Source organism: Theropithecus gelada, chromosome 13 (assembly GCF_003255815.1).
Source record: "Theropithecus gelada isolate Dixy chromosome 13, Tgel_1.0, whole genome shotgun sequence".
Taxonomy (NCBI): Eukaryota; Metazoa; Chordata; class Mammalia; order Primates; family Cercopithecidae; genus Theropithecus; species Theropithecus gelada.
Genome location: NC_037681.1, coordinates 31,964,802 through 32,107,985, shown reverse-complemented (window position 1 = coordinate 32,107,985; position 143,184 = coordinate 31,964,802). Strand labels below are relative to the sequence as shown.

The 143,184-nt window shown below is 48.3% G+C and overlaps 3 protein-coding genes, 1 non-coding gene and 1 pseudogene across 7 annotated transcripts in view; 2 read left to right on the top strand and 3 right to left on the bottom strand.

Annotated features, from left to right (window-relative positions):
* The window catches only part of LPIN1 (lipin 1), a 143,228-nt gene extending 139,941 nt beyond the window's left edge, over window positions 1-3,287 (bottom strand). For 2 of the 3 annotated variants that reach the window (XM_025353946.1, XM_025353948.1), the window contains exon 1: window positions 3,103-3,183. In XM_025353946.1, the coding sequence (XP_025209731.1) occupies window positions 3,103-3,183 (81 nt within the window). Of the gene's footprint in view, window positions 1-3,102 lie in introns of all 3 variants that reach the window. The other variant, XM_025353947.1, reaches the window with a different exon arrangement.
* A 12,717-nt stretch (window positions 3,288-16,004) lies between these two features.
* On the top strand, window positions 16,005-27,242 carry NTSR2 (neurotensin receptor 2). The gene is made up of 4 exons (XM_025354397.1): window positions 16,005-16,798; window positions 22,767-23,040; window positions 25,275-25,365; window positions 26,696-27,242. Exons 1-4 carry the CDS (start codon window positions 16,175-16,177, stop codon window positions 26,871-26,873), a joined length of 1,167 nt encoding a protein of 388 aa, XP_025210182.1. The 5' UTR covers window positions 16,005-16,174; the 3' UTR covers window positions 26,874-27,242.
* A 15,751-nt stretch (window positions 27,243-42,993) lies between these two features.
* GREB1 (growth regulating estrogen receptor binding 1) lies at window positions 42,994-128,491 on the bottom strand. Of its 2 annotated transcripts, XM_025354066.1 has the most exons (32): window positions 128,051-128,491; window positions 122,236-122,355; window positions 118,052-118,228; window positions 108,523-108,705; window positions 106,651-106,785; window positions 104,291-104,419; window positions 100,051-100,164; window positions 99,418-99,561; window positions 96,404-96,589; window positions 92,241-92,591; window positions 90,280-90,408; window positions 89,423-89,551; window positions 87,273-87,470; window positions 86,384-86,564; window positions 84,438-84,633; window positions 82,896-83,032; window positions 73,584-73,923; window positions 71,992-72,107; window positions 69,611-69,810; window positions 68,185-68,274; window positions 66,127-66,758; window positions 64,031-64,133; window positions 58,876-59,034; window positions 57,085-57,227; window positions 54,110-54,271; window positions 52,113-52,317; window positions 51,179-51,353; window positions 49,926-50,144; window positions 48,862-48,997; window positions 46,543-46,743; window positions 45,673-45,811; window positions 42,994-44,174 (listed from the first exon to the last, which is right to left on the bottom strand). In XM_025354066.1, exons 1-32 carry the CDS (start codon window positions 128,205-128,207, stop codon window positions 44,011-44,013), a joined length of 5,850 nt encoding a protein of 1,949 aa, XP_025209851.1. In that variant the 5' UTR covers window positions 128,208-128,491; the 3' UTR covers window positions 42,994-44,010. The 2 variants fall into 2 exon arrangements, with proteins under 2 accessions (XP_025209851.1, XP_025209852.1); XM_025354067.1 differs by lacking the exons at window positions 42,994-44,174; window positions 45,673-45,811; window positions 46,543-46,743; ... (19 more) ...; window positions 92,241-92,591; window positions 96,404-96,589 and adding an exon at window positions 97,867-97,937.
* Window positions 123,040-123,158, top strand: LOC112605417. Its single transcript, XR_003115415.1, has one exon. It is a non-coding gene; the product is annotated as a 5S ribosomal RNA (ribosomal RNA).
* LOC112605510 lies at window positions 123,452-123,626 on the bottom strand (annotated as a pseudogene).
* Window positions 128,492-143,184: the final 14,693 nt, after the last annotated feature.

The following is a 143,184-nucleotide window of genomic DNA, read 5'->3' as shown; positions in this document are numbered from 1 at the left end:
CTTCACTCTGGGTCTTACATATTCGGCCCGTGACTGCCTGCTATCTTTCATAGACGGGGTGCCTGACCAAGACGAATGTCACCACACACACCCTAACTAAGAAAAAAATAAAGTCCCAACAGCCCAAGGAACAACTTAGCTTTAGGGGAACACACTGTACTCTCATTCCCCAGCCTTTGCTCAAACTGACCCCGCAGCCTGGAAAGCTCCACCCCCATCAGCTCTGTTTATTGAAATCCTATTCCTCCTCCAAGGCCGGCTTCTCTGAGAGGCCTCCTCCGGTCCTGCCAGGCTGAATCACTCTTGACCTGTGCCCTGTGAACTCTGTGGCTGGCCAGCTGCAGCCCCACCCATCCCCATTCCACCTTGACCTCCTGCAGAGGAGGGAGAGACGAGGCCTTACACACACCCCCACCGAATCGCGCCCCCCGCGCCCCACCACAGAACTCTGTACACATTCAGGACCCAGAAATACTTGTGGCGCAGAGACCAAGCCCAGAGTCTCTGGGAATGCCCATGGCCAACAGCACAGGTGATGCTGCCAACTTAGCAGGTGCCTCTGAGGGCTCACGCTGCTGCCAGCTGCCCTTTTCCAGCCCCAGGAATGAAAACAGCCCCATGGCAGCTGAGCCACTTTTACCCTTCCCAGAAGCCAGTCAGCCCTGCCTGGGCTTCTGGCCAGGGCAGTCGCAGCTCCTGCCCCTCCCACCCACATCTCCTGCATCCCCCACTCAGCATTCCTGGACTGCTGTCAGTCCATCGGGGGCCTGCCTGATCTAGGTACCAGTTCCTCTGCTTTGCTGAAGCCTGACTCTGGGCCCAGCCCTCCCTGCCCTCCAAGGACTAGTCCCAGACTCAGTCACCAGCAGCAACTCCCAGTGACGCTCCCAGTTTCACGGCTCTGCAGCCACCCTTCAGCAAGCAGGTCAGATTCTTCCAGGTACAGCACCAACCTGAGCCAAGGCCAAGGCCACCAGGCCCCCTTCAGAAGCAGAGCCTCGCAGGAAGCCAGCTCTGCAGCTTGAGAGGAAGCGGGCCAGACTCCCCCTGCCCCCATCACCCTTCTGAGCCATGGAGGCCTGCCACCCCTGAGGCAAAAGGCATGGGCACCGCACAGAGACGGCCAGGGCAGGGGTGGGGGGGATCTGTGCCACAGTGGCTCAGCCAAGGGGCCTGCTGAGGGCTTTAGCCTGGGGCTTAGTATCCCTCTGTCTGTTGACAAGCGTTTGTCAAACACAGAGGAAGGTTGTGGGGTTGGAAGAGCTATGGAATACAAGGGAACACGTGGTGGGTTTGACATCCCTTTTGCAACTTCATTACAAGAAGCCTTCAGTGAAGGAAGCACCACCTCAGGCTTTTATGTTATTTAAACTTTCCTGTATATGCTACATATTCTACAATGAACATGCTTTTATAATCAGAAAAATAATTAATATCCAATAAAACACAAGCAGAAAACAGACATGATGTTAAATCAGTATTAAATCCAAACTTTACATCTGTAGGGAGGTGCAGGAGAGAACGAGGGTTGGGCTGGACCCCAGGAGGCCTGGGTTCCTGTTCCCATCTTCCACCACTCCCCTCCCAAGGTGCTGTGTGAAAGTCCCAACTTCATCACCTCAGTTTTCTCAGCTGTCAAATGGGAATCGCAATGCTGTGCTGCCCTCCTGCCGGGGTTGTGTGAGAGAGGTGTCGGGATAATGACACCTGCGTCTCAGGGCTGGCGAGAGTCCGTCCCGCGGGGCATGTGGCAGAGCTTCACAAGAGCCTCAGCTGCCCACTTGGCAGATGCGAGTACCATTCCCAGTCAGTGCTGGACAAACTTAAGAGACATTCCAGCAATGGACACAAGACAAAGCCATTGTAATCCTCCACTAACCACAAAAATAGTCTACTTAATCTGAGCGTGGTGTCATTCGCCTGCACCAGGCTCCTGAGAGGAGTCCTGCTCCTGTCCCCGTGATGGAGAGGGATGCTGTGGACCAGCCTGATGTGTCTCCCCTGCAGGCCTCCAGCCCATTCAGAAAATACTTGCCCAAAGGGCCAATCTGCAAAACAGTGCAGAGGTGTGAGCAGGATCCATGCCTCCTTTCTCCCTAGACAGCCCTCACTGCACTGGAGCCTGGGCACCAACCCCAGAAGGGCCTCTTGTCCCTGCAGGAAGGCACTGCCCTGAGGATGGAGCTGACTGAAGTGACAGGCAACAGGTGCTTGGGGTCCAGGAGCGGGAGGTTGGCCTGCCTCCCCACTCTGTCCCCCCAGGATGCAGAAAGCCCCAGGGCTCCCTGCCCCCCAAGCACGCTACACACTCTCCACTGCTATCTCAGCCTCTGCAGCTGAGGACCACAGCAGCTGTCCCCAGTGCACCACTTGGAGCGGTGGTTTGACACATTATCCTCACTACAGCCCAACCCCCTGGCCTCTGGAAGAAACAGCAGGGTTCTGAATTCTGGCCCAGGCCCTAGCCTCGGGACTCACTGCCACTTAGGGTTATTTGAACGCCCTCCACTCCTGCTTTGGGCTTTTTCGTGAAAATAACTACTTTTGTGCAACAACAACAAAAAAGCCTTGGTTGCTAGGATGAGATCTGAAAAGGGCAGTAGGGACAGCCGCTGGCTTTGGGGTCCGCAGGAGCCCCACAGCCCACATAGCATATTATTGGAGACAGCTCTGGTTAAATGATCATATTGGAGGGGGCCCTTCCACCCTCCACACCTCACTTCCTGGCCCGCACACAAGCTGGACAGACAAGGGCGTTCCAGCACAGTGCCTGATGGTCTAGAGGCACTCACGAAGCTCTGAAGTCCGATTCTGAAGATAAAGCAATCGCTATGCATTTTCCATCCAAGGCAAAGAAAAAAGCCTTTCATTCTTGAATAAGTTCTACAGCCTCCTCTATAAATGTAGCCTCCTGAACAGGAGCCTGTGAGGAGCAAGCTGGGCCAGTCACTTATCTGGAGAAGGGTGAATGCACAAGCCTATCCTGAACAAGGCGCTCTGGGTGCAAATGATCCCCGTGTCCCATCAGTACACAGACACCTGGGGATGGAAGGAGGAAGAACAGGGGCTGTGTTTGCAGATGGCCACGAGGCCGGCCCTTACCCATGACCAAGCCGAGTCTGGGGAGCTCTTGCCCTGCGAGGTCTCCCAGCTGGAGCTGCGAATGCCGTCCTGTTCCCCCATGGCCCTCCCCGTGGGGTGCTGTCTGCCTCCTCACTCAGCATCAGGAGAGAAATGTCCCCCCGGCAATACCGGCTCAGAGACTGGGAGGCTGGGCTGGGCGACACCGGAGCCTGGGCAGGCGGTGCTTCCCTTTGCACCAGTCCCAGGAGCCCCGGCCAAGTCACACGGCTCAGCAAAAGAGCAGAGTGTTGAATTGCAAATCCTCTCCTACCTGGGGACCAGCTGACAAATAACACCAAGGAGGCAAAGCTTCCAGAAGATGCCAGTTTCTGTCAACTTTGTGAAGGGGAAAGTAGAGGCGGGGAATGATCCCTGCCGGCCAGCCACGGGGCACTATGTACCCTGCCCTCCCCAGTCCAGCTCATCAGAGGCAGCAGGACTGAGAGACTGAGTAACTTCCCCAAGGCCACGCAGTTCCCGGGATGCTTTTCTGCTGCTCTACTTGTTTCCAGATTTGTCCTCTTTTGTTCCAGATTCTGTCTGGGGATGTTCTGTCTCCAGAGGGGATTGGTGGGAGGTGTGGCGGGAGAGACCACCTCTGGAGCTGAGTGCTGGGAATGGTGCTTTCTAGACAACAATCCCTCCACTTTGTACTCTACCACGGTCTCGCGTGAAAGGTTCTGGAGTCCTCTCTGTTCCTCTGCATCGCCTCGGCACCCCGCAGAGTGTCAGGAGAGCCGGGTCCAGTGGGGTGCTGTGCTCCCCACATGGCCCTGAGCACGGCACACCACTCTGGACCCACTTTCCCAGCATCCCCTAAGGCCACCTGCAGGCACTCAGCCCCATCCATCATCACGACAGCTCTCCTGGTGAATACCTCTCGCATCAGGACCTGTGCTAAACATTGAAGATGCATGACGGGTGCAGAGGCTCACACCTATAATCCCAGCACTTTGGGAGGCTGAGGTGGATGAATTCCTTGAGCTCAGGAGTTCGAGACCAGCCTGGGCAACATGAAGAAACCCCATCTCTATCAAAAATACAAAAAAATTAGCCAGGTGTGGTGATGCATGCCTGTGGTCCCAGCTACTAGAGTGGCTGAGGTGGGAGGATGGCTTTAGCCGGGGAGGTAGAAGTTGCAGTGAGCCAAAATCACACCATTGCACTCCAACCTGGGTAACAGAGTGAGACCTCATCTCAAAAAACAGAAGAAGGTGCATGATCATATATAATTTCACAGCACCCCTATAAGGTTATGAACAGAAAACAGAAGCTTCCAGAACTGGCCTTGGGTCCCAAAGCTGGAAAGTGGCAGAACAGGGCCAGGCTGACTTCAAAGGCGGTGGTACTCTTCATCTAAACCTAATCCTTGCATGAGCCTTGGATTCTGCCCAGAGTGGTGATGGGGCTGGGCTCAGGTGACCTGCCCAGCGTGAAAGGGAGGGCACATCACTAGGGTGGTTTCTTGGCAAGGTAGGGGCAGAGGGCACACTTCGAGAGAGGGTACAGAGGCCACTATCTGGTTCAACAACAACTGAAGGAGAGGGCTTTGCGGTTTCACTGAGAGAGAAACAGCGTGCCCTGGGAGCACAGCAGGGCCAGGGAAGAAACTTTAGAACACTGTCATGCGAGCCTGTTGGATGTTCTAAGCGTCCAATAAAGGGAGTGGACTAGGAGAACTGCCTAAGTTCCCCTTCCAGGCCAAGTGAGCCTCACTGAGCGGCAGCTTCCTTCTCTGGGAGATGATACCGCCTAACCTTGAGGACCACTGTGAGATTAGAGGTGATATGTGTGAGAAAAGTACTTGGCACAGAGAAGGAGATCAGAGACGTCAGTCCCAGCCTCTCACCCTTTCCCTCAAAGGTCAAAGGAAGGAGAAATCATTACAGGTGGAGAGATCCAGGAAGACTTCCTGGAGAAGGGGGCATTTGGCCTGGGTCTTGAAGAGGACAAATTTGAAAACAAGGAGAGCAGGAGAACAGCATCCCAGGAACGAGTCACAGCAGGAGCTAAGGGTTAAAAGTGAGGAAATACCGAGTCCTCGCAGAGGTTCACAGGTGACTCCCAGGTGCAGCCTGGTCACCAGGGGATCGGGGCATCCTGTGGATTCTTGACAGCTCCAGGGATTTAGGGAAATATTTCAGGGACATTCAGCTTGGTCCTGGCAGTGAGGGGGAGCCAGCAAGAGGACGGTTGGAGGCAGAAGCTGCAGCAGTAAGTCAGGCCCCCGACTCGACTTCTCCAGGTGCTGGTCCTCCTCTGTCCCCGCAGCCTGCGACGTCATGATGGCCTCCTGAGGTCTCTAATGCTCCTCTGTTGGCTCCATAAGTGCTGCTCCCCAGTTCTCCCTGTTCTCCCCAGGCAGGCTGTCTCTGCTGTTTTCATTACAGCTCCTCTTCTTCATTCCCTCCAGAGGGCACCCCCGCCCAGACAAAATCCATCTGGGATTGTCATGGGAATGAAACAGGAAAATAAATGAAATGAAATAAATGCCTGTGTAATACAACAGGCATACCATAGTGACCCTCACTCTACAGGCTTGGAGGTCAGCAATTCCCCAGCATGGTGGATCCAGCAGGGACATAGTGTACTCAATCCAGGCCTCTGCCGTCCCAGGTCACTGTGCCATGACCCTGGCCAAAGGGACATTGATGCTCCTAGCCTTCCTTCCTGCAAGAGAGCTCAGAGAGTGCTGGGAAAGGACCAGCGCAGAGCCGGTACCCCCCGCAACAGCCACTACCTGGAATAGCTCCCTCAGTGTGAGTGCCCCGAAATGTCCTGAAGTGTAAGGCAGAAAATAACAGCCATGAAGACACTTCTACTGAGCTGGGGCACCAGCGCTACTACTATTTTTAATTCATCCTGTCAAGATATTTTAAGAACCTCATGACCAACGAGTGATAAGATGGTGAGGAATTATACCTGGTCATGTTCAGCATCTGGCCAGGATCTGATAGAAGCAGACCATGTGGGTAAGAAGGGGTTGCTATGAACATAGGCACGGCCAGAGTCATCGCATTGATTAGGAAGGTGCAGTCCGAGGGGAGTCTCCCATACAAACCAAGCCGGGGGAGAGGCTGCAGCCGGCTGCATTTTGTCCTCGGTCCTCAGAGCTCCAGCCCCAAGGCACGGCCATTTCACACCCCTGTTGGCAGCAGGTGTTGGAGGAGACAGGTGGTCAGAGTGACACATGTCCCACTGCTATGTCAGGCCACTGAAAGCTCCACTGGTCTACACAGTGGGCCAAGAAATGGGGTCATGGCCATTGAAGGGGTTCCCAGCCCATGCCAGGGCCAACCAGAAGCTCAGCATGGTGGTTAAATCCCACATTCTGGATCAGACAGGGCTGGGCTCCCTGTCTGACTCTTCCCCTTAGAAGCTGTTTTGACTTAGAGCAATTCACTCAGCCTCTGAGAACCTTCGTTTCTTTACCTGGGAAAAACAAGGATAAAAACAGAGTTTCTCCCCCAGAAGGTTGTGTGTGTGTATATATATATATGTTATATATCTGAGGCGATGCATGAAAGTCCTTGACAGTGTCTTCAGTGAGTGGCAGCAGCTATTCATCCCCATAGTCGCTTTGGGGAGGCATAGACAGCTCCACTCTACAGATGGAGACACTGAACCTCTGTTTTATTTGGGGCAGCGCTGGCTATAGACCCTCCAACTTCTCCACCAGTGGAGCTCCCGAATCTGCCATTGCTCCCTGAGTGACCTCCGCCAGGACCAAGCTGAACGTCCCTGAAACAGTTCCCTGGAACCCCCAGCTGTCAAGAATCCACAATCCACCTGTCTCCTGAAGACCAGGCTGCACCTGGGAGTCACCTATGAACCCCTGAGAGCACTCAGTATTTCCTCACTTTTAACCCTTAGCTCATGCTATGACTCCTCCTGGGATGCTTTTCTCCTGCTCTTCTTGTCTTCAGATTTGTCCTCTTCAAGACCCAGGCCAAATGCCCCCTTCTCCAGGGAGTCTTCCCTGATCTCTCCACCTGTAATGATTTCTCCTTCCTTTGACCTTCGAGGGAAAGGGTGACTGGGACTGATGTCTCTCAACTCCTTCTTTGTGCCAAATACTTTACTCACACATATCACCTCTAATCTCAGAACATTCTTCATGGTTAGGCGGTGTCACCTCCCAGACAAGGAAGCTGAGGCTCAGCAAGTCTCACTTGGCCAGGAAGGGGAACTTCATCATCCACCCCCCTTATTGGACACTTAGAATGTCCAGGGAGGCTTAATTGCCTGTGAGTTTCCGTCTCATCATCCCAACACCACAGAGGCCCCCTCAGGACAGAGTTCAGGCCTTACTCATTTTTAGCATTGTTAAAAGATAAACTGAGGTACAATACAGTTACAAAAAGTTTGTTTGAATGAATAGCAGTTCATGAATCGAGAAACACCAGACTGAGAGTGATTCCAGGCTCCACCAGGAGAGCCCAAGGGGAGGGCTTCTATATGGCGAATGCAGAAGTAAAGCAAAGAAAATATTTCTTTTTTTTTTTTTTGAGACGGAGTCTCGCTCTGTCACCCAGGCTGGAGTGCGGTGGCCGGATCTCTGCTCACTGCAAGCTCCGCCTCCCGGGTTTACGCCATTCTCCTGGCTCAGCCTCCCGAGTAGCTGGGACTACAGGCGCTCGCCACCTCGCCCGGCTAGTTTTTTGTACTTTTTTTTTTTTAGTAGAGACGGGGTTTCACCGTGTTAGCCATGTGTTACAATCATGTAGTTGACTTATTTGGCCTATCTCACTGGAATGTCCCTAGTTGTATAAGTTCGTTGGCAGATTCTGATCGGTTGAGCTTAAGTTCTTTTTTTAAAAAAAAGTGTAGGGGGAGAGGAAGCATCATTTTACAGTTCCATGATTAGGTCTTAGGCTTTTAATAATGACGAACATCATAGTGCTTCTCAGTTCTCCCTGTCCTTCTTTAGGTGGAACAGGATGGCGAGAGTGGTCTGGAGTTGGGTATTTCCCTTCCTCTGGTCAGTTAGACTCTGATAAAATCCCAGCAGGTTGGGTCCTGGTAAAATAGCTTCTTTGAGGGCAGGCCTTGTTAAGAACAGGATGCTCTGGCATATTTCAAGGTGGTTTCCTTCCCCTCCCACAGCTTGAGGGGATTTTTCTCTGATATTCGCTTTAAGAGTCCAGTTGAGCTCCTGGAGGTAAAACTCACAAAAGCGTGAGCCCACCCTCCACCATGACTGGTCCCCCTGGAGTTTTTAACTCTCAGACTCTTCCATACTGAGCCTCCAGCAATTTAAGTTTAGGTTTTCCTACCTGGGCACTGGTTCCTGTGGAGGTTTCCACTCATGGGTTTTGCCTCAGGAAAGGTATGCTTTTCGTATGTGCCTATTGGTCTCTCCAACTTTAAGGGCATCAGTTTGCCCTATGACCTCACTTACCTGCCAGATCTAAGAAGAACTGTTGATTTTTCAGTGTATTCAGCTTTTTAATTGTTGTTAGGAAAGAATGACTACTTCTAAGCTCCTGTGTGCCTGATGGAAAACTGGAAGTTTTCCAGGTTTGAAATTGCTAGTAGTTATAATTTATAAAGCAATGGCACAGGGGCCAGACATTGCCCACTCTCATGGAATATATTAATAGATCATTTTCTCTTGCAAGCAAAAGTATCAAAATACCTGTTTGTTTCAGCACTTTCCTGTGAGAAACAGGTAGGGAGGGGAACAGTGTTTCATTCAAATCCTGACTGTTCCACAATGTGCTCCAAGGCGTGGGATTGCGCATCTGGAAAACAACAAGAGGCAAAGCAGGGAGTCAGGCAATAAAAGCAGACAATGAAGAGAACCTTCAGGTGGCCTGGGTAATTCTGTGGGAATTAGAACATGCTCTTACTTTAGTGAGGGATACCTTGGGAAAAATAAGTGACTTTTTCATCAATTTCATCTGACCTATTTCAATTGATCAGGATCATTCAAATATTACACATTTATACACATACATACATTCATATGCACACATGATCACACACACCCAGGAACACATACACACACACACCATCATCACACACACCAGTGATCACACACACAATCACACATACCTAAGATCACACGCAGTCATGATCACATACACAATCACACACACCCATGATCACACACACACACTTATGATCACACATACCCATGAGGAGATATACATATACATCTATGATCACACATAACCATGATCATACACACCCATGATCATACATACACCCATTATTACATAGACACACCCACACACACCCACACCTGTGATCACACACATCCATGATCATACAACAATCACATACACATATCTATGATCTCACACACACACATCCATGATCACACACACATCCAGGCACATACATTAGATCAGTTCAGGGTCCCAGCAAAAACAGATAGGACACTTGAGCCAGGTGCTTGAGGCTTAATAATGGGACTGTTTACAAGGATGTGGGCAGGGTTGAGAAAGACCAGCAGGGTGGGGGGTCAGAGATGACATGATCTAGGCCTGCAAGATGAGGGGCCATTACCACCCTAGGGTAGAGAGAAAAGGAGGCAGAGCTATGACCTGAGCCAAGGTGGAGGAGGCAGGAGAACGCCCCCCAGGTCACACACATCCTGGCCTCCAGAAACTGTGACTATGTTACCTCACATAGGTGATGTTACATCTTCCACCACACTCCATGGCAAAGGAGAATTCAGTTGGCAGGTGGAATTAAGGTTGCTGGTCAGCTGCTCTTAAAATAGGAAGATAATTCTGGATTATCCTTAAACAGTAACCCAACCAGTTACCCTAACCCCTCTTCTACCTGTCTTCACCACCGCAGAGCTTGATGCACACCTGGCATCCCTCACTCTCATCCCAGCCTCTATCCTTGCTGTGTTCACCCAGGTGGGCTCAATACAATCATAAGCGTTCTTAAAAGAGGAAGAGGGAGGCAAAAGAGAGCACAGAAATACTGCATGAAAGGGACTCAACCTGCTGCTGCTGGCTCTGAAGATGGAGGAGAGGCCTCAAGCTAAGGAATGCAGGTGGCCTCTAGGAAGCAGAGAAGGCAAGAAATGGATTCTCCCCTAGAGCTCCCAGAAGGGAACGCGTTCTCCCAGCATCTATATTTTAGCCTAGTGAAACCCGGGTTGCACTTCTGTCTCTCTCTCTCTCTCTCTCACACACACACACACACACACACACACACGTAAACTCTGCTTCTCTGAGTCAGAAAATCCTCCTGTGACTCAATCCTGGAATGAGGAAAAGAGGGAATTACCTCTGCATTTTTAAATATTCTCTCCAGTCCACATGTTGGCATCAGACCAAAAGCTGCATAGGGATTAGAAACTGTCAAAGGCAGTTCAGGCTGCCATAACAAAATGCCATAGACTAGTTAACAACAGGAATTTATTTTCTCACTGCTCTAGAGGCTGGAAGTCCAGGGGCAAGGTGCTGGCATGGTGGGGTGCTGGGGAGGGCCCTCTTCCTGGGGCTGACTCCTCACTATGTCCTCACATGGTGAAGAGGGGACGGGAAGGAAAAGAATGCTCTCTTGTGTCTCCTCTTTAAGAACACTAATCCTATGGGATCAGGGCCCCACCCTTACAACATCATTTAACCTTAATTACTCCCTTACTCCAAATACAGTCACACTGGGAGTTTGGGCTTTAACATACTAATTTGGGGAACACAACTCAATCCATAGAACAGGTTCTTTTAATGAAAGCTTGCATGCAAAACACAAGAAGGCCAGGACCCGGAGCACACAAAGCAAATAGGAAGCCTAGGGTCCTGGCCCCAGACACCTCCTAGCCAGCCAGAAAGCCTTGTGATACTTGACATTATTGCCCAAAATAGGGCAGCTCTCCATCCGTGGACTCAGAACTGCTGCTCTCCTTAACTTCCCACACCTGTTAGAGTCCTCTGGCACTGAGTAGTTCTAATTATTCTTGGCTGAATTAGAAACAGAGGAAGGTAGCTGCCTGCTCAGCAGTTGAACAGGAAAGCCAATACTTTGATTCTGCTTACAAAGTGGCAAATATTAAGGGTCAGTCTTCCAATACAGGCTGAAATCAGTGCAAACACAAATGATGTTTTATTCTTATTCAGAGGCAACTTTAGGCTCTGATGAGTATTGTAGAAGCAAGAGCCAGGCCCAGAGCATCTGTGCATGGAAATACTCTCTGTGAAGGGCTTCAAGTTCCTGTGACCATGAATGAGATTTACAAACAGGGAGCAGAGCAGTCATTGTGCTCCGATCCCCTGGTGAAGACAGAAATTCTCAGCCTTCTGTACACGCCTGTTGAGGGGACCCCCTGGGCAATTGGATGGTGCTCAATTCACTCACTTCCACGTTCACTGCATTTTCCAGTCCTCCCCTGACCTGTCTGGAGAGGCCCACTTGCAGAAAATACAAAGAAAATTCCCTCTTTCTACATGATAGAGAATGCTTACCTAGAGCCGTCCCGAGAAGGCATCAATACCGGTCTCATGTCTTCGATGCTCCCTCTGGAAAACGGAGCCACCCCCAACAGTGCTGCACATGAAAGACCAGAGACTGTGCCCTTTATCTTTGGGCTTCCCTCCTGTGTGGGCATTAAAGGTTTAACCCTCCCTGAAGTAAGTAACAGCCAAGGAGCTCCAGTCTCTGATTTTTTTTTTTTTTTTTGACAGAGTCTTGCTCTGCCGCCCAGACTGGAGTGAGTAACGTAATCTTGGCTCACTGAAACCTCTGCCTCCCGGGTTCAAGCGATTCTTGTGCCTCAGCCTCCCGAGTAACTGGGATTACAGGTGTACACTACCGTGCCTGGCAATTTTTGTATTTTTTGGTAGAGACAGGGTTTTGCCATGTTGGTCAGCCTGGTCTCGAACTCCCGACCTCAGGTGATCCGCCTGCCTCGGCCTCCCAAAGTGCTGGGATTACAGCAATCCCTGTGATTCTTATCTGCTCATGGCTCTAACTCAATGAGGTATGAAAAACAGATAGTAGTCTTATCACCCCTCCATTTCAGATGAGTAAACCAAGGCTGAGAAAAGCTGCGTGAGTTGGACAAGCCATAGACAAATGAACAGCATGAACCAAGACCTGTCCTCACCTCTTCCGACTGCAAGCCCAGCATCACACCAACCTAGACCTTGGGAGGCTAAGCACTTGGAGGATTCTTCCAAAGAGAAGCAGAAACATACCTTTTCCCTGCAGGGCTCATTGAGCTACATGAAACCTATTGACATAGTCTGGCTGTGTCCCCACCCAAATCTCATCTTGAATTGTAGCTCCCATAATTCCCATGTGTTGTGGGAAGGACCTGGTGGGAGATAATTGAATCATGGAGGTTGTTTCCCCCATACTGTTCTTGTGGTAGTGAATACGTCTCAAGAGGTCTGACGGTTTTATAAGGGGTTTCCCCTTTTGCTTGGCTCTCATTCTCTCTTGCCTGCTGCCGTGTAAGGCATCCCTTGCTCTTCCACCATGATTGTACAGTCTTCCAGCCATGTGGAACTGTGAGTCCATTAAACCTCTTTTCTTTATAAATTACCCAGTCTTGGGTATGTCTTTATCAGTAGCATGAAAACAAACTAATACACCCAATAAAAAGTTAAGCATGTATTGGTACTGGTTATTTGTTTCAAAAACTTTGTTTAACATTCATCCATATGTAATCCTTACACTTGATGTGAAAGCTTAAGTTTAATCTCACAGTTTTCAAATTTTTTTAGTTTCAGTTTTTAGCTTTACTTTTAATACTGTAAATATTGATAGATATAACCCACATAAACAAAGTTCTCTGGGGTCCTCAGTCATTTTTAAGAGTATAAAAGGGTCCTGAGACAAAAATGTTATTATTTTTCAAATTAAAACTGAGAATATTTTAAGTATATATTTTCAATTCATTAAAAATAATAAACCCATTACATGCTAACAATGCATTTTTATTAGAAATAACCATGTTTCCAATTTTTAAAAAATTGCATTGTATTGCTTCATATTTTTGCAGATCTCATTAATGTCTGGCTAAACTGAAGACAACTGATTCCCTGCTTCTGCATTCAGTCTGTTCCAATATTATACACTGGTTGACGTATATGAAGAAAAGCCAATTTGTATATAAAGAAAAGTCAATTTCACAAAGACATATAATTGAAAAAGAGGGGGGATATTTTAATAATCTTTCAGATACTTGTGGATATTATTCTCTGATATTACACCAAATTTGACAAGTAGTGGCTTCTTAAAGATTGTTACAATATGGAAACTGAAACTATACTGATGTATTTTTTATAATCAGTTACATTAAAATCCATTGGTCTACTTTCCCTTTTGAATGGGTCTTTTACTCATGCACAATTTTATACCCTCATACATTGGTTATTTGCAAAATACCAGTTCATCTAGTAGCCATACAGATCATCCAACTGTTGATACAATTCATTACACAAAAATCACATTATCTAATACCACCATTGATATCATTAGTTAAGTCTTTGGATGTTGGGAAACTGTCAAGTTCATAATGGCAGATACTATGGTCCAACATCCTAATTTCTTTTTGCAAGCTCAAATATTATAAATTTATTTACCAAAATATGTTCTATTATTTTTATTTTCTCTAAGTGCCAGGCTTACTTCATTCATTTTTCAGAAAATATCTGCCAAATACCCAGGCCTAAATAACCATAGTTTGGCAGTCATACTTTCAAGTAAAAATAATATTCCAAGGAAAAAGCAGCAAGTTCATCTTGTGACTCGGGCAAGTGCACAAATGCTTTCCTTTGAAATGACCATTGTACTTTAATATGCAGCAGAAGTGATTTTATGCATGTGAAGAAGAAAAAGCATCAATGTTAACCTTTAGGATACCAGGGTAAATATTACATTTAATTTTGAGTTGCTGGCACAAAAGCAAAAGGAGATGCATGATACACTCCATCGCTTAGCGTAACAGAAAGGAGGAAGCAGACGGGAAAGGCATATATTGCTTGATATTAAAGAAATTATTCTGAGATAATTTCTCAACCCCGAACATCATATATTATACACGAACTTCTCTGTTGCCCGTTCACATGGCCTTCCCTCTCTCCTCTGAGGAGTCTTCAGGTGGAACACAATCAGAGCTGAAACAGGGACAGAGCTCGGCAGTGGTCGTGACAAACATTTTTTATTTTGTCTCAGATTTCACATCATATACTGAGACTTCTATATAGAAAAAACAGTTGGATCTGTAGCAGTTTATTAACTCATTAAAAGCTTTTAAGCCTGTGAGATGCCATATAAAATTATTCTAAACAATGATTTCAGAGAAACAAGCACTGTGCATCACCACAGCCTCTCCACTGCCCAGCAATTTCATCATCTTTCCTATTGTTTTAGGGCCTTGATTCATCTCTTAATTTCCTTGAGATCACAAGAAATTAAGTGGACACGACCTTCCTTTTAAAATTAATACTTCAGGGCCAGGCACAGTAGCTCACACTTGTAATCCCAGCACTGTGGGAGGCTGAGGCGGGCGGATTGCTTGAAGCCAGGAGTTTGAGACCAGCCTGGCCAACATGGTGAAACTCTGTCTCTACTAAAAATAATTTTAAAAAATAGCGAGTCCTGGTGGTGTACACCTGTAATCCCAGCTACTCGAATGGCTGAGACACGAGAATCGCTTGAACCCTCAAGGCAGAGGTTGCCGTGAACGGAAATTGTGCCACTGCACTCCAGCCTGGGCAACACAGTAAGACTCTATCTCAAAATAAATAATAAATAAATAAAATTAAAACTTCAAAATACCATTTAGGAAGGAATTGTAAATAATTTAAAAAATCACACATTCTGACAAAGCCTTCTTCCTTTCTTTGTTCCTCAATTGCAAAACACATCAGACTAAATACATGCCTAACCGCTTCTGCTCAATTTACTTTCCTTATGGGATGTTCTCATTTGTAGTTATGACTGGCTACATAATTTGCAAGACTCTATACAAAATGAAATTGCAGGGTTCCTTGTTCAAAAATGATGCAGAATTCCCAGATGACAACAGCATTTGACTCAGGGCAAGGCCTTTTCAAGCATGCGACCCTGTGCAGAAACACAGTCACATGCCTAAGAATCCAGCCCTGGTTGTTAGTGATTTTCATCATTCAATAAATGCTTATAATTTCAATAAATTTATTGTGCAGAGTAAAAGTATATTTACATAATCTCAGTTTCAACGTAGATATGGTTATATGCCCACATGGAAGATTAAACTGATTATCACCCGGCCATAACAACTTTGCTGAAGACAAAAAAGTCAAGATCCCTGGGTTCCAATTTCAATTCTGCCCCCCAGCAAATACCAGGGGTTCTTTGATGAGATGAGAAGGCCTCTGGGCCTTTCAGCTCTAAAATTCTGGTGTTCTGCATGAATTTAGAAAAGTGAAAGGTTTTAAAACATGCTAAAAACAATTTTCACTTCATCCCCTAGCTCCATGAGAATGACACTCTCAAAGGACTGGGAAAGTGTGGCATCATGAAGATGTATTCTCAGTGACAAAGGAGATTCCTGGGGCTCTTAGGGCGGCATTGAAACAGCCCTTTAGTAAGAACCGCTGGGAAAGTCTTTCCCAAGACCTCTCCCGAGTTGCACACACACACACAGAAAGCAACACAAGGGCCAAGGCGCAAGACGAAAGCACCACGTCTATTTATGCTGCCGGTAGAAACTTCCACACACGTTCTCTCATTTCATCTTCCCAAAAATTCTGCAGTGTCGATAATAAAGTTGCAAAACCAGATTCACAGAGGTTAAAAAACTTGCCCAAGATCACAAAGTTGGAAAGTGGTGGAGTCCGGCCCAACTCGTGACTATCAGCCCCCAAAGGAGCCCCTTTTCCACCAGCACGCGCTTCCCTGGGTTGAACAGAACCCAGACGTGTGACCGACGCTAACGGGCTGGCACTCGCGGTCCCACGTTGGCTCAGGGACACCCTTTCGGGGGCGTGTCCTCCCAGTTCTAGAGGTTCCCAGAGAAGAGGAGGTGCTCACTAACCAGGCAGCTCGCCCAGACTCCGGGCAGTGAGAGGAAGGGAGCGCCGGCCGCGGGAGCGGGATGGAGACCAGCAGCCCGCCGCCCCCGCGGTCCAGCCCCAACCTGGGGCTGAGCCTGGACGCCCGGCTGGGCGTGGACACGCGCCTCTGGGCCAAGGTGCTGTTCACCGCGCTGTACGCACTCATCTGGGCGCTGGGCGCGGCGGGCAATGCGCTGTCCGTGCACGTGGTGCTGAAGGCGCGGGCCGGGCGCGCTGGGCGCCTGCGCTACCACGTGCTCAGCCTGGCGCTCTCAGGCCTGCTGCTGCTGGTGGTCGGCGTGCCGGTGGAGCTCTACAGCTTCGTGTGGTTCCACTACCCCTGGGTCTTCGGCGACCTGGGCTGCCGCGGCTACTACTTCGTGCGCGAGCTGTGCGCCTACGCCACGGTGCTGAGCGTGACCGGCCTGAGCGCCGAGCGCTGCCTGGCCGTGTGCCAGCCCTTGCGTGCCCGCAGCCTGCTGACGCCGCGCCGGACCCGGCGGCTGGTGGCGCTCTTGTGGGCCGCCTCGCTTGGCCTCGCCCTGCCCATGGCCCTCATCATGGGGCAGAAGCACGAGCTGGAGACGGCGGGCGGCGAGCCGGAGCCGGCCTCGCGCGTGTGCACCGTGCTGGTGAGCCGCACCGCGCTCCAAGTCTTCATCCAGGTAAGGGCGTGGAGGGCGGGAGTGGGGGGGAGCTGGGAGGAGGGAACCCCCTCTCCCCGGGGAACAGGCATTTTCAACTTTAATGCTCGCCACCACCCAGAAAGTTGGGTCTCGTTGCTTCGTCCCATTTTACTAGATGGAGGGAGGCGTGGCCAAAGGGAAGCATTGAGAGAAATCCCGATTTGAATTCAAAATCAACTCCAAAGTAAATGTTCCCACTCTTGCGAGAGTGGTGTTCAGACGTTACTGGGCGTAAAGTTGCCTGCAGAGCCTGTGAAAACACGGAGTCCATGACCCACCGGGGTTTCTGCCTCTGTAGCCTGAAGTCTGTGTTCCAACGAGTCCCCCAGATGGCTCTGGAGAGGACCTCCCTGAAGGTAAGGTGGGGAGGGGAAGGCACTCCCGGCCTCTCTTCCAGAGGCCTGATCAGGCTTCTAACCTCATTTCCTGTTACCTTCTCCCTGGCAGCCTTGCCTTCCCCAGGCCACTCGTCCCCCAACACCTCTTGCTCCCACTTTCCCCGAACCCCCACCATGCCCAGCCTCTGGCTTTTAAGTCAAAAGCTCATTCTGCTTTTGATTCCAACCCTTCTTATTCCCCAAAGTGCAGCTCTGCTCTCACCTCCTCCCCAACTCCAGGGACTCTCCCCTGTCTTCTGAATTCTCTCAGCATATGATGTATTTGCAGCACTTCACAATGCATTTTCTGAAATTGATGCTCACCTTTCTAAATGTCTGTCTCCATTTCCACATCGTTCTACAACCCAGTGTCCTCTGGTTGCTTGCTCCAGTCACATTAGACCATGATCTCATGTATCCAGCACATTGGGGAAGTGGGAAAGGCTGAGAAAGCACAGGCCCCTCCAGGCCCTGCTGGGCCTCCAGGAAACCTAAAGGAACAAAGCAGGGTGGAGCCAGGACCCATTCTCTGCACACTGGCACATGAGGGTACGTGGGAGAGTTTACTGTGTGAATTCATCAGGGCACATGGAGGGTGCAGAGGCTCCTTAGGGGACTCGTCCTAAGCAGCCTCCTAAGTGGCTGCTTAGTGCCATGTCCCCAGGTGAGGCTCCTTCTCATGTTAAGCTGCCTCCTGCAGCTGGAAGCCCAGCCTGCCTACATGGTCAGAGGGCTCTCTCTAAAGTCCCCCCTCTCTTTCTATACCCTCTCCTCATTCCTGAAGACCCCACCTTTGTTCGTGTCTGCTCATCCATACCCTGGGCAGGGGTAGCGACCGAAGGGCCTCAAGGAAGGTGTTCACTCACCAACCTGCTTTTCACTCACAACCGGGAGAAATCCATGGAGCAGGCAACATCTTAAGGTTTCATGGGTGTTCAGTGGAGCCGCTTTGTTCCCATTCAATCTAAACATTGTGGAGGGGACAGGGACTCTCCATGGACAGAATCCTTCCAGATCTTGAGCATGCCCCACAGTCCAGCCCCCAAAATACACGGAGGCCTCCGAGTCCCACCCCTGGAATCCACGGAGGCCACTGAGTCATCTTCAGAAGTACACCTCTATGGAGTGGCTGTCCTGGCAACAGGGCCTTCTCTCCACTGAACTTGTCACCTCTTATTTCTTTAAACAACATCTTCCTCTACTAGTTCCTTTCTGGCAGGCTCAGCCCAGACACAGCTTGCCCATCACATGGAATCTGCTATGAACAACTGTCTGCAGTGATTTTCCCGTGGGTCTGGGGGCTCCAATGGGCACCTGGAATCAGGACACAAGTCTCCCGTGGATGTGGGGTATGGAGAGTGGGATCTGGCCTGCAGAGAGGGATGAAGGGACCAAATGCCTGAGGAAAATGTATTTGTTTCTTTGTTTATTTTACACATGGAAATTGGCATTTAAAAGTTTATAAGGCATAGTGCCGTAGCTCAAGCCTGTAATCTCAGCACTTTGGCAGGCTAAGGCAGGAAGCTAAGGTGGGAGGCTGGGAGTCCAAGACCAGCCTGGGCAACATAGTGAAACCCTGTCTCTACTAAAAGTACAAAAGTTAGCTGGGCATGATGGCATGCCTGGTCGTCCTAGCTGTTGAGGAGCCTGAGGTGGGAAGATCCCTTGAACCCAGGAATTTGAGGTTGCATTGAGTCACGATGCACTCCAGCTGCACTCCAGCTGGGGTGACAGAGCAAGATCCTGTCTCAAAAAATAAAAATTAAAAACTAAATGTTCATAATATGTTTCTGAAATGAAAAACTCTAGCCATTGTGGAAGGGGAAAAAGAGGCTGGAGAGGGGTGTAGTCAGAACTCTATGCTGCAAATGATGGAAACAGAACTGGAGGCAGCTTCAGCCAAAATTAAAAACTGAAGCAAGGATGTTGGGGCAGCTGAGATCTCAGGTCAGAATCAGGGGCTCAGGGCTCCCAGGAGCCCCTCTCTCTCCTGCTCTTCCCAGACTCAAAAAGAGGCCTCTGGGTGTGTCTGGGTAGGGTTCACAAGCCTAGGTCTGTCCATAGGGCAAGAACATGGCTTCTGGCATCCTCTGCGATAATTCAACGAGATCATGTGGAATTGCCCAGAATATTGCAGGTCCTCAACAAATGTTCACCTTCTTTCCTTTCCTGCCTTTTCTTCCCACCTGAGGGTTTAACTCCAGCTCTCCCTTCCCAGCCTAGTACAGTGCCTGGCTCACAGGAAGCACAATCAGGGCCTTCCCACCTGTCCCGTCTTCTCTCCCTCCCTACCTGCTCTGCTCTCCTCCTTTCCTCCCTCCTCCCCTCACTCATCATCAAGCTCTCTCCTTTCTCCACCCCTGGCCTCTCCGTAATAACTCAGCTCCATTTGCCGTCTCTAGATTTACTTTTTGTTTTGTTTTGTTTTTAAGATGGAGTCTTGCTCTGTCACCAGGCTGGAGTGCAGCAGCACAATCTCGGCTCACTCAACCTCAGTCTCCCGGGTTCAAGCGATTCTCCTGCCTCAGCCTCCCGAGTAGCTGAGACTACAGGCGCGTGTCACCATGCCCAGCTAATTTTTGCATTTTTAGTAGAAACGGGGTTTTACCATGGTGGCCAGGATAGTTTCGATCTCCTGACCTTGTGATCCACTCTCCTCGGCCTCCCAAAGTGCTGGGATTATAGCCATGAGCCACCGCGCCCGGCCTAGGTTCACTTTTTGTTTGTTGTTTTTTTATTTTATTTTTATTTTTACTTTTTTGCTTTGAAAACATCTTTACTCTTTAAACAAAGTTATATACATACATTTAAAAAAAAAATGTGAGCATGAGTAAGCGAAGGGGCGTGACAGTGTGGTAGGCATGAGGAACCCACAGTAGCTGTCCCTGTGGCCTCTGGGGCAACAGTGGGAGGACCAGCAAGGAGAGGGCCAGCTGGAGACCCGCAGCCTCATCTCTCTGCTCTCTTCGCCCAGGAGATCTTCCCAGGCCTTCCCACCACTTTGGCCCACTGCCACTTGGCACCCCGGCTCTACCAAGGGGTATTATCCTCCTTTTGCCACATCAATTCAGGTCCTGCTGTTGCTGCTGGGTAGCAGGATCCCAAGGGCTAAAGCGACTGAGTGCCTTCCTGCAGCCTTGACCTGGTCTCTTGGCCTCAGAGGCAAGTGGGAACCACTTGAGGACCTGTTTGAATCTGAGGACTGCAAAGTAGGCTGAGGCATTCGGGGTCGCGTCTACAAAGCCGAGAGGAAAGGTGGTTCCTTCACGAGCTTGAGCACCCACGGGCCCTCCCTCTTCAGAAAGTCTTTCTGTCTCACGCTGACAGGGAAGTAGGGCTTCTGTATGACCTCTGACTTATAAGCTAGTGGTGCAGAGTTACTAACAAACAAGAAGCCAGCTCAGTTACCTTGGGGGATAGTGAGGTCATCATCACCTCCCATCCTAGATGCATTTTGCTGCCTGCATGACCGCTGGGAGTTGCATAGGGATCTAGAACCTGCCAATATTCTAACTATGAGTAAAGATCCTGAGTAAAGATGAGTCAAAATCATTGATATGAGTGGCACTCTATTTTTTTTTGTTCACCTTTGAAGACTTGGGCAGATCTGGATCTAGCAGCTGTAACATTCTGGTTCCGAGTCCCAGAGCTACTTATTGAGGCAAGACATTACTCCAGGCTGCTGATACAAGGTCTATAAAGTGTGTATTTGCAGAACTACTAATGTCAGAACCAATATTTTTTATCATCCACACTAGTAACCTTTAGCCCCATGACAAGTTAGCACTAAGCACAGAGCAGCAGGTACAGGAATCTACCTCCCAGCTGCCAGCACGTGGTTCCCAGTTGCAGCAGAAGAGCCAGCGCATTGCTGCTCCAACCTGGCTGTGCAGTTCTCTGCTGAGCCCTGGCATGGCTGTGACAATGAACCATATTTCCCCAATGCCTGGGAGCCGCGTTCCACCACTTGTCACAGTCTGGAGTGGTGACTTCCAGGCTGTTCCTAACTGGGAGACAAGCTTGGGAAAAAAAAAAAAAAAAAAAAACAGTTCCAAGCAATGTTTGTGTCTTAAATATGCTACTCACATAGTTTCCTTGACATGGTTCAACCTGGCTGGAGCAATGAAGCTGTGAAACGAATTCTGTCAGTCGAACAGCATCTTTTGACAAATAGTGCATTTAAAAATGTTTAACTTGAAACATACAGTGTATGTTAACACAACAAAATAAGCAGACTCAAATTAGGATATTTTGGTTCTAATATTTCATCAGTGAGTTGATTCACTGTGTTTTTTTGTCCAAGAAAATTGCTCACAGTTTTTGAAAGTACGAAAAACTGTAGTTTTCCCAGAAAGATTTTAAAACTCCCAAAGATGAATTACTAATGTATAAATATATTTTTACTTTTGATCTTTGTCTCGACTGGTATTAAAGCTACAAATCGATAGTAATTAAGCCTGTCATTACTGATATAAACCTGTTTGGTTCCTCAACAAACTAAAGTGGTGGTCATAGGTGCTGTTTTATTTTTCCCTCAGTGTTGCTGATTTGCGAGCAAGCATTAAGATAAAAAGGCATGAATGATAACTCCATAAAAAGGCACAGGGAAGTCTCATCTGCACAGGGGCCCCCCGCGGGCTCCCTTCCATCTGCGCAGGGTCCCCCGGGGACTCGCTTCCATCTGCGCAGGGTCCCCCTGGGGACTCCCTTCCATCTGCGCAGGGGTCCCCTGGTGACTCCCTTCCATCTGCGCAGGGTCCCCCTGGGGACTCCCTTCCATCAGCGCAGTGGCCCCCTGGGAGCTCCCTTCCATCACTCGCTGGGCCCTCTGTGGGATACCCCCATTTTGAATGACAGGTCCTCCTCTTTATTGGCTTATAACCTTATTTGTCTAGAACATATGTTCTTTAATCTCCTGAAACCTGAGGAAGGGTCCATAGAGGGTAAAAAAATTTGAGAATTTGCATGTCAAAAATTGTTTTCTTTTATCCTCACGTTTGTCACAATATGGCTGGGTATAAAATTCTAAGATGGAAGCTATTTTTCTCACAAATTGTAAAACACTGCTCGTGATTTTCTAGCTTCCACCATTGCTTTTAAGAAGTGAATGTCATTCTGGTTTTCCATCCTATCTATGTGACCTGTTTTATCTGTTTGGAAGCTTTCAAGATCTCTTTATACCCAAAAAAGGTGCTAAACGTCATAAGAACGAGACTCGCCGTGAGTCTATTTCCATCCATTCTTCTGGGCACTCAGGCAGCCTTTCAGTCTAGAAGCTCAGATTCCTCAACTTTGGGAAAACTTTCTTGAATGCATTTTCAAATAAAATTTCCTCCCCTCTGTTTTCTCTATTTTTTTTTTTTCTTTCTGGAACCCCTATTATGAACATCCTAAACTAATCCGAGATTTTCTTTTCTCTCTCCTCACTTTTTGAGAACTTTCTCAACCTTATCTTCTAACCCTTCTGTCGCCCCTTCTGCTGACGCAGATTCTGGGCCTGGGGCATGGCCAGATGGCGAGGGCCGCAGGGCCCTGGTGCTGCCCCATAGTCCTTGGCATTACCTCCACAGGTGAATGTGCTGGTGTCCTTCGTGCTCCCCTTGGCACTAACTGCTTTCCTGAATGGGGTCATGGTGAGCCACCTGCTGGCCCTCTGCTCCCAAGTGCCATCCACTTCTGCCCTGGGCAGCTCCACCCCCAGCCGCCTGGAGCTGCTGAGTGAGGAGGGTCTCCTCAGCTTCATCGTATGGAAAAAGACCTTTATCCAGGGAGGCCAGGTCAGCCTGGTGAGACACAAAGACGTGCGCGGGATCCGCAGCCTCCAGCGCAGCGTCCAAGTTCTCAGTTAAGTCCTCTGCAACATCACCCCAGAAGAAAGGGGCCCAGGTTCCAGGGCTGCCTCCACCAATCCCTGACCAGATTCCAGGGCTGCCTCCACCAATCCCTGGCCAGATTCCAGGGCTGCCTCCACCAATCCCTGGCCGGGTGACCTCGGCAAGTCACTACCTCTCTCAAGGCTTCCTTTATCCTATGTCCCAGGGGAACTGTATAATCAACAGACTTCATGTAGGGTTCGGTGGTATAATTAGGAAAGAATAGGAATTCTGTACATGAAGCCTCCAATCTGCTCCACGGAGTAGCACACACAGGCAAGTAGAGACCTGACCACTTTTCAGTAAGTCTGGCAGTGTGGACGAACACAAGGAACAGTTTAAAGACTGCAGCTGCAAATTGTGGACCCTCAGATGGGCTGGGTCCCTCAACCCAGTTCCCTTCGAACTCCATTTTCCCTCCTACAACACTGATCCGTTTGCTTTCTTTTTTTTTTTTTTTTTTTTTTTTGAGACGGAGTCTCGCTCTGTCGCCCAGGCTGGAGTGCAGTGGCGCGATCTCAGCTCACTGCAAGCTCCGCCTCCTGGGTTCACGCCATTCTCCCGCCTCAGCCTCCGAGTAGCTGGGACTACAGGCGCCCGCCACCACGCCCGGCTAGTTTTTTTTTTTTGTATTTTTAGTAGAGACGGGGTTTCACCGTGTTAGCCAGGATGGTCTCGATCTCCTGACCTCGTGATCCACCCGCCTCGGCCTCCCAAAGTGCTGGGATTACAGGCTTGAGCCACCGCGCCCGGCCCCGTTTGCTTTCTTGTTTCCTAAGTCTCTGGGAAAAATTGGCCTTATAAGAGAAACTCCAAAAGGCACAGGAGAGCAGAGGTCTCTCCAAGCACCCACCATAACCCAGGCACTAGCTAGGGTATAGAAGGATCAAGTACAAGACAGAGTCTCTGCTGTCATCAATGTCAGTCTTGTGTATGAACAGAGACACAAGAGCTAAGTGCAATGTGATGTAATAAGTAACACAAAGTCAGCACATGAAGGTGTCAGCCTTCATTTTATGGACAATGGCCAGTCATTGAAAAAGTTGATGCCCATGAGTGAGGGGAGATTTGCTTTTGAGACCTATTGCACTCAGCACTTTGGAGAATGGGCTAAATGGTGCCTCTCAAACCTCAGAGTGCATAAGAATGATCTGGAGAGTCGTAAAATACAAGCCGCAGGGCCCAAGATTCTGCACTTCTACCAGGCTTCTCATTGATGTTAACACTGCTGGTTCAGGGGCCACCCTGGGCTAGATGATGGCTTTGCCAGTCAGAGCAGAATAGAAGCAGGAGAGGGAAGGGGTGGGAGGTTGGGAAACTCATCATAGTCCAGTGCACAGGAGGTAAGAGTCTCTTAGGGAGGTAGCAGTGAGAGCAGGGAAAGCACACAGAGGAGAGATGCTAAGAAGGAACTTTTTAATAGACTGGATACAGAGAGGAACAGAAAAATAGGAGTCTCTGGCTCATGGCTTGAGTGCCAGATGAATGGCAGTGCCAGATAAATTAACCAGAGAAAGGACTAAAGGAGCAAGAAGCTTTCTAAGACAAGAAAGACACAAGTTCTTTTTCTTTTTTTTTTTTTTTTTTTTTTTTTTGAGATGGAGTCTTGCTCAGTCACCCAGGCTGGAGTGCAGTGGCGTGGTCTCAGCTCGCTGCAGCCTCCTCCTTCCAGGTTCAAGCGATTCTCCTGCCTCAGCCTCCCAAGTAGCTGGCATTACAGGCACCTGCCACTATGCCCGGCTAATTTTCATCCTGTTAGCCAGGCTGGTCTCAAATTCCTGACCTCAAGTGATCCGCCTGCCTCGACTTCCCAACGTGCTGGGATTATAGGCATGAGCCACCATGCTTGGCCCAAGAAAGACACAAGTTCTGTTGTACATGCAGATAGATAATCAAGTAGGGATATCTAGCCCTGGGTTGGGAATATATTCTAGTGACCAGGAGGAGGTCCTAGAAGCATGCTGTGTCCAGGTCATGGCCAGGGTGGACATTCACCCAGAGGACAGGATCATATGAGGTTTGAGAAGAGATTCAGGTTGGGATATAGCAGATAACCTCAAAGTGTCCTTCCAACCCTTGACTCCAGGACCAAGTTAGAGGGCAACGCTGCTGACCCCTTGGGCATCATCCTCCCTCAGCAATGGTGTAACTGAGAATGTGTTTGCTTTCTCCTGGCGCTGTCTCTCGCTCTCCCATGCTCTGCAGGAGCCATCGTGGCCATGTATGTCATCTGCTGGCTGCCGTACCATGCCCGCAGGCTCATGTACTGCTACGTCCCTGATGACGCATGGACTGAGTGAGTGTGGCAGAAGGGCCCTAGCACACAGGGCGGGGGCCCACTGGATTGGGCCTGGGGTCTCCATTGCTCTGCAGAGGGACCCTCCATTGCTGGGTCCTCTGGAACCCTGGACTGCATTCCACCTGGTCCCGTGCAGTCTGTGCCTTGAAATCTCCCCGCCAGGGATGGGGAACAGAGCGTTGTCTCTGACCTGGTAAGGCCGTGTGCATGAGAGGCCTAGCCAAGACTGTGGGATTCTCACTACAGGAGAAAGAGAAGCCTGCAGTCTGGGAAGGGGGAGAACGGGCCATGCTTCTGAGGTTTCCCCTCTCTCTCCTTCCTCTCCGATTCCAAGAAGAGTGTGAGGAAGACACAAAGCTGCGACCCCATGAGCTAACAAAGGTCTCCTCGGCAGAGACCAAGACATGCACCCCCTTTTATGACACGGTTGGAGAAGATGAGAGAATTCATAGTCTGCCTTTCGGAAATTGCTGTGCCCCAATCATAAGTGGGAGTCAAACATCCAAAAGAATCAAGGTCCCAGGAAGCCTCCACAGAAAGAGCCATGTGACAGATGCCTCCTCCCCAGGAGCCATCAGCACCCTTGACACTTGCGCGGGCAACATGAGCTCGTGCCAAGCATTTCCCACTGCAGAGAACCTGCAGCAAGGAGTGCAGCTCCTCAGAAGGACCTTTGGCTCTTAGTGCAACCACATCTCTCGACCATACACAGCAGCCCGGGGCACCCAGGGCCTCAGTGGCTGGACAGACGGCCCCTGTCAGTCAGCAGTGTCACCTTACCATGAGGTGACCAGGAACTGCAGCCAGGGATGGCAGATCATAGAGGCGGGGTGGAGGGCGTCAGCTGCTGGTGATGAAAACATTTGTGGAATTTACATTGTACTTCCTGGCCAGGCGCGGTGGCCCACACCTATAATCCCAGCACTTTGGGAGGCCGAGGCAGGTGGATCACCTGAGGTCAGGAGTTCAAGACCGGCCTGGCCAACTTGGTGAAACCCCGTCTCTACTAAAAATACAAAAATTAGCTGGGTATGGTGGTGTGCGCCTGTAGTCCCAGCTACTCAGGACTGTAGGCAGGAGAATTACTTGAGCCCAGGAGGTGGAGGTTGCAGTGAACAGTGCCATTGCACTCCAGCCTGGGAGACAGAGCAAGACTCTGTCTCAAAAAACAAAAAACAAACAAACAAACAAAAACCACTGTGCTTCCTGATAGCAGAAAACAGGCTTCCTCGTGCAGCCCTGTGGAGGAGAGGCATTCTCCAGCAGGAAGCGGACACTGCGAGGAGGTGACCGATCCTCTAACCAGGCTTCCGGGTTTCTCTTGCAGCCCACTGTACAGTTTCTACCACTACTTCTACATGGTGACCAACACACTTTTCTACGTCAGCTCAGCGGTGACTCCTCTCCTCTACAGCGTCGTGTCCTCCTCCTTCAGAAAGCTCTTCCTGGAGGCCCTCAGCTCCCTGTGTGGAGAACACCACCCCCATGGAGCGGTTACCCCCTGAAGCCCCACAGTCCCACCCTAATGGATACAGCTTCAGGCTTTGGGGATCCCCCAGAAACCCTGACCCGAATGTCATACAAAAATGAACAGAACAAGCAGAATGACCAGTTGCTTAATCATCTGGCAAAGCAGGTGAGCAGCCTTATCACTAATCATTCAAGCTTTGCAGCCAGGGCGACTTCCACCAACCCCAGCTCTGCTGAGAACCATCAAGTGCAGGGAAGCCACGTGACCCCTCCTAGCCTCAGGCTCCCTCATCTGTGTAGTGGAGATAAAGAAGAGCACCCATCTCTTAGTGTTGTCTGAGACTAAAGTGCTTAGCACACAGCCTGGTGCATAGTAGATGCTCAATAAATTTTTGCTGGCACGATTTCTGTTGCTACTGTTGTTGCATGGCTATTATCATTGCTTTCCTGCTGTCCTGAAAGCCCACGACACTTTTCTGTAGTTTTATGCTCAGATGTCCTATGAATTTCCTCAAATGACAAATCAACAGTACCCCAGAAGCTGACCAAATTGGTACCTCACATGAGCTGTAGTAAGATTCTCCATTCTCTCCCAGGCAGGGAGCAGCTGTTGACACTGACAGCAGCTTCTGCAGGCTCTGGAAAGCCAGTGCGCTGCTGGTGTCCCCTCCTGCCTCTGGCCAAGCCAGCCCATGTGGCTTATGGGGAAACAAACGGCCATGTGCACCCTGCCACAAGGCACATGCGGCCCAGGTATGCTCTGGCCAGCGCAGTGCTGGACAAGAGTTGGATCTTAATTCTCTTCATCAGGGCAGGCTCTGCCCGTTTGACAGCAGGCCTCAGTCCCTGCACTGCACGCACAGGCCAGGCCCACTTCCTACCACCAGCCTTGCACCTGGAGGCGGTAAGGTTGAGGCCAGGGGAGGAATGGTGCTTTTCACTGAGTGCAGAGGACGCAGAGGCAAAAGGCAGGGGAGGGTACCGGCCTGTGAGGGGAGGAGGAGAGAGGTGGGTGCAGGACAGCACCAAGGAGAGGTTCGTTTTGATGAACTGCATCAACGCTTCCCTAGACTCTGTCCACCTCCTGACCCATCCCCCACCCCCTACTCCCACAATGAACACTGCACACATTCATCACACATACATCACACGGGCACACGTCACACATGTATGCACAGACTCATCACATGCAGACATACCACAAGCACGCGGCACGTGCACACTCACATCACATGTGCACACATCATGTCACATACACACTCATTACGCCTACAGCACACATCAGATGCACATCACACACACCACATGTAAACTCACATGCACACGCGTCACATGCACACACACCTGGGCTGGTCCACTGAGACGAGCTGGCAGTGGCTTCTGTGCAACTCGGAGGTGACTGTTCTCCAGCTCCACAGCCCCAGAACCCCTGAGAAGAGGCCAGAGGTGGTGACCACACTCCCTTCACGAAGCCTTCCCGGCCTAGGACCACCATGGGTACCCACACGTGGGCCTCGTCGGGCGAGGACATGGCACCTGGAAAGGAGGAGCGACAGAGCCCTGGCGTGGGGACCCCTAGAGGGGGCGGCTCTGACAGGCAGGCCACGGGCTTGCGGTGTTCATGGAGGAAGAAGGAGCTTCAGATCCGCATCAGGAAGGGTGAGGCCCACCCCACCTGGTGCCGCTGCCAGTGATGGTGCAACCTCCGTTTAAGTCGCGGCTTGAGAGTCCCTGGGTCAAAGCGGTGACTGCGGCATCCTTACACCCCAGTCAAAGCTCCAGAGAGGTCCAGGAAGCAGGAAAGGCAAGAAGTAGCTCCCAGTCCAAACGCAGATGAGACGGCGCGGGAAGCAGGCTCGGGCAAGGTCTGGGGCTTGGGCCGGGAGAGCTGGTTCCTCGGCCTCCTCACTGGGAGCAGGGGAACCCTGGGCGGGTTCAATTCCCTGAGTCTGTGTCTTCATCTGCAAAACTGTTGGGGGCAGAAAGCTCTTAAGCCATTTAAAAACAGTAATTCAGGTCAGCAAGAATGGATCTGAATTTGAAGCAATTTGTAATCTTCATTTATCTCTTTTGCGTGTGTGTGTGGGGGGGTGTGTGTGTGTCCACAGAAATGTTAATGCGCTTGATTTGGGGTATTCTTCCAAGATCCTGCTAAGGGTGTTACGTAATATGTGGCGTATATCCCATGTTGCTTTTCTAAAACATGGCAAACCCAAATTGAAAAATACATCTGGCCCCAAGGGCTTCAGATAAAGGATTGTGGATCTCTAGTACCTAATAATAAGTTTATAATAATTAAATAAGATAATGTTAAGCTCCTACCACAGTGCCTGGTATATAGTAAATGCTCAATAAATGCTGGTTGTCATTATTGTCATCATCATCCTAGACCCCAAACTGGGTAAAACCTGGTAGTGTCCCTTAGAAAAGATTATATGAATGAGGCACACTTTTTCTGCTACATGTTACCAAAGTACAGTGAGAGGCAAGAGAAACAAGTTGTAAAGAATAGATTGGGAAACATAAATGAGCTATTTTATATATTATCCAAAATTTTCATGCAAATCATTAGGCAAGACACCAGGACCCCAAAGGCCAAGAAACACACGAGAGGAAACATGCTCAGCCTCAGCAGTTCCTGGAGAAACGGCAGCCCAAACAATAACACGTGACATTTTATGGGCAATACATTAACAAAAAATGTCAATGACCAGAACAAATATTGGGTGACATCAGTGTGCTCCTGTCTTAGAGGGAGAGGAAACTGAATAACCTTCTTGGAAAGCAAATTGGCAATATATTTTGAAGGCCATAAAGTGCTCAGAAACTTAGACCCTGTAATTCAACTCCTGGATATTTACTTTGACATAATTTGCTAAAAAAGAAAAGGCCTCCCTGTGTGAACACAGAGTCATTGCAACACTCTTCATTTGGGCCTTTACGAGCAGGCACTGGTTCAGCAACATAAATCTGTTACGCTGCCTGATCTTCACAGCAGCCACTACAGTGAAAACTGTTCTTACCATCACCATTTCACATATGCGGCAATGGAAGCAAAGACAAGCTAAGCAAGGTTCTTCTCCTGCTACTTGATAACTCGAGGAGTGGAGCCCAGGCTTGGGAGTTGGGAGCCGGTGCTCAGCCTCTACATCATGCTGCTGCCCAGGAGCTGGATGGCAAAAGATGCCAACAGGCTGGATGCCCTGGCTCATGCCTGAAATCTCAGCACTTTGGGAGGATGAAGCAACTGGATCACTTGAGGCCAGGAGTTTAAGATCAGCCTGCGCAACGTGGTGAGATCCTGCCTCTATAAAAAATACAAAAAATTAGCCAGATATGGTAGTGCACACCCATTGTCCCAGCTACTCTGTAGGCTGAGGTGGGAGAATCACCTGAGCCTGGGAAGTTGAGGCTGCAGCGAGCTGTGATTGCACCACTGCACTGCAGCCTGGGCGACAGAGTGAGATACTATCTCAAAAAAGAAAGATGACAACATTATGGAGCTGGGTGAATCACAATGCCTTTGGTCAGTCAAATCCCAATTATTAGGTCACCCTTAACAAATATAAATTATAAAGTTTATTTAGCAACATAAGAATATTCTGATGATATGACTAGGAAAGAAAACAAGACAAATTATATTATGATATTATGTACAGATCACACAGATACAGAGAAAAGATCAGAATGAAGCACTTAAAAATAAAAGTGGGGGCTTTGCTAAAGACGTGTGAGTGACCGCAGAACAGTACTAGTAGCTGTCCCCTTCATCCACCATCCGGGCACAATAATTTGGGGCACGGCAGACACACAAACGTATGGAGAAAAAAGAACCGCAAAACCAGTTTTCTTTCATGCGTTGACATAATATTGGTTGTATGATCTTGAGATAGCAAATGGCAGATAGGAATTTCGTTCCCCTGATGTTGTCCCGGGTGGCAACACTGAGAGCCTTGATTAAAGAGCCAGGAGCCTGGGATCAACCGGGCCTGGGAATGAGTCCAGCCTCTGTTGCTTATTAGCTGGGTACTTAAATCCCTTCACTTCCTTGGGTCTCGTTTCCACGTCTGTAAAGTAGGTGTCATCACAACTACCTGCTGGGGTTTTTTATTTTATTTTATTTTATTTTATTTTATTTTATTTTATTTTATTTTATTTTATTTTTTTTGAGACACAGTCTCACTCTGTCCCCCAGGCTGGAGTGCACTGGCGCAATCTCGGCTCACTGCAATCTATGCCTCCCGGGTTCACGCCATTCTCCTGCCTCAGCCTCCTGAGTAGCTGGGACTACAGGTGCCCGTTGCCACGCCCAGCTAATTTTTTGTATTTTCAGTAGAGACGGGGTTTCACCGTGTTAGCCAGGATGGTCTTGATCTCCTGACCTCGTGATCCGCCCACCTCAGCCTCCCAAAGTGCTGGGATTATGGGCATGAGCCGCCACGCCCGGCCAACTATCTGCTGGGTTTTAAGAATCAATTGGCATCATGAGTATGAAAAAATCCTTACTGTATTACCTAGCACCCAGAACAACTCAATAAGTAGTAACTGTGGAAATTATAAAAATGGGAAAGATATCAGTGATTGCCAAGTGTCTGGGATGTGGGGAGGGGCCCTGGAGGGAGGTGGGTGTTGTTTTAAACATGTGATATGAGGGATTCTTCCAGTGATGGAATTGTACTGTATCTTAAACCTATCAACGTCAAAATGCTAGTAAGGTGCACAGAGTCTTGTATTCTTCCTTAAAACTGCTTGTGAATCTATAATTAACTCAACATTTTAAAAAGGAAGAAAGAAGAGGATCACTCATAGTCCCACTGTGCAGATAATCACTATCAAATTTTTGGTTTACATCTTCTGGCTCAAAAACAAACAAACAAAAAACAGTAGCTGTCATGATTATAAAGGGACACTCCGGGCTCCTGAATGCAGATTATTATTATAATTCTATATTTAAAATTTTTAAATTGTGTATTTCTTTGTGTGGTTGGTTGGTTTGGCTGCATACCTGCTTGCTTGCTTGCTGCTTGCTTGCCTGCTTGCCTTGCCTTGCCAAGATCAAGAGAGAGGCTCCAAAAGTGTTGATTTCATCAGGCTTCCATCTCTGAGCCATGACTTTATCAGTATCAGGATCTTAGGAGGCTTCTGCTAAACCTTGAAAGATGAAGTATGCACTGCACACCTGCATTAGTTTCTTATGGCTGCCATAACAAAGTAACACAAACTGCGTGTCTTAAAACAACAGAAATGTATTCTCTCACAATGCCGGAGGATACAGATCTGAAATCCAAGTGTTGGCAGGGCACACTCACCAAAGACTCTAGGGGAGGAAACTTCCTTGCTTCTTCCAGCTTCCGATGGTTCTCAGCAAACCTTGGTGTTCCTTGGCTTGTAAATTTATTGCTCTAATCTCGACCTCCATTGTCACATAATTGTCTGCCTCCATGTCTCTCTCTCCCGTCTTAGAACGACACCAGTCATACTGGATGATGACCATACACAACCCCTTCACTCCACTATGACCTCATCTTAGCTAGTTACATCAGTAATTATATCAGTAATGACCCTATTTCCAAATAAGGTCCCATTCTGAGGTCCTGGGGCTTAAGAGTTCAACATATCTTTTTTCAGGACACGATTCGACCTGTAACATCACCCGAACTCCCCGTCCTCAGCAGGCTGGACTCCCACCCTGGGAAAGACCCTTTGACAGAGCAAGAACTAGATTAGAGGAGCCCATGGTCTCAAGTGAGAAGAATGAGTCCTCGCCAAAGTTTTAGAAAAAAAGGAGAAGGAAAACTGGGACAGCATATTTGGCGAATGACAAATGCAGTCATAGAAGAATTCTTGTTTCTTCTCTAGACGTGAAGGCCTTTACAAAGCTGTACTGGCCTTTCCAACTGTTTTGTGAAATAAAATGCTAATTCCCTCTGGGCTGGGAAATCTGCCCAAGCAAGTAGACTGAAAAAGAAATGAAAGCTGTCAACACTGGATGCACCCTTGGTTCACAGTCTTCGCTTCAACAAAAGCTGTCTGCAGAATCGTAAGCCAGATCTAGGAGGTTTCATGCAATTTTTTAAAATTAAAACTGATTTCTAAACCTTAACACTGGCTGTCCCAGACTCTGAATGGCACATAATGTGGTATGTTTCATAAATGTCCACATCCAGGATTACCTCCAGGTAACCCAAGAACTGGATTTCTCAGTGAGAAAATACTGGATCTGTACTTTGATTGTACAGAGAGCCTTACAAGCCAACAGTGCTTTCTAATATATGACATTCAGTGGCAGTAAGTTGCTCAGGACAGGAAGCAGCTGTGATGTTAGTGGAAATATTATTACACGTGCAGACATGAATCTAGGTTTGTTCTATCACTTAATAGCTGTGCCATCTTAGACAAGTCATTTTACCTCTCAGAGCCCCAGTTTTTCTTCCATAAGATGGTCCCAATAATATCCACCTCAGAGTATTGTGTTGATTAAATGAAATAATGAATATTTAGTCATCTAGTAAAACGCCTGGCACAGAGTGGATGCTCACAAATGTTTGCTACTCACTATGCTCATTTTGTAGCTAACACACTCTCTGGGGAGCTGGGTATCTTGGCCAAGGAAGAGAAGTATGAACCCAAGTCTCCTGATCTGAAATGTCAAGCCCTCTCCACTGTCACATCCTGCCATGGGAACTCCAACTCCTACGTAATAAATGTTGCTTCTTGCAGCATGATTCCTCCTCTATTATTGTAGTCACTCTTAATTTGCAGAAAGCATTCAGGTGATGTCTTTCTTTGGGAACTATCTCTGACCCTGACTACTGGGAGGTCAGAAAAGCATCTCTGAACTCAGATGGCAAGGAACAGAGAAAACAGCTCTAAAGGTAGGCCTAGTAGGCACTATGTTAGTGATGCATAGCATAGTCACGAAGACCCATTAAATACTGGCCTACAGCCCCGGCCCACTGTGAACCCTTGTAGTAAGTTTGGGTGATTGTTTTGCTGATTGGTTTGGGTCACTACTCGGGTTTTGAGGGCTTTCTATTTGGTTAGACTTGAGAATAAAGCAGAGTCTTAACTCTGGGGTAAGCAACAGTCTTAACTCTCGGAGTGTCCTGGAAAAGATTCTTACAGGTCTTGGAGTGCCCCCTAAATGAAGAAATAGGAAGTTTAATGGTTGTCAATGGACTGTTAGAGGGGCATGAATGGGGTTTCCTATTCAAAATGGCGTCTGGCTAAGAGTCCCCTGACACAGCCATTTCCATTAGAACAACTGTAAAGATACAATGGGGGAAGAGCTCATGACGTTAGGAAAAGCAAGGAATGGAAGCCGAAAAATCTCATAACTTCTAGTAACTATCAAACTGCTAGAATTTTCAACCACTGGTTTAAAAAATGCTCTATTGCTTAAAACAGCAAACCTCTAGGCTTAAAATAAGTTGGAATTTGCTTAGCTTCCCACTGCCAGAAGTGTAGATGAAGGCTTTTAAGTCGTTGGAAACCTGCACCCCCATTTTATACCTCCCCATCTGTTCTCTCTTCTACATTAGTTTAGAAAGAACCTGGTAATAACACTGACATCAACCCAAATGTCCTGATTTGGATCATATCTAGAGATAGGCTCACGGGCATTGCATCCTAACCAGCCCTGATCCATGGCACAGAGAAGGAGAATCCACCAACTGCAAAACAGTTAGGAAGTAAGGCCAAGGGCAAGCCTTACCAATTGAAAAAATTGAATTTGATTTTTCTTCATTCCATGAAGAAAAATAAAGACACATACACACACACACACACACACACACACACACACACACACACAGAGGACCAAATTGGGGGTGATGAATTCTGCAAGATAAAACGTGCAATAGGTCAGGAGCACACCCTGGCAATGGATTTACTATCCCAGACAATGATTTCTTCCCTTCATAGCCTGCAAGAAAGCATGGCTCCTTGGCATCACATGCAAAAGGCCATCAAGGAAAGGACAAGTTGTGACAAAAGGGAGCATGGCAATGCCCTGCAGGCAGTAGAGAGGGAATGACAGCGTAGGAATTCAATCTGGGGTTTGGTGACACACTTGAGAAGCCCTTCTGGAAAGGAGTGGCAAAGCATGAGGAGATGAAGACGAGACAGGCCCTGGTGGTAGATGGAAGCCACAGAGCAGCAGGTCACCAGAGCTGACAGGAAAGGGTAGGAGTTCCAGAGGAAAAAATGTCACCAAATAGGAGGGATTTATTGAAAAGTTTTAACCAGAGGAGTGACACAATCAATCATTGAAACAGAGAAGGAACACTATCAAACTGTGTGTGTGTGTGTGTGTGTATGTGTGTGTGTGAGAGAGAGAGAGAGAGAGAGACATTTGGGCAGTGAGGAATTTCCTGTTTAAGAAAAAGTATACAATTTACATGTAAGTCCTTTTTCCTTACAAAAAAGTAAAGCATCTGGAAGGGCAGAGAGAAAAATGTAGAAGCCCCCTCAACACACCCCACTCCCTGCCCCTTCCCCAGCGTGGCCATTGTCAACAGTTTGGTGTTCATTACTCCAGTTTCTTTCTACACATTTGCAAAAATGCACGTATAAATTATGCCTATGTATTTTTACATGTAAAATAAACTTTATGTTCCCTTCTCTGATCAATATCTCCATGTCAGTATGCATAAAACTGCCTTGCTATTTTTCACTTTTGTGCTTGGAACACTGTTCTAGAAAATCAAGTCTGCCTAGGAGGAACTAGAGTGGTTTAGAAGGTGGGTGCCCTCATCATCACTGGACTATAGAAGAGTAAGGACAAAAGCAGGGAAGATGAGTTAGAGAGATGGAGATATTTTCTTAGCAGAAAGGCTGAGAACTCAGGGGACAGACCAGACTGATATGAAATGAAAAATGAGATGTTGAAGGCCAGTGAAACACACAACAGAGAACTGGAGATAGGCCTAGATCCAGCTGTTCTTAAGGAAGGTATTAGAAAAGGGGGTGATGTCTTAGTTGTGTGAGATCAGAAGTGGTGAGGGGAAGCACCTGCTGCTCATCTGACAAGAACAGCAGCCTGGCGTGTGTCACAAAGGGACCGAGCACCCAGGAAACTCTGAAAATGCGACTTTCAAAGCCACAGACACATTTTGGAGTAGGAGTATTTGGGGAACAATCCCTTAAAATATGACTGCGGTGCCAAGTGGTTACAGAAAATCTGGATATGTTTGACAGGGGAAGACTAGAGATAGCAATGTAAATACTCAAAATGCTATTAGCTGAGTTTCAAGCTCTCTGTAGGTGGAAATATAGAAATTGCTGGGTCCTTAAGGAGCATCCCTCAGAAATGTATAGAATATGGGATCTAGGGAAGGCCCAGTCAAGATGAGATCTATTGGAGAGGAGCCAGACAGCATGTGGGTGGATCAAGCCCCAGCCTGGGTTAGATGTTGGTCTGACAAAATAGCTCCTGATGGTTCTATGCAGGGAGATAAGTTAGTATTTGCGACACTCTTAGAACAGGGAGTCGAACGTGATATATATATCTGGTAAGTGATAAATGTGTTGGGCTAAAATAAGTTAAGTTAAAGTGAACATTTTTATTTGCAGAGTAGATAGAATTGGCAGATCCCAAACTCATTGATTTCATCTCTCTCACTGTGGGAAGTCCAACAAGATGAAATCTAGAGAAGTACGTTAGTAAAACAGATGTCTGTGCAGAAAATAAAAGAAATCGTAAAAGGCAGTCCCATTCACCATTATCTCTTCACGGCCTAGCCCTACAAGTGTTAGAGACGAGGGAGCTCAACTCAGGAAGCAGGATAGAGGCAGCACTTAGCGGGAAAAAGGGAGACAGGAGTGGCACATCCTTCTAAATAGAAAAAATATAGCAGAAAGAAAGGGGATTGAAAGCCATGAGCACTCCAAAATGAGGCAGGAGGGTATGTCAAGAAACATACGAGTAGTACTGGCCTTCACTACCTATGAGCGGTGCTGGCCTTCACCAGGGTTTGGGAAGGTGATTGGTTCTCCAGCAGAAACAAATGTGAGGGGGAGGGGGAAGCTTCTCCAAGAAGCAGGTTCCGTAGCTCCAAGCAGGTTCTGCCCCATGGCAGGACTGCAAACACCTGCACACAGGTGAGAGTGTCTGGGGACAACCAAGCTGGTCAACCAAGAGGGTAGGGCCTTGAATATCACTGCTGTGATGAGATGATCACGCTAAGCAGGTTTCTCAGCTTCACAGGAAGGCAGCAATGCCTCCGAGTCTCATTGTTTGAGATAGGAAAAAGCAGGCAGAGATGGCATTTTCCCTAGATAGTGGAACCAGCACCATCCTTAACATGGATGAGACAGTTACCCAGTTGAATTCAAGTGCAGACGTTGTGGATTCCAGACCCTCAGGCACAGACCGGCTTCCTGGCATGACTAAAACCAAAAGAATTTTCCTATCCTCCTCCTTCACTCAGATATCATCGAGGGTCTTCTATGGCTTTTGGAAACATTAAACAGTGTACTTTAACATAATTTTGCCTGAGAAAATGCTTTAAGGAATGGCAATTTCCTTGTTTGCTAAATGTTATGAGGGAAAGCCCAGTGCTTTAATAATTGCATGGATTCCTTGAATCACTGGATCTAAAAACCAAGGAACATCAAATAATTATTAACGTGCTAACACAATCTTCAGAGAACCTGGAAGAATCCATTCCAGTGAGCATTCCCAGGCTGCAGCTGCAGAGGGAACCCCAACTCCACCAGGCATCTAGAATATTCCTGGATGAGAAGAAGCTGAATAACAAGTAAGGGAAGATGGGTTGGGACTTTACTTTAAAGAATACATATAATTTCTTTGGATTTTTCATCCAATTTTGCTTTACATTTGATTCTTTTGTGTTTCAATGTCTTTGAACATCAACTGATGAGGGACTTTGATTTTGCCCCCAAAATATATAATAGGAGATGATTAATATTCAAACGTGGGGTGTATTAGCATTTTCATGCTGGTGATAAAGACATACCAGAGACTGGGTAATTTATAAAGAAAAAGAGGTTTAATGGACACACAGTTCCACATGGCTGGGGAGGCCTCACAATCATAGCAGTAGCAAAAGGCACGTCTTACATGGTGGCAGACAAGAGAGAATGAGAACCAAGTGAAAGGGCTTTTCCCTTATAAAACCATCAGATCTCATGAGACTTATTCATGACCACAAGAACAGTATGGGGAAAACCACCCCCATGATTCAATTATCTCCCACCGGGTCCATCCCACGACATGTGGGAATTATGGGAGCTACAATTCAAGATGAGATTTGGGTGGGGACACAGCCAAACCATATCACAGGGACATCTCTATTTTGTTAGCAGATGGTTATTGGAACATGTCTCAGGGCCATCAAGTTGCATAATCCTAGCAGGCATAATTCACATTGCTCATCAAGATAGGTTAAGTGATGCCAACAACAACAACAACAACAAATAACTGTGAAATAAATTGTGCAATGCACTCCATGTTTATTGCAGCACTATTCAAAAAAGCCAAGATTTGGAGCAACCTAAGTGTCTGTGAACAGACGAATGGATAAAGAAAATGGGATACATATACACAAGAGAGTACTATTCAGCCATTAAAAAAAGAAAAAAAAAAAAAAGAATGGGAGGCCAAGGCAAGCGGATCACGAGGTCAGGAGATCCAGATCATCCTGGCCAACATGGTGAAACCCTGTCTCTACTAAAAATAAAAAAATTAGCCAGGCGTGGTGGCGGGCACCTGTAGTCCCAGCTACTTGGGAGGCTGAGGCAGGAGAATGACTTGAACCCAGGAGGCTGAGATTGCAGTGAGCCGAGATCATGCCACTGCACTCCAGCCTGGAGACAGAGCAAGACTCTGTCTCAAAAAAAAAAAAAAAAAAAAAAAAAAAAGAATGAGGTCCTGTCATCTGCAACAACATGGCTGGAACTGGAGGTCATTATGTTAAGTGAAATAAGCCAGGCACAGGACAAACTGAATGTTCTCACTTTTTTGTGGGAGCTAAGAAAATTAAAACAATTAGGCTGGGCGCGGTGGCTCACGCCTGTAATCCCAGCACTTTGGGAGGCCGAGGCGGGCGGATCACGAGGTCAGGAGATCGAGACCATCCTGGCTAACACGGTGAAACCCCGTCTCTACTAAAAATACAAAAAGTTAGCCGGGCGTGGTGGCGGGCGCCTGTAGTCCCAGCTACTGGGAGGCTGAGGCAGGAGAATGGCGTGAAGGTGGAGGTGGAGCTCCACCCGGGAGGTGGAGCTTGCAGTGAGCCGAGATCGCGCCACCGCACTCCAGCCTGGGAGACAAAGTGAGACTCCTTCTCAAAAAAAAAAAGAAAATTAAAACAATTAAACTCATAGAGATAGAGAGTAGAATGATGGTTAGCAAAGGCTGGAAACAGTAGTTGGGGAAAGGGGTGTAGGGATGGGTAATGGGTACAAAAATACAATTAGAATGAATAAGATCTAGTATTTGATAACACAACAGGACGACTATAGTCAATAATTTATTGAACATTTAAAAATAAGAGTATAATGGTTTATAACACATAAACCATTGTTTATGCTTGAGGTGATGGATACCACATTTACCCTGATGTAATTATTATACATTTTATGCCTGTAGCAAAATATCTCATGTGCCCCATAAGTATGTACACCTACTATGTACCCACAAAAGTTAAAAATAAGTAAATTGTATAAGTAGTTAAAAAAAACTCTTCCTTAATGAAAAAAAAGAAACTAGAACCATAATTATTTTTAATGTATTTATTATTCTTAACTGGTTTAGGATTAGTGTTATTTCTGGCCTTGCAGAAGTACAGGTGTCTATATTTTCCAATTCTCTGGAAGTTTTATTTTATGGTGGTAAAATATATACCAAAAAATTTATTATTGACATTTAGCATATTCACAACGTTGTGTAACAATCACTACTCTCTAGTTCCAGACCATTTTCTGATTTCCTGGAATGATTTGTGTAACACAGAATTCTCTCTCCTTTGAAGGTAACTTTATATCCAACACGTTACTATGCCCATCAAATTTCATTTCTATTGGGCTCCTTCCTCTGTTTCTGAGAGAGATGGAGTGGTCTCCATTTATGACTACAGAATTTATGCATTCTTCTCATATATATATATATTTTTTATAGAGGTGGGGTCTTGCCATGTTGCCCAGGCTAGTCTCTAACTCCTGAGCTCAGGCAATCCTCCCACCTCGGCCTCCCAAAGTGTTGGGATTACAGACATTGAGCCACCATGCCTGGCCCTCTTCTCATATTTCTAACAGTTCTCACTTTATATATTTCATAGCATGTGGGCATGTCTACAGAAGTTTGTGATCAAAATATTAAATTCTATTCGGATTAGCTCTCTCAACTCAATCTGAGCACCTCCATCTATTATTCGGTAAATTTAATCAACTTATATTTGACTATTGATGTATTTTGATGTTTGTCCCCTCCAAATCTCATGTTGAAATGTGATCCCCAATGTTGGAGGTGGGGCCTGGTAGGAGGTGTTTAGGTCATGGGGGGCAGATTCCATGGTGCTTACATTGCTTGGTGCTGTCCTCAGGATGAGTGGGTTCTCCCTCTGAGTTCACGCGAGATCCGGTTGTTTAAAAGTGTGTGGCACCTCCCCACCTCTCTCCTGCTCTTGCTCTCACAATGTGATGTGTCTGCTCCCCTCCGCCTTCCACCATGATTGGAAGCTTCCTGAAGCCTTCACCAGGAGCAGATGCCAGCACCATGCTTCCTATACAGCCTGCAGAACCATGAGCGAATAAACCTCTTACAATTACCCAGTCTCAGATGCTCCTTTATAGTAACACACAAATGGACACATACACCTGCCATCTAATTTTGTTTCTTATTTGCCAAGATTCCCTGTTGTTCTCCCCATCCCCAACTGTTCATTCCTTATGTTTGATTTCATTGATGTGGTCATTGCTGTCTTCCCTTTAATGTTTTGGACATTGGACATCCTTTCTTTTCTCCCAGTGGTCATCCGAAATGCTTAACATGCATATTTAAATGTTCCTTTTCTACCAGCATATTAATCAGTGCTGACCCAGTAAATCAAAAATTTCAGCTCAACTTCACTATTTTCTTAGTTTCTCCATCACTGATCACTCCCACCCCTGCTCCCATGTTGAGATCATTGAGGGCACGAAAGATTCATTCATTCACTGAGCGGGCACTCGATGAGCACATACTGGGCAAATTCCAAGCTCTGGGCATGCAGCACTGAATGTGTCTTACAGGATTCCTACCTTCACAGAAGGAGACAAAAATAGAAAAATGTATTCAATGTTAGTCGTTCCCCAATATGGGACGGCCTCGTTGGGAAGGTGACTTGAGAGTGGCAAGGGAACATCAGACTGTGGGAGGGTCCAAGGGGCATAGAGGGATGAGGGGCAGCAGGCCTGAGTGGGCACTTGCCTGGCAGGGTCCAGGGAGCTGATGGGCAGTGAGCAAGCGGGCCATTGACCTTGGCCATGGCCACATGCTTAACCCAGGTCAGTGGAGTATGGGAAGTGTGGTGGGAAGGGCTGCAGGGAATCAAACAGGCTCGCTGCTCCAAACCACTTCCCTGGTAATCATCCAGACAAATGCCCCAGCTCCCTTCTGCCCTTTGCAGCCACCATGAAGCTCAGAGTTCCCCCAAACTATCTTCCCTTGGTGGCAGGCTTCTCTGCACATTCTGAGCTGGTTTCCTCCATATTTGTTCTGCTGCACGTCCAATGCAGTCTGCCTTTTTATCCTCAGGAATTCTGCAACATGTTAATATACTCCACCTTTCCAGCTTTATTCTTATTTCTTTTCCGAAACTATCCATTTTAAGCAGGTAGTCCTCAAAGATAACTAGCCACACTACCTTCTCTCAAAACAATGCTATGAATACTCACCAACAAAACAATACATGCATTATAAGTTTTATTTATAAGACTGGAACAGACAAGAATATTAGTTGGAGGGTTTTTTCCAATTTAAATTAACTAATAAAGTGGGAAGAATGACACAAAAGCTGCTATTTACAAAAGACAAGTATGATTAAAGAAGGTCAGTTTTTATTCCAAAATAGGAATAATGAGATATACAAAGTGATCATTTTATAAACACTGATCTAAATATTTAATACTCGTGGACTTTTTTTCTTAGGAAAAAAAGATTGACATCAACTCTTCGGCATCATCTTTTACAATCATTTATTCTTGGATTGTTATCCATTAGAGTGCTTATAAATGTCTGGGATAGATGTGTAAATGCATTCTGAGGCCAGGCGCCTGTAATCCCAGCACTTTGGGAGGCTGAGGTGGGCAGATCACCTGAGGCCAGGAGCTCGACACCAGCCTGGCCAACATGGCGAAACCCCGTCTCTAATAAAAAAACAAAACAAAACAAAACAAAAACAAAAATTAGCTGGGCATGGTGGTGGGTGCCCATAATCCCAGCTACTCGGGAGTCTGAGGCTGCAGAATCACTTGAACCCAGGAGGCAGAGGTTGCAGTGAGCCGAGATCGCACCATTGCATTCCAGCCTGGGCAGCAAGAGTGAAACTCCGTCTCAAAAAAAAAAGAAAAAAAAAAGAATGCATTCTGATGATTACCTTGAACTGTCTTTAAACTTTTCCTTCAAGTTATGTGCCACTTCAAAACCAGTGTGGCATTGAGGGTAGGAGAGTGGGAGAAGGAACTGGACTGCAAAGTCCAGAGATCAGAACTTTGAACTGTGCTTCTAGCTCTTTCCAGCAGTGAGACCTTGAAAAGGTACTCTTTGCATCTCAACCTTCTCATCTTTCAAAGGGGAAGAGTAATTGCAATCACACAAGAAAGGATTGAACAAGATGAACAAGATGATCACTGTCCAGGTGCCTGGGCAATGGGTGGCCTCTCAACTGCGGCTTTAAAAACCATTCTGGGCCGGGCACAGTGGTTCACGCCTGTAATCCCAGCACTTTGGGAGGCCGAGGCAGGCAGATCACAAGATAAGGAGATCGAGACCATCCTGGCTAACACGGTGAAACCCCATCTCTACTAAAAAATACAAAAAATTAGCTAGGCATGGTGGCGGGCACCTGTAGTCCCAGCTACTTGGGAGGCTGAGGCAGGAGACTGGTGTGAATCCAGGAGGCGGAGTTTGCAGTGAGCCGAGATCACCACTGCGAAGGGGTGAGCCCTAAGAAATCCATCTCCCTGCCTCCTCTCTTCTGTTCCCACCTCCTCTCTAGTCACGCGAGATTCTTCCCTGAGGAACCAAACATCAGTAAGAGAAAATGAGCTACTTCAGGAACTGAAAACTAAACTCTAGTAAATTACAGTCATAAGTCTAGTTCTCATCAACTATTTTATATATCACTTTGGTTGTTTTCATTGTTTTTTGGTTGTTTTCATTGTTTGTTTCAAGTAAGCAATGTGGTCCTTTCTCCTTTGTAAGGCAAATTTTTGGTCAACCTCTGTTAGCCTCATTTCCTCCTCCCCAATCCCCCCCCAGAAAACCCTTTTAGTTTTAAAGAAAGCTTCTTTGCATTTTTGCCCTTTCTGAGAGGTAGGGTATTTACCCTACATTATTTTAATAGGATCATATTTGCTCTGAAGTAAATCAATTTGTTTAACTTTATTAAATTTGATGCCTTTGGGCTAGCCTCTGAAACAGCAAACTTATAGGCAATTAAATAATTCTTATTAAAACGATCTACTTATTTTTTCTTGTCTCCAGCCTTTACAGTTAAAATGTTCCTTTGGAATATTGCTTTGTAGGAGGTTACAGGGGAACCTACTTGGCTGAAATCCCATCTACTGAAACACTGGCACTGCTACAAAATAACCCAAGATTCTTTAGAACTAAGAGAAAAAAATCAGGTTTGTCCATGGAAGCACACGAATGTCAGGACAGGAAGCAAATATTTGTTCCTCGTGAAACAGGCTTTAAAACAGCCGTGGGCAATGGGCTGGCCCAGAACTTGGGAGTCTCAAGTTTTCATTCCCACCCACTGTGGAGTCTTTTCCTGGCTCCCAGGACCACAGCCTCAGGGGCCCACGTGTACTATGAGGGGCTGCGCTGCAGACAGTCCCTGGGGTCCATTCCAGTCAAACACCCCACAGTTCCAGGCCTCCCTTTAGCCTCAACAGCATGAGGGCTGTGAGCACTCATCTCTTCCAGAAAACTCGCCGCTGTCTTCCTCAGATGTGTCGTCCGGTCAGAAAGAAGAGCGGCCGGTCTTCCCTGGCATTGGCGGTCTGGAACTCATCGCGCAGCCGGAACTGCCACTCATCCTCGAGCTCCAGACGGACAACCGTCTGACGCAGTGAGCTCCGGTCCTGACAGATGACACACAAGGTCGCACCTGTGTGGACAACGGCAGAGGTGCGGGAAGGAAAAAGGTGAGTTTATCCAGATGAAAGCGTTTGCCTGGATTCTACTTGCAATGGCAAGACAGGGCGCTGCTGGGAAGGGCAGAGGCGGCTCCAAGTCAGCCTCTTGCTTCTTTCAGGATGATGTGCAATCTTAGCAAGACAGGAGTGTGGCTGGGATGGGCAGGTGTGCGGGGGAGAAAACACGGAGGCAGAAGGAAAGCTGAGCAGGGACTGAACTGAGGTGCGGAGAGGAAGGAGAGAGGCTGGTCGAATTGCAAACCAAGCATCCTCAGCCCCAGCCGGTAGCTCACATACCCCACCCTTCCTACTCCACCTTACAGCTTCATCCCCCTCTTCTGCCACCCATCCAGGCCTGGGACAGCCCCCACTGTCCCATGTGCCGACCACAGGAATTCTCCTTCCTCTCAACTCCCAGCACATGGCGACACGTCAACCCAGTCTCCTCCATGCTTTCCCTGTCTGCTCCCTCCCCACCTTCGTGTCCAGTCCTCCCTTTAGATGAAATGTTTCCCAAGGCAGAGACTGCTGTAGAAACCTCCTGATCTTTCCCAAGGCCTTAGATGCTGCTGGTGTTCACTCAGTGCCTGCTAGAGAGGAAGGTCAGAGCCAAGGGCCACCAAGGAGAGCGAAGGTCAACTAGGGATCTGAGCAGGACTGGAAATGCAGACTGGAAATCGTGTTTTCAAGTCATGCAGAACAAGTGCTTGTCATTCTCAACCAAGCTGGCGCAGACAGGAGGAAGGCTAGCGTAAAAGCCAAGGTAGTGTGGGACCTCCCAGGACGAGGAGGAAGACTTGTCTACCAGGGGGAAGAGTGTCAGCAACGACTGGGACACTGATGTGAAGGATTTGGGCTGGAAAAGAACACAGATGGCTGGTGCGGTGGCTCATGCCAGTAATCCCAACACTTTGGGAGGCCAAGGTGGACAGATCACCTGAGGTCGGGAGGTCAAGACCAGCCTGGCCAAGATGGCAAAACCCTGTCTCTACTAAAAATAAAAAAATTAGCCGGGCATGGTGGCAGATGCCCGTAATCCCAGATACTTGGGAGGCTGAGGCACGAGAATCACTTGAACCCGGGAGGCAGAAGTTGCAGTGAGCCAAGATTGCACCACTGCACTCCAGCCAAGGCAACAGAGTGAGACTCCATCTCAAAAAAAAAAAAGAAAGAAAGAAAGAAAGAAAGAAAGACAAGAAACACAAAGGCTAAAAAAATGTCTGCAATTCATCTAAAAGAAAGGGGGATGTGTTTTGCCTCTATCCAAACAGGTATAGGGAAAAGAGAGCCCCCGGAGATCAAATCCCAGCTCTCTTGCACGTTCCTGGGCGGCTGAGGCAGTCACTTCCCTCTCTGATCCTCGGTTTACCCATGGGCAAATAAGGACTAGGACCAAAGGTCCCCTCCTCAGGGTACCCAGTGACTACAGCCATTGAAGACAAGGTGCAGGGTTAAGAGTACAAAAGTTACCTTTCAGAAAATGAAACTTTTTCAAAAAGCTAGCTCCCACAAAAGAGTCACAGAGGTACAGCAGCAGTCCGCTGAACAGCAAGTCCGAGCAGCTGATGTTTAAAGAGTGGGGCCTGGAGCTCACATAGCAAACAGAAATCTGAAAAAGAAGAAATCTAAGAGAGAGCACCGTTTTCTATGAAATGCTCAGTAATATCTGCATCTAGTAAATACCAACTGCTTGGTCCAGCTCAAGATTTTTGGGGGGCCAGAGACAATATTTTCATGTTATTTCCAAATCTGTATCTGAAAAATCAATTCTGGAAGTTTTATCCAGATTTATCTAGTCATGAGTTCATCTGAGAATCAGAATATTTAGGCGGGATGCAGTGGCTCACACCTGTAACGCCAGCATTTTGGGAGGCCGAGGTGGGTGGATCACCTGAGGTCAGGAGTTGGAGACCAGCCTGGCCAACATGGTGAAACCCCATCTCTACTAAAAATACAAAAATTAGCCAGGCATGGTGGCACATGCCTGTAATCTCAGCTACTTGGGAGGCTGAGGCAGGAGAATCACTTGAACTTGGGAGGCCAAGACTGCAGTGAGCTGAGATTGTGCCATTGCACTCCAGCCTGGGCGAGAAGAGTGAAACTCCATCTCAAAAAAAAAAAAAAAAAATGTTTGGGCATCAGAAGTGGGCTGGCTTCCTATCTTCTTATTTCCGGGCAAAGCATCTCAGCTCTCTCAGCTGAATGGCAAAAGCTATAAAGTGGGGTCAACCCCGAGACGAAGGAGTTGAGGACTTAGGATTCAGAGTCCCAGATTCCAGTCCATCGGTTCTAGAGATTTCTCTGAATTAGGGATTCGACAGCACCTCCTCTGAAAGTCACCTGAGATCCCAGGTTAAGGTAACAGTCGACAGACAGCACTGGGTGGTCATGGTTCTTCAGGGAGAGCGGGAAGAAGTGGTGGCTGTGGTGCTGCAGGAACTTCTCCAGCAGGAGCTGGGCGGGCGCCGCGAGGAAGGTGTGCTTGCTGTCCGGGGCACAGATGTACTGGGCCGGCACGACCGCCGCGGAGTTATCGGACACCTGCACGGGAAGGGGGAGTGTCAGGCCACTACTGCCCTGAGGAGCGAGGACCTTCCCACGGCTTCTGGGCGGCACGGGGTGGCCCAGAATGGAAGCTTGTGTCGCTCAGGGGAATGAACTGAGAACACATACTTCAAGAATAAACTTATCTGTTGAGAAAGATTAGGTTTTACTCAAGGGAAATATGCAAGAGACATGTTCAAATGAACCAACCCAATCAGTAAGAATTATAGACACTGATCATTCCATGCAGGAAACCGACTTTCCGGTCTAGAGAAAACAAGAGTACCCACAGGCCTGGGGGATGCAGGCCTCTGGGAGTGGCCAGCTCCCCACCAGAGATCCTGTCCCGGTCCCGCCCAGCCCCGGGGCTCTTCCCACCCACAGCTGGCATCCGAGCCACAGGCTCTTGCTCCATCACCAACACGTTTACATCAGACTCTCACTGGCTTCCCTCCTGTGAGTCCTAGAGAAAAGTCTGGAACTTTCCCATAGCTGGGAAGCCTTGCCTACTTCTGCAGCTCCTCCCCGCCACCCTCCTCCCCTTCCTCCATACTGACCTCACTCCTACCCTTCTGCACCTTCACCCACTGGAGGCATCCTGTCCCTGTCCCTGCCTCTGTCCCTGCCTCTGCCCGTGCCCCTGCCCCTGCCTCTGTCCCTGCCCATGTCCCTGCCCCTGCCTCTGTCCCCGCCTCTGTCCCTGCCCATGTCCCTGCCCCTGCCTCTGTCCCTGCCCATGTCCCTGCCCCTGCCTCTGTCCCTGCCTCTGTCCCCACCCCGCCCCTGCCTGGATATGTGGCTCACTCTCTTCCTCCAGGTCTCTGCTTTAATGTCACTTCCCCGGGAACTCCCACAGACTCAGGTCTCCCCGAGACACACAGTTCACTTTTGTGGTGCTTCTCCCGATGGTCCTTAACTAGCCACGTGTCTGACATCTGCCCCGGCTGCTGGGCTGTGTACTCCTGAGCATGGGGATTGGCTGCTCAGTAAGTATTTAATGAATAAATGAAAACAATGCAGTGATTTCACTCACGTGAAAGATTATAAGACATGACTAGCTTTCTTATGTATAACCAATATGCAATCAAATGTAATAGAAAATTAAGATTATGTTCAAATAATAAAGATAAAATATCTAAGAGTTTAAAAATGACACTGAAGGACATAAAAGGAAAGTTCGTTTTAAAGGCACGTCTGGCCCTTTGATGGAGACATGGTGAAGGTGTCTGTTTTCCCTGATTAAACAACAAACCTCACACAATTTTAAGATCTCAGTGATGGTGTAAGTGGGGGCCTTTTATTTAAAGGTCTTGTTACTTTGCAAGAGAAATGAGGAGAGGCCCCGCACTGCTGGAAAAGGCGCAGTACCTGCCTCTGGGGGTCAGTGAAGATGGAGCTGGTGTCCCAACTCAGACCCAGCCCACCTCAGCGTAGCTAACTCTGTGAACTCAGCAGTTTACAGAGATGAGGAGGGAAAGAGGCTGGGAAAGGCAGCTGGTGGCATTAGGGCAGGATCATGACAGACAGAAGTGACAGAGAAAGGGGCTCTGGCCCATAGGACTGGGGAGAGCTTCAGGCAGAGACACACCTGCTGCATTGCTTCCTGGAAGACACAGAGCTATCAAGACTTGCTGTGATTGTACATCTTAATTCCCCAGGCCTGCTTAGCTGGAACACACGGAATCACACCAGGTCCCTCCCCACCCCGAGGCTTCCCAGTGGACACATAGTGTGACTATGGGGCCAGCCTGCAGAGCCATTCAAATAGTTATGCAACCAGGCACCATCCCAGGGGCCCAAGGAAGAGCGTGGCCTGAGACCTCACCCAGCTGGGGCGGGTGAGAACACACAGGAAGGCTTGGTTGGAGCCTTGCCCCCAGCAGAAGCTTGCGGGATACTGGTTAATATATCAGAGGTAGAAGAGAGACCCCACGGAGCCTGTCATTTCCCAGGGCTCAATGCCAATTAAAAACCTTTACTGACCCCACCCAGTAGGGCCCCGCCCCACGCGCTTGAAAGAGACACGGCCTCCCCCGATTGCTCCTACCCTCAGTGTGCGTGCCAGGGCGGCCCAGGCGGTGGACACAGAGGCCTGCCCAGCAGCGAGGAGCTCACCTTGGACGTGATGTGGAAGGACCTGTGGCCGCCCACCACGATCTGCTTCTTCATCACGCTGAAGCGGTTGAACCGGCAGAGCAGGAGGCCGGCGCTGTGCACCCGCAGGTTGAAGTCTACATCATCACACAGGAACCTACCCAGGGCCAGAGGAGGGGTGGGTCTGATGGGGCACGGCTCACACCCTCCGTCACTGCCCCCAGCACCTAGCGTGTGGGTCCCCGTCGTAGGGGGCTATGAAGGTGGAGTGGGCTTCATTCTTGCCTCAAAACCTTCCTTACTCTAGGGGAAACGTAAGGCAAAACAGACAAGGAAAATCCACAGGACAAACAGGGCCATCTCTGCACGGGAAAGGCAGTGTATACCTCACGCTTCAGCCACACAAGGACTGCCCAGTGGTGACCAGAGGCCAAGGGCCAAGTGCACGTGAGAAACGTTACCAACACGACCTCGCGCATCGGTGAAAAAGAAAGCAACAAAAAACCTCCGAGGGTAAAAACATGAGCTGCGTTTTACAGCTGAGAAGAATAGGGCTCGGAGGTGAGTGGCCTGCCTGTGCTGCAAACATGATACACAGCAGAACCCGGGTTCCCAGAGGCCCAGTCAGCCTGGCTCCAAAACCCACCCTCTTCCAGCAGCTGACGCAGGCTGTGGCCCAGTGCCCGGTGCAGACAGGCCCTCCATGGACACTGAGCAATTGAATCCTCTGGAGATGGGAGCACTTCTGTGACTAGATATGTACAGAAACCTACGGAAATTATCATTTTCTTCCGTGCTAAAGCTCCTAAAAAGCAATGTATTGGGAGGATGAATCAAAAAGGCAAGAAAAACAAAACACACAGTCCAATGTAACTCACTCAGTAAAGCATCATGAGAATTGGTGAATGAAGCTGAATGATCTGCGAATACTCAAAATTATTCAGCACTAAAAAAACTGGGACAACGGAGAGCAAGGCCAGGCCAGTGCTCACCGCCAGGACGCCTCTGCAGCCCGAGGCTGCCCTCACTCAGGACTCTGCGCCCCCAGGGCCGCCGCCTCCTCCGCCCCGGGTGCAGGCGCTCACCGGTTCCGGTTGTACTGCACGTTCTGGGTCAGGTCCACGTTCAGGATGATGAAGTCGTGCACGTGGCAGCGGGAGAAGGGCTCTCGCACCTCGCTGGCCCGGGTCTTGCTGGACCACTTCCGCAGGCCCAGCAGGGCGTAGTGCGTGATGTTGGGGGCAGCCTCAATGTGCTGCATGATGTGCTTCAAAGACACGTTCCTTTCCGACCAGGAGAACTCCCTGCTCGAAGGAGGGAGAGTGAGCCCCTAGGCTGACACCAAGCAGCAGCGAGGCCCTTGGGACCAGGCAGTGTGGTACCGGCTCTGAGACTGCCGTGAACACCTGCACAGGCCGGTACCCTGCACAGGCCCCCAGGGGCCAGGCACCCTGCTGGGTGCTTCCCACGGGCACTCATTTCTTCTATGTGCTGAACACATTTGCAGACCATAATTTAGTCAATTCTCACAACAACCCCATGGCATAGGTATTAATCGCAGATGAGGAAACTAGAACCCAAAATGATTTAGCCATTTGCTTAAAGTCACACAGCAAATACAAATAAAGCTAGGAGTCAGCAGTCAGGCTAGCGAGGAGGGGTGGGGCTGGGGGCAGCAGGAAGGGAGTTTCTCGGGGGCAGCAATGTCCCTTTCTTAATATCGGAGTTGGTTAAATGAATGTGCTCAGCTTGGGAAAAGTTCTGTATATGTATTATACTTTCCTTTTTGTCTATATATTAAATGGATAGTGTGATTTTCTGTATTATACTTCAATAACAATTTTTTTTTTTTTGAGACAGAGTCTCGCTGTGTTACCCAGGCTGGAGTGCGGAGGCACCATCTCCACTCACTGCAAGCTCCGCCTCCCGGGTTCATACCATTCTCCTGCCTCAGCCTCCCGAGTAGCTGGGACTACAGGTGCCCGCCACCACGCCTGGCTAATTTTTTTGTACTTTCAGTAGAGACAGGGTTTCACTGTGTTAGCCAGGATGGTCTCGATCTCCTGACCTTGTGATCCACCCGCCTCTGCCTCCCAAAGTGCTGGGATTACAGGCATGAGCCACCACACCTGGCCCAAAGACAATTTTTTAAAATTAAAAGCAACCCAGGCTTGGCACGTGAGCTCACTTTTACCACACCCAGGGCTCTGGGAACCACACCCACCCCTTCCACTATGAGAGGCCCTCCGGTCTTCAGGGCTGGGCGCATTCCCCATACAGAGAGCGCACACTCGTTGGTCATCCTTCGTAGGGTGGCAGTGCTGTCAGGCCACCTCACCTGCTTCTCTCCCCAGCAGAGTCGACATCCACCACGTTCCACATCACGCAGGAGTCATCAGAGATCACGATGAAAGGCCAGATGTCCTGCGGCTTGATCCCCAGCTCCTCCTGCCGGTTCCGCTCAAGCTCCAGGTTATGGTACGACAGCTCCTTGATGAGGAAATGGGCGGCACCTACAGTGGGCGAAGCAACTGGACTCAGGGCTGTCTCACACCCACACCCACAGCAGGCAGACCCCAGGCAGACCTGCCGCCAAGGCCGCCCAGACAAGCCAGCTCCGACCTTCCTGACATGCATCACCTGTCACAGAACACGGCCCACGGGCTAGGGAGAGAAAACTACAGGGAGGAAAACACTCCTCTCCAGGTGGAACACACATTTGCTTTCTTATGCTTTCTTCTCTAACCATTGAAAATATCAATTTGGCCAGGCGCAGTGGCTCACGTCTATAATCCCAGCACTTTGGGAGGCCAAGGCAGGCAGATCACCTGAGGTCACGAGTTTGAGACCAGCTTAGCCAATGTGGTGAAACCCCGTCTCTACAAAAATACAAAAGTTAGCTGGGAGTCATGGTTGGTGTCTGTAATGCCAGCTACTCGGGCAGCTGAGGTGGGAGAATAGCTTGAACCCATAAGACGGAGGTTGCAATGAGCCGAGATCATACCATTGCACTCCAGCCTGGGCGACAGAGCAAGATTCCATCTCAAAAAAAAAAAAAAAGAACGAAAGACAGAAAATATCCATTAAATGGATAACCAAACACTGGGGCCAGGGGGAAGACTGCATAAAAAAGTCAAACAAAATGAAAATAGCTTTAAAAGTCCAAAAGTAAAAGGCTTGATGTCACATGTTTAACTTTCGTCTCTAGAATACTCTCTCAAGTGTTCGTTCACAGGAGTTTGACTGAGTAGATGATGTTAAAGGACACTCACCAACTCCAGCGCTGTTGAAGATACTGGGGAGCACCAGCATGATGTGGTTGGGCCAGTATTTCTTATAAATCGCCATCTCGTATTCCTTGACGACCAGCACATGCAAATGGCTGGCACCATCCATTGCATGGTACAGATTAAAGAGCCCATGTTCGTGACGGCCAGTGGTTGGAGTGAATGTTGGACTTTTTATATATTCATGGCTCTGCAAAGTACAGGTATCATGAGGTAGAGTGTTTGTAAATGTGGCCACAATTAGTCCCTTGACATGACTTTGCAGCATTTTCCATCACAGAATGATGACCATTTCCATACTGCTGGAATTTTCAGCCTTGTGACTTGCTTTTCCCAGTGAAAGGCAGGAAAAATGGCCTTGTGCCAGTCCTGGGCATAGCCTCAAGATGACTTACATGTTCCACTCCCCTCAGAACTCTCCTATGCACAAGCCCGGGCTAGCCTGCTGGACGATGAGAGACCACTTGGAGGAGAGCTGAACAGCCTAGCTGAGGCCACCAGCCAGCCCGCAGACAACCTGCTGGCTCACTGTCAACACGAGTGAGTGAGTACAACCGAGCCCAGAAAACCACCTGGCTGAAGCAAGCCCAACCTGCTAGCCCACAGATCCCAAAGCTAATGCTTATTTGGGAATGGTGTGTTAGGCAACAGAAACTAACTGGCATATAGCGATTAACCAAATTCATTACCCTCTCATATTAGAATCTAATGTTATGCCCAGAGTACTCATTATTCATGCATGCCTTGCATTTTCCATACACTATGAACACACAACACCCCTAATCGCTGCCCCATAGAGCTTAGCTATCCACTCGGGTTGTTATATCTTTTATGTAAATAACTGTTTTCTTCAACTCCTTCCTTAACAATAAGTTCATCTGGCAGAGGTAGGCCCTCTGCTCCCTCTGAATTCCTCAAAGCACCTGCCAAACACTGTGAAGCACTGGTGCTCACGGCCAGCTCCGCCAGGAAGGCTGGAAGGTGAGTGGAGTGGTGGAGAAACCCCAGCTCTCATATTTCATCCATGGAATTTCACCGCAACACCCAACCCCAGCCCGTGGGTTAGGAGGTACCTTACAATGAAGGCCTGTTGGGTACATTACAAATATTTTCATTGCTTAATAACAGGCTGCTGGGTCTGAAAGGCCAGGTGCAACTGCACAGGTGCCTGGCACTCTGGAGAAGGAAAAGCAGCTTCTCCACATGGCCTGCCTTGAGTGGGGCTGGGTAAGGAGCAGCCAGCTGACTCTGAGATGATCAGGTGAGCACTGTCAAACCAAAAGCTCTACAAGGAGCATCTCTGTAAGAATGGTCAGAGACAATGGAACATTCAGAACAATCTCTTCAAAAGATAAAAGGAAATGTGTCTTTTAGAGAGACACACTGAGATATCTATATCTACAGGTATAAATATCTATAGATAGATGACATGATTTGAGGTCTGGGATTTACTTCCAAACAAAACAGGAAGGAAGAAGAGGAGAGAGGGACGGATGAAACAGGGCTGGCCATGAGTTAGCAATTGCTGGAGTTGGTAATGGGTTCTAGAGGATTCACTGTACTGTTCTACCTAAGCCTACGCGAAATGTTACCTGGCAGAGCATTCAAGAAAAGATGGAGCAGATGAACATCTACCCAGCTCCTGTTATCTTCCAGGCACGGAGCTAGGGCCTTTCATCAGTTATTCCAAATAGTTTTCACCACAAGCTTTTGCAAGTTACTACTGTTCAACACTACAATGAGGAAATCAAGGCTTGCAGATACTAAGTGACATGTTCAAATACACAACTAGTAAATGGTAGAGCAAGGCTGAGGCTTGAATTGGAGTGACTCCAGAGCCTGTGTGCGACACCAGCCTCCTCCAAGTTCAGTCCCTGTATCGGTGCCTGCACTCCCTCATCAGGCAGCTCTGTCTCTAGTCCCCCGCTCAGTCCCCACTTGAAGCCACTTGGATCTGCCCCACTAGGTCTCTGAGCCAGTACCTTGTCTGTCACGAGGGGCAGTCGCATGCTCTCCAGCTGGCCTCCAGGTTGGCTGAAGACAAAGTGGTGCTCCTTGGACTTGGGGATGATGAAGTGCAGCTGGATCTCCTCTCCTAGCATGGAGTAAGAGAAGGCAAAGGCGTGCAGGGTGGACTCATACAGCTGGGGTGTGGGGGAAAGGACAGAGCTTGCCGTCAGAGTTCGGCCTGCTTTCTGGAAGACCCCAGGCCCACCCTGCTGTGACAATGTGCAGTTCACGGTCACCTCTTCCCTACAGCACAAGAAACCCACAGGGTGACTCCAGTGAAAAGTATAGACACCCAGGTCTGTTGACAGGTCAAGCACACCTGAGACCACACAGCCACGGCGAGAGCCTGCTCCCATCCTCAGTCCGCATGGGGCCCCACCCCGCTGTGCCGCGCAGGCAGCAAGCTTTTTGGTTCCCGTGGCTTTGAACTAGAGCCCTGTTCTGGGTCACCAACTAAAGCATTCATGCTACAGAGCTCATTTGTAATTCTAATACGTGTATTTTTCCATCACAGTTACATGCAATCGCATATTAACACTAGCTGCATATGCCTGGACACTCCCATAACACTTCTCGCCTGGCACCGTTCTGTCCTGTGTGCTGCCATTAACAATCCTACAAAGCAGTACTGTCATCATCCCCATTTTACAGATGTGGAAACTGACATTCAGAGACCTTGGACTCACTCCTGTCACCAAGTCTGGCTGTGCCCTTAGTCACCTCCTCCAGCCTCCATTTCCCAGGAGCCTCACACCCCACATCTGCGCACGTGCTGCTCTGGGTGTGACTTCCAGCCCAGCTTTGCCCTCAGCTTGAACATCCTCTTAGGACCCCACCGACTCACAGCCCTCCCTACTGACATCCCCTCCTAGCTTGTGTTCTGCATGCATCCCAGGGTCCCCAGGGGAGGAGGCGGACGAGCACACACTGCTTTAATCTCTGCCATGGCTCTGCTAGACCCACAGAGCTCTTTCTTTGGGAGCAGAGATGAGGGACAAAGGGATTTTGACTGGGGGAGGCAGTTAAGGAGGACACACTGAGGCAGTTTCATAAAAAAGGTCAAGGGAGTCTTGGAAAAGAAAACAGAATGAGCAGGTGCGGGCCACATGGAGACGGCAGCCAGTGGGTCACACAGCCTCTGCACCAGCACCAGCTGGTTTCAAGCCCCCTCAGCGTCCCAGGCCTCCTCGTCTTCCACTGTGGCCCCCAGACCTGCACACCCCTGAGAACACAGGCCAGGCGCAGCCCAGCCGGCTGCCTCTCCTCCTCCTCTGTGCTCTGGTGTCTGTTGATGCAGCCCGAGGTCCTGACGGCACCACCCACTCCCGACACTGACAGGGATGACTGGGGACTGACACCCTTCAGTCCCTTTCAGTTCCCTACATTTCAAAATCAAGGACGTGTTTTCACATATGCTTTTGTTTGCCTTGAAAGAAAAACTACATCTCCAAGAAACAAAATGTTAGGAGAGTTTATCTGGAACAAATGGGATTACTGATTATTTTGACCCTCAAAAAATTGCTCATATGTTCTTTCTTTCATCTACAGTACAATTGCATACTCAAAGTGCTGCGTCCCCGGCAGCCAAGCTCAAAGCCAGGCAGACAGAGGCTGTTTCCCTCTGCAAAAGGGATGGAAAGAGAGGCCAGTGCTCTTGCCTCAGGCCTTTCTGAAAGCAGCCCAAGACATCAGCTGCCCTACACGCCTCTGCTCCCCAGCCAGGCATCTGACTAGCTCCCGCCAACTCTGGTCCTCTCCCTCCACCCCTCTGTCCCTTGCTTGGGTCTGAAATGAAAAGAAATACTCCATTTAAAATAAATCCTCTTCCCTGTTTATAAATAACCAGCCTCCCAGGCACTCCACACACCTCTATGGGACTAAGAGACCAGTCTAAACACAGCTCTGCCCACACTGGGCTGCACTTGGAGTTCCTGCTGAAAGAGTCCTCGTTCCTCTCCACGGTGCCCACCAGGCGTTTTGTGGTCTGGCCTCTGCCTACCCTCCGAGTTTCGTGGCTGAGTGTACCCACCCCAAAGTCTGGGTTCCAGAAACACCCAACCCACATCACTTCCCATCCCCCGGAAACCCCACCTCCCCTCTCCCACACGTGCTGTCCCTCTCCCTTCATCTTATTAATTCTTGGCCCCTTGGCAAATTCTTATTAATTCTTCCAAATCTTCTCTCTTCTGCTCCCCACCCAAACAGGATCCTCATTTATAAAACAGGGACAATGAAATTTTAGTGTGAAATAAATAGGACACTAGACAGGACAGTTCCCATCCAGTGCACCGTGAGTGGCCAGCAGGGCTTCAGGTGACCCACCAGAGCCTGAGGCAGCCAGAGCCCTGGGTCAGGAGCCTTATCCATTTCTATGTGTCCAGGATAAATATTTTCTATTGCATAAAAGGTTGGGAGAGATTGATATATAAAAAGTGCCTAGGCACATTATCTAGCATGCAGTAGGTGCTCAATAAATGCAAATTCCTCCTCTTATCAATGGATTTCTGTGCTTCAACCATAGTACTCTTTTTGCCTGCTTCACATCATTACGTTTTGCTTATGTGCACATCTCCCTCCTAGACTGAGTGTGGAGGATGGGGACAGAGTTGATTCAGCTCTGCACCCCCAGTACCTGGTACAGAATAAGTACCTGGTGAGCATCTGCTGCATTGGACTAACTTCTGAAATCACTGGGACCTAAAGATGATGACCACTTCCACGGCTAGGTAACTTGGCCACTGATAAACACACAACCCCAGGAGAACCATGGTGCTCTAGTTCCAGCAATAATTCCACAGACAATTGAAGGGAACAGAGGATGCAAATAGACCAGGAATCCAGGGCTTCCAGAACTCTCTATCTCCTACTCTGGAATGAAAGCGTGAGAGAGCAGGGGAATGGATGTGGGCCAAGGTGAAACGCCTGGTGGGGAGCTGCTAGGGCCTACCTGGTAGCGGGGGTGGAAGCCCATGTACTGGTGGCACTGCTCGCAGTGGTGGTAAGTGTTGTATGCTGCGTACTTGGACAGTCTCATCCGCGCCGTCTGACGCCGCACATAAAGGTCCTCCGGCTTCCGGGACATCCCTCTGTCTGCACCAAATTCCCCAGGATTAAAAAGCAGCAGGGAGCAAAGCAAATATTATCCCCTGCCTGCTCAAACAGAAACCAAAATGCTCAAAATGCCCAGACGACAGGATTCTGTTCTGTTGGGGAGGACTGCCTCTCACCTCCCTGGGCCCTGATGTGACAGCTGGTCAAAGGAGACAATGAAGGACCACAAAAGTGTCAGTGGAATAAACTAATTAAGGCACTGTCCATATCATGTCTTACTGTAGACTAAAAACATTTCATCAGCACCTATGTAAAGATCCACTATACAATTTAAATCGATTGCCAACTTAACATGCCAGCACTGAATGCAGATGAACTGTCCCTTGTTTTTCTTTTTTTGTTTGGTTTTTGGAGACAAGGTCTTGCTCTGTCACTCAGGCTGGAGTACAGTGGCATGATCTCAGCTCACTGCAACCTCCGCCTCGCAGGTTCAAGTGATTCTCCTGCCTCAGCCTCCTGAGTAGCTGGGATTACAGGTGCATGCCACCACACCTGGCTAAGTTTTGCATTTTTTGTAGAGATGGGGTTTTGCCATGTTGGCCAGGCTGGTCTCGAACTCCTGACCTCAGGTGATCCGTCCACCTCAGCCTCCCAAAGTGCTGAGATTACAGGCGTGAGCCACCACATCTGGCCCCGGCTTGTTTTTCAAATGACCTGGCCGATTAAGATTTTAACACTCTGCCTTCATTAGAGACTGGCCTACAAGAAGGATCCTTGGTGCAAGGGATCTATTCTGATAGCAAAGATGATAAAGTTGTTGGTTTAAAATGGAGTCTCGTGGGTCACTGATATGGTTTGTCTGTGTCCCCACCCAAATCTATCTTGAATTGTAGCTCCCATAATTCTTACATGTTGTGGGAGGGACCTGATGGGAGATAACTGAATCATGGGGGCAGTTTCCCTAATACTGCCCTCATGGTACAGAGTAAGTCTCACAAGATGTGATGGTTTTATAAGGGGTTTCCCCTTTTGCTGGGCTCTCATTCTCTCTTGCCTGCTGCTATGTAAGACGTGCCTTGCGCTTTCCACCATGATTGTGAAGCCTCCTCAGCCACATGGAACTGTAAGTCCATTAACCCTCTTTTTCTTTATAAATTACCCAGTCTCAGGTATGTCTGTCAGCAGCAGTGTGAAATGGACAATACAGTCATTTCCTTTCTCATGGCATTTACCAAATCTTTCTAATCTAAGTTTATAATCACGCTGGCCCCGGTACACTGCAGTGTCAGCACACCACAGATGTTGGGGATCCCTAAGGGGGAGGGAAAAATCAAGACATCGGGGGAGGAGAGGTGAACACGTGTACCCATTTTGACAATTCCAAATTAGTAAGTAAACATACACATCTTTTATCTTATATTAACCAGAGTCTTCAGAATATTCCAATAGTGACAAATCAGCAAGGGTGTCATCATCATCACTTAGCACTTCCTGAGCAACACTCTTCAATTCACAGGTTCCCATTCCTCCCTTCCTCATACAGGGAGGTGGTGACCTCAGTTCTGTACTACGTATGGCAGGTTAATTCATCACCACCTGATTTTATGCCTAACAAAATCCAGCTCGTCCCTTCAAGAGGCTGTGCCCATACACTTTGGAAGGTGAAACGAGAGATTCAAAGTCTGACCTTCACTCTTTATACTCTGATAGTGTGAACAAATCAGGCTGGCATCTTCATACTTCGGGTCATGAATGATGTAGTCAAAGGGCAACTTCTTGAACAGCTCCAGGTCTGGCCAGGGGTCGCTAAGCTGGAGATAATGCCAGTCAGATTCTTCTCTGAGGTCTGCAAGATTGGTAGAAACATAGATGTGACAAAATAGGAAGTGAAAACGATTTACAGTCATGCGTCGCTGAACAACACAGAATACGTTCTGAGAAATGTGACATCAGGCGATTCTGTCACTGTGCTAACATCCTAGAGTGCACTTACACACCTACACGGCACAGCCTGCTACACACTAGGATATGTGGTGTAGCCTACTGGTCTTGGGCTACAAACCTCTGAGCATGGGTGTCCAATCTTTTGGATTCCCTGGGCCACATTGGAAGAATTGTCTTGGGCCACACATAAAATACACTAACACCAATGATAGCTGTTGAGCTTAAAAAAAAAAATTGCAAAAAGAAATCTCATAATGTTTTCAGAAAGTTTACAAATGTATGTTGAACCACATTCAAAGCTGTCCTAGGCCACATGCAGCCCGTGGGTTGGACAAGCTTGCTATATAGCACGTTATGGCACTAAATACTGCAGGTAATTGTAACACAATGTGAAGCATTTGTGTATCTTGGCCAGGCGCGGTGGCTCATGCCTGTAATCCCAGTACTTTGGGAGGTCGAGGCAGGTGGATCACCTAGGCTCAGGAGTTTGAGACCAGTCTGGCCAACATGGTGAAACCCCGTATTTACTAAAAATACAAAAATCAGCCAGACATGGTGGTGGGTGTCTGTAATTCCAGCTACTCAGGAGGCTAAGGCAGGAGAATCACTCGAACTCAGGAGGCAGAGGTTGCAGTGAGCCCAGATCTCGCCATTGCACTCCAGCCTGGGTGACAAGAGCAAAAATCCACCTCAAAAAAAAAAAAGAAAAAAGAGAATTTGTGTATCTAAACATAGAAAAGGCATAGGGAAAATATGGTATAAAAAATGTAAAAGGGTGCACTATACCGGGCACCCATTATGCCCGGGGCTTGCAGGACTGGCACTTGTTCCGGGTGAGTCAGTGAGTAAGCGGTGAGCAAATGTGAAGGCCTAGGACATGGCCGTGCATTACTGGAGACTTTACACTCTCCTCTTAGGATACACTCGATTTATAAATGATATTTTTCTTTCTTCAATAATAAGTTAACCGTAGCTTACTATAATTTTTTTTTAGTTATACTTTAAGTTCTAGGGTACATGTGCACACATGCAGGTTTCTTACATATGTATACATGTGCCATGTTGGTGTGCTGCACCCATTAACTCGTCATTTACATTAGGTATATCTCCTAATGCTATCCTTCCCCCATACCCCCTCCCCACAATAGGTCCCGATGTGTGATGTTCCCCTTCCTGTATCCAAGTGTTCTCATTGTTCAATTCCCACCTATGAGTGAGAACATGCAGTGTTTGGTTTTCTGTTCTTGCGATAGTTTGCTGAGAATGATGGTTTCCAGCTGCATTCATGTCCCCACAAAGGACACGAACTCATCCTTTTTTTATGGCTGCATAGTATTCCATGGTGTATATGTGCCACATTTTCTTAATCCAGTCTGTCACTGATGGACATTTGGGTTGGTTCCAAGTCTTTGCTATTGTGAATAGTGCCACAATAAACATACGTGTGCATGTGTCTTTATAGCAGCATGATTTATAATCCTTTGGGTATATACCCAGCAATGAGATGGCTGGGTCAAAAGGTATTTCTAGTTCTAGATCCTTGAGGAATCGCCACACTATTTTCCACAATGATTGAACTAGTTTACAGTCCCACCAACAGTGTAAAAGTGTTCCTATTTTTCCACATCCTCTCCAGCACCTGTTGTTTCCTGATTTTTTAATGATTGCCATTCTAACTGGTGTGAGATGGTATTTCATTGTGGTTTTGATAACTTTTTTACTTTATAACCTTTTTAACTCTTTGACTCTTTTGTAATAACACTTAGCTTAAAACAAATACATTGTACAACTGATCAAAAATGTCTTCTTTCTTGATATTCTCATTCTATGAGCTTAATATTTTAATTTTTCTACTTTTGTTTTTATTGTTGTTGTCATTTTTCTTGAGACAGAGTCTCGCTATGTCACCCAGGCTGGAGTACAGTGGCACCATCTCGGCTCACTGCAGCCTCCACCTCCCGGGTTCAAGCGACTCTCCTGTCTCAGGCTTTGGAGTAGCTGAAATTACAGGTGCGTGCTAACACATCCGGCTAATTTTTGTACCTTTAGTAGAGATGGGGTTTCACCATGTTCGCCAGGTTGGTCTCAAACTCCCAGCCTTGCCCCACTAGAAGGTCTTTAGGGGCAGTAACATTCATGGAGCTGTCATCTCCTATGAGAACAATGCCTTCTTCTGAAGTCTCTCCTGAAGGACCTGCCCAAGGCTGTTCTACAGTTAACTGCTTTTTAATAAGTAGGAGTAGAGTACCATAAAAGTATGGTAAATACATAAACCAGTAACAGCTGCTTGTAATTATCAAGTGCTATGTACTGTACATAATTGTATGTGCTAGACTTTTGACAGTACTGGCAGTGCAGGTTTATTTACACCAGAATCGCTACAAACACTTGAGGAATGCCTCTTGCCACAGCATTCCGATGACTACGATATCACTAGGTGATAGGAATTTTTCAGTTACCCTAGAATCTCATGGGACCAGTGTCACAGATGCAGTCTGTTGACCAAAACATCATTACGTGGTGCACGACTACATTTTAAATGTGCACAAAGGATGATGCTTGGAGTGCAATTGTTATTGAGTCCGTGGGCTGCTGGGACACCCCATTGTATCTGCAAGGCTCCTGACACATATTCCATTTTCAGGATTGTTCTAATGAGGCAAGAACGTGGATTCAGAGCTATCTCCATCCAGAGGAACAGCCTTGTGATGTTTGCTGTGAGAATGGCTTTGCTCTCCTGTCCTAAGTCTGACTTCCACTCCGGCCAGAGTCCTGACCCAGAGGACCTCAGCCCTGTGCTTCACTCCAGCCCATCTCCCCAGGTGACCACACTGGTGGCCAAAGCCAGCAAAACCTGCATAGCTTCCTTTCTTGCCTCTATCTAAATGCTCCCCAGCCAATATGGCTCAGCTCCTGTCACTCCACCTGTAGAAAGGCTCTTGGAGTGCTCCAGCCCAGGGCCTTCTCCCTTCTGGTGCCAACAACACTCGTAGTCCAAACCAGTTTTCCATTTGCCATGTCTCATCTCACATGGTGATCATTGTAGTCTATGGTGCTTACTAAATGTCTGTCAGCTAAAAGGTAGAAAAATCTAGTTGGGCCAACTCAAATTATAAAACATGTTGATTATATTAAATACATGTCCTACTATAGTGCACACATGCGCAGAGTGCATGTCCATAGGAAGGCAGGGGAGAAATGCCTATGAATATTTAATAGGTTTTGGTCAAGCATGGTGGCTCACACCTGTAATCCCAGAACTTTGGGAGGCTGAGGTGGGTGGATCAGTTGAGGTCAGGAGTTCGAGACGAGCCCGGTCAACATGGTGAAACCCTGTCTATACTGAAAATACAAAAATTAGCCGGGCATGGTGGCACATGCCTATAATTCCAGCTACTCCAGAGGCTGAGACAAGAGAATCACTTGAACCTGGGAGGTGGAGGTTGCAGTGAGCCGAGATGGTACCACTGCACTTCAGCCTGGGCAACAGAGCTAGACTCTGCCTTTAAAAAAAAAAAAAAAAAGGTCTTGGTGTTCTGTGTGTGTCACATTTAATCCCTATAAAACCCTATAAAACAGAAATTATCCCTATTCAACGAAAGAGATAAGATTTAAAGAATGGGCTTTATCATTGAACAAACTGGGTTCAGATTCTGTCTTTATCACTGGTATGTCCAAGAAAGAAAGGAGACAAATTCAGCAGGGCTGCAGACTTCATCTGAAATGTGGTTCCAAACTGTGGGGAAACCTTAGAAAACTCAGAGCCAGGCTGAAGAGCCTCTCCTTTCCTGGGAGGGAAGGCCGAGGGCTGGACGGGTTTCCTTGGCTCCAGATTTTCTCCAAATCAAAACTGAAGCACAGTTGACAGCACCGCACCAAGTGCCCTTCAGCACCGGTGCAGCTGGCTGGCAAGCTCTCCACAACACAGACAGGACTATCTGACAAGCTCGCTCTCCCAGCACAGCAGACTCATTGACCAGACCAAGTTTATGAGCCCCTGGGAGGAGTGATGATGAGGAAACAGGGGAGGTTATTTTATACGAGCTCAAAAAGAAGCTGATCTTTTTTTTTTTGAGATGGAGTCTCCCTCTGTCGCCCAGGCTGGAGTGCAGTGGCGCGATCTCAGCTCAGTGCAAGCTCCGCCTCCCGGGTTCACGCCATTCTCCTGCCTCAGCCTCCCGAGTAGCTGGGACTACAGCCGCCCGCCACCACACCCGACTAATTTTTTTGTATTTTTAGTAGAGACAGGGTTTCACCGTGTTAGCCAGGATGGTCTCGATCTCCTGACCTCATGATCTGCCCGCCTCGGCCTCCCAGAGTGCTGGGATTACAGGCGTGAGCCACCGCAGCAGGCCAAGAAGCTGATCTTAATCAGGGTAAACTCTGTTCTGGAAACGAGAACAGGATTTCCCCCACATTTCCCGTATTTCTATTGTGCCCCAAGACACTGACCTCCCTGCCCAGCTGCCTGAGCAGGAAACCTCCCCTGAGAGGTAAGTCTGCTTTGCAGAGGCAGCAGTCAAATCTAATTCCATCCAGCCCTGCCACTACTCAGCTGGGCTCCCAGGCATGTGATTTATGAGGAGAATGGAACATCTACCTCACACTGGGCCTAGGAAATTAACATGGTAACTTATGCAAAGTATCAAGTTCAGCACTCCACATGCAGAAGGTACTCAGTAAACAGTCATCTACTAATCGTAATCGTATCCCTACAGCAAAGGCCTGATACTGAGAAAAATGACTACAAGATAAATAGCACCCCCTATAAGGTCCTTGGGATGAGTCTGATCATGAATCTGAGAATTCCATCTAGAAAGTGAAATATAAAATTAAAGTCACTTGAGAAAGTGATGCAGGTGGTTCCAAGCCCACGTATCCCCAAACAGATAACTCACTGATATTGATCTCCTCCTCGTCATAGACATCCACTTCCGTGAGCCGAACAAGCATCCTGGACAGGACACTGAGGAACTGCAGGTAGGCGCCTGTCTTCCCGATCTGTAAAGGTATGGGAGTTAAAACCCCCAGTGAGGAAGCCCTATCCATGTGCCAGGCACCGGCTGAACACCTGGCATGGCTCCTGCCATCTGCCTCACTTGAAGATCCTGTCTTTAAAATGAGAGCCCCGTGGATGCAAAGATATTTGAAGGGAACAAGCATGGCAGGTGGACAAATGGACTCCCATGAGCATGAGGCCTTCCTGCTTAAATATCATCGCAAATGCATCTCTAGATTTTAACCAGTCGCATTTTTCAGCTGTTAGAAATAGAATTTTATCATAAGCCGAAGAAAGCTGCTTCCAAAAAATAGGATACTATGAAACATAATGTCTTATGAATCTTGCAAATTGCTTGTCTTAATCCATATATCTGTACAAGACAGCAAAATTCATTGCATAAGACATTTTTTAAAAGTGCTTCTTGTATTTCTCCTTCTAAACCCAGGAAAAGAACGACTTTCTTCTTCCTTCTCCTGCTTCCTGTAACACAGAGTTCCCTGCTTCCCCAGCCAAGCTTCAGGGTAGCATACCTCCTATTAATCTTAGTTCATTTTGGTTATTACTGTTGAGAAGTACTCATGGTCTGGCCCAGTACCCTCCTTGCACCCCTGTATAAAGAGCCACTACAAGCGGGGTGGCTCATGCCTGTAATCCCAGCACTTCGGGAGGCCGAGGCGGGTGGATCACGAGGTCAAGAGATCGAGACCATCCTGGCCAACATGGTGAAACCTCGTGTCTACTAAAAATACAAAAATTAGCCAGGCGTGATGGCATCCACCGGTAGTCCCAGCTACTCAGGAGGCTGAGGCAAGAGAATCGCTTGAACCCGGGAGGCAGAGGCTGCAGTGAGCCGAGATCGTGCCACTGCACTCAAGCCTGGCGACAGAGCGAGACTCTGTCAGAAAAATAACAATAATAATAAATAATAACAATAATAAATAAGAGAGCCACTCCAGGGACGTGCTTTCCAAGCACCGAGCCCAACGCCTGGTTCATGCTACAACTCAGCAAATGCCAATGAATGGAAATAACTAAGTTTACAGAGGAAAACATGACACCCAAGCACAGGGAAGCTTCAGAGAAAAAATCTGCAATACAGATGATAAACAAAGGACAAAAATCTGTAATATCTAAAGCGCTTCTACAAATCAACAAGAAAAAATCAAATGGCCTAAAGGAAAAACAAATAAGAAAAACCAGAAAATCACTGAAAAAGAAGTAGCAATGACCAGTAAAAATAAAAGAAAATGTCAATCTTACTAGTAAAACTGTAATGTATTATTTTTCACCTATCAAAGAGACAACAATTTTAAATTGATAATATCCAATAGTGTGAGGGTGTGGAAGAAGGGAGACTCCTCGGTAAGAAACATTTTCTTTTGTCCTTTTTAAATCAGAAAAAGTAATATTGTTCATTGCGCAAGTTTAAGACACAAATGGATACTGAACCGCATTCCAACCCCAAAGCCCAGCTCCGTTCTGAAGAGCAGACCTCAGTCCCCGGCCCTCCTCCTCCCCACATGCTCACGCCCAGGAGATTCTGCCATTGAGAGGTGAAATGGACTTTCGCTATTAAGGAAACACCATGCACTGGGGGAGGGCTGCGACGGGGAAACAGAACCCCCAGTTCTCCGTCCATGGTTCACCAAAACCTTCCAGTGGAGAACCCAGAGTTTTGTTTCTATTTGTTAGAGAACATGCGCACTGGCCGAGTGAGATGACGTGGGGTGAGGAACCGTAGTCTGATACACCCAGAGAGGTCTCCCGTCCACCCCCAACATCACACAGGAAGGAATGGAAGCCACCAGCCCTGAGTGGCAGATGAGTCCCGCCCTCCTCCCTCTGGTCCACTCCAGGCCATTGGAGAAGATTCCATCATGGGAAGCGTGAAAAGTGAAGACGCGGGTGCGGTCACCCCCATGCCTGCCCTCCAGATGGGAGTGCGAGGACCCCCCAGTCCGGGGCTGTGCTGGGGCAGCGAGCAACACCCACCTGAGGGGGGCCGCTGAGCAGCAGCCTGCGGGGGTGGAAGCCGTCCACGCGGCCCTCGGCCCGGTTGCCGTAGTCCATGTGGCTGGGCCGGGGCACCGTCCACTGCCGGTAGTAGAGGGACTGCTCGGTGGACGTCATGGTCTTGCTGAGCAGGGGGCGGAAAGAGCTGGCCCACATGACTGAGGGGGAGGGCAGCAGGGAGGCAGCCTTGGGCAGGCCGCTGCTGTCAGTGGACACAACCATGTCGTACACGAGCTTGGGCAAGAAGACGACGGGCGGCTGGCGACAGGCCTTGGTCAGGGAGCACTGGGAGGCCTGCAGGACCCACGTGCCGGCAGCAGGCGCCACGGATGAGGAGGACGAGCCCGAGGAGGAGGACAGCTGGGAGCACGACGAGGTGACCGACACCTGGACACTCCTCTGGCTGGTCTTGAGACTGCAGTCAGGCTGGGGTGTCAGCCCAGGACTGTGCCTGCTGATGGCCGACGGTGGCCCCTGACTTGCCCGGGGCCTCTGTTTCTCACCAGGGGCTCTGCCCTCCTCTGTGGGGCCACAGGGCTGGGGCGACCTGGCATGCTCTCCCTGGGGGAGCCCTGTGGGCTGAGCCGAGGACTCACCACCGAGCGCTGAACCTGCGGAGAGATGAACCTGGTCAGGGACGTCCTAGAAGGTACCTGTCCCAGGAGTGACCAATCCCAGGAGTGACCTGTCCCAGGAGTGGCCCATCTCAGGGGCGACTCGTCCCAGGAGTGGCCCATCTCAGGGGCGACTCGTCCCAGGAGTGAGCTGTCCCAGAGCTTGCCGGTGGCTCCTGTTTCTGCCCCAGGCCTCCTGTACTTGTGTTTCAGGCAAACAGACCCAGTGGTTGCAGCGCTGGCTTTTCTGACTGAGCTCCAGCCTATGAGGCAGGGCTTCTTTCGGTCTCTGAGCTCTGGGCTGAGGGTGAAGAGGCTCAGTGCTGACTCCATCGGGGATGTCTGGGAGCACAGCACAGGAGATGAGGGAAAAAGAAGATGCCCCCAGTCTGTCTCCTGGTGGGCTCTGACCTCTGACCTTTCCCCATCCCAGATCAAACAGCAGCGACTCTCAGCTGTTCCCCCAGCCACAGCTAGGTGCCTCCCTGCCTCCCGCAATGGGGGCCTGCGGCCACCGCACCTGTCCCTGCACCCAGGCCCTGTGCGTTTCGCCCCTGAGCCTCTCAGCCCTTAAGGCTTCCTCCATTTATAACACCTTCTGCTAGGCCTGGTTGGGGGTCAGCTGCTCTCTCAAACCTGTGGTAACCTCACCTACCCTGAAATCTGCCCTCTGCCTTGGGACAAAAGTACAGACTTCCTCATATGTGAAGTGAAAATGTATGCGAAAAACGACTGCAAAATAACACGTCTTTTATGAGAACGATGAGTTCGTTCCTTGAGGTCAGGTCTACATCTCATTTATCCTAGGGCTGATCCAGATAGCAAGGAGGCCCTCATAATGCTTGTGGCGGGAAGACGGGACACTCTTTCATGTTCGTGGTCCTGACCGCTCTCGGAGACAGACGGACCCCTTAGGGCAGAGACCGTGTAAAGCCTATGATTGGCACTGCCCACTTCCTGTGGCTCTGGCTACATGGAGGGCTCATGAGCTTGTATTGCCTTTTGTTGCTCTTCCCCCAGTGAAGTCTCCGTGTCTATTTCTCTCCTTGTGCTCAGCTGCTCTCTCCACAGGGCACGGGGTTTTCCCAAGCTAACAGCAGCAGGGATAATACCCAGGGACCCGCCCCTAACATGGCCAGACTCAGCCTGAGGCCCCAGCCACAGTGAGGGGCAGCGTCCATGGTCTTCACCTGAGGACAGGGGCAGTGGAACCCTACAGTCTTGCTCAGTCTTCAAGTTCTCCGATCCCAAGTTCACCAGAACATTTACTCTCTAGAGTCCAGTGCTTCAAAGATTTCCTTATCTTTCCAGTTCTGATGGAAAATAAAGGATCAGCAAATAGCCCTATATATGTTTCTTTTCATTCTCTGAAACCTCAAAAACCAGTTCGCTGATCTGGTCCTTCCCGCATGGGAAGACTCACCGGACGCCTTGGAGGAGAGGGACGAGGATGCTGAGTCGTGGGAGTGGGACCTCTCCCTTTTCATGGGGCTTCTCTTCTCCAAGGTGGAGCCTGTTTCAAAACACACAGGCTGAGAATGCACCGAAATAACCATCCCTGACATTTGCCCAGCACTTCGCAGTGTGTAAAGTGTGTTCCCATGATCACCTCTCCCCAGCCATTCACTCATTCACTACTATCTTCCAGGCCCCCACCACGGACAGGGCACTGAGGAGACAGGAGTGGGCTGCGGTGCAGGGAGGCACTCTGGGTGCAGCGAAGGCCCCTGCCCATGAGGCATAGCTGCAAGCTGGTGGAGGAGATGCAAAAAGGAGGGGTCGGGGAGCCTGCAGGAAAAGCAGGGCATCTCCTGGAAGAGGGGGCAGCTGGCCTTCGTCCTGGAGGGCCACAGGGCTTTCCAGGTAAAGCAGAGAAAGGAAAACTCCAAGCAGCAGGAAGGGCAGCCGTGCAGCGCAGAGGCCAGGAGGGCAGAGCATAGCCCGGCCACTGCAAGTTTAATGCGGGCCAGTGCGCAGTGCAGTGGGGGCTGTGGGTAGAGAGGAGCAGATGGTGAAACTAAAGAAGGGGATCCTGAGACGCTAGGGAGCATGGAGATGTGCAGCAGATACCCACAAGTGAAAGAATTAAATCAGAGTCCCTGTTGTGCTTCGAAAAGATGGCTACAGGCGGGCAGGTCCTTGCATCTGCATTTTACAGACAAGCAAGCTGAGGCTAGCAGAGGTCCCATAGTCAAGACAGAGGAGGGAGACCACAGACCCAGTCTAGTGCCCACACCCACCTCCTTCCCCTCTACACACTCCATAAATGCTTTCTAGTTTTTGTATGATTGTCTACATATTTCTCATCACATTGTTGACTACAGTCAATGCTTTGTGATGTTATCATTTATGTGTCCTATGAAAAAGATGGCATCAGATTTGAAGAGTCTGCGAATAAGCCTGTTTTCATAAATCTTAAGAATGGACAGCATGCTGTTGGGTTGACGCACAGAGGAAATAAGCAAGCAAATCACACCAGGTCAGAATCCCACCAGTGAGTGGAACGAGGAACTCTTAAGAAATTTTGAACTTGAACTCTAAAAAAATCTTAATTTTTCTTCCTACTCTTTAAGAATTCTGGAACTAGGAAGAACCTCTATAGGGATTTCCATTTTCTCACACCACCAACAGAGATGGGGAGAAAACAAGCAAAATCTGAATTCAAGGAGAGCTCTGCCATTTCATCCAACACTGGAAACCTCTCATCCAGAGCTGCTGTCCAGCAGAGAGGCCCCAGGACCTGCTGAACTGGAGACGGCTGTCTCCATAAGCACAGGCAGCCTCAAAGCTCAGAAGCCAAGAAAGACGTACGGACATGGACACCTAGGCTGAGGGCAGCCACCCCTCACCTTCTGTCCCCAGCTCCTCATCCTCGTTGTCTGTGCTGCTCAGCTTCTCTGCATCACTTTCCAAGGCCTCGTTCCTAGCCCCCTTCTCCAAGGGAACCTCGTTGCTCACAAAGTAGGCAGCCAGGCCCAGCTCCTGCTCCAAGGCTGTTCTCACCAAGCAGGATGAGTTTATCAATCGCAGGTCGCAGTACCTCAAAGACCTAGCAAGACACAGAAGAGAGTGTCTGTTTAGCGCCTTCCACAAGTGGGGTGCTGTTCCCACTGCTATAGGCAGCACTGATCAGGACCATGCCCCACCTTCCTGGTGAGGACCCAGGGACTCGTACAAGTGGAAAAGCCAACAGTGTTACTGACAGCTTGCAGCAACAAATTCAGTATAATAGTAAATCTTTGGGGACACCCACTGTGCACTTAGCCCTGTGCTGCATTAACTTTTGGGCCAGATAAAAAAGGGGCTTGAACCTGAGCTCTGCTATAAGGCTCTGATTTTTTCATCTGAAAGATGGGAATAAATATTAATAACCATCTGGCTGGGCGCGGTGGCTCACGCCTGTAATCCCAGCACTTTGGGAAGCCAAGGCGGGCCGATCACTGGAGGTCAGAAGTTCGAGACCACCTAACCAACATGGCAAAACCCCATCTCTACTAAAAATAGAAAAATTAGCCGGTTGTGGAGGCGGGTGCCTGTAATCCCAGCTACTCGGGAGGCTGAGGCAGGAGAATCACTTGAACCCAGGAGGCGGAGGCTGCAGCGGAGTTGAGATTGCGCCACTGTACTCCAGCCTGGGCAACAGAGTGAGACTCCATCTCAAAAAAATAAAAATAAAAATAAAAAATATCTAAGTCCACTGTGATAAAGATTAAATGTAATCAGTGGGCATTTAATTATTCAATCCAAGTGAACACATGTCAGGGTACTAGATGCTAGAAATACGATGGCAATCAAGTCGGACACCAACAGGCAATGCTACCTGTGAGCAGGAGAGGAAAGGCCAACCCCATGCTCAGACTCGCGCAGCAGAAACACAACCACGGCAAAGGGTTTAGAGAGGGGTGCGTGAGGGTTCCAATGGGGCTCTGAAACTTACCGCTCACGTGACCTCAGGCAAATGATCGTTCATTGACTCAACCATAAAACAGGATGGTGATACTACTGCAGCAAGGAGTAAGTTTTATATGAAAAGTCTATCATGACGCCTGGTACAAAGAAGGTACCAGAAGGTGCCTGGTATAAAGAAGGTTACAGAAGGTGCCTGGTACTCAGCAAATGCTTGCTAAAATTTAAAACAGATTAAGACATTGTCTCAGTCCTTAAGGAGTTGAAGAAGAAAAGAATTAATCCATGTGAAATAACAACCACCAAGGTCAAATGTTCTGGAGCCCCCCTTCCCCTGGCCCATGAGTACGCAGCATGCAGAGGGCTGTTTGCTGAAGTGTGGGGTGGTCCTGGGGGAAGAAGCCAGGCCCACTGCCAGCCAGACTGGCTTAATCTCAGTAGGCCTCAGTTTCTTCATCTGTAAAATGGGACTACTGAAATAGCACCTCTCCCCCAGGGTTAAGGTGAGAGTAAAATGAAATAAAACATAAAAGAAGAATCTAGGACAGTGCCCAGAACATACAGGAACTCCACTGATGTCGGCTTTTACTATCTGTGGCCGGCCGTCTGCTCTTCTCCATGGGTATGAAGTCTCTAAAACCCAATCTGTCACTACCAAGCCAAGAAACCGCCGTACAGGAGGCCCAGTGACCTGAGTCTCAAGTGTCTGCATGTCTGTGTGGTGGCCTAGAGACCTTCCCCCAGGGGACATCGAGTGGATGTGTGGCTGAGACTTTCCAGGCTGTGATGGCTTCGGAGGGACACACCTTCTAAGACAGTCCACTCTGTGCCGGAAGAATCAGCTCTTCCCAAGCAGTGTCAGTTGCCCCCACTCCCAGAACACCTCCTAAGCCAGGAGGGCCCAGGCATTGCGGCGGCCTAGGTACCAACAGGAACTGTGGCCGCAAGTCCTGGAGCGGATGCCTTACTGTCCCAAGCAGAACTGCCATCCCCAACACACACAGAGCGCCCCATGGGGAGAAACTGAACTCAGGAGACTTTAAATCCTGACTCCAGCTGTAGGGCCTCCACTTGCAGAGCCCGGCCACAGCCATCACCACAAGCCCAAACAGTGCCTTTCTGACAATCAGGAAAAGGGGCACCAGCCTCAGACGCACTCAGGCCCCTGCTGGGAAAGCCACGATGAAGGTCCCACCCACAGTGCCTGTGAATGCGAGTGGTGCTGCCTGCCGTCAGGGCATGGCAGTCCCCCTGACATGCTCCTTGAGGGGGCCCAGGCAGCCAGCTCCTCAGAGACCCCCAGGGGCATCACCCCTCCACTCACCTCGGCAAGGACTCCCCATGCGGGTCCATCCCACTGAAGATCAGGATGCAAGGCAGACCCTCCAGCTCCAAGTAAGTCTGGGGTCTCCACTCCACATCCTCGATTTTCTGCCACATCTGCAGATAACGAAAAAGAAATAAAGCCACAGACACCTCCCTTCCCAACCAGCCCAGCTCAGAGGAACCCTGATGGCCTCCCACACCAATTTAAACTCCTTGAACTACATCTTCTAACCAAAAGCAAATTTCTTTAGACTGCAAATAAGCACACCATGAAAGATGGGAATTTTCAGTCGTCTAGAACATGTAGACTAGTCAGCCAGAGGGTGTCCAAGACATCTCTGTCAGCTGACCAGCTGCGTGAAAGAACGTCTGTGTTGTCAGCTGCTCCTTACGTTTTTTTGTTTGTTTGTTTTTTGAGGCAGAGTCTCGCTCAGTCACCCAGGTTGGAGTGCAGTGGTGCAATCTCAGCTCACTGCAACCTCCACCTCCAGGGATCAAGTTATTCTCCTGCCTCAGCCTCCCGAGTAGCTGGGACTACAGGCGCATGCCACCCCATCTGGCTAATTGTTGTATTTTTAGTAAAGACAGGGTTACTCCACGTTGGTCAGGCTTATCTCAAACTCCTGACCTCAGGTGATCCGCCCGCCTTGGTCTCCTAAAGTGTTGGGATTACAGGCGTGAGCCACCGCGCCCAGCCAGCTGTTCATATCTTACCTGTGTTCTCCCCTGACAGTGTCCTCCCTTTCATTCCTGTTTGCCACTCATTTGTTCTTTCCCTAACCCTTTTGCACTTTCTGTCACCTGCGGGTTGAGTGAGAACCTACTATGGGTCAGGCGCTGTGCTAGGCTTTGGGGGGCTGAGTTCTGTGGGGATGGCCCTCACCCCCAACCATCCGGGAGGGGGGCTGGATGACAGGCAGGGAACATGGCACTGCCCTGGGCATGGTGGAGGGAGAGAGTGGCTTCCTGAAAGAGGAAAGACGCCAAGCTAAGTGCTGCAGAAAATAAGCAGGGCAGCTCACACCTGGAACCCAGCACTTTGGGAGGCTGAGGCAGGATGATCACTTGAACTCAGGAGTTTGAGATCAGCCGGGGCAACATAATGAGACCTTGATTCTCCTAAAAATTTTAAAAATTAGCCAAGTGTGGTGGCACACGCCAGTGGTTCCAGCTACTCACAAGCCCGAGCTGGGAGGATCCCTAGAGCCCAGGAGCTCAAGGCTGCAGTGAGCTGTGATGGCGCCACCACACTCCAGCCTGGGTCACAGAGTAAGACCCTGTCTCAAAGGGGAAAATAAAGAAGCATCAGCTAAACAAAGAAGATAGGAAATGGATCCCCAGGAAAAAAGAAAGCAGGCTGCTGCTGCTCAGAGGCCGAAAGTCATAAGGCAATGCTGCAGGGGTGTGGGGGTGCTGCTGGGGCGGAGGGCAGGGGTGGGGAATCACAGAGAGGAGGCTGGGGGGTGGCTGGGTCTAGGCAAGCCACGCTGGCCACGCTGTGGGGTTTGTGCCACTTCCTGCCTCTGGTGGGCCCCCCAGCTCTCCCAGGTACCCCCAGGCCCTCTGCCCCTCCCGGCACACAGCACCTACCCTGAGCTGCTTTACGAAGTGCTTCCCCACGGTGAGGCCCGAGCTGGGACTGCCCAGGATGATCTCGAAGTGCTCCTCCAGCGCCAGCCGGGCCCGCACGTGGGCCAGCCGCTCATAGGCCACGGCTGCCAGGGGCGAACAGGGCACCCGCAGCAGGACCATGAGCCCGTGGCCACAGGGGCACTGCTTCGGGGAGTTGAGGAGGTTCTGCGTGATCTCCAGCGTCTCCACCGACGTGTAGTTCTTCATCTGCGGGAGGCCGCTCACGGCCATCAGGGCGGCCGCGTAGTGCTGCACGAGAACAAAGGTCCTGATCACCGCGCTGTGCAGGCGGGGGAACCTGCAAGGAACACAGAGAGACCATGCCTGTGACGGCTGCGCCCGCCGGCCTACTGCTGCCAAGTCACCCAAGACATCCGTCACTCTGGCACAGGCAATTCCTGCATTACACACAGTTGTGCTGCCTTTAGAAGGTGGTTGTGGGAACCTGAATGAGAAGCCTTCTTTAGAAACCAAATTATACAGTCCTTTTTTTCCAGCTGGGAAACAAAAACATAGGTTTGTTGTTATTGTTTTATGTTTTTGGCACTTAGTAGCTGCTCAATAAATATCTGTCCGATGAATGAGCTGATGAATAAATGGTATAAATGCCTATTTTGTCTCTATCAGCATAATGTGCAGTTCTCTGAGGAGGTGGCTAAGTTGCCCCAGGTTCCTACTAGAAACAGGACCACCACCAATCAATATGGAAATGCAGCTACCGGAGGCCCTAGTTCTAAAGGCACATCTCTGTGTTCACTTCGATCACAGTGAATTATTAGAAATATAACTAAACATATTTTAATGTGACAGATGAATTACAAATCAGAACTTATCCAGCCAAATCAAGAATCCCAGTTTTTGCTTTAGAAACTGTGGTTACTATATGTGTCCCCACACAAAGGTGGTGGCTGCTCCCACAACCACCTGCTCTCCTAGAGTGGCTCTGACCCATTAGTCAAACAGACCCCAGGGCACCAATGGAAAAGCCCAGGCCCCTGTAGATGATGGTGTTTCTCAACAGGAATAAATAAAGTGGTATCCAGTTTATGCACAATGTTCTTCTGGGTTGATTGAGCTGGAATGGATCCCCCTAACTCTGGCTTTTTGTAGCAAAGGTAAGGTAGTTTCTCAACCTACAGAAATGAGTACCACACCGTGGCCATGCCACCCTGTGAGTTGTATCAGGGCAGCCAGCTCGCCTTCCTACAGCACCTGATAGCATTTCTGACATTGCGATGACATCCCTGCTCCTGCTTCCTGACCATCCTCCTCCTTTTCTTCATGCTTCCTTCAGCACTTCATCCACTATGCAGGTCACATAAGCTGGAAGCCGGCCTGGCAAGCTTCCCATTACAAGCGCCGTCTCAGGAAGGCATAACTGGTCCACAGACTCTGGCATGAAGGGGACTCAGCAGCCCACAGACTGCTCTACCTACCCCTGGTGCACCGGTCAAATAATGCCCAGGAAACGGACTGCCTGAGGTCAGGAGTTTGAGGCCACCCTGGCCAACATGATAAAACCCTGCCTCTACTAAAAATACAAAAATTAGTCGGGCATGGTGGCACACGCCTGTAATCTCAGCTACTTGGGAGGCTGAGGCAGGAGAATTGCTTGAACTCGGGAGGTGGAGGTTGCAGCGAGCCAAGCTCATGATCACCACTGCACTCCGGCCTGGGCCACAGAGCGAGACTCCACCTCAAAATAAATAAATAAATAAATATACATAAATAAATAAAAATAACTAAATAATAATGCTGCCCAGGAAGAAAGAAAGCGCAGTAGGAAAAATGGGCTCTGCTCAAAGGACAGAGGCTTCCGCTTCTGACAAGATGGAACAACGGGATCAGATTTCTCCTCCCATCTGAAACAGCTGAAAAACTGAACACATAAGTGAAACAACTGCATTTCAATACATGAAACATCAGGCAGTGAAAGACAGTGATCCTAACGATGTGAGACAAATCAGGTGAGCCCCCCAGCTTCTGCCTACAGTTTCTGGGATGTATTCAGGAAAAGGGAAGCCAGCGAAGCTCGGTGGTCTCCCTGAGTTGAGGAGAGGTATTGAATTCCAGGAAAACCAAGGCAGCTAGAGATCACAGGGCAAAGTACCAAAGAGGAGAGATCTGCAGAGGGTCTCCCTAAAGTCTTCAGCTGACATGAGCAGTGCACATATGTAAGGAAATGACCCAAGGCCAAAACAAGAATTCTTTGGTTGCAAAAGAATAAAGGGAACAATGTCTCAAGTTCATGTAGAGCTGGGAATAGTTCCTGTTTCCACAGCCAATATGGAACACCTCCGAGTCATGAAACATTACAGAGTACTTAAAGAATTGTGTCTCAGTAACTTTTGGCAAAGTTAGCCCTACATTAAATACTGCTCTGGTCCTGCCTAACAAAGTTTAAAACCAGGACCTGGAAGATTAAACTGTATCCAAGTAACTTAGTTGTATCTCCCTGCCTCAAAAAACTCAGTATTTATAGACATACAAATATATCTAGCATCCAACAAGGTAAAATTGACAATGTCTGGCATTCTCTCAAAAGTTACCAGACATGTAAATAAGAAGGCAAATATGATCCATAATTGTAGGGAAAAGAAAGAGAGATCAGACTATTATTGTGTCTATGTAGAAAAGGAAGACGTAAGAAACTCCATTTTGACCTGTATTCTGAACAATTGCTTTGCCCTGAGATGCTGTTAATCTGTAACTCTGCCCCAACCTTGAGCTCACAAAAACATGTGTTGTATGGAATCAAGGTTTAAGGGATCTAGGGCTGTGCAGGATGTGCCTTGCTAACAAAATATTTACAAGCAGTATGCTTGGTAAAAGTCATTGCCATTCTCCAGTCTCAATAAACCAGGGGCACAATGCACTGTGGAAAGCCGCAGGGACCTCTGCCCTGGAAAGCCGGGTATTATCCAGGGTTTCTCCCCGTGTGATAGTCTGAAATATGGCCTCGTGGGATGGGAAAGACCTGACTATCCCCCAGGCCCACACCCGTGAAGGGTCTGTGCTGAGGAGGATTAGTAAAAGAGGAAGGCCTCTTGCAGTTGAGATAAGAGGAAGGCCTCTGTCTCCTGCCTGCCCCTGGGAACTGAATGTCTCGGTATAAAACCCGATTGTACATTTGTTCATTTCTGAGATAGGAGAAAAACCGCCCTGTGGCGGGAGGTGACGCGTGTTGGCAGCAATGCTGCTTGGTTACTCTTTACTCCATGGAGATATTTGGGTGGAGAGAAGCATAAATCTGGCCTGCGTGCACATCCAGGTATAGTACCTTCCCCCTTGAACTTATTTGTGACACAGATTCCTTTGCTCACGTTTTCTTGCTGACCTTCTCCCCACTATCTACCTGCTCTCCTACCACATTCCTCTTGCTAAGATAGTGAAAATAGTAATCAATAAAGACTCAGGGAACTCAGAGACTGGTGCTGGTGCAGGTCCTCCGTATGCTGAGTGCCGGTTCCCTGGGCCCACTGTTCTTTCTCTATACTTTGTCTCTGTGTCTTATTTCTTTTCTCAGTCTCTCATCCCACCTGATAAGAAATACTCACAGGTGTGGAGGGGCTGGCCCCCTTCAATAATAAAGGGGGGGGAACAAATTGATTAATAGAAACTGACCCAGGAATGACACAGATGACAGAATTTACAGACAGCAAAATTAAAACAATTATTGTAACTATATTCTGTATGGTTAAAAATCTAGAGGAAAGACTGAACTTGTTTACTAGAGATATAAAAATCACAAATTAAATTCTAGAGATGAAATCTTCAATGTTGTAGATAGAAAATAAACTAGACCCTGAATTCTCACGGGAGCTATGATCTTTGTACGTGACCTTGCCCTGCCAGCCACAACAGACTTGTTCAGGTATGGAAACCCAACTCAGGCTGAGCCAGTCTTCTCTTGGAATTTTTCAAACTATAACAAAGAATAAGTCCCCCACTGGAATCTGGAGACTGTGAGGCTCAGCATCAAGCAGTGGTAATGTTTTTCAGTGCACAGAGGAAGGCTTGTGCAGTGAGATACGATACAACCATCATACAGATACCAAAGATAAAACAAGACAGTCTTGGCAGTGTTTGAATACTTAAGTTGTTAGGTATCTCTGCTGTTCTATGGTTTATTTGTTCAACCTTTCCTATTATATTATGAGTCAGTACATCCCTCTCTTTTTCTTAAAAGAGTTCAAGTTGAGTTTCTGTTACTTGCAACAAAGAGTCCTGATTAATAAACACAATAACGATGTATCATCAATGTGTATGTACATCAATGCATGTGACACCTGAAATTGTCTTTTTTCTCTTAGGAATCTTGTTATAAAACTGTGCTTTTGTAAGATAAATACACATACACACACACACACACACACACACACACATATACTGGATGAAATTGGCAGATTAGATAACATAGAAAATAAGACTCATAAACTTGAAAACACAGCAATAGAAACTAAAATATTCCAGCACTTTGGGAGGCCAAGGCAGAAGAATCACTTGAGGCAAGGAGTTTAAGACCTTTGCAACAGAGCAAGAAAAATTTTCAAAAATTGGCCAGGCATGGTGGCATGCACCCGTAGTCCCAGCTATTTGGGAGGCTGAGATGCGGGGATGGCTTGAGCCCAGGAGTTTGAGGTTACAATGAGCTATGATCATGCCACCACACTTCAGCCTGGGCAACAGCCCTAAAAGATTCTTTCTTTAAAAAATAATAATAGGTCAGGCGCGGTGGCTCACATCTGTAATTCCAGCACTTTGGGAGGCCGAGGCAGGCAGATCACAAGATCAGGAGATCGAGACCATCCTGGCCAACATGTTAAAACCCTGTCTCTACTAAAAATACAAAAATTACCTGGGCACGATGGTGTGTGCCTGTAATCCCAGCTACTCAGGAGGCTGAGGCAGGAGAATCGCTTGAATCTGAGAGGCGGAGGTTGCAGTGAGCCAAGATCGTGCCACTGCACTCCAGTCTGGCGACACAGTGAGACTCCATCTCAAATAATAATAATAATAATAATGAAACTAAAATCAAATAGCAATCAATTAAAAGGCAGATTGTCACATTTGATAAAAAAAGTAAGACTCAACTATAAGCTGCCTACAAGAAACCAAGTTTAAACACAAAAAGAGAAACATGCTCAAAGTAAAAGGATAAAAAATTATAATCTATAGTAACACTAGTCAAAAGAAAACTAGAATAATTATATTAATATCAGAAGAGACTATAGAGCTATAAATAATATTCTTTGGGTCGTTTGAAAATAATAAAGGAGTCAACTTATCAACAGACACTTCACCAAAGATGATACACAAATGGCAGATAAACATAGGAAAAGATGTTCAACATCATTAGTCACTGGAGAAATTAAAATTAAAATTACGAGCTACAGCTTCATACCTATTAGAAAGAATAAAATTTAAAATACAGACCATACCAACTGCTGACAAAGATGTAAAGCAACTGAAATTCTGATGGGAATGTAAAATGAACCACAGTTGACCCTTGAATAACATGGGTTTGAGAACTGCAAGGGTCCACTTGTATATGGATTTTAAACCAAATGCAAATCAAAAACACAGTATTTTCTAGATGTGAAAACTATGGATATGGAAAGCTGACTTTTGCTTACATGTGGGTTCCAGAGGGCTGACCATGAGACTTGAGTATGCGTGGATTTTGGTATGTGGGGGACAGTTCTGGAATTAACCCTCCATGTATACCAAGGGACAGCTATGCTTTGGAAAACAATTTGGCAGCTTGTTAAAAAGTTAAACATACACCTATCAAGTAACCCAGCCATTTCACAACTAGGTGTTTACCTAGGGAAAGTGAAAGAATATGTCTATACAAAGCTTTGTACATGAATATTCATAGCACCTTTATCTGTAACAGCCAAAACTGAAAAACAACCTAGATGCCTCTTAACCAGTAAATAAACAAACTAGTATGGCCATACAATAGTATTCTATTCTAGAACACCAGCAGTGAAAAGGAACAACCTATTGATACATAAAAGAACATGGATGAATTTCAATATAATTATACAGAGTGAAAGACGCCAGGCCAAAAACAGAGTACATATTGTACAATTCCATTTATATAAAACTCTAGAAAATGCAAACTACATTTCTACAGTGGGAAAAGGACAGGAGGAAGGAATTACAAAGGGGCAGGAGAAAACTTTTTTTCATTACCTTGTGGTGACCATTTTACCAGTCTATACATGGATCAAAATGTAAACTGAATACTTTAAATATACATGGCTGGGCGTGGTGGCTCACGCCTGTAATCCCAGCACTTTGTGAGGCTGAGGTGGGTGGATCATGAAGTCAGGAGTTTGAGACCAGCCTGACCAACATGGTGAAAATCCATCTTTACTAAAAATACAAAAATTAGCCAGGTGTGGTGGCAGGTGCCTGTAATCCCAGCTACTTGGGAGGCTGAGGCAGGAGAATTGCTTGAACCCAGGAGGCAGAGGTTGCAGTGAGCTGAGATTACACCATTGCACTTCAGCCTGGGTGACAGAGTGAGACTGTGTACCCCCCAAAACAAAGAAAAACAAAAAAGAAAAGAAAAAGAAAAGAAAAGATGTACGGTCTACTGGCTGTCAGTTGTTCCCCATTAAAGCTGCCGTGTAAAAAAAAAAAAAAAAAAAAAAAGATAAGCATTAGAAGGAGGCTCTGGTGCCCAGCTCCAGACAGCACCCCAGCTAAGGCACAGAAATGTACCTTAGCTGTGGCTCAGCAGAGAACTACGCCCACCCTTAAGCCTCTATGGTGGGCACTGAAGGAAAGAGGTTCCATAGACAATACATTAGAATAAAAATAGGAGTTGTCAAAGGTCTAGATCTTTTGGTTTTAAGTTATAGTCGGTTTGTGTCCAACTGACAGTCCTATAAGCAGTTTTCCCAGCCGTATGCTGGCGTTTATGACACATGGAGGACTAACAGTCTGGCCACACATACGGTGGCAAGAGGCAGTAACCCCATGTTCTAACCTTTATCTCCTTCTGTTCAAATTACCAGTTTCAAGGGCATTCTCCAGACAAATGATTCCTAGTAAAGGCAGTACGGTATGGTGGAAAGGTGTCGAACCTGTCTGCAGTCCATGTTGCCACCAACAGGCTGCATGAGCTCGGGCAAATCACGGTCCCACTCCGGGCTTCAGTTCCCACAATGATAAAATGAGGTGATTGGATCAAATAATTCCTAGAAGTTCCTGTGATTCTCCATACTTCAACATTCCAGGGTTTGATAGTCTCTTCTCACCCAGTGAGACGTAAGATTGAATCTCTGCAATGCTTCTAGTTTAGCAGAGGGGGAGGGAGAAGACAGGAGGATGATGGTGATAGTGGTGGAGGTGGTGATGCTCGCAGCCAACAGGAGCATGTAATGTGTGTCAGGCCCTGTTTCCAATGTTTTACGTGTATGAATCCATTTAATCCTTACAGTATCTCTATGATGTAGGTGTTATCATCCCCAAAGAAAATGGAGAAACTCTCAAAGTCTCACAGCTGGTTAATGGCAGATTCAGGATTCAAACCCAGGAAGGATGATTTTGGAGCCTGAGCTCTCAGCATGCAACTGTTACTGAATGTGCGTACGTACATTATCTCAGGAAATTCTAAGAAGCCACTAGGAAGGTGGGTTTGTTCTACAGTTGAGGGTACAGAAGTTTAGACAGGTTAGATGATTTGCCAAGGTTAAAACTAACAGAGGGCAAACCAAGATGTACTGGCATGGTGGTCACAGCCTATGCTTCACTAGCTGTGAGCTTTTGGTCAGTATGGCTTGGTGGCTACGTGGGTTTGGAGCCAAGGAAGCAGGGCTGGGGTCCAGTTTCACTATAAACCCCCCATGTGACTTTGGACAAGTGGCCTAACTTCTCTAAGTCTCAGTTTCTTCATCTGAAAAAGGGGGATAACAGTATTTCCTATCTCACTGTGTCACTGTGAGGATTATTTTAGGTAATAAATATAGAGCACTGAGCCCAGTGTCTACAACATACTAAACACATCACGTGTGCTCACCGCCTGAGGAGAAGCAGAGGAAGGGCAAAGGCCAGTTTTCTTGCCTCTGAAATCTTGGAGGGCAACTTCATGCAGCAAGTTGATGAGAGCTCAGCTGTCGACCCACGCGCTGGAGAACTGACCTGATTAATTTCTGTCAGTATCATAGAACTGAATAGTATCTAAGATATTTAGTTTCTCCAAGAGTGTTCTGGGAAATTCTAGTCCCATGAGCTACTGGACACATCTCTAGCCTTCTGGAGAATTATAGCATGCATGGATGGCTGAAGGCTCCAAGAACTCTCGTGGAAAAGAAGTCCTTTCCTTAAATGTTTCTCAGACACGTTTGACCATGGAACCCCTTTACGCTTAGCAACTATTAGTATCCAGCCAAAGCAGTATACCTTGGAACATAGCTTGAGAAGGATATGTCTAATTTCATCCCTTGTCTGCAAATGAGAAGATTGAGGTTCAATAAGAAAAGCAGGTAGAGACCAGCTCATGCTGACAATCAGTGGTATTTTGTTCAGTGGCATTTTCCTTTGCATTAGATCGTCTATAAAACTTGGCCTGGCTTTACCACGAATAAACCATGTAGTACCTGGCAATCACTTAGCCTGTCTGAGCCTCAGTTTCATCTATAAAATGAGGTCTGTTGCAACAGGGTTAACAGGGCTGGCTGTGCAGTCAGAGTGACTCTGGGTTCTCACCCAGTTCTGTCACTTGCTAGACACGTGGCCTGAGAAAGCTATGGGGCCTCTCCAAGCCTCAGCATCTTCATTTGCAAAGTATGGATAACAGTAGCAACTGGCTCAGAGAGGCAGTGAGGATCAAATCAGATAATGACAGTAAAGTCCATGGAAGAGTCAACGACACAAAGTAAACATTCAATAAATGATACACATCGGAAATAAAAACAAAGCAGACTGTGATCATCAATGCAGTTTCTTTTAAAGCTTTGTTATCTTCCTCCCATTTTCCTACCCTCCACTGGTTTGAAAACATCATTCCACATTCCAGCATATTTCTGCTCACTGTCCTCTCTAAAATTTTCTAGAGCAACAGCATGACAAAGATATCACTGACCCAAAGGGATTCAAACACAGGAGAAGCAAAAAACCAGGGTACATTTCATGGAGAAACTGAGTCACCCAGGAAGGAAAGGTCTCCCTGGAATTCCCTGGCTGGCTAAACGCACCTCGACTTCCTCTTTAAGCTACTGAGCACTTCTAGTAACTGAGAAGAGAAACAAGTACCTTTTTCCTAATGCAGTGACCATGGCTTCAAAGGAGCTGTCGTATCTGAGCAAGGGGAGGCTGTGCCCTGAAAGGGTGGATTCAATAAACTCCGACAGCCCGAAGTACTTCTTATTCTCATGATATAAGTCCACTCCCTAAAACAAAGAAGAGCATCAGTCACTCCAACATTGCATTCGCGGGGACGGCCAGAGGTTCACGTGCCAGGCCTGCGGACGACCTGGGTTGGCAACTTCATCTAAATTGTGCCTACTGTGCAGCGGCTTGAATGGCATTTTATAAACTTCTCCCACCTGCAGAAGCAGAGCAAAGAACCTGCCATACTTTAAAAATGGTGTGTCCCCATCGCTCAGGAGTTTTCCATTCATTCGGTCCCAATGTCTTCACCAAGAAGAAAACCAGCCTTATCTTATTTAAACATATAAATGTCTTTGTTAAATTTGCTTCTTTCTACAATCTTAAGCTGGTTTTAGGAATAAGCAAATCAATTATCTTGCATTCAGTTGCTACTAAAAATCAGAAGATGAAGAAAACATTTAGCCAATTTCACTCACACAGACATAAAATTCCAAAGTTGGGGGAATTTGTTGAAAGCACAAAGGCATGAAAACTCTACCCCTAAACACCCTAAACAGTACAGTGGTTAAGGGCTGAGCCAAGGAGCCAGTGGCCTGGGTCATATCCCAGCTCCATGACTTTCTAGCTGCCTGGCCTGAGGCAAGTGGCCCAACTCTCTCTGTCTCATGTTCCCCATTTGCACCTGTTCCCTCATCCTAGCACCTGCCTCTTGCATGAGCTCACAGCAGGAAGCACTTTGGGCAGGGCCTCCCTGGCTCATGGGAAGTGCCTTACGAACAATGGCTATTGCCACCACGGATTCTCGGTGCACAGGACAAAAGCCAGGTATTTTTTTTAAGTTCCTCAGAGGATTGCAAGGCACTCCAAATAAGTCTCATCTTTTACCTTTACTTATTCCTGTGTAACTAACTACAAACCACCCAGAATTCTCAAATTACCAGAATTGCTTTAGTCTTCTATTTTGATGAGAAAATGCCAGGTGATAAGCTAAAAACTCACCATGTTTTGAGGATATGTGTTTAGTTTGAGGAAGGAGATTCTGCATCTCACTATTCAAGGATGCAGGGATAGGACAACAGGAACCTTCCTAGGGCTTCTAGAGACATTGAGCATCGCTCTGTATGGAGCCCGAAGTCCCCAATCCCCAAGGGCTCTACCTTCGATATCTCCATTCAATGCCATAGAACAAACATTCCGAATGCTGCTCAGAAAGCTGCAGTCACCAGAGGAAATGTCACACAAACTGCATTACATCTTCCGAGATGAGGAGGCCAACTGGCATAATGCAGGAAGGTTTCCAAAAAGACCAAGAAGGATTTACACCTAACTCTGGGTTAAACCAAAGATCCAAGGAGCTGGAACCCATTATCCTCGACCACATTGGTCAAGGCTTTTACTAAATGTAATTTCTGCAAACCCAAGTGTCATTGCTACACAATGGCCCAGCAGCCCCGTGGCACTCACATTACTGCAGGAGGCGGGCCAGTGGATCTCATTGTAGGGGCTGATGAGGGTGTGCTGTGTCTGCAGTGCGTACGGGAAGGAGGTCACGTGAAGTGTCACAATGTTAGGGGCCTCCTTCACCTCCCTGCAGTTGAGCAATCGGTCCACCAATCCCACCGACGGGTCACTTTGAGAATAGAGGTTATGAACAGCGCTACTGAGGGAGGAAAAGACACAATCAGTTGAATTACTATATTGTTTTCTAATTTTGCAAGGGTGAAGCAGTTGAATAAATGTATAACGAACCCCCGACTTTGCCAACAATTGAAGATTATGGCTCTGCCCATGACTAGGAATAGAGAAAAAAAAGGCTGGAGTGCAGGTAGCTGTCAGGGACTCTCCCGAGACTCATTACTTAGGAAAAATGTGTCTGGCGGGGGACGGTAGTCAGAGAGGATTTCTTATAAGACACACACTCCTTCTATCCTGATCAGTGATGTGTCCCCGAGAATGTTCCATGAATCATTTGTTCCTCTTTAGACCCACCTGATTGTGTACTTATCTCCTTACAAAGTCCTTCTGACCTTGAAACGATCCAGAAAAGATATAAAAGAGTAGATTCTAGAGTCAGTTTAAAAGGCAGCAGGAGAGGATTGGCAAGCATTTTGGACAAGGGATCTGGGAGACAGGCCCAGCTCTGCACTTCTCTGTGGGACAAAGGCCTTTGCATTCTCTCCTGTAAGTCTAGGGGATTAAAAAAAATCAGTGCTTAACCCTTTGGATGGCAGGAGGCCACTTTGAGAAACCTACTCCCAAAATGAATATTCACAATATAGCTCTTTCTATAATTTCGGAATGTTCCAATCTCCCCCAAGCCCATACATGAATTCTGGATTGTAAACCCATTACGAGGTGATCCTTCAGGTCCTGACCAGCCCTAACTAGCTATCTGTGGATCTGTGACAATCAAAGGTTTTCCCCATGACCTGGTCCAGGAGCCCCCTCCTTTCTCATCTACATCAGAGGAAATGTCTGACGTACAACTCCTAGGCCAGTCTCACGGAGATGACCAATCCTGCTAAACCACCAGAAATCCTGCCAGATGCTTGGCTTGGCCCATCTGAAATTCATGTTTATGTTCATTTTAACATAGTAAGTAAAATCACCCCTTAAGAATGGCAGGCATCGGCTGGGTGCGGTGGCTCACACCTGTAATCCCAGCACTTTGGGAGGCCGAGTCAGGTGGATCACGAGGTCAGGAGATCGAGACCATCCTGGCTAACACAGTAAAACTCCGTCTCTATTAAAAATACAAAAATAAAATTAGCCAGGCGTGGTGACAGGCGCCTGTAGTCCCAGCTACAGGAGAGACTGGAAGACTGAGGCAGGAGAATGGCATGAACCCGGGAGGCTGAGCTTGCAGTGAGCCAAGATCACGCGACTGCACTCCAGCCTGGGCAACAGAGCGAGACTCCGTCTCAAAAAAAAAAAAAAAAAAAGGGCAAGCATCAGTGGTGACCCACGGCACTGGAGCCCACAGAGCCTCTTTCAGGGAAGGGCTAGGCTGAGCAACTCCTGCTAGGACCCTCCGCACCCCACACCAGCATGGCTCCTTGGGGCTGAGTGGACTATGAAAGAAACACATCAGGCATCAGGCTGTGATTCGAGGGCCTTGGCTCTGCCACCAACACCCTCCCACTCCAGCCCGCCCTGTGACTCTGGGAGACACGCTTCCCTTCTCCAGCCATTAGATTCCACTATGGTAAATTTCAGAGGTGGCACTAGAGAATCCCTGAGATAACTTCCAGCTCAAGATTGTGGAAAACATCCATGGCACCTGCTTACAAACACCAAGCCCAAACATCATCCATCTTTTCAGGATTTATACCCTCAGCCCCCAGGAACATCCACATATGTCGTTTCAAGGAAGGAAAACGTTAACCTGTCATATATCAAGTCAATCTAACCTCACAAGATCCCAGTGCGCATGGTCATGGATGAGGACAAAAAGTGTGTGCGGGTTCTGGAAGGAGTTTTGCAGAAAAGCCTTAAATTTTGTCTGTGCCTCCGCGTCTAGCTTCAGGACATACTGTTCCACCCTCTGCTTCGTCATGTGCTCTTTCTCCAGACCAAGCTCCAGTAAAACCCCTGCAACACAATGGAAATAGATCAGTAACTCCCAACATGCCCCCTGGTTTCCATTCACTCAACAGACACCTGATGAGCTACTCCTATACAGCAGGTCCTGAGCTAGACCCAGAGATGCGAGAGTAGGGAAAGGGAGGGAAAAAACTCCCACACAGGTTACAGCTGCGTAACTGTCCTGCCCAGGAGCTGGGGCGCAGGCAAGCCTTGGCTGTGTGTACAGCAGCCCTCCCTAGGGGCACCGGCTTCACGAAGCAGCTGATCCCAAGCGTGGTAAGACAGAGGGAACCGAAAGGTCCTGCCGGCAGCAAAATCCCTCTCTCAGTCTGAACGCCACAGGGCTACACATTACGCCACTAAAGAGTAAGTCTTTTCAGTGAAGACACTGGACATCTGTGTACTCTGTGGTTAAATATGATATCCTTGAAAGTACAAGGAGATCAGTGATGCTAGATAGCAACACATGGTTGGGTCACTAGCCTGAGTGGGACATGGTGAAAGCTCAAGTTTCGACTCTACCTTCAGCAGATCCTAGAATCTTGGGCAAGTCACTGTGTCTGAAAGTAGGTTTCACAATCTATAAAACAAGGGCAACGATCCTTGCCCCATCCACTCTATAGCAAAGAACAGTGTCAACACCCAAACACGGATTTCGGCAGATCAAAGCTTCTCCACACAGGCCACGTGACTTCTCCCCGAAACATCCCATACCTGAATGCCACACGTGGAACAGAGTCTGCTGGTAGGTCACTTCTGAGGGCGGAATGCAAATGAGAAAGTCCACCTTCTCAAAGGATCCCAGGTCCAGATTTTGGGTGCTGGAATCCGCAATGGAACACACATGGGAGAGGAGCTTCTGCGCCACTGCCAGCTGGAAGGGCCGGATGCTGTGTGGCTCCAGATGGTAACCTGGAACCAGAGCCCCAGGATGCCAGGTGAGCCCCAGGGCACATGGCTACTGCCAGGCCCTTGGCCAGAGAATCAGTGACTGGTCCAGGGGAGACAGCCCCATGCACAAAGCGATGAGGGAAAGGGGAATAACTCTCGTTTATCGAGTCCCTGCTCTCAGCTAAGCAGTGGCGGGTGTGGGGGTAGCGATCATTTTATGCACCATCCTTCACTTAATAATAAAAGCAAGAACCAAGCACTTGGGGAGCACAGCGGAGGCAGTGGCCTCTTCTGCTTAGAGGGGACAAGGAGCCCATCCCAGGGGAGGTGACACTGAGACTGGACTTTGGAAGAGGACTGCAAGCTCTCCAGAAAAGAAAACTAACGATGGTCATTTAGGAACTCCGTATGAATAGAAAACATCAGCAACAGACTCGGAGGCAGGAAATGAGCATCGAGAAATCTACCATCTCAGAAACAGTGATGGATGTGCAATTCAAGATTAAATGAGATTGTCATAATTAAAGACTGAATTTTAAATGAGGCAGCAGGTCTACTGTGACTCTAAAAAGATGTCCTGTCTTGTGGATGTGCCCCTGACATTGCTACCTCCAATCTGAGCCCTTGGATTCTGCCCCCCAGGCCAGACCCAGGCCCTCGCCAGTGCCCTCTCATCGTTCACCGGGCACACATGAGCCCTCTGTCCCCTCAGCACCCACTTAGCACACTTGTGCCCACTATCCTCTCTCACGGTGCACACCTGTGCCCACTGGCGCCTCTCACTGCACACAGCTATGCCCACTGCTCTGTGTCACTGTGCACACCTGTGCCCTCGCCCCCTCACTGCGCACACCTGTGCCCTTGCCCACTCTCACAGTGCACACCTGTGCCCCCACCCCCTCTCACTGTACACACCTGTGCCCCTGCCCCTCACTGTGCACACCTGTGCCCCCACCCCCTCTCACTGTACACACCTGTGCCCCCACCCCTCACTGTGCACACCTGTGCCCCACCCCCTCTCACTATACACACCTGTGCCCCCGTCCCTCCACTATACACACCTGTGCGCCCACTCCCTCACTGTGCACAACTGTGCTCCCACCTCCTCTCACTGTACACACCTGTGCCCCCGTCCCCCCACTATACACACCTGTGTGCCCGCCCCCTCACTGTGCACCCCTGCCCCTCACTGTATACACCTGTGCCCCCGCCCCCCCACTATACACACCTGCACCCCCACCCCTCACTGTACACACCTGTGCCCCCATCCCTCCACTATACACACCTGTGCGGCCACCCCCTCACTGTGCACCCCTGCCCCTCACTGTATACACCTGTGCCCCCGCCCCCAACTATACAAACCTGTGCCCTGCCCCCTCACTGTGCACCCCTGCACCACTGCCCCTCACTGTACACACCTGTGCCCCCATCCCCCCACTATACACACCTGTGCGCCCACCCCCTCACTGTGCACCCCTGCCCCTCACTGTATACACCTGTGCCCCCGCCCCCCACTATACACACCTGTGCGCCCATCCCCTCACTGTGCACCGCTGCCCCTCACTGTATACACCTGTGCCCCCGCCCCCCCACTATACACACCTGTGCGCCCACCCCGTCACTGTGCACCCCTGCACCACTGCCCCTCACTGTACACACCTGTGCTCCCACCGCCTCTCACTGTACACACCTGTGCCCTGCCCCCTCACTGTGCACACCTGCACCCCCCACCCCCTCTCACTGCACACACCTGTGCCCCTGCCCCTCATTGTGCACACCTGTGTCCCTACCCTCTCTCACTGTACAAACCTGTGCCCCCGTCCCCCCACTATACACACCTGTGCGCCCGCCCCCTCACTGTGCACACCTGCACCCCCGCCCCCTCTCACTGTGCACACCTGCGCCCACTGCCCCTGTCCCTCATCACTACTTTGTACCTCCTCCACCCTGGGAGATTCCTTTTCACCACTCACTTGTGCACACCGGTGTCCCACTGACATCCAGGGATGCTGCTTTAGTGACAGAAGAGGCAGTGAGTGAGGAAGAAATATGGCCTTGATTTTCCTGGTGAAATTTGTCCAGCAAAATGTCAATGTCACCCTCTGCCCAAGACAGAATAAACAAATGGGTTTTCCATGTCAGTGAAATTCAGCAAACATCTACAGGGCAGTTAGTGTCAGGTACTGTCCTGAGGCCTGGAGTCGTGAAGGTAAAGAGGACGTGGCCCATCCTGTCAAGGGGTCTTAGCCTAGTCGGGATGAAGACACACTGCCAGAGTGAGCTCCCCCCACACAGACACAGCCGGTGCTAGGGCAGAAGGAAGAACAACATGGTAAAGGACAAAGGGGAAGGTCCCAAGCCCATCTGGACAATGAAGGGCCTGAGAAGCTTTCTAGGGGTACATGAGATGAGTCTTGAGGGGTGGGTAGCTAGGCAAACAAGGGAGAAGGACGCTCACAGCCCAGAGCACAAGGGATGCGGAACTCTCCAGCAAGAGGGAAGACAGGGAAGAGAGGCCACCAGTGCTGGAAAGGTGAAGAGAAACAGGTGCGAGGGCCTTGTGTACCGCACAAAGACAGAACCCACAAGGTGCCCTCCACCCCTCAGGAGAACTCTACAGCCCAAGCAGGAAGAGATGGCCAGCCAGAACCCGCGGCTGTCACTCAAGAAAACAAAGGGACAGAAATGCAAGTGCACAGAATGAGGGGCACTCTGCAGTGGAGATCAGCCTTAGCCAGTCACCGGCAGGGTGGGGCAGAGATGACCTCCCCCGGCACTGATTTCTGTCCTATGAACATACACATATGCACCTGTCTCATGACAAGCCTACCTGGACAGAGGGTGCTAAAGAAGGCCCCCAGCGAGTCCACCTTCCCTGTAACCAGCTCGTAATTGACTTCCTTCTGGTACTCCGCTGGGGTGAGAAGGCTCTCGGAAAGAATCCGGGCTTGGTATTTTCCTGGAAAGCAAACAGCTTTCACTGTACCAATCGTATCTTCCCTGCTTACTGGCTGTGTGGCCCTGGACTAGTCCCTTAACCCTTCTAGACTGACATTTCCCATCAGGAACCTGTGGCTAACAGCAGGATCTACCTCCCAAGCCTGCTGTCAGGCAACGCAAGATAACGGTGCCTGGCACATGGCAGAGGCTCAGGGTCTACTACTGAATGTCCTACTCACAGCAAGGTAAATAATTTATTTTTAAAAACACACACACACACAGAATGGGTTTAAGATTAAAGAACGCTGGTCGGGCGTGGTGGCTCACGCCTATAATCTCAGCAGTGCGGGAGGCCGAGGTGGGTGGATCACCTGAGGTCAGGAGTTTGAGACCAGCCTGGCCAACATGGCGAAAACCCATCTCTACCAAAAATACAAAAATTAGCTGGGCATGGTGGTGCACATCTGTAGTCCCAGCTACTCAGGAGGCTGAGACAAAAGAATTACTTGAACTCGGGAGACAGAGGTTGCAGTGAGCCGAGATCGTGTCACCGCATTCCAGCCTGGGCAACAGAGCAAGACTCCATCTCAAAAAAAAAAAAGAAAGAAAGAAAGAAAAAAAATGCTAAAAGACAACTCAGACACTGTACTTAAAAAGTGCATTAAACGCCAGGCGCGGTGGCTCACGCCTGTAATCCCAGCACTTTGGGAGGCTGAGGTGGATGGATTGCTTGAGCCCAGGAGTTTGAGACCAGCCTGGGCAACATGGCAAAACCCCGTGTTTACAAAAGTACAAAACTGAGCCGGGTGTGGTGGTGCACACCTGCAGTAGTCCCAGCTACTCCAGATGGAGGCGGAGGCGACAGAATCACTTGAGCCCAGGAGCTTGATACTGCAATAAGCCAAGATCTCGCCACTGCACTTCAGCCCAGGTGGCAGAGCAAGACCCTGTCTCAAAAAAAAAGTGCATTACATTCTGCACTCTTAAAGTAAATTTTACAAAGTACAAAAAATTCCGGCCGAAAATGCACACTTGTGAAGATTTAAGCAGGCCAAGAAAGCTCACGTGTTTGGTGTCTGCCTCCCCCACCCAAAAGAACACTCTGGGCAGGCAGATACTGCTCTGCTCCCTGTGGGCCCCCAGCCCCTAGAACAGTGGCTGTACATGTGGGGCCTCAATGTGTGTTTTTAAAATTAAATCAATTGGCCGGGCACAGTGGCTCACACCTGTAATCCCAGCACTTTGGGAGGCCTAGGCAGGTGGATCACTCGAGCTCAGGAGTTCGAGTCCAGCCTGGGCAATATGGTGAAACCCTATCTCTACCAAAAAATACAAATTAGCTGGGCATAGTCCCAGCTACTTGGGAGGCTGAGGTGAGAGAATCTCTTGAACCCAAGAGACAGAGATTGCAATGAGCCAAGATCAGGCCACTGCACTCCAGCCTGGGGAGTGAGACCTTGTCTCAAAAAATTAAATTAATTGGCTCCTGAACACAGACAACACAACAAGGTCATTGTTTTTCATCTCCAATAGATGGGTGAAGAAACAGGGCCAGAGCTCCTGGTGTGAGTGACCACCCACGTGGTGGAGCCAGGTTTTCAACAGGGTCCTTCCACACTCCCAAGCTGACCCCAGGGCTAACCTCACCAGCCACTCAGAGCAGGGATGAGATTGTAACTAAGTCATTAGTCAAGGCTGCCTTCTGAAGCCAGCTACTGAGCACAAACCACAGGAGCTAACTGCTTCTGCAAACCCGGGCCACCCTAGACAGAAAGGGAGAGAACCACCAAAGGAGGGGACCAGGAACGCAGTTCAGGGGGCTTCCCTGCAGCCGCGCGGCCCAGCGCTCACCAGTGACGGCGATGCAGGAGTCGATGGCCGCGCTGCGGCAGGCGCAGATGATGACTACGTAGTTGGTCTTGGCGAGCTTGCCCTCGACCAGCAGCCGGAACATCTCGGAGAGGCCCTCGGCCAGGGAGTAGGCACACTCGATGACGTGCACGCTGTCGTTGCAGGAGCTGGCGGCCAGGCTGGCCAGCCAGGGCAGCTGCGCGGAGGTCACGGGTGCCGCGGCGCTGGGCGCGGGTGGGAAGGGCTGCGGCGGCGCCTGCTGGTACTGCCGGATCTCGGTCAGGTGCGACTCGCGCCAAGAGCGCAGGAAGATCTGCTCCAGGTCCTCCATCAAGGGCACCTGGTCCGCGGCTGCAACACAACGCAGGCGGAGGGCCTGCCACAAATGCCAGCGACATCCGGGGACGCGCAGGTGCAGTGATGTGGAAGTACCCATTTAAGATATTGCTGTGAAATCGTATCACAGACGGCTGGAGCACGAGGGGAGGGCATAAAATCCGCCACAATCTCACCACTGCCCTAACAGAGCCACAGTATTTATGTGTATTTCTTAATCTTTTTTTTTCCATATGCAAGTTTTTTTTTAATTATAAGATTATTTGTACATTTATTTTTATTTTTAAGATTAAGCATTCTCTTTGACAATCCAGAAACATAGTCCTTGCTCGCTCTTCGGCCACATACACGTAAAACAGTTAAAAGTGATTCCTTAATTTTCAATGACAAAGTAGGATAAAGGAATATGTTCTCAAGCTGCAGTTCAATTTTTCTGTCCTCTTTTCAAAAGCAAAAATCTTACTTTGTCTTACTTTGCTACCAAGCCACTCACCAACTATAAGGAAAGACAATTTTTCAAAAAGCCAACAAAACCCAGTAAAAAGAATAAGTATCAACCCAAAATTATCACCCAAAACACTGCTGTTGCAAAAAAAAAAAAAAAAAAAAAAAAAGAGGAGGAAGCCAAATTCCCATAGCTTGTTAGAGAAGGTCTTTAAAAAGAATTCAGAAAGTTAGGACTGGAACTACAGTGGTATAGACAGGTTACACTGTCCCTACGTGCATATACAGTAGTAAATGTGTAGAACATTTAGCCTGGGAATATAGGCTTTCTCCTACTCCAGGACAGGGAATAAAAACATGTGTTGCTGGAATTAATATTAAAATTGTCCCTACAAATAGCTGTAATGATTGTCCGTATAAACTTTGGGTCTTGCATTCTTTCCATAACCGTGACCCTATCATCAGTTTCAGTGCCATTTTCAGCCATCGTAAAGAGCACTGTTAGTGTGTCCATAATGTCCCATCATATGTAAGCACCACCGTAAGTTTACTCAGCAAGGTCTCTATTATGGATTCTCTTATTTCTTCCAAATATTCACCTTTATAAATACCTCTGCAATGCACATCTTGACGTATAGAACATTACTTCCTTTGCCTAACGTCTCAAAGGTGGATTTACAGAACCAGCTAATATATATCATCAGCTGTCTTCCAAACGGCCTGAATGCATGCGTTTACTGCGCAAACGGTGCATTTGACAAGTACTGGTTTTACTGCACCTAAGCACCACTGGGTGCCATCATTTGGGTTATTAATTCAGAAAAAGATGACTTGATTTGTGATTCGCATGTCTTTGATGATGAGTGAGATTGAATACTTTTCAATATTTGTTTCTTTCTGGTATTTTTTCTTTTATGAATTGTCTGGTTTATACGTCCAGATTTCACACTTGATGAGCTGGAGGAAAGCGCACCAGGCTTCCATTTAGAAGGTGGTTCCAGTCCAGCTCTACCCAGCACCAGCTGTGCGGCCCTGAGCTATCTCATATGGTTTTCTGATGCATCACACGCGGTTCATGCCACCTGCTCTGTGGGCCGTGCCAGAATGATTAAATTGGCTTATATCTCCATCTTTGATTGGATACATTTAATCAGAATTCACTACTTCAATTAGCTCATTAAATTAGAATTTAATTAGATTAGCTGTTATCTCTCTCTCTTTAAAAACTTTCCTTTGAGTCCACATCTTCTTCCAGAACTAAACCCTACCCAGAGCTGTCTACACACGCCATCCTGTCTCCTCACCTCCAATCTCTCTAATCCACTCCAATGTGACTTATCCCCAATCGTTGCGTACATCATCATCAAGGTTGCCAATCGCTTCCCATGGCCAAACCCAATGGTCAGACTCTAGTCTTCCCTCTGCTCAACTCCCAGCCATGCTGGCACAGTTGATCAGCCCCTCTCCTTGGGAATGCTTTTTTCACTGCTTCTTACCAACATTCACCTATTCCCTCAATATAGGTTGGCAGACTGTCGACTTGAGCTGCGGATGCTGTGGGGCATCGGGAAAAGGACTCACTGACCATGCCTGGCCTCATGGAGCTTACACCCTAACTGGGGGAGACACACTTAAAGGGAACAATCACAGACCCTAATTCCTGGTACCCTAAAGATATAGGGCATAGGATAGGGGCCTGGAGAGCGGGATCTGTCTTACACACAGTAACAAGAAGGCCTTCCTGAGGAGATGATGGGTGACCTGAAACCTGAAGGACATGAGGGAGCAAGCCACACAAATGTCTTTGGCAAGAGCATGTCACAGGGAAGGAACAGCAAGTGTGGGATGCCTTGGTGGGACCAATATTGCTGAGGGGTACAGCGGGCTGGGACAGAGCAAGCAGGTGGGACCAGGAGGCAGGCCGGGCCCCGGGGAAGGGGTGGAGTGAGCGACTGATGGGAAGCCGCGGCAGGGCTCTGAGCAGGGAAGAGATGCAATTGGATTCCCAGTTCTCAGGGATGTGGGGAACAGGGCAAGAATAGTGCCCTGGTGAAGGGACAGCCACAGAGAGGGTGAGCGAGGCTGGATTCAGGATGAAGCCGTGCTTACTGACAGACTGGTGGGGACTATGAGAAAGAGGGCAATGCTGGGTTTCCCAGATTCTCCACTGTCCTTTTCTTCCTTCCCACCTGTTCTATCTCAGTCACCTCTTCTGGATCTCTGAAGATTGGAGGTCCCCAGGCTCAAACCTTGGCACTTTCCTCTCCCCGTAGCCACCCGCAGCTGGTCTCACGGCTTTAATATACATCATCTGTAAGCCAATGTGTCTTAAATGTATACCTAGAGCTTCAACCTCTCCTGGGGCTCAAGGCCTGCCCATGCAAATGAACACAGATGATTGGCTGTCTCGTGGGCATCTTGTACAAACTCATGCCAAGACAGAACTCAAGTTCATTGCTACCATTCACCTGGCTGCTCAGGCTGAAACCCAGGCCCCACCTGCTCCCACCCCCTTCAAAGGGATTTCCAGCCGGACTTACCTTCAGAATAGCCCCTCCAGCTCACTGCTGCTGCCCTCAGTGGCCCAAGCCACTCTGTGCCTTTAATAGGCAACAACTGACTCTTTCTCCGTTTCCGCCACTGCATCTGCACCATCTGACTCCACACAGCAGCCAAGGTGGCGTTTTTAAAGTGAAAATCAGATCACCTCCATCCCCTGCCTAAAAATACTCCGGTGGCTTCTCCATGTGTCTACCATAGCATCACACTCTTGACCGGAGCCTGCCCCCTGTGACCACACCTCTCCCTCACACCCTCTCTCTGCTGCAGCTACACTGACCTCTCCAGCGACCTGGGACTCTCACTGCTCCCCACCTCACAGTCTCACCTGGCTTCCCTCTCTCCTCAGGGCCCCACCTGTCCTCATTCCTCAGATCAACACAAGGCTGACTCCTTCTCAGGGTCGAGGTCTCTACTTACAGAGGCCTTTCTTCCTGCCCCTAAACTGGCCCCACACAGACACACACTAATGCATGCGCCCACCTTCACCTGCCTGTTTTCCACGGGTTTACTGCTTCTGTCTCCCACTAGACTAGAATCGCCTCAAGGGCAGGGTCTTTACTCAATTCCCTGCTGTATCCCTGTGCCTAGAATGGCAGATAAATACTTTTGGAAATGTCTCCATTAACTTCAACCTACTTTTGGCCCCTCAGTGTGGGTACGCCCGCAGTGACCTCATGACATCCTCCCAGTGGAGCCATAAGCTCTCCCCATGTATTTCAATTCCAGCAGCCCCAAGTCAGCCCCCACAAGGGCCGAGGCCAGGTCTGTGCTTGAGCTGTGGCCCCTCCCTGCCACCTGGCCAATAGGTGGAGGTGACTCACCCAGCTGGACCAGGTAGTACACAGTCAGCAGGAGCTGCATCTCCTCAGAGATGGGCTGGATGGCAGAGGCGCCGTACTGCTCGTATGCCCGCGAGACAGACTGGGAATTCTGGTAGCACGTGTACAGGAGGGGGCTGACCACGACGTCATTCAAGTTCCCACACAGGTAAGGGAAGTTCCCGTGGCCTGCAGAGGAACAGCAGCGACTTGGCACCCGGTCTTGTGCACAGCTTATGGCCCCACACATGTGGGTTCTCTGGGGGTGAGGGAGCTGAAGGAGACAAGTGAGCTGGGCCAGGTCCCTCGAGTGCCCTGTCCTGGGAAGCCTTGCTCATTGAGTGCACCTGCTCACCCTTCTGGAGCCTACGATGAGAGGAGTCACCTTTTCTAACCAATGGGGCTGTGTGACTTACTGGTTCATTTCATCCAATCCTCTTATTTTTTATAAGTGAGGGAGCTGAAGGGAGGGACTTGCCCAGAGCCAAGCAGCCACCACCTGTCCCTCCTCCAGCACCACCGATGGGACACCTTGTGGGCAGAGCACCTTCCAGAGCTTCACTGGGTGCTGCCTGCCAGGCCTTGCCTCCCTGACTCCAAGCAGGGTGGATTGTGCCCTGCATCCTCCCTCCCAGGGCTGTCCGGCAAGGTGAGTTGGGATAATACATCACCACAGAGACCAGAAGACTGAGTCACTCTTTTTTTTTTTTTTTGAGACAGTCTCTTGCTCTGTCCCCTGGCTGGAGTGCAGTGGCGCGATCTCAGCTGACTCCAACCTCCGCCTCCCGAGTTCAAGCGATCCTCCCACCTCAACCTGCCGAGTAGCTGGGATTACAGGTGCGCATCACCACACCCGGCCAATTTTTGTATTTTCAGTGGAGGCAAGGCTTCACCATGTTGCCCAGGCTGGTCTTGAACTTCTGACCTAAAGTGATCCACCCGCCTTGGCCTCTCAAAGTTCTGGGATTACAGGCGTGAGCCACCATGCCCAGCCCATTAGAAGATTCATTCTGAAGATAGCCCTCAGAGGTGGAATTGCCCAGGCCAGGTTCAAATCTCTTTCCACTATTATTTAGCTACATGATGTCAAGCAAGAAGCTGAACTGCCCTAAACCTCAGTCTCTGCATTTGTAAAATCAGGTGAAGCTATCAAATCCTCTCGGGGCTGCTGAGCTCCCAGAGGTGGCACGTGAGTGTGTGTGTGTGTGTGTGTGTGTGTGTGTGGTATCTTGCACTCCGGGTACTCCATTTAGTCACCAAAAATATATTTTCTGACTTCGGCTGTGTGCTATATGCAGATGTCCTGCCAGGCTTGGAGAGTAAAGCTGGTGCCTGGGGCACAGGTTGTGTTCTCAAAGACATTGCTTCTCAAGGGCTTGCCAAACACCTGCTGGCCCACCCAGAGCTTCTGATGCAGAACTGGGGCCTGATTCTGATTATAGGATGGGTCCGTGAATTCACGCCTCTCATAAGCTCCGGGGCGATGCAGGTTCTGCTGGACCGGGGGCTACCATTTGGGTAGCACCACTTACAAATATTGCGGTTGGCAACAGGCAAGGTAAAGAGTTACTATAAAAGCAAGCATGTGACATTTGTCATAAAAGAGGGACAGAGAAGTGACAAGGGGGGCAGAGGAAAGGGAATCTAAGACAACTTCATAGAGAAGGCACAGGGCTGAGTCGTAAGGCCTCAGGAGGGCTTGGACATGTGGCTGTGGGGAACAGGAGTCAGAGACAAGGGCTTTACAGTGAGGGCTGCAGTGGAAACAGAGAGGCAGTGGAGGGAACAGAGCACACCTGAGAACCAAGAGGACAGTCTCTATTCTGAGATTGTTCATGTGAGACGTAGACTGGCTGGGCTTTCTTTTCTGAGGCTCCTGGCTCAAAGCAGAGGCAGGTGAAGCCCTGCCTACACCTCCAAGCCTTGCACCCTGTCCTAGCTCTGTTTCCTGAGCACTGTGTTCTTGAGACCTACCACAGACACATCATGGCCACATAAAAAAATGCATGCAACATGACTGAAAGAATGTTGGCCTTCATTTGAGGTAGACAGTGGGGCCCAGTGGAACTGCCTCGGTCATTGGTCCTATGTCATGCTAAGGTCGAAACTCAGAGTTGCATGCTACTTCCTGAATACCCTGTCCAGCTTTTATTTTTTAGGAAAAAGACATGCTCTTTCTTATTTCTTAATTATCAGGGTGCTTCTCCCACTTTCCTACAATCCTCCCTCCTCTATCTACAAGCATGATACCAAATGCAATAATAACGTATTTAAGAGGGGCCTGCGTGCACAGTGTGTGTGTGTGGTGTGTGTGTGCCGTGCCTACGTGTGTATGTGTGTGTGTGTTGCCATGTGCCAGCCATTCGGGTGCCTGCGATCACCAGCCAAGCCCTGCTGAATCCCCCCAGGGTTTCCCATTGCAACATCTCCAGCTTCGTCAAAGGGATTTCTTCAGTAGACCCAAAAGTCTACCCCCACGTAGCATACGTTAGCCCACTGCACAAAACGGATCAGATCTAATTTTGTTTGATGCTTCTACAGTGGAGACCATGGCTATCTTTGCCCAACCAAAGTAGATTCCATAGTCAGAAAATACTAGTGGCGTGGGTGACAACAGGCAACAACCCACCAGAGCAGGGCTCCTGCAGCCAGGGAGTCATTTGTTTTTCCTAATCCTTGGCACTCAGCACCGGGCCTGGGATCATGGCGGGCGCTCAATGAAGCTGAGCAGATGAAGGAAAGAACGAGGAACAGGCAATTCCCTTCATGGCAGGGAATCATTTCACCCGGACCCACTGTGGAGAGCTGTGACAAGCTCCATCATTCTCGGCATCTGATCAGGGGCTGAACTAGTGACTGGCTCTGCCTTGTTCTCTCCTTGCCCTGGAAAGCACTTTAGGTTTGTCTCGGGAGGATACCCTTGGAGTCAGACCGCGATGAGGTCTCGCTTTTGCCTGTTTCTCGTGCCTTCCTTCAGGTTCTTCCATTCCCACGACTCGGTGCACTGCTGTACTTGCCTTTAAATATCACCGGCTTGGCCTTGCATATTTTCAGCAAGTTGTCAGGAACAGACACTGGTTCTCCAGAGGCCACCACTGGGAAGGTGACTGAAGCTGGTCCCACCAAGCCAACCTGGGGCACGCAGGACACGCCTGTGCTCTCTAGGAACACCCAAGAACATTAGTAAAAACATCAGACAAGGCATCCACTTCTCACACACCTGGCATCAGGCCAGGCAGCAATGCTGCTACCTCCTGATCAATGTCCCTGATTACAGGAGCACCAAAGTCTTAGAGTCACAGATTCCTAAGGTCAAGGGCACCTTTAAATTCCTTCCGTCCATCCTTGCCCCAATGGTTCGGTCTCCTCTTTGATATCCCTGCCAAGTCATAAACAGCCCCTTTTAAAATTTCCCAAGGATCAGAGAACTCACTATCATACAGGGATCCTAGACCTTGCAAAGCAATTCTAACATGTGAGAAAGAAATCTTTTGTTACACCAAACTCTGCCTCCTTAGAACTCCCTCAGCAGTACACATGCACATTCACACACATGCACACGCACACACGCACACATACACACACAACTGGCAGCAGCACTACCACCAGTACCCAAGTCTGGAATTCTGGGCAAGGCTGCCATCACTTACCATACTTAGCTCTGTTCCCACCACCTTGGGGGTAGCCACCGTCTGGAGCTGATGGAGATTCTGGAGACCATCCTTTGTGGCGTTTTTTGGGGGGCCCGGAGTTTGACAAGATACCTAGACAATATTCAGAGTGTGGATTAGGCTATCATCAGGAAAGGGTTCCAATAAAACTTTCCCTTGGTTTGGAGAACAATGATCTGTTTTGTTTTGTTTTTTGTTTTTCTAATCACAGTTTCACACGGGTTTTAAGGAGCTAGTGAAATATCTAGGCATAAGGAAATGTCAGTTTTTGTAAATGTTTCATTCCAAAGTTGTGTGTGTGTCTAAACGATCTCTCTCTGAGCCCCAGCTCCTTCATCTTTAAAATGGGACACTAAACCCTACTCTGAAAGGTGGTTTGATCAGGACTAAAGAGAATGTATGTAGAGTGCTTTGTGCAATGAATTGCAGGGAGCCTGGGCCCAATAAGGTAGCCAGAATTACCCACGTCATCATCATCTTCACCACCATCATTATTGTTATGGACATATTCCAATCTGAAGGGCTGGAAGAGAGAAATACGTTTCTGCAGATGGGGGCAGCAGTATCTGAGCCACCACCACAGCTCCACCGCTTGGGGGCAGTACTGATCCACCTGTGCTCCCCTCCCTGCCCCAGCCGGGAAAGCTAATTTCAGACTCAACAAAATCAAGTACAGAGGCTGACACCCACTGCAATGAGTCATCCCTGCCCACTCTAGACAACAGCATGCTCATGACTCAAGCTAACTTCATGAATGTTTCAAAATATCAAGAACTGGTTTCCATAGTTTCTTGACTAACCAGACACAAAATTTCCCCTACATGTAGAGATTCACTTCTCAACCTCAACTGTACATTAAACTCAACCGGAAAACTTTTAAAACTCTGTCTGGATGCAATCCTATCCCAGTTAAACCAGAAGCCCAGCATGGGAGCAGGACTCAGGCATCCCAATATCTCAGCGCTTCTTCTTGATTATAATGCATAGCCCGGGTGGAGAAACACCAATCACAGCAATGGTTCTCCAGGTGTGACCCAAGGGACTGCACAGAACCCACATGGGCCTTTTAAACCTGTGCCTACTAAACCTGTGTGTCCCTGGGTCCCGCCTTGACCTCCAGAATCACATCTCTGGAAATGACAGTAAGAAAACACCATCCTTTGTAAGCCAGCCTGGTGATTTTTTTTTTTTTTTTTTGAGACAGAGTCTCACTCTTGTTGCCCAGGCTGGAGTACAGTAGGGCAATCTCGGCTCACTATAACCTCTGCTTCCTGAGTTCAAGCGATTCTCCTGCCTCAGCCTCCCAAATAGCTGGGATTACAGGCGTGCACCACCACACCCGGCCAATTTTTGTATTTTTAGTAGAGACAGCGTTTCACCATGTTGGTCAGGCTGGTCTCGAACTCCTGACCTCAGGTGATCTGCCCGCTCAGCCTCCCAAAGTGCTGGGATTATAGCTGTGAGCCACCACACCCGGCCAGCCTGGTAATTCTTAAGCACACTTAAGTGAGAATCATTGCTTTAGAGTCTCTCAAGGGTAATCAAAAAAATATTATCACCTCATTAGACTGACTAAAAGTAAATAAAAAGTTAAAAGCATAAAGTACTTTGTTTACAAAGAACTTTCAAACCCTCCCAACAACCACTGACGCAGCTGCTGTTTTCTCCTCCCTGTTTGCAGGAATGAGGCCTTTGACTCTGCAAACATCTGTCCCCAGTTGCAATGGGAGACCCCCCACAGAGGCTAAGTAAGCAGCCAGCTGCTCTAAAAGCTCTACTGAACGACCAAAGGGGACAGGGCTTGGAAGTGGATCTCAGTAAGGATGGAAGAGACACAGATGTGTTCTCACTTTTGGACGATAACCCTATAAATAGCTCTAAGTAGACTCTAAGCCCATGAGCTCTTTCCAAATGATGTCACCAGGAGCTGCTCCCATGGTACCAATCTGGATCAATTATTTCTCAAAATGTCTCTTGGGGAGGCATTATTTGGCATTTTTGGGAGATGATTCATTATGTAGCCTGCTTGGTGCAGGACATTCTGCATGCTACCCGCTCTATCCCAGCATCAAATGCCAGTAAGACCCTGTGCCTGGGACAACAAATCCATCCTTTACCAGAACATTTCCTACCCCCGCCCCCCAGGGGGCAGCACTTCTCCATTGGGAACCAGTGAGTGCCAGGACTCAAGGCTTCAGTCAACTCCTTGTGGTATTAGACGCAGTTTCTTAAAAATTGATTTTGAGCTCTCTCCCCAGAGCAGAGGAGAAGGCCCAGGAACTCCAACACTTCAGCTGTGCTCAACACAACTCAACTCAGCCAGCGTCATGCCCTCTGGCTGGGCTCCCCAGCAGCTGGTACCACGGGCTCCAAGATGCACGTTATCATGGTGCTGCCCTTGGGAACTGCACAGCGCCGAGGCCCCGATGGCCACATGTGGCTGCGGGACTAAGCCTGGGACGGCTGGGAGCCCCATGCACTCACAGGGAGCCCTCCTGCATGGAGCAGGTGCCCCCTGAACTAAGCTCACAAAGGCGATGTAATAGGTGAGTGGAGAGAGCAGCCTGGAGCCGGGATGCAGGCACAAAGCATGCAGACAGGAGGATGGGGGCACGGGGGTGGGGGAGCTCAACTGCCCAGGGCAGCCAAAATAGCAGGGAATGAGGTTCAGCAGGTGGGCTGCGGCCAGATTCTGGAAAGGCTTGAGTGCTCCCCTAGGCAATCTGGAGGAGCTCCATCTCCCACACCCCTCCATGGAGCATGGCAAGGAAAATGCAGTCAGTCCCACACAGAAGGCTTCCCAGGACCACCTTCACAGGGTCCCAGGCTGAGGGAGGCCCTCATCTCCCTGCTGTTCAGGGTGGAGGTTGGGGGGTCCACAGACAGCCCAGAAGGGAGGCTGTAGCAGCGTGGCATCCCCAGTATCCTCATCCCAGGTGTCCAGCTCTGCAACCACAGGGCTGCCCCCAAATGCAGCACTCGGCAGAGAAGCAGCAGTCCCTGGATGAAAGCAGGAGGCTGCCTGGGGCTCGGCTGCTGCGGAGGATGGGACTCGCTACTGCCTGGGACTTGGCTGCTGTGGGTTTCAGACTCCAGGATGGAGGCGCTGGTTGGGAACGGGAGGCCTCGGATTCTGTTCAGAAACTACATTCGCCCCTTCAGTCAAGAGTTAGACAATTCACAAGATTTTCACCAGGGAGGTCCTCCACCAGCACAGTGGAGTGGGAGCTTAGAGGCCTGCCCCTGCCTCTCTGGACCTCTGTCTCCTCCTCTGTAAAACAGTGTTGGCCTAGATGGTTTCTAAGGGCTCCTCCAGTTTGATGTCTTAGATCTTCAAATCCAATTTAGCTGAGTGCATGATGGAGGAAAGAAAGACGAGAATGGCTTATGAAGTGGTTCCAGATGAGCATGGTGGGGAGAGCACTGGACTGGGAGTCCTCAAGCAGGTCTCTAGGTTGCTCCACCTGTTGACACCTTCCTCAAACCCTCCTCTGGCAGGAGGTCTGCTCGGCCCCTTCACTCACCTCCCTCATCCATATCCTCACCTCCTCATCCCTCTTTGCTTCCTTTCTCCCTTTCTGTCTCTACATGATGCTTCCCCAACTTCTAAGTTGCAGTTCAGTTACCACCTCCTCCAGGAAGCCTTCCCTGAAAAGACTAGCCTCAGCAATGACGCTGATTTGGATGAGAACAGCCGGTACCAATTAATGAGCTGCCAGATGTGCTCTGACCTTTCATACAGCACCTCATCCCTCTGAACAACCCTTGGAGCAGAATTCTTATCTCCAGGTGAAGAAACATTTATTGAGACTTGGCCAAGGTCCCCTGACTAACAAGAGACAGCAGTAGGTTTTGAATTCATATTTATCTGATTTGGAAGCCCATGTTCTTCCCCAACAACACATTGCCCACTATTGCTCCAAAATTCTACCATCCTGCAGCTGTGCAGCCCACAGGACAGGTCACTCGCCATCACCACAGCTATCTCACTGCTCCCTGGCACACACGACAACTCCCAAGTGTGTCACTCATACAGCACCAGTGCCTGGACCCAGACCCATGGACTCAGGAGGCACCCGTGGTCCTGGCCTGACACTCATGGAAGCCACACCAGACTCCAGGAGGCTCAGCGGCCCCAGCCCAGCAGCTCCCATGCCCCCTCTGGCCTTGGCCCAGAGAAGAGCAGGATCCCCAGGACAGCCAGGACAGGCAGCGCTACCTAAAGCCGATGGTCGCGGCAAGGCCAACAGGTTATTCTTTGCCAGCTGTTGGCACTTTGGGGAATCTTTGCCGTTGAAAACAGCCGGACCCACTGTTGCGCTTAGTGAGGAGTGATCAGAAGCTGGTCCTGAAAGCAGATAGAAGGCAAAGAGGAGGGTCAGTTCACGAGAATGCCCTGGGAGCCAGGCAAGGAGGAAATCACTTTCCTTGCAGTTTCACAAACTAGCTTTTCCCCAGCAAGTCTCATCAGAAGATCAGAATTCCCAACAGTGATTCTGCTACACTGAGAAGATACATGCAGACACATGCATACACACACACACACACACACACACACTTCTGCCTACACACAACATACACATGCACAAACATGTACACACACACACGTGCACAAACACATGCCTATATACATGCACACCCAGGAACATGCACCCTCCTGCTCACACTCCAGTGGACACACAGCCTGAGTGAAAGAAGGACCAGGGGACTTCCTGAATTCCAGGACCACACCTGAAACTGTTCCACTTCCTTCTACCTTCTCTCTCAAGACCTCTGGTTGATATGGTTTGGCTGTGTCCTCACCCAAATCCCACTTTGAATTATAGCTCCCATAATCCCCATGTGTTGTGGGAGTGACCTGGGGGGAGGTAACTGAATCATGGGGGTGGTTCCCCCATATTGTTCTCATGATAGTGAAGAAGTCTCACGAGATCTGATGGTTTTATAAAGGGCAGTTCCCCTGCACACGCTGTCTTGACTGCCGCCATGTAAGATGTGCCTTTGCTTCTCCTTTGCCTTTCGCCATGCAGAACTGTGAGTCCATTAAACCACTTTCTATATAAATTACCCAGTCTTGGGTATGTCTTCACAGCAGTATGAAAATGGACTAACACATCTGAAGTCCAGGAAAGCAGTCGGGTTTGCAGCTACCTAGGTGCAGGCTGTTCACAGGGCCCAGGGCTCCCCAGGTCTAAGGGTAATTCTGGGGACAATCATGGCTTCTGGTCTCCTGGGGCTGACAGAACTGCTTAAGTTGTCCATGTCAGTCAGAACGGTCTGGAAAGAGCTTGGGTCAGGAGTAGCACTGAATGTTTCCTGTGGGTTTAAGAGGGTGGCTCTGAAGCCAGATGACATGTGTTTGAGCCCAGTTCCACCACCTCCCAGCTGTGTAACCCTGGACACTTACTTAACCTCCCTATGCCTCAGTGTTCTCATCCAGAAAACAGGGGTGGTCACTATAGCAACTCAGAGCCACAGTGAGAACAACATGAGTTAGCAGAAGAAAGTGCCTGGAACGGTGCCTGGTGTGTAACATGCTTTGAGTACTTGCTGATACTATCATCTTATTTAATTCTTACAATTGCCCTACAAATTAGACAGAAGAGATTTGCTCAACTTTACAGATGAGGAAATGGAGGTTCAGAGGATTTGAGTTGCCCCAAATCACTCAACTAAATGGTGGCAGCACTGGAGCTTACACCCAGGCACCCCGACAGCAGAAACAGTAGGCTCTCCAGGCCATGATGGTAGAGGCACTGGGGGCCTGGGCGTGGGGAAGCAGCAAGGAGCTCTGGAGGAGAGTATGTTCCAGTCCCCTGCCCAGGCGATGGATGGGCCAGGTGGGTACAAGGGCACTGGCTTCCTCCCAGGGCCAATGTGTCTCTACAGACCCACTGGGCAGGAGGCATGAAAACAAGCGGCGACCTTCCTGCGTCCTTGGGAAGGCTGGTGTCTACTGTGATAACAATCACCATGCTTAGGAAGTCTGTGCAACATGGTGAAATGCCAAGCATGTGAATCAAGGTTCACATCTAATGTCACCTCTTGCCTCCACCTCCTCCTGCCCACGAGGTCCTAGGCAAGCACCCAGCCTCCATGAGCCTCACCTTCCCAATCAGTAAAATGTGGGAACCGAGGCCTGCTCACAGCATGGTTGTTGGGCTTCAAGGCACTCATAGAGCTGGGGAGTGCTGCACATGGGGTGAATGGCAGCAATCTGGTCTTTTCCGCCCCTTCTAGCAATTCATTCAAACCCTGACTCAGCACCTTTACATAGAGAGCTCTATGCCGTGCGGGGGTTGTATGGGGGGCGGTGCTGCAGAGGGACCCTGCATATGTCCCCACCAGGGGATCCCACTTCGTATAAAACAGGAAGAAAGAAAAGCCCTCCCAGTGAAACAGCTAGCATTCTTTGTTGAAGAGTATTACAAATTCAAGATGAAAGTAAAGGTGTTATAGAAAAAGATAACAGCCCCTTGATTTATTTTGAAGAATGCTTGACTACATAGTCAACCGGACACATCAGAGACATGCCAGCGGTGTGGATTCAGCAGCCCTGGCGTGTCTCTGCCGCCTCACCTGCCTGCTGAGCTCCCATCAGGATGCTGGGGTTCGTCCCGGGAATGGGCTCGCTGGGGAAGGCAGCCGTGCTCTCCAGGGCCGGGAAGAAGGAACCAGAACAAGTACTGGTGGGGATCTGCCGGCTTCTAAACTCTAAGGGGGCAAGGTGCACGTGTGAAAACCAACTCGCTCTTCTCCAACAGTTACGAAATGAGTTCCTGCAGTGGAACGTATCCTACAGGACAGTGAGCTATGGAGACAGTCACACAAGCTGCCACCACATCCTGGTCTTTGTTTCAGCGTGAAGCCAGGGTGAGGGTGTGATTCTCTACTTGTGGCTCCATGCCAAGGGGCATCTCTGGTTGTCAAGAGTGGGAGCAATGGTGAATATTTAGAAGAAAGGGACGAATTATACAAATAAGTCACCCTACAGCTACCCGTAGCCATAGACGAGAGTGTTACTTGAAGATAAAGAAACAATACCATCTTCCACCCTTATTTCCTCCTCTGGGAAAGGCCATCCCCAGCGGCTAGTGAGGTGGAGAACCTCTGAGGTGCTTGGACCCAGCAGGTGATCAAAGATGGTGAACTGGTCCCATACAGGGCACAACCACTGCATCCTCAGGGCCTGAGAAATGACTGGCAAGTAATAGGGGCTCAGGAGGCATTTACTGAACAAAGCAAGAAAAGCAGAGAGGAAGGAAGAATGGGGTGTGAGGGAGGTGTTCCCAGAGCCGCCCAGCCTAAGGCGTCTTCCCTCTACTCCCAGGACCTGACTGGGAGAGTCCAGAAGACAAGATGGGAACAAGCCCAGACAAGGGAGGAACACCTCACACCCCAGTCTTGCCCTCCACCCGCGGCAGGCCACTGAGGATCCAGCCTCCTCCTCGCCCCACAGAGCTGACTGTGGCCATGAAAGGTACAGCTGAGACAAAGAAGGTGGCAGGGCAGCCTGCTCCCAACGTTTCTGAAAGCTGCAGCCCAATCACTTCTTCAGAGACCAGCAACGTGAAGCTGATCTTTCTGGCCATAGTTCAGGGTTCAGGGACTTGTGTGAGGCATTGTTCAAGCCGAGCTGTCTTAAGTCAGGTTCTCAGCCTTGGTGCCGGTGACATTTGCAGTGGGCTTCTTTGTGCTGGGGGCCGCCCTGTGCGCTGCAGAATGTTCAGCCATACCCTGGTCCCTACCCCAGATGCTGGTGGCACCATCCAGTCATGACAATCAAACTTGTCTCGAGTTATGGCCAAACGTTCCCTAGGGGATGAAAGTCACCCATGGTTGAGGACCACTTGGGTGAACTACTCAATTTGGGAAGATAAGAACCAGCACCCCAACTACTTGCCATAGGAGGTAATGCACAGTCTGGCCCTCTGTCAACTTTCTCTTTTTTTTGAGATGGTGTCATGCTCTGCTGCCCAAGCTGGAGTGCAGTGGCACCATCTCAGCTCACTTCGACCTCCACCTCCCGGGTTCAGGTGATTCTCCTGCCTCAGCCTCCCGAGTAGCTGGGATTACAGGTGGGCGCCACCATGCCTGGCTAACTTTTGTATTTTCAGTAGAGACGGGGTCTCACCATGTTGGCCAGGTTGGTCTTGAACTCCTGACCTCAAGTGATCTGCTCACCTAAGCCTCCCAAAGTGCTGGGATCACAGGCATAAGCCACCACGACTGGCCCTCTGTCGACTTTTAAACATCCCATCCAATTAGACTGTCACTGTCAACCAGCTTAACGCTCGTAACGAAACGGACCATTTTCCATTTCATAGGCCTGGCCTTTTGCCTGTGATGTGTGCTGCTATGCAGGGGCCTCTCCCCAGCATCCCAGCGACAGCCACCGCGGGCCACTTGGGGGCCCAGCACTCCCACCTCCTCCACAGCCAACCTGCCCACCTGAGCCTTTCCAACAGATTAAAGGTCCTTTGGTGAGAGTCCCTTGTGCGTTACGGACCAGGTAATACTTCAAGTGTTTCTGCTTCTTGGGTTGAGTGGTCAGTTTCAGATTTATATGATTGGAGAATTCTGTGAAGTAACAGAAGCCTTTCTTTCCACAGCCAACACAATTCCCAGAGAAACCTGGAGAAGAAAGTAAACCGTAAACATCTTTATTCTTTTAAATTTATTTTTTTAGATGAAGTCTCGTTCTTGTCATCTAGGCTGGAGTGCAATGGCACAATCTCGGTTCACTGCACCCTCCACCTCCCAGATTCAAGTGATTCTCCTGCCTCAGCCTCCCAAATAGCTGGGATTATAGGTGCCTGCCACCATCCCTAGCTAAATGTTTTTGCAGTTTTTAGTAGAGATGGGCTTTCACCACGTTGGCCAGGCCGGTCCTTTTCAAATAAGACAGAGTTCATCCAAACTCTGAAGATCCACTTCCTGTACCACCAGCCAGAGAACTCCACAAGGCAAGCACCCCACCCTCTTAGACTAGCCCAGAGGTTAAGACGGCCTCGACTCAAATAAAAGAGGACCAAGAAGACTTAGCGATAGAGATGGGCCCAGGCAAATGTGGAAGATTTAACGTGCTTGGGGGCTACCTAAATATCTATGTAGAGAGCAAACTTTGCAAGACAAGAGCCGTCCCATTCCACCGTGTACACGGATCGGGGCGCCTGAAATGATGCGAGAGCTCTTATTTCCGGAGGGTGGGTTAGTTCCACTCTCAAAGCAGTGTGACTAGTGAGATGGGCTACACTGGGACACCTCTTAAGAGTCCAAAATTCCATCCTGCTCTCAACTTGATCCCGTGAGTTTCTGAAAAGAAATCAGGAGAGCTCCGCAATGCCTGGCCAGCACGCTGGCGAGTGAATTCCGTGGCTTAGCAGCCAGTGGACGGAGACGCTCTGCTAGAATGTGACTATCTTGCTGCTGCTGGCCTCTGCACCAGGCCTACAACTGACTTTCTGGGAGGCAACGGAGGCTCCCGTCAGCTGTGAGGCTCTAACCAAGCCTCCTACGCGGTGGCAATGACAAAAACACCTCCTGGGAGCTATTAAAATCCAGAGACATGTGCCTGAAAAGACCTTCACACACTGTAAAGCCTATTCAAACCATAGGCAGCGGGAGTGCTGGTTAAGATGAAAAATGTGAAGACTTGGCTTCTGCCCAGGATGACTGCTCTTATTTAAACGATCATAAGATGGCCTTGCTTCACCCACCGGTATGTCTGGTTTCTACAGGTCCAAAGGCCTTCGGCTGCGGAGATCCTGAAGCTAAGACTCATGTGTCATATTCTCCATTTGATAAGCCTACAAAGGTCATTGTGCCTGAGGCTGTGAGGGCCACCCGGCTCTGTGTGTAACTCTGCTCTAAAAGTCTCCCTAAGGTCTCTGGCTAGTGTTCAAAATAACTCCAGTTAGTGAAGGTTAAAAACATCTCCACAGATAAATAAGACATCTACATTACAGAGGCCGACTGGACTCCCTGATCTATTTTGAGTGCATTTAGTCTTCCTCAAAAGGCATTAGAAATAAGGACAGATCTCTTGGCCTCACCATAGGACAGTTACAGGATGATTTACCTTCCACAGTCCTATTCCCTCTGTGCCAGCACAAACAGTAAGGTCCTGACATGAAACACTGTCCTCTCCAAGTGCTCGCTTTCCATGGGACAGGCAGGGAACTAACACGCACAGGGAACCAGGGCCATTCTTGCCATTCATCTCAATCCACAAGTGCCACAGGAGCCAGTCAACCTGGAGGGCAAGTCCTTCTTTGTGAAATCAGAGAACCAGAGAGGCCCGTTGTTCAAATCCTTGGGTACAGAAAGTGTGGCATCCAACTCCAGCCTGAGGATGACGGTCTTGCCCACAGGCCTGGCATCCAAGGCTGCCCTGATGCCCCCTGGCCTCCATCTCCAGTTTTATTCCTGTCCTTCCTCTGATATGCTAATTCCCAGCTGGACTCCCCTGCCTCTCAACCCAGCCCACTCCCACTGCCCTCCACTGACAGGCTCATCCTCTCCTCCGGGGCCCCACCTCTACACATCCAGCCCTCACTCAACATCCTGCTCCAGCGCCTACTCCCAAGAGCCTTCTGTGACCCAAAGGCTGGCTGGTACTTTCCTCCGGACTCCAGGCTCTTCCTGTAGCTCAGGGGCCTCTGAACATCCCAGTGATTGAAATTTGTGTCTTTTTCCCATCATTATTCCTCTAAGCTCGCAGCATGACTGCACGTGTGAGCTGTGTGTGTGCAAGTGTACAGGTACTGACTAATGCCCCACACATGGCAGGCAGCCAGTTAATATCAAGAGGGAAGAAAAGAGAGAGGAAACAGGATAACTGTGAACAGCAGCCTGTCAGGGTTTCTGTAAGCACTCTGAAGGAATAACCTCATGTCTTTATTCATTGGCCTCCAACTTAGGGACGCTTGAGATAAACCCGGCTCAACTGCTGCCTAAAAACAAGGCCCGAAGAAACCTTCAGAGCTCCCTGGAAGGGCTTCTAAGCCTGTTGTTTAAAAGATGGATGAACAGGAAACAGAACTGCAAGACGCTAAGAGCAACTTGCCAAGGCCAGGCTGTCATCCCTCTCCAGAGACAGCTAAGCAGGTTACAGGCCTCTGTCCCATAAGAAACACGGGCTGGGGACCATGGCTGTGCTGCAGAGGCCATCTCCATCTCCTCCGATGGGATGGGAAGCACAGACAATAGGGAGCTCTTTGTGATTCAGAAATGAGGGTGGACACCCTGGGTCTTGCTAGTACAGGAAACATTTAGGGACTCAGCAAGCAAACTGCTTTTCTGCTTTGGCAAAAACTTTCTGGTCAGGAGACCCAGCTGCTCTTCTGTGAGGTGTCTTGGAGAGACAGCCACAGAGGCCAACCAACAAAACCACAGGAGAAAGAGGGAAATAATGAACTGTTCTCTTCAGAAATCTACCTTAGGACTTGGAAGTCTAGAAAGTTGTTTTACATGATAGGCTTAGAAAGCATGGGATCCTGCCTGAAATCTCAAATTCCTGCCGGGTGTGGATATCCAGAATCAAAATTCTTCCTTCAGTGTCCTCACCATGGGAAACAGCCCATCACAAACGCGATTCTTGCCACCACGCACAGCCACACCCTGTGATTTTCCCGTGTGTCTAGTTTAGCAGCTACAGGTAGCATTTGTTTAACAAGCACGTCCTGGGTGGATATGTGTGCTGGCCGCTGAGCAAGCCTCTCCCCTTCTGCTGAGAGGACAGCTACATCCACTCCCCTAACCCTTGCAAGGGAGTGCGTATAAACCTGGATGTCTGAGGGGCCTGGGTTCAAATCCTAACTACAGTTAGGTGATGTGAGGCAGGTAACTAACACCTCTGAGCTTTACTTTCCTCATCTGTCAACAAGGTGACAATAGGGACTTCAAAGTGTATCTGTCTTGGGTCAGGCACCGTGTCGAGCGCGTTATAAATCTTCTCATTTAAACCTCATGAAGCCTGACAAAGCAATCAGCAGCAGTGTCCCAGTTTACAGATAAAAGCATCAAGGCAGAGGGAGAGACAGAAACCCATCCATGGTACAGGGTGACCCAGCCACGGCTACAGGGTAGAAAGTGCTGGAGTTAGGATTTGAACGCATCTCCTCCCAAAAACCCACCTTGTAGGAGGAGCACTATGGGGGTGAAGTACCTACGAGATGTCTAACATGTCAGGGGCACTCTGCAAGCAGCCCTCCTTTCTCTACCCCGGACTAAGCTGTATTAGGAAGGCGAGCACAGTAGGGGTCATGACACTCACATGCGGCCCTAGGGGAGCAAATAGATAGCCCCCACCCCTCCAACAGTGTGAGATGTGGAGGAAGCAGCTCCACTTCTCTGCATTTCCATGTTCCAACCATCAAAGGGAAGGCTATGACTAAATGGGCCCTATGCCTCCTTCTAGGACTAAAGTGACATGATTCTTCTTGGAAGCATCCATAGGTGGCTTCCTTCAGACCCAGTGGTCTCTGAGCACTTGGCTCATAGCAGGCTGGAGATGGCCCAGATTTACTGCTGGGGCCACTCCCTCTGCAGAGGGGTCCTCCCACAAAACCTCAGGGATGCCTCTAGAAGTTCACCTGTACCTGACCTTTCTTCTAGAACCACAGTCCAAGGAGATCTCGCTGATAGCCACTGCACCAGAGCTGGGAGCCACAAACATGTCCCCCACGCCTGATGCCTCCATCCAGCGCCTTCCCAGGAGAGTGGATGCTCAGAAGGGCCTTACTCTAGACCACTGTCCCTGTGCAGAGGGCCACTTGGCCCTAGTCATCAACCCTCCATGAAAAAAATGCAAATCTGACGGATACTGTTATGCACAAATATGTTTAGAAAGAAAATCTGATAGGAAACAAACCAGGTGCTCTGGGCAAGACATACATTAAAAATGCATGGTTCATAATTGGGTAATGTTTTTGGTTAAAAAAAGAAATGGTCCCTGTTAGGAAGAAGGAACAGACACAGTTAAATAATCCCACGATTGAGGCAGAAGGACTGGTAACAACGACAGCAGTTCCTCAAATTCGGGCAGCATTTTCGAGTTTATAAAAATCATCATATAAAGAGCTGAGTTATCCTCAAAACCGCAGTCAGGTACCGCGTACATCTTTATCCCCTTTATAGATGGCAAACCTGTAGCCCCAAGGCAGGAAGTACTTCTCTGCCAAGATGGGACTGGCTGTTCCAGCACAGTGTGCTATGGGGAAGAATGGGGAAACAGCAGGAGTAATTTAGGAAGGCAATTCCAGGAAGACATCCTGGCAAGTGGGATTTAAATTGGGCCTGAACAGCAACTCTCTGTTCCTTCCAAATAATGAGCCTTGAAAGCCCACGAGCTCAGACGAGCACACACTACACCTAGCAACTAATGACCACCCTCCCCGTGCCTGAACATAACAGTTACTTGGGACAAAAATAAGATCCTCTTTGGCTCATTGTGCCATATTAATTGAAAAAAGAAAAAACAGAATCTGGGAAATATTATTTTAAATCCCCACCTGGATGGAGAAAGGAAAAGACCATGGGCAAAGTAAAACAAGGTTTTATATATATATATATGCGCGTGTGTCTGTGTGTGTATATGTGTGTGTGTATATATATATATATATGCGCCCAGAGCCCCTGCCTTGGTATTTTGGCCAAATCCCAGCTCAAGTGTAGAAATGGCCCCCTTGTGTTGGGGAAGCCTAAGGAGCCGTACCAGGATTCCAGGTGAGACAGGAAGTGGGGCAGGGGTCCCAGGTGTTCCTGGGGAAGATGAAACACTCAGGGGTGGTAAATAGTATGATGTTGTGAGGTTTGAAACATAAAACTCTCAGGCCATCGTACTCCTCTAGAATCCTGCAGTAAGTTTATAACTAGTTCTTCTGCCTCAGTTTCTCCCTTTGCATAAAAATCAGTTGTGTGTCTGACTTCTAAGCGATCTTCTTAAAACACAAATTAAAACACAGTCATCTAAATTTAACATCTAACACTCTAAATATCCTTAAAAATATCAATTATAAGGGTAAAACTAGGGAGGAAGGACCTACACATTAAGAAAAATTTGAGACACAGCAACCAAATGCTTTAGAAGACCCCTGTCTGGATCTTGATATAAATGCACCAATTGCTTTAAAAAAAACTGTAAGATATAATTTGAACACACTGAATATTTGATAATATTAAATAACTGCTAAATCTTTTAGATATGATAATGGTATTGGATTTCTAATGAAAAGCTGTTTTTTTGTTTTGTTTTGTTTTGTTTTTTTAAATGGAGTTTCACTCTTGTTGCCTAGACTGGAGTGCAATGGCTTGATATCTGCAACCTCCGCCTCCCAGGTTCAAATGATTTTCCTGTCTCAGCCTCCCGAGTAGCTGTGATTACAGGTGCCTGCCATTACGCCGGACTAATTTTTGTATTTGTAGTAGAGACAGGGTTTCACCATGTTGGCCAGGCTGGTCTCGAACTCCTGGCCTCAGGTGATCCACCCCCTCGGCCTCCCAAAGTGCTGGGATGACAGGCGTGAGCCACCGCACCTGGCCCCAATATCTTTTAGAGATAATGCCGTGTGGAAATTTACAGATGAAATGATACAATGTCTGGGATTTGTTTCAAAATCATCCCAGAAAGGGAGAAGAGGGGGATATTATCAACGAAACAAGATTGGCCATGCGTTGATAACCGTGAAAGAAGGCTAGATCACCTCATACCACGAGACTCTGTGCTTCTGTAGTTTGAAAACAGCTCCTTTTCCGAGCAGAACCCAGCTGGGCATCCCACCCTGCCGCGCTCTCTACCAGCCTCCGCTCCAGCCACAGAGCACTCCAGCCACTTCTCCAGCGTGCCATGCTGTCACGCACAGGGAGTTCCCTCTGCTGAGACGCCCTTCATCCTCCAGGACCTGGGCATCAGGGCCAGACCGTCGGGGTTCAAACAGCGGGGTGGCCCTGAGCAAGTCAGTTAGCCTCTCTGTGCTTTCATGTCTGTATATAACTGTAGATAATAACAGACCCACCACATTGGCTATTTTAACTTATTTCGTGCAGTTTCTGGCACATGATAAATGCTCAAAAAGTGCCAACTGCTCTTAGTGTTTGGTTTCTGTTGCTGTTATTCTCCAATTGGCAAAATTCTACTCATTTTTCAGGGCTCAACTCAGATACCACATCCTCCCATTCCCATCCTCACTGGGCCCCTCCGATTCCCGGAGCACCTTACCCTGTCTGTAGACCATGTCGCACAAGGATGTATTGTAAGATTTATTGACAGAGTTGTTTGTTGTGGATTTCTAGGCTGATTCTTGGTGTGCCTGCGTCCCCCCACCCTGCCCCCAGGCGTAACTGAAGGTCCAGGCTTTCATTTCAGGTTATATACTCAGTAAATGCATGCTGAATTCTTTGCCTGCTGAATGAACAAAGGACTCGTTTACTCCCATCTAAGAAAAAAACAATCTAGTGGGATATGTTTTCCTTCTTTATGTCTGAGCTGTCAACTCATTTAGATAAATTACCGGGCAATAAACTGAAACAAACACCTAGATTTTAATCTTTCAGCTTTTTCAGATAAAATACCTGAGTTGATTAAAAGTCACTAAAACAAGTCTCCTAATACTGCTGCTTCCTCTAAGGTATTCCCCAGCCTGTATTTTATAGATCACTAAAAAGCACTGAGCTCTGCCACTGCAGGGCTGGAGGGCGCCACCTTGTCCTGTGTAGCCATCAGACTTAATTGCAGGAAACCTAAACAGTGTTAAGTATGCAAGCTGAGAGCATAAAGTTATTTTATTAAAAGAAGAAAGCGATGGTTATTACCAACCAGGCCTTGTCACCCATTTCAGATGGCTTTTGGCAAGCAATTAACAAAGCTCCTACTTCCTCTCCTCGATGAGCTGGCTCTGTTACTGAGCTGGTGGTGAAGGAACTGAAAGATCCTCGTCTCTGCAGGCCAAGAGGCAGAGCCTCCTTGATTTACTGCCCTGGCAATTCCTTTACAGTCACAAAGTGGTGGAATCCAGACGAATCCCCAGCCACTGCCAGATCAAACGCTAAGGCGGCCACCAGGCACGGCCTCCCGGACTCACTTTCATCCTGGGCGACTGTGGTAAGCGTTCAGTCTGTCATTGAATGATTCCATCAGCTTCTTTGCTAGAGTGGGTTTTCTGGGATGATTCTGTTTTAGAGAACTGGTTACAGCGAGTCCATGAGCCTGCCTCAAGAGAGTTGGCCAAAATGTTTTCTCTCCTTCGTCACTGTCTAGTGGTGGTGTCCCTCCAGCGAACATTCACCTGCCTTGTGTCGGAGTTCACACACGTGTGTGTCCCCAGCGCCTTTGTGGTAGGAGCCATCTCATTTCTTCTCCCTTCTCCATTTTCATCCTTTGCACAGCTCCTCAGACATAAAGTGTGCTCAATAACTACCCATGGAGTGAGTTTATCCTCCCAGCTTTTGGGGCCGTATCAAGTGCAAAACTGGAGGCTTCAATGTCTATACCCATGGAAAATATGTAAGAAATTGTGGGGGTTTTCAATCTAGAAGTTTTTCCCATAAATTCTCACAATCAAACTTGCTCTGCATGAAGACTGTTCCTGAGGCTATATCTGAAGTGGATCATTACCAATCCTGCCTCCTGCCCAGATTGCCTCCAAAGAAGATGCCAGGCCAGATGGAGGGGGCTGAAGCCACAGTCACAGGATGAGAACAGCCAAAGGGCCAGGGCACATGTGGAAGTCACCTCTCCGCTTCATGGATGAGGACACAGAAGCCCAGGGGGCCACACAGGGACCTGTGGGCAGATGCAGGACAGGAACCCAGATCCCTGGGCTCTCAGTCCACACCTTGGTGTCCCTAGATTTTACTCCACAATGGGGGAGACTGCTGAGTGATGGCCTGGCACACAGTAAGAACTCAATTATATCATATGAGCAAAGGCAGCCAGGCTTGGCAAGGCCTGGCCCCAGCTCTGCACTCAGAGCCTTAGTGGGCCAGCGGTTGTTGGAAAGATCAAAGGCCAGTGGTGCCCAGGGCTGGAAGGGAAAGCAGCGGCTCCCCCATCTTGACCCCATGTTGACCTTGACTGTGGGATGGTACCAGCTAGAATCTGGAGCCAGGAGGACTTGAGTTTGAATCCTGGCTCTGTCCCCTTTACTCATGCGACCTTGGGCAAGTTAACAGATACAAGCCCACCTATAAAACTGGGATAATAAAGACCACCTCTTGGCTGGGCATGGTGGCTCCTGCTTGTAATCCCAGCACTTTGGGAGGCCAAGGTGGGCAGATCACTTGAGGCCAGGAGTTTGAGACCAGCCCGGACAACATGATGAAACCCCATCTCTACTAAAAATACAAAAATTAGCCAGGTGTGGTGGCGCGCTCCTGTAATCCCAGCTATTTGGATGGCTGAGGCATGAGAATCGCTTGAACCCAGGAGGTGGGGGTTGCAGTGAACTGAGATAGTGCCAGTGCAATCCAGCCTGGGCAACAGAGAGAGATTCCATCTCAAAATAAATAAATAAACAAACAAGCAAACAGACCATGTCTTGAGAGATGAGTGATAAACCAAAGGGGAAAACAGATACAGGGTGCCTGGCAGTCCTTCAGGACAGAACATTCTGGAGGCAGCAACACACTCAGCCTCATTCTCCTCTGCCTCTGTAGGCTATTTCTGAGACTGTCTAGGACAGGGTTTGTCACCCATTCCTGACACAAGCGGGCACTTAGGGATGTCTGAAGAATAAATGTATGAAAAATGAATGCTAAATGGTGAGCTTTCTGCCGGGATGCAGTCATACTGTAAATGCATCTCATTTGCATTCCATTCCACAAAGAACTCTTCTACCAAAAAACATAAACAGGGCTGCATGCTGCACCTGGGGTCCCAAAGATGGTCCCTCTGTTGCCACCACCCCCCGCTGTGACCTCCCTTGACCTTGCTCTACCCCAGTGCAGAAAGAGCCACAGAGGAGGACAAAGCAGAACTTACCAAGAAGAGCATTGTGGCCATTGTCATCCGGCAAGAACCTCTTGTCAACGGCGCACACCAGGAGATGGTCCGGTAGGCTGGGGGACTTGGCCCCCACGAGGAGAAAGCCCGCAGGGACATCAATGGGCTCGTTGGAAATGGAGACGAGGCGCAGGTCCTTCCCGGCCTGGCAGAACCCTAGGAGGGGTGGACAGGGCTCACACACTGCCCAGGGCTTCCCAGAAGCGGGGTCACAGGGGCAAAGGGAGGAAACGCTCTGGGTCTGCTCAGGAGAAACCCTTATCTCTGGGTGTGCTTGACCTCAAAATTAATCCTGAGAGATAAAACTATAATCTTAGTTGGCCGGACATGGTAGCTCACGCCTGTAATCCCAGCACTTTGGGAAGCCAAGGCAGGAGGATCACTTGAGGTCAGGAGTTCAAGACCAGCCTGGCCAATGTGGTGAAACCCCATCTACTAAAAATACAAAAATTAGCCAGGTGTGGTGGCACGCACCTGCAATCCCAGCTACTCGTGAGGCTGAGGCAGGAGAATCATTTGAACCCGGGAGGCGGAGGTTGCAGTAAGCCAAGATTGTGCCCCTGCACTCCAGCCTAAGCAACAAAGTGAGACTCCATCTCTCTCTCTCTCCCTATATATATATATATATACACACACACACACACATACACACACACACATATATATACACACACATATATAAAATCATAGTTATCCACGACACAGATCACACATTATTTGTCTATTGGTGCCACCATGTAATGCACATTAATGTGCAAATGAAGCTCAACAGGAAGAAATTTTAAACACATGACGGCAAATGGAAACATATACAAGATAAATCCTTAAGAAACTGAGGGTCCCCTGATGTTTCTTACATGCTACATTTTTTGGGGCTGAGAAAGAGGCCATCATGAAAAACGAAGGCTGAGAATCTGATAGCGTCGGTTTCCTCTAGGGGGCGGTGGGGAGGACTCGTGGCCAGGACACAGGCACAGAGCAGGCCGAGAGCACGGAGATTCTCATTCCATGCCCTTCGGAACCTTTTGCGTTTTAGAGTTTGTAAATTTCCTATTCAAATAACACATCTCTACAAATATTTGGGGGGAAAGGTAAAAGAGAGAGCCAGCTGAGATTAATTTGGATAAGCCTTTTCCAGGGTCTTGTCCCAGGTAAGGGCACACCCAGCTCCATCTCCTGTGCTCTGTGTAGCTTTAGCTCCCGACTGAGACCTCTCTGGGAGCCCCGATGAGCCAAGGCCTTCCCAGCAGAGCGCTACAGGACATCATGAAGACTTTGCTCCTGCGTGCAGGGCTTCCCCACTCACCGAGCATTTGCTCCACGGTTTCCCATGTGCCGCTGGGCGGGGGCAGGAGAAAGCAACACCTGTGAGGGAGACACTGGCAGGCGTGGGGCCAGGACCACCACATGCCAGGCACTGGTGAGGCAGGCTCTGCAAAGCTCTCATCTCATCACCTGCAGCAAAGTGTGGCTGTTCCCATTTTGAAGATAGGGAAACTGAGGCTCAGAGAGGTTGGGTGATTTGCTGCAAGCTACAGAGAGGTGGACCAGGAAGGGAGGCCAAGCTGACTCCTAGGTTTGGAGCACGATATAGTCTGGCTGTGCCCCTGCCCCCATCTCATCTTAAACTGTAACTCCCACAATTCCCACATATTGTGGGAGGGATCCAGTGGGAGGTAATCGAATCATGGGGGTGGGCCTTTCCCACGCTATTCTCGTGATAGTGACGAGTTTCCCCACACAAGCTCTCTTGTCTTGTCTGCTGCCATGTGATGTGCCTTTCACCTTCCACCATGATTGTGAGGCCTCCCCAGCTACGTGGAACGGTAGGTCTAAGAAACCACTTTCTTTTGAAAATTGCCCAATCTTGGGTATGTCTTTATCAGCAGTGTGAAAATGGACAAACACAGGGCAGTTCCTTGCATTGGCTTGGGGAAGGGAGGTCAATTCCCTGAGGTCAACGTCAATCCCCAGAGGTCCCCTAACTCTCCGACCTAGGTCCCTCCCAGCCTGGTGTGGTCCATGCTTTCTGAAGAGCTGGAGGGATGTAGGCTATGAGTAGTCACCGTGTTTACTGTATTTATTTGGAAATTATGTGAAAATATAATGACCATTGGAGAGTTTACCTCTTAATGTTTTTTTTTTTAAGAGATAGGGTCTTGCTATGTTGCCCAGGCTGGCCTCGAAGTCTGGGCTCAAGCAATCCTCCTGCCTCAGCCTCCCGGTAGCTGGGACTTGACTATTTGCGCCACCATGCCTGGCTGAAGAGTTTACCTCTTACCATTTAATTCAGTGGCCTTTTAAATACTTAGACACTAGAAGTCCTACCTCACTAAGAGCCACCATATTGCCTTCCCCTTGCCTGGAAGAGCAGCCCAGCAAGGGCCGAGTCCCTCCCCTCCCAGTCATCATGCTCAGAGTCAAGTCCAGACCCCAAGACAGAACACATGGGGCCTTCACACCAAGTCTCATCACTCTTCCAAGCCTGGCTCTGCCACACCTCAGGCCCCCACATAAATAATCTGTTAGCAGTTCCCCCAAATGAGCTGTAATTTCACCCGACTAAGCCTTTGCACATGCTGTTCCCTCTGTCTGGAACTTCCCAGCTTCCTCCAAGCCCTCCACAGTCTCCTGGCTGACTCGTACTAATCCTCCAAAACCCAAAGGGCCACCTCCTCCAGGAAGCCTTCCCAAAACTCTCTACCTGCGTTAGAGCCCCTCCTCTGTTCCATGCACCCCTGCTTGCTCCCAACTGCGTGCAAAGTGTCCACTTCCCTGTATAGCTCCCATCAAACAGGGATCTCTCATCCCATTTATCTCCATATATCCAGAGCAAAGAGTTCAATAATTACTTCAATTACTGCTTAATTTAATAATAACCAGTTAGTTATCTTAAATAACTAAGGACTGAGCACAATGCCTGGACATTGTAGGCATTCCAAAAATATTTGTATGGGGTACCACAGTGTCCTATGTAAACCCTTTTACAAATAAGGAAGCGGAGGCTCAGAGAGATGCAGAGCTTGGAACGCAGCTACTCAACTATCTGCTAAGCAGCACGGCCTGCATGTTTCAGTTGTGTCTGATGCCCAAAGTGATGTTCTCGCTGCTAACTGGCCTCCCTGCTTGACTGGCATGGTGTCAGGACAGATGAACTCACTAGCAAAGAGGTTGTGTGGCACATGGGTGTCAGAGTCAGGGGTCTGCCCCACGCCTCTCTGAGTGCACAGCACAAGCTCTCAGCACAGGGCTAAGCTGCCACCCGCCCAGCATCTCCAGGCTTCTGTTCCTCAACAGTGAAACTGTACCATTACTGACTGAACAGGGTCCCTGAGATTATGTGTATCCGCCTGTTCAACACTGACATACTGATGGGTATGAAAGATTATTCTAGCCAAGCATGGTGGCTCACGCCTGTAATCCCAGCACTTTGGGAGGCTGAGGCAGTTGGATCACCTGAGGTCAGGAGTTTGAGACCAGCCTGGTCAACATGGTGAAACCCCATCTCTACTAAAAATACAAAAATTAGCCAGGCATGGTGGCGTGTGCCTATAATCCCAGCTACTTGGGAGGCTGAGGCAGGAGAATTGCTTGAAGCCAGGAGGCGGAGGCTGCAGTGATCTGAGATTGTACCACTGCATTCCAGCCTGGGCAACAGAGTAAGATTCTGTCAAAAAAGAAAGAAAGGAAAGAAAGGAAAGGAAAGGAGAGGAGGGGAGGGGAGGGGAGGGGAGGGGAGGGGAGGGGAAAGGAAAGGAAAGGAAAGGAAAGAAAGTAAAGATTATTCTTCCTAATCACTTCTGAGTTCAATATCCTGTGCAAACAGGCCTGAGTAGGGAAAATGTACTCTAGGTTCCAAGCAACCAACACAGAAAAATGAATGTCTGGCTCCCAAGCCACTGGTAAAGTTGAGGCTGTCCAAAGAGCAGCACAGAGGCCTGCCTTAGCATCCCAGCATGGTGTCTCTGGAGCTCCCGCTTCAGGAGGGCAGGCTGGGCCAGCACCTGCTGGGGGCCCACAGGCATGGCTCACACCTCAGGGAAAGCAAAGAGGGAGACCAAAGAGGACCCCTGCAGCACAGTCACAGGCTCAGTTACCGGCCTGGCCACTGCCTCCAGGCAGCATAGCAGGCACTGCCTGGCCAGGGGCTGGCAGAGGCTCACCATCTGTGGTGCAGCATCCTTCAGGCGGAGGGTGCAGCTGGAAAGGGTTTGGGGGGCTGTTTGTTTCCAGCCCTCCTTCTCCCTCTTCTTCCTCTTCCTCATTGTCCACTCGGCTACCACCTAGATGGGAGAAGAAGAGTGATGAGCAAGGCAGCTGCTGTCCGGCCTCAGAGCTTCCCCCAGGGCCTTTTCTCTGCCTGGATTCTCAGGCTTAACAAGCCCAGGACCCACAGGACTAATCCAGAATGGGTTCCACCCATCCTTAACAAGCACTCAGCAAGTCTAGCTAGTTCGGAATTAACTTGTCCTTACAAACACTCTGTCAGTCGGGTTTTATCAACCTTCTTTACTAGGGGGAAAAGCTGAGGCTTGCTCAGGTTGGATGACTCGCCCAAGGTCACACTGCACACAGACCTGGACCTCATGACTCCAAATTCAAGTTCACTTCTCTTCCATCTGCCACAGCTGCACATACACTAGACGTTTAATATGTGAAGAACTGGCTGACAAGGACTGAGCGCAATGCCTGGACATAGTAGCATTCCAAAGATATTTGTGTAGAGGGTTCCATAGTGTCATAGGAAGACCATTTTACAAAAAAGGAAACGGAGGCTCAAAGAGATCCAGCAACTGGCCCACGGCTACTCCACTATGTGCTAAGCAGCCTGGCCTGCGTATTTCCAGCCATGTGTGATGCCAACGCTGATGCTCTCGCCCCTAACCTGCACTGCTTCATTTGGGAGACAAAATGTAGGTAGTATGAACAGCTTCACACAATACAAGAGAGCTGTCAAACTGCACATTGTCTATGGCCATACCACCCTGAACGCACCTGATCTTGTCTGATCTCAGAAGCTAAGCAGGGTCGGGCCTGGTTAGTACTTGGATGAGAGACTGCCTGGGAATACTGGGTGCTGTAGGCCAGGCGTGGTGGCTCAAGCCTGTAATCCCAGCACTTTGGGAGGCCGAGGCAGATGCATCACCTGAGGTCGGGAGTTCGAAACTAGCCTGGCTAACATGATGAAACCCTGTCTCTACTGAAAATACAAAAAATTAGTTGGGCGTGGTGGTGCGTGCCTGTAATCCCAGCTACTCAGGAGGCTGAGGCAGGAGAATCACTTGTACCTGGGAGGCGGAGGTTGCAGTGAGCCGAGATTACGCCACTGCACTCCAGACTGGGCAACAAGACCAAAAACTCCATATTAAAAAAATATATATATATATCCCCAAGGGAAGAATGCATGTAAACATTACTAGATACACAAACACACACACACATACAAATAGCCATTCTAGAACAGGGTCAGGTACGGCAGGGATGTAGGAAGCTTTTTTTAAACTGATAAGAACAGATACTACACTTGATCTTAACCAAAAGGCTGAGAAGTGATGTAGGAAGCTTTTTTTAAGGGAAATAATATTTCAGAAGGAATGGTCACTGTTGAACAGGTCAGGACAGCCTAGAGGTGGCCATGGAAATCCCGCCACTCCCTGAGCCTGCGCTCTGTCACTACAGGGAAATGAACTCTCAGCTCCAGCAGGCAGGGCCTCTGCCCTCGCTCTTCCCTGTATTCCAGGCACCCACAAGGAAGCTAAGTATGACTGTGTTGGGCAGCCCAGTGGCTCTGGGGACACAGAATCATACCTTATTCACTAAGTACTGCTGGAGAAGGCAGGATCCCAGGCTGTTGAAGTTTAGTCCTACCAACTTCTTGTAAGTTAGACATTCGGAGTAAAAATCTTTCTCAACTTCTCTATCTTTAAATATCATTTAATAAATAGCATACAGAGTTCTTCAGGGAACAGGGTCATTATGAACATCCTTAACACACTGGGCTAGGATACAGGCACTCTTCACTTCTTCTTTCTTTTTTATTTTTTTTATTTTTTTTTTGAGACGGACTTTTGTTCTTATCGCCCATGCTGGAGTGAAATGGTGCGATCTCAGCTCACTGTAATCTCCGCCTCCTGGGTTCAAGCAATTCTCCTGCCTCAGCCTCCCAAGTAGCTGGAATTACAGGCACCTACTACTATGCCCAGTGAATTTTTGTATTTTTAGTAGAGATGAGTTTCACCATGTTGGTCAGGCTGGGCTCAAACTCCTGACCTCAGGTGATCCACCCGCCTCGGCCTCCCAAAGTGCTGGGATTAGAGGCGGTGGCGCCTGGCCCACTTCTTATTTCTTTGTCTTCTCCTCCAGTATTGGTTTATTTGCTGTCATGTCTCAAACCCTCACTTACCTTGGCTCTAACACCATCCATCCATCCAGAGGGCTAAGCAACCTGGGTTAATGATGAAATCATGTGTAGTAGAAAGAGACTGGACTGGAAATCAGGGAACTCAGGTTTCTGTACTAGCCTGGGCCACTGCCTATGTGGACGCAGGAAAGTTACTTAACCTCTCTGTGCATCTGATCCTGCCTCTTTAAAATGAGGTGGTTAATCCAGACAAACCTTAAGGTCACCTGGAGTTGTGATGGTCTATGTGGAAAAACACGGCCCCCAGAGCTGCACGAGATGTTCCAGATGTGGTTTAAACAGTAGAGCATACTGGAAAGACAGCCTCACAATGGCTACCATTTCAAACGGGCTTGTGGGACAAGAGGCAGAAGAAGCTGAACGTTTCCAGCAGGTGGGAACCATGACTTTGGGAAGGTCACAGCAGGAAGTGACTCAATAATTCCTGATCTCTCAGTCTTCCTGGGCTTAGAGGACACAGAGGTGGTAGGAAGGCTGTGAAGAGATTACCCAGAGGTGGGGTGGGGAAGGAGATACACTCTTGAGCCTGCTTCGGATGCTTTCTTCCTGGCATTAAAAATAGCAGGCGTGGTTTTAGCAGAAGGTGTAAAGAGTCATGCCCAGACCCCAGGCTCCAGCAATGCAGAACAGGTCTCCGTGTTGGGGACACAGAAGACTCTGTCTGCAAAATCGACTCTGGCCTCTAAGCCAGCACCATAGAGGCTCAGAGGGGATGTCACAGACACCAGCTATCAGTGAAATAAGGGAGACACAATCCCAGGAAAACTAAAACCAGCAGCCCCCAAGGCCCGCACCGTCGCAGCAAAGGGCACACCCGGGAATGCCTGCACGTGATTCTGCTAAGCTGCTAAGAACAGGAATTCAGACTCTCAGAAGGCATGAAAGAAGAGGGTCGTAAGCCTCAAAAGGTCAAAGAAAGAGCTCAAAATCCAGTCAGTAAGAAAGCAGGATTAAAGGTCAAAGGTCTACGTCAGATATTGCAGGGGCTGTGATGGGAAGATCCACTAGCAACAAGCTCGAGGGGACATTCCTGCCCGGGAGCAGACTAAACCAGACGTGTTTACCCAGGTCTCCTGGCAGGACGAGAGCTCTAAAATGGCATTAGACAAAACCAACTGGATTGGGAGCTCAGAATCCTAATAACAAAACACAGGAACTCAGGGGCCCTGGAGCACCACTTCCCTCCATTCCGTACAAGGCTGCTGCTTTCAGTGTTGACATGCAATTGTGTTTTCTTTCCATGAGCACAAACTCTATGGCATTCTAAGTAAGTGGGACTACAGGATTTTACCTATGTCCTGTTTAATGAATAAATACCTATCCCAAAATGCTGGACAGTGTCTGTTTTGTTGATCTCTCTTCTTTAAAAAAAAATCAAGAATGTATAAAGGGCTTTTCCCCTATAGGAGGTGGTAGGTTAAGAGCCCAAATTCAAAGAGCAAAGTAATGAGACTCCTGCTCAATCCCCCGCACAAATACATAAAATGTTAACAGATCAAGGGGTGTTCAGCATACCAGCACCCCGGTCATAAAAACCATCTTTAATGTCATTGTCTGAGGAAGGCCAGCAATGAGATAAGAAACCCCGACAGACAGACACAAGGAGATGTGGCCTGGATAAGCCTGTCTGCGCCAGGTTTGACTATGCAGGAAGCAGGGGCTCTAGCTGAGTGCTTGGTTTAGGGTGACATTTAGCAAAGCAAAAGGAATCTGTCTCTTCCCACCAGCCCCCTCAGCCCCCTTGTTTTCCCGCACTAGAAAGCCAAACTCTCGGAGGACTTCTCTCTTCTGTGTGTTGGACAAATGGGAAAATCACAGGGCTTGGTCCAGTTTTCATAGCAACGTGGAGCTGGACAAGCCGACTGACAGCTGGCAGGGAACCTTCAACCACAGCGCCGGAGGCATGAAGGCTTAAGCCTCAGTGCTGTCCCTGCACAGTGCCACATCTCCAGCAGCAGATAAGGGCACCCTGAGCTGTCGGAATGTCAGACACAGCCTCCCAGTTAAAGGTGGGCAGAAAGCAACTATCACGATCTTTCAACGGGAGGGAAAGCTGATTTGGAATCCTCAAAGGGCTTTCTATTCCTCTCTCCCACTGTGGGCAGCCCTGAGTCTACTCAACCCCTTGTCTGTCCCCTTTTTATCTCAGAGCTTGGCCAAAGCTGTGTGTGCAACTGCTGCTCAGTCACTCAAGCTTCCAGCAAGCCACCCTTCCATCCTCCCAAATCACAGAATTCAATTACTTCGGCTTGTGAGGTGAAAGCACTTTGTGGATTTTAAGGTATCATTCAAATAAACATTACCATCAGTATCACTATTACTAACACATCATTAGCCACAAAGCTCTTCAATACTATAGAGGTAGAGGATGACTAGGTAATTCATATTCCACCAAAGTCTTTCAACTGGCCAAAAACAGTCCATAAAATACTCTCAGCCATTCCTCAGCTCCCCATAAAATCAGTCACGTCTCCCATGCCAGAAAACATCGGTGCTTTTGATGTGAATGCCAGAGAATTCTTGGTTTTCCTAATGCATGGTTTTGACCACAGTCTAGTTTCTCTCAGACCCAGATCCAGTTCTTCCAGGGGTTTAGAAGGGCCATTTGCAAGGTGAATTTAGTAACGGACGTTTTAAACAATGACACAAAAATGCCTCCCTGCTAGAATAAGGAACTATCAGATCTCACACAAGCTCAGTGTGGGGCCCCTTGAAGACAAGACCTCCACACCTCGTTTTTCTCTAGGTGCAATTCTCTCCAACCCAACCATCCCCTTCTACATACACACTCACGCACAGCAAGACCACCCCAGCACAAGACCTGGCTCACTGAGTGCTTTCTTCTTTAATTCTAGTTAATTAATTTTTGTTTTAAAGCATAGCCCCCTTTTCACTTCAATAGCTAAGAGAAGTCTGCGGGTAACTTCAAAGACATCAACTTACAAAAAGAACTTCCATAACAGAGCGATCTCATACTATGGATCGCTGAGGGGTTACTTCTGACACGAAAACACATGGCTATAAAAAACAATCATTTCGTTCTCTGCATAATTAAATAAACTCTAAGAAGTCATCCCCATGCCTGAAGAGAATTTAGTTCTTTATTCCTGGCATATATTAAATTTATAAGGGTTTGCTTTTGGTTTTTAAAAGTTTCTAAGAGTTCTCGTACCTACTATTACTTTGCAAAGATAATAGCCACAAATCACAGGACAAAGAGAAGGAATATATTGCTGAGGGTCAAAATTTCTTGCTTTTCCAAGTGAAAATGTCAAACCTTCTAATAAGAGCGTAAGTAACAACCGATTGAGAACAAGTTGTCCTCTTCCTTTCTCCCACTGATTCAATGAATAATTTTATTTCTTGCAACTTTATGGCTGAAACTTATTTACATTTTAGCCAAAGTAAGAACTTGTACACAATTTTCTTTTTCTAATAATTCTTTTCTGCTCGATTCAACGTCTTCTACATAAAGAAAACAGTTTCAAGTTCTGGTGCTGACACTAACTGTGCACAATAAAAGAAATACACAAATAAAAGCAATGTGCATCTCCTACCTTCTAGAGCGGCAAGCTGCTGCTCAGCTTCCAGGTACAGCTGGGAAAAGATGGGCCTGGGCACCAGGTTGTTGGACCGCAGGGATGCCTCGATGGAATTGTGCAAGACCTCTTCAAAGCGTGTCGTCTTCAGCTGTCCAGCGTAAGAATTTCCCATCTTCAAGAGAATGGAGTCTTCTGTTTAAAATGGCATCTCAGATTCGGTGCAAAAGTCTGACTCCACGCAAGGTAGAAGGTGAAACAACTGCAAGGAGGAAGGGCCATGTAGCCTCCGCTCAGCAGAGACCGAGAGAGGGCAGCTGTCCTCAGCTGCAGCTACTGCCGGGCAATTACAGGAAGTTATATAAGTAACAGCTTTCTCTAATTTAGCACTCAGCAGAGCCTGACACCTCTTAGAATATTTCACTAGAGGTGCCTCTTTGCCATCCCCAGATTTCACAGGACTCCCACTTTTCCCAGAGATGTGGTCCTGCCCCTGAGAGTTCCCAGACGAATGATGCTTCATTTTCCATGACCTGCAGACGAATGGGCCCTCCGACACTCTTGTAAGTGACGGCAACTGAGCAATCCACCACAACCATTCCCAGATTTGAGGATTAGAGGAGCCGGCCTCCCCCCACCTTCCCGAAAGATAGGCTAGCAGGTCTCCCATCATTGTCTTTGCTGGTAAAAGGCTGATTATTCTCATTCTTCCTTTAAAATGTTTTTTAATCTACTAAATGTTTCCATGATTCAAGTAATACAGAATTAAATCTGGAAAACGTGGAAATCACAGAGGAGTGGGAAAACGAGGAAAATCACTGACATTTCTATCCCCCAAGAGATTTATTTTCTATCCCCCCAAAAATCACAGAGAATCACTGTGAATTTTTTTCTGCAGCAGCTTGAGATATAATTCACATACCTTACCACTTAAAGTAGACAACTCAATGGTTTTTCGTATATTCACAGTGTTTTGCAACTATCATAAGATCAATTTTAGAACGCTTTCATCACCCCAAAAGGAAACCCCAGACCCATCACTCTGAAACCCTCCAACCTCTCCAGCTGGAGGCAATGATTAATTTATTTTCTGTCTCTATAGATTTGCTCATTCTGGACACTTTGTATAAATGCAATCATTCAGTACGAGGTCTTTTGTGACTGGCTTCTAGCTAACGTTAGCACAACGTCTCCAAGATTCATCTGTTTAGCATGAATCAATACTTCATTCCCACTCATGTATTTTGATGTATTGTTTTAGACTTAAATCTTTGCACAACTTGCAGGTGGGAAGGGATGGGAGATTGTATTCACATAATTATAATCATACTATAATACACATTTTTATTGGTTTTTTCTTTTCCTTGACATAAGCATTTTGCTCAACCCTCTTGCAAATGGTTTTAGAATAATTTTAATGGTCGCTTCCCTTGAGTGAAAATGCTGATATTTGTTCCGACATTTCTCCCTGATTATACATATGGTTAAATTTCTATTTTCAGTCCTTCCCAAGAACAGGCATTTAAATGTGTATATGTCCTTAATGTTTTCCATTTACTTTCTATTTCATTATATTTAGCTATTTGTTATATTTCCGTTCTACTTCCTTTTGGTTTAACTTGTACTTTTTTCAAACTTTTCAAAATAGTTACTTTATTGTCATCTTTGTTTTTCATCTTCATTAACAACGAAGACATTTAAGGCTACATGTTATCCTCTGGGCACCTCCTTTGCTATGGTACAAGGTTTAGTGTGAAGTGTTCTCCTTTTCTTTTCTTTCTAGACAGTTTATCATTTCCCTCTGATTCCCTCTTTGATCCGTTAATTATACAGGAGTGTGTGTTTAATTTTTAAACAGTCAAGATGGCGACGGGGGGGGTGAGTTCAGCTTCATATTATTTACTTCCAGTTTTTAATAGATTATAATCAAGACTGTGGTCTTTAGAAACTCTACTTTTGAAACTTGTTCAGGGTTTCTTGTTGCCATATACCTGCTGGAGTTTTCCAGATATGAGAAAAGACATTTGTAAACTCTACAAGGGATGAAAGGAAATCGATCAGATTATTCAAACTGTTCTATATCCTTGTATGTCTCCTGTCTACTATCCTGTTCATCTTTAAAGTAGCATTTGACTTACAAAATGGCACCAGATGCCTGCACTGAAATGACCACAGAATGGCAGTTTCCTGCCTTCATCTACAATGACTGCACACACGCCCGTGTTGCGACTGGCTTCACCAGCCAGCAGAGATCTCCCATTCACTCTCACTCAAGCCATGTGTAATAAATTCCCCTCGTCCTTGTTCTGTTGGTGGCAGAGTAGCTTCAAGATGTCATCCTTGGTGCCCTGAAAGAGCTCTGCTTTCCCTCCGGAAAGTATAATAACTGGTATAGTCACGTTGATTTCCTGCCCCTATTGTAAGGAAGATTCAGCCTTTCCTCTTCCAACTAAAAGTAAATGGAAGGCATTAACCACTTCCTGCTTGTGGCAATAAGTTCTGACCGCAGGGCCCCTTAGTCAGCCTCTGCTTATAGCCTGGGGAAATGAGCTGTGGGAGGATTGCTTCAGGAATTAGCCCCAACAAAAAGAAAGTGCTCCTGAAAGAGAGAGGTCAGCAGCCGGAGTAACCTAACAAGAGAGCGGAAGAGGCTGCAGGGTCCTCTCGTCTGCCTTTTTTCTTGATCTGTTGCAGACTTTAATATGTGACTGAGGGGTTGCCAGCCACATTTGGGGACACCTGCATTATTCTCAACTCAGGGTGGTATGTTTAAAGCTGCCGCCAACTAATAACATCCCAAATGCCCTCTATTTCCACAGCATCTTTGTCTACAGAGCTTAAGGCACACAGGAAGAAGTTTTAAGTCGGACTCATTTTATATGCAGCCCCTGCAGAACCGTGTCCCCTGACGGAACGAACACATCGGGGCATCCAGACCCTCCCTGCCCAAGGTCCTGTTCAGCTGACCTCACAGCTGACTGGCACCCAGGAGACCCCAGCAGCGGAGGGACATGTAGGCCTGATGTAGATGGGGCAATAAAAACGAAGAAGGAAAAGTAATATCCATTGTCCAGCCACTGCGTGCGAGACACTGGGCACGCTCCCTACTTCACACACATGGTAGCCCACGGAAGAGATATGATGAAGCCCATTTTATAAATGATACGTTTGAATCTAGAGATACATAGCCTGCAGAAACGCTTGCTGAAAAAAAAAAAAAAGAAATAGAATGGGGAAGAGAAAGATGGAGAAAGAGAGAGAGAAGCAAAAAACAACATGGCATAGGCATAGAAAAGTGGGGTTTTTGTTTGTTTGTTTTTTGAGACAGGATCTCACTCTGTTGCCCAGGCTGGAGTGAGTGTAGTGGCACGATCTCGATTCTGCAACCTCTTATCCTCCCACCTCAGCCTCCCCAAGTGGCTGGCACTACAGGAACATGCCACCACGCTCAGCTAATTTTCGCATTCTTTGTAGAGACGGGGTTTCGCCACGTTGCCCAGGCTGGTCTCGAACTCCTGGGTTCAAGAGAGCTCCCAAAGTGCTGGGACCACAGGCATGAGACACCATGCCCGCCCAGTAAAGTTTTCACACTCACAAAATTAAACCTTTATTTTATAGCCCTAAACAAACATCAAAGTTTTAATGTCTGTAAATAAATAGTGAACAAAAAAAATGAATACCACTCCCTATCTAATGATGCATTTGACATCAGAACAGTAAGTACATACCACTAAAGAAGAATGAGGAGGCATTGCAACAGTATTAAAATTTGTGGTTCTTTTTGTTATTCCATTGTGGCCACAACCAAACAGTGTGGGGACTCTCTAGATACCATGGCAGGGCCCTACCTTACAGATAGGCCCTGACTGCAAAGCCACACCTGCTGGGTGAGGAAGGTTCGGGCCAGACCAGGCCTGTCATGGAGGCACATCCGGAGCTCTTTGACCCACTGGAATCTTGCATTTGACCAGTGGAGAACTAAAGACCCAGAAAGAGAAGAGCCTAGTTCAGGGTCAAACACTAAAGCTTCAATCCTCCCAAACGCCACATGGAGACAACACCTACAAAAGGCTTCCTTGGGATGGTCCTTCTTTCCCTGGCCTGGCCCTAACCGCTGGCTCTCTGTCCATGGTCTCTTTGCTAGACCCCTGCTGCAGTTATTCAAGTCTGCAAACTGCCTGTGGGATTTCTTCCATGCCCTAACACATCACATCCACTGCCTGCATTCCAAGGCCTGGACCAGTTTCTCTTAAGGCTGGTGTGTGATGCTCTTCAACTACAGAATCTGAAGCAGTGCCCATCAGGGCAGTGATGATGGCCAAACCACAGCCTTCACCTTAATGCAGAAAAGCCTGGCTGTACTAGTCTGTAAAGAGCAGGTGCAACCCGGCACAAAGTGATTTAATCACCAGGCCTTGGTATTCTCATCTGTAAAATGGGCACTTAGAAAAATTGATTGTTCGTTATGGAGAGTAAGAGAGACACAGTATATTCAGTGCATGATCACTAATTTCTAGTTAAAACTGGGCACTCACAGGAAAAGAACTTCAGATTATAAATGACAAGTGACAAAAAAAAAAAGCACTATTGTCCATAAGTACTACAACTTAAAAGTGGAGAGAAATCAGTGAGAACTTGTGTTGTCAATGGGGCTGGTACCGGAAGCAGGCCAGGAGGGTTGAGTAGGATATTTTTGGAAAAAAACTAAGAACAGCATTTGAGGAAAGGACAGGAGAGTGCAAAGGCATGAGAACTCCAAGGGAACAGACATACTCTAGAAAAAGAAAGAAGTTCATTTGCCTAAGAGTAAATGGTTTACAAGATGACATAGTGATAGAATAACAAACACAAACCCAAGGGTGAAAATCAGACATTGTATAGGTGACAGTCACTCCCTGGAGCCGCAGAGCTAGAGACTGATGATAGTAAAGAAAATGCCTGTCAATCAGACAGAAATGATTGGGATAAAACTGGAGGGAAGACATGCAGGCAGGAGGCCGGGCGGATACTCTTTCAATAGGACCTTTGATAAGAGTGAGGCACAAAACGTTGCTTGGAAATTCTGTACATGGAGATGCAACTGGTTGCCTGGTGGGCTTCATGGGAGGTGACCAGATGTGGGTATGTTTCGCCAAATCAACTTCAAACACAGCTCCATGTCAGTTCGAATCCCAGCACCAGTACCTAACTTCCACTGGCCCTTCTGATCCCAGAAGCACCCACGGGCTTGACCAGATGAAGCCAACTGACCCAGGTCAGTTTGAAGTGGCAACGGTGAGCTATCTCAACATGCTCCAGATGGCTGGGACATTGACCTGAGCTATTCTTCTCCCATGGTACTGGTAAATCTGTGTCCTTTAGAGGACTCGGGTAGAATGAGAATTTTTAGGTTGAGTTGAAGTTCAACTAGAATAAGTGCAGGGCAGAAGCTTCAAGGAAGATAAGCAACTATTAAAGGCAGGGACAAAGAAAGGAGAGGAGGCTTCTGGTGAAATGGGACAGATGGAGAACATGCATTGTCTCTAGTCCCTTCAAAACCTCACTAAAAGGACAATGAAGGAATGTGCAGGTATAAGCACCCAAAGACAAAGAGACAGGAGAGAAAATCACAGCAGACAAGATAGGCCAACAAAAGTTAGCATATTCAAAGCAGAGGAGAAGTAGGGCTAGACTTAGAAAGAGTCACAACTAAAGCCCAGTCCTGAATTTGGTGAGGCATCCTGAGAAGCAAACCAATTCAAACATACAGAACCCAGAGAAGGCTTAGGAATTCCAGGCAACAAGGTGAAAAGTAGGGCTGAAGAATGGGAGGACTCTCTCTCCCTTCCCGAGCTGCCTCTTCCCCTTCTCTGCAGAAGTCTGGGAGTTTACTCAGGACAAATTAAACCAAAGAAAATCTGGACTCTTGGACATAGCTAGACACAGGTATGAGATGCAGGGGTAAAAATAGGAAAATTGACTCAAATGATGCAATGTCCCTTCTCTCATTTCTTTTCTCCCATTGGCTCCCCTGAAGTGCTTAAGGACAGACAGATATTGAAAATTGGGGGGTACTCAGTATAACAGATCCATATCTAATCACCTTCTGTGAAGTCCAGCAGTCAACCAGCAGCTTTCTTTTATTAGTTATTTTATTTATTTATTCATTCATTCATTCATTATTTATTTATTTATTTTTGAGACAGTTTCGTTCTTGTTTCCCAGGCTGGAGTGCAATGGCACGATCTCGGCTCACTGCAACCTTCGCCTCCCAGGTTCAAGGGATTCTCCTGCCTCAGCCTCCGAGTAGCTGGGATTACAGGCGCCCGCCACCTCGCCTGGCTAATTTTTGTACTTCTAGCAGAGACACGTTTGCATCATGTTGGCCAGGCTGGTCTCGAATCTCCTGACTCAGGTGATCCACCTGCCTCAGCCTCCCAAAGTGCTGGGATTACAGGCGTGAGCCACTACACCCAGCCAATCAGCAACTTTCTACGCTGACTTAAAAATAAGCAGACATCCAAAGATCATCAGCATCACAAGGCTTTTGAGAAAATCCTTAAACATAAAATGTAGACACTAAAAGAAACAAAGAGACAAAAGAGAGCAAACAAAAACCACAAAGGAAACACATCTGCCACAGTTCATATCTTCAGAGGGATAATGTATCCACAAAACAAGAACCGTAAACGTGGAGAAAACGAGACGGAATTCTTAAAAACTGTTTAAACAATAACAGAAATGTAAACTTTAGTAGAAGGGTTACAAGGCAAAGTTGAAGACCAAGATACAAAGAATGGAAAAGAGAAGAAAATTGAAATGATTTTGTTATTGCATAACAGGACAACAGTATGAAGCTGAAGTTTTTTCAGTAGTTTTCAATGTCATTTTCCTACCATATTATTTCCAAAATGAGAGAAAAATAGCTACTCTTGGCCACGCTGAAGGCTACTCTGAAACATTTCATTAATACGGCTCCTATTTATACATTTAACCATTCTCTTTTTTTCGTCTTAAAGTGGGACAACTGAGACGTTACCTAGGAAAGGACTAATCAGACAGCGAATACCCACAAAGAGAAAACGTTTTAATGTTTCCTTTTAATATCTTTATTCTATTAGAAAATAAGCTCTTTGGGGGTTCGTGGGGGGAAAAAAGACAACTGGAAGATCAATTCATGAAGCCCAGAAGGAGTTCTAGAAGAAAAAAAAAGAAAAAGGAGAAAATGATATTCCCGAAGAATATTTTTCAGAGCTGAAAACCACAGATTTCCAGATTTAAAGGACCCATCAAGAGCCCAGCACAACAAATGAAAAGGATACACATGGAGGCACACCCATGAAATTTTAGAACCCTGGAGATAAAGAGGTGAAGACACAACAGGTCACATTCAAGGGCTCATAAGCAGGAAGACTTTGGATTTCTCAAAAGCAATACTGGACACTAGGAAATAATGAAATAATGCCTGGAAAATTTTGAGGGAGAATTATTTCCTACCTAGAATACTCAACCAAAATAATAATCAAAGTGAGAGTAGAGTGAAACCATTTTCTGAAATGCAAAATCTCAAAACAATTTATCTCCCAAGTTCCCTTTCTCAAGAAACTACTGGGGAGTGGTGTAAATTAACAATTGTGAAGCCAGGGGGCCAGGATGGGGGATCCAACAGAGGAGAGAAGGAAAGGGAACTCACAAGGTGGTGATGAGAACAGCTAGGCGATCCACACTGGAGCAGGGACAGAAGGCTCCAGGAAGGAGTTCTCCAAGAAGAAAACAGGGTAACAGATTTAATTATCTGATGTGTTCAATGACGTTGAAAGGAGTTTACAAGTTCTATCAGAATATGGGCATATATTATTGACAGGTACAGGAAGAATAAGATGTACAATGACTGAAATTTGAGTTATGCACACTGTAAGTCTATGGTGAGTGCTGATTCAAACAAAGTTTTGATATAACTATTTTGGAAGAATGAGAAAAGGGAAAGGCATATGTATGTGGGTGTGTGCATGTGTGTGCAAGTGTTTGGGTATGTACACATGTGTCTGGCTGTGCATGTGTGTGCACATATGTTTGGGTATATGCACATGTGTGCACGTGTCTGGCTGTGCATGTGTGTGCACATATGTTTGGGTCTATGCACATGTGTGCACACGTCTGGCTATGTGCATGTGAGAATGTGTGGTGGGTTTTTTTTTTTTTTTTGGAGACTGGGTCTTGCTCTGTTGCCCAGCTGTAGTGCAGTGATGCAGTCAGAGCTCACTATAGCCTCAACTCCTGGGCTCAAGCAATCCTCCCGCTTCAGCCTCCTGGGTAGACAGGACTATAGAAACATGCCACCATGCCCAGATAACTTTTTTTGGTAAGGACAGAGGTCTTGCTAGGTTGCCCAGGCTGGTGTCAAACTTCTGGGCTCGAGCAATTCTACCGCCTCGGCCTCCCAAAGCACTTGGGTTACAGGAGTGAGCCACTGCACCCGGCTAACAGTGTGTTCTTGGAGTAGAAGGAAAGAGGTATAAGAAAGCTAAATTCTCAGATTCCACAGTAAGAATGAAAAGATGGCCTAGACACAAACAATAAATGGCAACACCAACTGTTACTTGGGAATAAAGAGGTAATTCCAGAGAAGAAGAAAAAAAAAAGAAAGAATTTAAAAATGGTTTTAAATTTTGTCGATTTAAAAATGGTTGTCTCTAGGAAGCAGGAATTGGGGTAGAAATAGGTTTGTCATTTTCATTTTTCATTTTTCATTTTAAAGCCTATAATTTAACTTTTTAGACTGTGTGCATATTTGTATTTTTTGAAAAAAGGATGGTTACATTTTAAAAATAAATGAAAGGCCGGCAAGAAGGGAATGACAGGCATTATAAGGAAGCTCAGTAGAAGAGCAGCTGAAGCTCATGGTAGACTGCAGACCGACAGCAAAGGAAGGACACCTGTAAAGAATTATCTAATTTCATCCTGCCAACAACCCTGTCTTCTAGATGCTTCTCTCCCTACTTTTATCCCATATGAAGAAACTAAGAAAGTAAGGTTTGGAAAGGTTGGACCTGTCTGAAGACACACAGCTAGTGCCTGGTCTGGAATTAAAAGCCCATCTCCAAAGAATCTCTTCCAGGAAAAGTAGTGTTATGAAATTTAAACTGGCACAGCCGAGCACGGTGGCTCACACCTGTAATCCCAGCCCTTTGGGAGGCCGAGGCAGGCAGATCACTTGAGGTCAGGAGTTCGACATTGCCCTGGCCAACATGGTGAAACCCCATCTGTACTAAAAATACAAAACATAGCTGGGCGTGGTGGCACACCTGTAATCTCAGCTATTCGGGAGGCTGAGGCAGGAGAATCACTTGAGCCCAGGAGGCGGTGATTGCAGTGAGCTGAGATTGCAAAATTGCATTCCAGTCTGGGCAACAGGGTGAGATGCCATCTCAAAAAAAAAAAAAAAAAGTTTAAACTAGCAGAATGTAAAATTCTCAGACATCCTCATTTTCAGAGTTATAAATCTGTATTATCATTACTTTCTGGTGCCTTTTCTAGTAGTGACAAGACATTTCCTGATTTTACCGAAAGTTAAGGCATTCCTCTGAAGTTCTAAAGGACAGCACTAGAGACTCGGCCTAAAGAGACTAAGCCCGCATTCACACAAAAAGTGAGACGCGCTCCTGAGCACGGCAGGGTTTTCATCACGCTGGGAGCCAAGAAAGTCCTGCAATTCTTTCGAGAGCAGGTTCTACCTATTCTCCCAGAACCACATGAGAAAGCTGGTAAGGTCCCTATTACAGAGCTTGTATGTTGCAACATGTATCCCAAGTGAGCACATAAAAAATATCAAAACTTCAGTTTATAGCTAATTTATCTATTCACTTCAACTATGTGTGTATATATTTTACAACGCAAATAATATTTTCATGCATACATAAACCACATATAAGCATATAAAAACATGTGGTCCATGTTCTTATAAATCAGTAAGGACATATGTTGTATACATATATATGTGTGTATTTATTTACTGAAAAAGAGTATGAATGGCAGAATAAGAAAACCAGTATTTCTTTCCTATATACTATGTGCCAGGAAATTTTCTTCCAACAGCTCAATGACAAAAGTATTATTGTCTTGGTTTTGCAGATGAAGGGAGGGGGCATGGGATATAAAAGCATTCTTTGTCTTCACATCTTTGTTCTTTTCTTTTTTCTTTTTCTTTTCCTTTTTTTTTTTTTTTTTTGACATGGGATCTCGCTCTGTCACCCAGGCCGGAGCGCAGTGACGCGATCTTGGCTCACCACAACCTCCACCTCCCGGGTTCAAGCGATTCTCCTGCCTCAGCCTCCCGAGTAGCTGGGACTACAGGCATGCGCCACCATGCCCGTCTAATTTTGTATTTTTAGTAGAGACGGGGTTTCTCCATGTTGGTCAGGCTGGTCTTGAACTCCCGACCTCAGGTGATCCACCCGCCTCGGCCTCCAAAAGTGCTGGGATTACAGGTGTGAGCCACTGCGCCTGGCCATCTTTGTTATTTTCTTTAGCAACACAAACCCCAAACATTTTAAACAATCAATAGCTGCTGTCAGGACTACTTTGTGCAGAGATTTTTCTTGCTTTCCATTTGTAACTTTACTTCATCACAGTCCTAAAACTCAGGTAACGTGGTTCTCATTTTACACATTAGGAAATTGAGGCCGGGTGACTTGTCCAAGGTCACACATTTGGAACAATTTTAGAATGTCCAATGATGGCCCTTAGTATGCTTTACTGAAAGCAAAGATTCATTGGAAAGATTAATCCCTTTTCTTTCAGAAAAGGATGCATTTTTTTAAGTTGCTTTTTAAAAATGGTGTTCACTTGTCCAGCCATGCTCAAAACTTTGGGTTAGGAAAAGGATTGCCTTGGGTTCTCTCATCATGGTGCTTTGCCAAAAGGGGAGCTGCCATAGAAAGCTGCTGATTGGCCAGGTGTGGTGGCTCATGCCTGTAATCCCAGCATGTTGGGAGGCTGAGGCAGGTGGATCACCTTAGTCAGGAGATTCGAGACTAGCCTGGCCAACATGATGCAACCCTATCTCTGCTAAAAGTACAAAAATTAGCCAGGCGAGGTGGCGGGCGCCTGTAATCCCAGCTACTCAGAGGCTGAGGCAGGAGAATCGTTTGAACCTGGGAGGCGAAGGTTGCAGTGAGCTGAGATCGTGCCATTGCCCTCCAGCCTGGGGCACATTTTGTAGCCTCATCTAAAAAGAAACATTTCTAGCCAGACAAAGAAACCCGAGAGCAGGCCGGGCACGGTGGCTCCCACCTGTAATCCCAGCACTTTGGGAGGCCGAGGCGAGTGGATCACCTGAGGTCAGAAGTTCGAAACCAGCCTGGCCAACATGGTGAAACCCTGTCTCTACTAAAACTACAAGTTAGCCGGGCGTGGTAGCAGGCGCCTGTAATCCTCACTACTCGGGAGGCTGAGGCACAAGAATCGCTTGACCCCAGGAGGCGGAGGTTGCAGTGAGCTAAGAATGTGCCACTGCACTCCAGCCTGGGCGACAGAGTGAGACTTTGTCTCAATTAAAAAACAAACAAACAAAAAACCGAGAGCATTCTAAGAATGTGGCCTGCAGACCTGTCCCCTGCGTGGAGGTGAGCAGGCAGACAGGCCTGGGACAGACGGGCGGCCAGTGTTCGCTCCTCCACCTGCACCCTCAGCACCATGGGCCCTTCCCTGGGGATGAGAGCAGCAGCCTTCTGATTCCAGCCCATTCCAAGGAAAACATTCTTGCCCTGGCCCCTCCTTAGAGTGACCCCTCCCCTCCTCTTCCCTCCTTAGAAGAGAACATCCAAAGGTTTGCCCACAGGTGAAAAATAGATTTCTTTTAAAAGGCTCGGCCGGGCGCGGTGGCTCACGCCTGTAATCCCAGCACTTTGGGAGGCCGAGGCGGGCAGATCACGAGGTCAAGAGATCAAGACCATCCTGGCTAACACAGTGAAACCCCGACTCTACTAAAAATACCAAAAATTAGCTGGGCATGGTGGTGGGCACCTGTAGTCCCAGCTACTCGGGAGACTGAGGCAGGAGAATGGCGTGAACCCGGGAGGCAGAGCTTACAGTGAGCGGAGATCACACCACCACACTCCAGCCTGGGCAACTTGAGCAAGACTCCATCTCAAAATAAATAAATAAAAATAAATAAATAGCTCTCAGACTAGAAGGGTTAAGCATCCAACTAAAATCGGGGTCCGAATGATTTCCCTACTCCTCTCTGAGGTCCCTTCACTCCACCTTTTACCAATCATGCAATGAGGCACCTCTGTCTAAATGAAGCCTCCATCTGTCAACAACAGCGCTGAGTCCCAAAATGGGCTGGGACTCACTGCCTTAGATAACACTTGGCTCTAGGTGCTCCTGGGTGCTGCACACTAGTCATTTTGCTGAGAAAAATAAAGCCACAGCTTCCCTGTACTGCCCACTCCTCAGACCCAACTCCTCCCCACTCCCCAGTCCATTCACAGACAGGCATCAGTACCCATTTCTTCACACCACCCAGCAGCACACATCAGGGGTTCAAACCCCCTGCACACATATATGGCCACCGAGGCCCACAAGGTGCTGAGAACACAGTGCTCTTGGGTTCCCAGTCGCAACATCCAGTTAGATCAAAACCAGCAGGAATCACAGAGAGGGCCTTACAGGTCCCTTCAAGTCAGGAAATAATAAACTTCTCATTATCATTGGACTTCACCAACATTAAAAATTATTCTCAAACTTAGGCTTTGCAAACTGTTCATAATCTGTCTGCTATAGTGGTAAAAGCATGCACTTTTCAATAAGACCACTGGGGCCTGATTCATGGTTATGCTCCTTTCAAGCTGTGTGACCATGGGCAAGTTACCTAACCTCTCTGAACCTCCATTTCCTCTTTTATAAAATGGAGCTACTAAGAACCACCTTACACAGCTGTAGTGAGGACTAAAATTAACATGTAGGGGAGTTGGCACAAACCAGATGTTAATAAGTTCCAGTTTCCTCTCTAAAATTGGAATTAACTGCCCATAATTCTAATTTCTAGATGTTAACCAGAGACTTAATTTGAAGTCTTAATCTTAATTTTATTCACTCTCACAGAGCAGTTTCTCCAATGGAACTAATTAAACTTCTGGCTTCCTTAGGAGTACACCTATTGAAACGTGCCTCTCTGACTAGATATTATATCATTTAGTTGCTTATCCCCCCTTCTGCTAGCTTCCCAACTAAACTTGAAGGGCTTTGACAGCAGAGACCATTCCAGTCACCTCTTTACTTCCCATGGTGCCCGGGACACTGCAGGTCCCTAGAAAACAACCCCTAAAAAGGAGAGTAGAAGAGGAAAAGGAAGACCACATGCTTAAGGTTACAGAGAGAAAGAAACAGACTGAGGTCCTCTCTGAAAGCATTTGGATTAGCCTTTAAAGCCCCAGGTGTACCAAATAAACACATCTGAGGCTTTCATTTAGGCCCCTGGGATGCCACCGCTGTTAGAATTCCAGAAAACTAATTAACTAATTCCCACTGCCCCAGGTGTTACCTGAACTCACTTTGTTGTTTTCTGCTCCAAACAAAGCCAGAGGGGCCAGAGGAGAGCCCTTCCTATGGGCATCAAAGTACAAGATGTGTGCTTTGATTCCTTCTTCATGAACACACTGCTGCTCGGCCGCCCCGTGTCTGTTCTCTCTTCAGTTTACACGTAAGCCAAAATCAACTGCTCCCTCTTCTGCCCTCCCCCTGCCCCAGCACTTTGCTCATACTGCACCTTCACTGGGCTCTGGGTTTGTTCTCCCTGAGGCCACAGGGAGTGTATCAGTGTCTATACCTCCCCCAGGGACTGAGTTGCTAAATGCAGCAAGGAAGCTCACCCAATACCCCTCTTCCCCTTGTTCCCCTCAGAGCCCAGAACAGTTTCTTACAGGAGAGTGGATCTGAAAGGGAATGGCGTTGACTCTGCCGATGATTCCACGCTGCAGATCCTGCTCGATCACCACCCAGGCCCACCCCAGGCTCCAAGAGCAGATGCAGCTGGGGGCCTTCAGGGTCTCAGGGCTCAAGTACAGATAGCCAGGTCTGTCCCAAGCCACACATGGACAGCTTCTGGCCTGTTCTATGCCTGCCCTGTGAGAAGCAAAGAACCTTCCTCTTCCAGAATCATGATTTTGCCTCAAACAAAGGTAAATGCTTACATAATCTAAATTGGATCCTTGGCAGAAATATTTCATTACCACTTAGAGCGAAGGGTGAAACTGAACTAGATGCAGTTCCTGCCCTGAAGAACCTCACAGAAACACAGGAAGTGCAGGTCAGCAGTGTAATGCAAAATAGAAGAGATGCAGGCAAGAAGGCCTGGAGGGAAACAGAGAAGGGAATGGAAAATTCTATCAGGTCAGTCTTGGCGGGCCTCATGGAAGGCTCAGTCGTCAAAGTTGAGTACAGTTTTGCTGTCTGAAAAGAAGGGGCGAAGGTATACAAGGCGTCAGCTTGACCCAAGGGTGAGACACCTATTGTGTGCCTGGGCAACACAGGTCCTTCCAGCATGAGGTGTATGCAGGGACAGGGGGTAGGAGGGCAATGAGGGGCCCGTTCAGCCTAAGCCCTGCTTAGGTGTTTGAAATTAACCATGTCAAGTCACCAAAGGAGTTAAGCAGGGCTGATGAGGCTGTGTTTGAGAGATTCCTACAGCTTCCTAAGGAAGGCGTCTAGGAGGATACTGCAATAGACCAAGACTCAAAGAGAACTAAAGACTGCAGCTGTGCAGGGTGAGCAGCACGAGGAGCCTAGCTGACTTCGGGCTTTAGAAAGAGTCGGAGGCAGTGGTGGTGTCACTGTCATGGAGAAGAGTAGGCATGGGGGTCTGAAGAGAGAGCTGCAAGGTCAGGATGCCAAGTGTTCCGATCCCCATGGCCTGCCCTCGCTTGCCGTCCACTCATTCACAGATGCCCACAGAGCCCGCCTGTGCACAAAGCCTCAAGCGCTGTGATTCCCTCTCCTCCAGAAGGATCCATGGCAGAGAAGGAAGGGTCATGGTCTGCAGTCAAGTCTACAAGAGCGAAACCCCAACCCTGGCTTCCTGCCTGGCCTCCCTTTCCCTTCCCTTTCTGCCTCGCTGCCTCCATTCTGAATCACATCCAAAACACACTATGTACCCTCCAACCTGGGGTTCC

Excerpts from the sequence above, each read along its gene's own strand:
- NTSR2 (XM_025354397.1), top strand. The coding sequence starts at position 16,175 with ATGGAGACCAGCAGCCCGCCGCCCCCGCGGTCCAGCCCCAACCTGGGG. Across the intron at positions 16,799-22,766 it reads CGCTCCAAGTCTTCATCCAG|GTGAATGTGCTGGTGTCCTT; the intron begins GTAAGGGCGTGG and ends TTACCTCCACAG. Across the intron at positions 23,041-25,274 it reads GCGCAGCGTCCAAGTTCTCA|GAGCCATCGTGGCCATGTAT; the intron begins GTTAAGTCCTCT and ends CATGCTCTGCAG.
- GREB1 (XM_025354066.1), bottom strand. The coding sequence starts at position 128,207 with ATGGGAAATTCTTACGCTGGACAGCTGAAGACGACACGCTTTGAAGAG. Across the intron at positions 90,409-92,240 it reads CTCCTGCATCGCCGTCACTG|GAAAATACCAAGCCCGGATT; the intron begins GTGAGCGCTGGG and ends TTTGCTTTCCAG. Across the intron at positions 46,744-48,861 it reads CCTTCCACATCACGTCCAAG|GTGTCCGATAACTCCGCGGC; the intron begins GTGAGCTCCTCG and ends CTTCCCGTGCAG.